At 40.2% G+C, this 121,896-nt stretch overlaps 2 protein-coding genes and 1 long non-coding RNA gene across 6 annotated transcripts; 1 reads left to right on the top strand and 2 right to left on the bottom strand.

Moving 5' to 3' along the window:
• Positions 1-210: 210 nt before the first annotated feature.
• CAV1 (caveolin 1) lies at positions 211-44,336 on the bottom strand. 4 transcript variants are annotated; one of them, XM_014076674.2, is made up of 3 exons: positions 44,211-44,336; positions 42,275-42,439; positions 211-4,248 (listed from the first exon to the last, which is right to left on the bottom strand). In XM_014076674.2, the coding sequence occupies exons 1-3, from the start codon at positions 44,238-44,240 to the stop codon at positions 3,907-3,909; spliced, it is 537 nt and encodes a 178-aa protein (XP_013932149.1). In that variant the 5' UTR covers positions 44,241-44,336; the 3' UTR covers positions 211-3,906. The 4 variants fall into 4 exon arrangements, with proteins under 4 accessions (XP_013932149.1, XP_013932151.1, XP_013932150.1 ...); XM_014076676.2 differs by having other exon boundaries at positions 42,275-42,506; positions 44,211-44,277; XM_014076675.2 differs by lacking the exon at positions 44,211-44,336 and adding an exon at positions 43,857-43,989.
• Positions 44,025-45,019, top strand: LOC148044153 (uncharacterized). The gene is made up of 2 exons (XR_015697778.1): positions 44,025-44,151; positions 44,769-45,019. It is a non-coding gene; the product is annotated as an uncharacterized LOC148044153 (long non-coding RNA).
• Positions 45,020-51,114: 6,095 nt separating this feature from the next.
• On the bottom strand, positions 51,115-63,485 carry CAV2 (caveolin 2). Its single transcript, XM_014076673.2, has 3 exons — positions 63,147-63,485; positions 62,205-62,392; positions 51,115-54,920 (listed from the first exon to the last, which is right to left on the bottom strand). The coding sequence occupies exons 1-3, from the start codon at positions 63,297-63,299 to the stop codon at positions 54,770-54,772; spliced, it is 492 nt and encodes a 163-aa protein (XP_013932148.1). The 5' UTR covers positions 63,300-63,485; the 3' UTR covers positions 51,115-54,769.
• Between the last annotated feature and the right edge of the window lie 58,411 nt (positions 63,486-121,896).

The raw sequence follows: 121,896 nt of genomic DNA, 5'->3' as shown, positions 1-121,896 counted from the left end.
TAGCTAAACAGACCATGGCTTAGTGTAATAGGTGAACCTGGCCATTCTACATCAAAGCGTGAACCCGATCAATCTGCATAGTTATTCAGACTTTAACAAACTACCATTATGGAAGATGCAGTGAACAGACTATAGTTTCTCAAAACTATCCAAAATCTTGTACTAGTAGCGAGAACTTCTTTTTAAAGAGAAGAATGATTTAGACCAGTGTTTGTATTAAAACAGCTTTTATTGTGCAGATTGTAACCATGGCTATTGAACATGCAGAATAAAAAAAAATGGCTGTTACATCTTGTAAGCATATGTGAATATCTTGGATCATTAATGTTATTCGCTTTGGGATGCACTTTCTGAATATACCGTTCTAGGCAATATATTTCAAAGTGTTTTTTTTATTATATAAAACTAAAATATGTTTACATTCTCACAAAAAGTGTGTTGTTGCTGTATTACAACTTATATAGATATATAGATATATATCTAAATAATATTTCTTATTTATATACATTATAAAAAATATGCCAGACCAGTGTATGTTTTAAATGCAAAAAGAAAACATATAAAGTTATTTATATTTCAAAAACTGGTGTTCAAGACACAAAAAGCACTTTTATAAAATGTCTATTTCTAGTGTTTAGAGTTACAGTACTGAAAGCTGATTGAAATTTTATAGGGATTTGCTCCCTAGTAAAACTGATATTTGTGGGTAATATTCTATAGCACTTATAGCAATAGCACTTAGACCTATATACCACACCATAGTGCTTTGCAGCACTCTCTGAGCAGTTTATAATGTCAGCATATTAGCCCCAACAATCTGGGTCCTCATTTTCTGACTTGGAAGTCAGATGTAAGGCTAAGTTAACCTTGACTGAGTCATCAGGATCGAGCTCTAGGCTGTGTGCAGAGTTTGCTTGCAATACTGATATTTTAATTACTGCACTACCAAGACTGCTGTACTAATTTCTTGGCCAACAAAAGTTTTGCAATTTTACATTTATTGAGCAAACTGTATATAACTATATTCCCATTACTTTCATCTACTTGCATTTGTAGACACACACACACACACAAACCATATTTTTCGGAGTATAAGAAGCACCAAGGTTTTGAAGAGGCAAATTAAAAAAAAAAATTGCACTCTGCAGACCTCCCAAAAAATGACCCATTTTTCGTGAAAACGGGCCCATTTTTTTTTCCAAAAAAAGGGCATGAATAGCCTTTAGGAGGCTTGTAGATTGCTCCTGGGGAATGCCCCCCCCAAACAAGCAACAAAATTTCTTATTTATATACATTATAAAAAATATGCTTGTCAACAAAAGGGCATGCATAGCCGTTAGGAGCCTTGCAGAGTGCTCCTGGGAGCTGGTGGGGCAAAATTGAGCAAAAAGCAGCCCATTTTTCACTCATTTCTGCCCTCCCCAGCCCCCAGGAGCACTATGAAAGCTTCCTAAAGGCTATGCACGGCCATTTTGGTGAAGAGCGCAGGGTTTCGGGAGGCAAACAATGCTGTATTCAGTGTATAAGACTGCACCCAGATTTTCAGCCCCTTTTTTGAGGGAAAAAGGTGTGTCTTATACTCCGAAAAATATGGTACACACACTATTAGTATAGGACAGTAATAAAAGAAAAGATGATTCTACACCTGTATCTACTGCAACTATTGCCTATTGTCAATAAAATGTTCATCCTTTATTCAAAATAATGAGCTGCTATGGTCCTGTATCAATGCACGTGGACATGAAAGATAAGTCTAATCAATTAATTATTTAATGTAGTAGAAATGTAATTAATGAAGGACACCAATGTTATTCTTAGTAAAACCTGTATTTGCAAAAAGCAAGGCATTTACAGACTATCCGAACAATTTTGGTAAAATGTTAGTTTCAATTGCCCTGAAGATCTCCCCTTCAGAACTGGTCCTGTCATATGGCAGGATGAAGCGTTGAGGTTATACGAGTGGATTTTTATTTTTATTTTACAGGGGCAACTTTAGGTTGGTGTAGAAGAGAGATGCCATTTGAGCTCCAGTTCAGATAAGCAACATGTTTGAGATCAGTACTTGCCTCCCTCGGTTGATGGATACCAATCTCTTAGTGATTATGCTTAGACTTGCACTAAAAATATAGACAGGTTGAAGCAATCAGATAGTTTAAAAAAACTAGTCAGGACATTATTATTAATTAGGCTAGGGCTGTAACTGGAACCTATTCTAGATACTCAAGATCCAAGTAAGTCACCCTTGTAACTAGTTTCTAACAAAAGCAGAACACACTTTGAAATTCTTCAGTTTATATTTAAGAAAGATGATCTTGTTTAATAGCTTTAAGGAAAGCAGCACATTCATGCAAAACCAATGAAGCTATTCTCTCACTTCATTGTCACTGTGGTGACAGTAAAGATTCTGCAACACACTATTAAATAACACTATAAATGTTTTATTTCTGTATCTTTCATACAGTTTTATGCACCTGGAAAGCTCCTTGAATTATGTATAGTTCAGTTTAGAAAGGGTGGGTGGGGGAAGGTGAACCATAACATAGTGCTGCCTAAACCACTTGTATGGATGGTTAGGGAAAAGTTAGCAATGTGTAAATAGAACTAGCAGACTGGGGGACCTGCTTGGATTTAATGAATTCGTTTTAAAGATTCTTAAATCTGTTCTCATAGAAAACAGCCAAATCACTCTTAAAACCCAGTATATAGTTGGCATGATTCAACACAATTTGTACATACCTTGCTGTCTACTTTTAAGGGAATAATTAGTCCCTTTGTAGTAAGTTTTATTTAAATTAATTGGAACATCTGTTCTTAAGAATGATGCTAAAAAAATTAAACACAATAGTGTCCTTGCTATTTTAATCTAGGGATAAATTAACTTTCAATATGTGCACACCATAAGGATTTTCTTCATGGAAGCATTTTCAGAAAATAAAAATCCTACCTTGACTTTGGATTTATAGATTGAACATTTTAGAAGTCTTTGTTCAGAGATAAAATTGTGTCATATTTCTAAAAAGCTGTTTATTCACATCCTGCCATTTCTAGTTAAGAAGATTTCAAAGAAAAAGGGTCCACTCGCATGCCAGTGTCAACAGGGTTTCATAAATTATTTGGTTAAAGAAAAGCACTAAGGTTCCCCTTTACATTTTCTCTCAGTGACATATATTATATATTTATAATCCAAATACTCTCTCATGGGGATTACAAAATAAGACAGAAGCAGTACTAGCAGCTTTTTGTCAACATGCCCAGTTATTTGAATCGAAAGCTTTGTCTTTTTAAAGACACTTGATCTCCTTTTTCTCAGCACATATGTTACAGTAGTCATTTCTTTAAATCTGTGTGTGGCAATTAGATATGGTCACTACAGTAAAGCGCTACAGTCATCTGACAATACATCTATAAAAGGAACATTCTGTTGACATCTGCCAGCTTGTTGCCATGTGCATTATGCTGCAGTAGCTTTTATACTTCTTTTACTCACAGTAAAATGAAGAGCAGTGTGATAGTGCTGGAAAGGGTATTTGCAGTTCTGCATTATAATCAATGTGAGTTTAATTTGCAACAAATGAATGGAAGGGGTAAGCAGAATAGAAGTCAATTCATCAAAGGTCAGCAAAACAACAAGCAGGTGAAATGGACGAGCGGCTATTTAATTTGTTTGTGTTTGTTTAATGCAAATTGACTTTCCTCCTGAAAAGAGTAAATAGCATAGATCCAGGAGGGATTAAGTAGTGAAGAAAGTTAAAAAGGAATTATTTGCTGCATTCAAGTTGTTGTTTTTTTTTTTTTGGAGTGATGCTGTTAAGTGCCGGTCACTTTATTAATTTATGGCAGCCTTGAGACTGGCACCAAACTATGAAGGGCGGGGGGAGCTCATTCTTCAGCTCCTTGAAATGTCATTTATGCTTCCTTTCTTATTGTTGCTCTGATAGAGCTCAGCATTTTGCCAACAGCCTCATAGAACGGGTCACAGAAGGTATGGATAAAGATAGAATAAACTCGGCCAATGCACTGGATCTCAATTAGGTAGCTTCTGATACAAGGCACCACCGCCCAGACGTGGAGGAAGGACAAAATGGCAAAATAAATGCCCCAGATAAGAGCCAAGGGAATGCCAAAGATTGCAGACAATAAGCGATAAAACCAGTATTTTGTCACAGTGAAGGTGGTGAAACTGGCCTTCCAGATCCCATCGAAACTGTGGGTTCCTGCAGGTTCGGCAATCACATCTTCAAAGTCAATCTATACACAAAAAATGACATAAGTTAGAATGAAACTCATAACAGTTGCTCCAACACATGAATTTTAAGTCACAATCAGAGGTATCCATAAGTGGAGGCCAAAAGCGTCAAGGTGGCAGCTCCCAGCATGAGGTTGAAGTCCCATTCCTTTTTTATGAATGTTGCATAACAGGGACATTTTTCAGCTCTGCTGAAGTTGCCCCAGGCCACAAGCTAAATAAATGGACAAACATTTCAATGATACATATGAAAAAGAAAGCCACATTCCATATTCCCTTTCAAATCTTCTCTCTTCCACATCAAAAATTTTACCTATCTCCTAAAAGCTAATTACATTTACATCTTCTGCAGCATGCAGAGCAAAATAGCAATCATGAGTTATTCACATTTTTACACTTGAAATGCTAAAGGGATGGAACTATAGTAGAAAGATCAAACCAGTAAGTTCATGCTTTTCAGCAAAATTTCTATGCACTACGAGGATGAATAGAATGCCACACAGCTTAGATTTCTGCATTGACAACTCTAGAGAGGAAAAACAGATCCTCCACCAACACCTTAACAAGATCAAGTGAGCATGTGCATTCTGTGCATTTTGGAGCTTCTAAAATGGTTCTGAAGAGGAAGACTTGCCAGATTTATAAAGGGATCTTGAATCTCAATATCACAGGAGCCAAAGTAATTGCTTAGAGTACAATTCTGTGAGCTCAGCAGGCCAACCCCAAAAATATAGGTAGTCCTCAACTTACAACAGTAACAAAGCTGTCCAATTACACACATAGGTCATGACAGCCATAAAATTAGCCATCACATAACTGACCCAATTTTACATATTTTTTCCAGCAGGTGTAAAGCAAACACAGGCAATCCTTGACTTAAACAGTTCATTTAGTGACTGTTCAAAGTTACAACAGCACTGAAAAAAGTGACTTACTACTGCTTTTCATGATCAAAATTCAGATGCTTTGCAACTGCTTCATATTTATGACAGTTGCAGTGTCCTGGGATCATGTGGTCAGCTTTTGAAACCTTCTGACAAGCCAAATCAATGGGGATGACAGATTCACTAAACAATGTATTACTAACTTACCAAATTCAATGATTCACTTAACAAATGTGGCAAGAAAAGGTCATAAAATGGGGCAAATTCACTTAACAAATGTTTCACTTAGCAATATAAATGTTGGGCTTAATTGTGCTCATAACTCGAGGGCTACCTGTACTTAATTATTAAGTGAATTGTTTGCTATGGGGCATTTTTGCTGAAAACTGGAAGTAAAATGCTGACAAAAACATTGCAAACTGTGGTCATGTGACTGCGGAATACTGCAAAACACTGTAAAAGCAGGCTGATTGTTGAGTCCCCAAAATGTGGTCAACAGACCATGGTGGGGTAGTGATGGCCGTCCAACCTTCTGCCAAGCCAGTAAAGATGCCAGAAGAGGATTCTTCTAACAATTGTTAAAAGAGAATCTGATTAAGGTACAAGGCATTCCCTAAGAATTCATTTAATGAATTCTCTTGGTATGAGAAACCACAAATGCCCTTCTGAATTCGGACAATTCTTTTCCTGAATATGTATGGGTACTGTGAATATATAAGAAAAAGTAAAACTTCTTTATGGAGCTGCTGGCAGGTAAGAAAGTGTCCATCACAATTCTGCAGCACTTTACTACTTCAGTTCTGAAGACTGCACAACTTCGCTGAAGCAGCTCAAGACTTCCCTTGCCACGGAGTATACCCATGCCTCTAATGATACATTGGGAGCAGTAGTGCCCTCACCTTACCCACTTGCTATACACACAGCCATACAGAGGCCGCCTTCTAATTTCTTAGGCAGACAGCCACCCATCTTACACCACTTCTTTCTTATCTGCATTCAGTTTTAATTTCTGAACTCTAATCAAGTCGATGCACCTGTCAAGAAGCTAAAGGGGGAAAGAAGAGACAGAAGAGCTAAGGTTCATCAGTGTGCTAATAACTTGGAATTCCACATTTCTAGATGACCCTTTTAGAAACTCTGTTACTATTTTAGCATTATCTGTGGAAGTAATGTCTTGCATAAAAATAATCTAAATAACTTGTGTGATTCATGATTTTATTATGGAAGTATTAATGCATTTTTAAATGCAATGCTGGATTTTGATTTGAAAGGCTAACGTGTAATTTGACTATTAAGAAGAAATATCTGGGTTTTTTTTTTATTTGGGGAGTTTGAATGTTGGTATCTCATGAAAGAGAAAAATGTTATCCAAGGAAGTACATATTTATTCAAATAAAATGCCAAAATATCCCAGGAGGTTTGTCATAACATTTCAAAGTAGAAAATTAACAGAAACAACTTGAGACAAAAGAGCTCCTCTATGTATCACATGATCACATCTTTGATATAATCCACAGCACAGGATATTTATTGCAGCTAAAATAACCAAATAATAGAAGTATGTCAAGTCCACAGGAAAAACGTAACACAGCATCTTGAATTTAATGAACTATACACTAATCGTGCACAATAGTCCTTCTGAGAAACTCTTCAATCAAAGTTTCTCAGATTCCTGAGAAGGAGCTATGGATCGCTAGGGAACCTACTGCAATTAAATAAGACAATAGAGTAGTAGCTGTTTGAGTACATGACAATTTTCATAAACTTTTATTCCTGATTAAGCATCTAGAATTCACCAGATTGTTTTATTGTTCTTTACAAGCAGTATAATACGTTACATTTGTCTGAAACATTCTACATCAGTGCCCCCCCAACTTTCCAGTACAGAAACCGGTGGCAATGGTAGAGGAAGGGGATGGTTTCTCACACACACACACACACACACACACACACACACACACGTTGCTTGGGCTTCATGTTGTGCTCATCTGTCACTTGCGTGGCCTGGTTCCCAATGGGCTGTGGACCAGCACAGGGCCATGGACTGGGGGTTGGGGTCCCCCTGTTCTATATTGCTTCATAGCAGATATTATCTTCCACATCCTCAAAAAGCATTTTAATATGTTCAACAGTAAAACTGACTCAGGGAAAGAGCAGATATCAGGTACACTGGCACTAGAATTATATGACATTTTCTCAAATCTAGTGTGTCCACTGATGATATTTAAGTTCTCTTCAGGAAGATAGTGAGATTCAAGATGGTTCCTGACATGCATTATTACAGTATTGATAGTTCTTTTTTAATACTCAAATAAGCTTCGATTAAATCTGTCAATATATGAATGTGTGTTAAACTATGAGGTTAAGTTCTTCTCAGTAATTAGAAAGCAGAAGCAGAAGCTGACAACTGGCTACATATAAGGCTATTGTTCAGTTTTATACTAAATAATTTTTCCTATTAGGCCTAGAAGTATCATGTCACAAACAGAATGCCTTGTTTTGCACACCACATGGATCAGAGAATGTCTCTGCCTATAGATAATGCTTGTTAGGCTACCAACCTATAAGTGTGACCGTTGAAGGTAGGATTTTCTCTAGCAAATGTTTTCAGGAAGCCTCTCTCTGGAATTATGAACTTCATAAAGAATTACTCTAAATGACCCAAAGAACTGGAAGGAAGCAATAATTCTGGATTTACTGCACCTGCTTTATCACTTTTCTTTAAACTAGAAATTCACATATTACTTGATATGTAGATGTTTCTATTATTATTTCATAATAATCTGCTGTTCTAGCATAATAGGAAGCATACTATTACAGTAGGCATTTTTTTTGTACAAAAGGAAATATACTTTTGTAATATTTCCTATGCTGGGTGTTATGTTTCTACTGAATCAGTGAATCTGAGTAATGGCTGAGGAGACAAATACCATTTGGCATTTCATGAGACAAAAGTGAAGAACATCCCTATTGCCATAATAAAGTTTAGTTAACTGAAAAACACACTGTGCTACTGGTATAAATATATGGGCAGAGAAGACCTATTCAGATGCAGAGGTGCCAATGTCTTCTAGTTGAGATTGCCCCATATTACCTCAGCATTGCCTCCATCAGTCATAAATTAGTTTTTTTTGACATCTTGGTGATGCTTTTATAGTCTCTCTTTCTATATATACTATATTTGTTCACTGGAATGTTTGGAGTTCTTGTCACTTTTAGCTGGGGACTTGGGGATCACTGTATTTGCTTTGTATGCCAGTGAAAAAAATTTGCTCAAGATTTCCAACAAAATTACTTAAAGGTGAGCAATCTTAAAACACTCTGGACATTTCTAAAAATTTGGAGCTTTTGGAAACATTTAAAAAAATGTAAAACTAATATAAGGGTCAGATTACTCAGTTGGCAAGAGTCTTATTCTTTTCTTATTCATTTTCAAATAAAAATGCACTTCAGCAAAGGATTTCCTCTGGCAATCTGCTAGTGATGAAAAGTTTATACTTTAAGATGAATCATAAATAAGAATGAATGCTTTGATGTAGTACACAACTTTAAAACATTTTGATTAATTTAAAAGATACATCTTGGATCACAATCTGTATAGATTATTTTTTCAGTATCTTTTCTGATAAGTTTGACATTTCTTAGGCTCAAGTGCACTATCAAACTACTGAATTTGGTCAAAAAGAATTTTTAGGCTTGCATTATGAAAAATTTATTATTTGTGTAGGGAAAATCAAGACTTCTTGGGTTAAAAAAAGGATGACTTCACAAAGAAATCTAAAATTTAAGTTTTTTAATGTAGTGATTATCTTGCTATATATTGCATGATATACATTGGCTATATATTTTTAAGATATTGTGTATGTATTTAATGGATAATATCTCTGTGATTGCTAGGAGTCAACACCAACATGATGGCATAATCAATCAATGATTTATCATAATGTTGTGGTAGAGGGAGGTGGTCTCTCCTTCTAATAAAATTATTGCATTTCTTTTTGTATGTGTTTGCTTTCCTTTTATGTTATATCTATGCTTATATGTATGTGTACATTGGGAAACATAAGACAGGCTACATATGTTCCACTTCGGGTCACAGAACCAGAAAGGAGGGAAATTCAGAATGAAACAGTCAATAATATTCTAAGCTGCTGCTTAATTGTTTTTATCATTAGGATATTTTCTGAATGACTTTTTTTCTGCAGACCTAGCCCCTTATATCCTATTTTTAGTTCTGTTGCTGGCTTTTCCCATCATATTATATAGCCCTAGCCTGTTTTATTTTCCTCCTAAAATACCATTCTGTGGATAGATAGATGGATGGATGGATGGATGGATGGATGGATGGATGGATGGATGGATAGATAGATAGATAGATAGATAGATAGATAGATAGATAGTTCTGACCCTCTTTACATAGATTTCCCCCCCTAAAATGTTGTTGTGTTAGAAAGAATAAAAAGAATATGCAAAGGATAGGGGATGAATGAATGAATGAATGAATGAATGAATGAATGAATGAATGAATGAATGAATGAATGAATGAATGAATGAATACATGTAAGTCAGAATGTTGGATATGGGGTCAAGAAGTTTAAAGTTTCCATATTTAGGAAATGTGGAAAAAAGCAAATGAATTTACAGTGAATGCAAGGTTGAAGACTAAATTACTGGTAATATCCAAGTCTAATAAGCACAAAACATGAATGCTCTACTCAAGGCAGTATGTGTATAAGAGAGAAAATCTACTTTAGAAAATTTTATGTTAAACATTGCATCTGTTATATGTACTACAAATTTTGTACCAGTTACATATCCTTGGTCTTGAGAATATACAAAAACCAATTATAGGCTAAGTACATTTTAGATTATAGCCTGACTTTAATAAATGTTGATCATTCTTGCTAAGAGATAGATCAAGTCCTGCCAAATGCTTTGTCTAATATTGAGTAAGACCTATTTGTATTCCTACCACCACCACCCGCGCAAATTACAATATCATTATAACATCATAATTCATTCTGAAGGCCAAGACAAAGAATTCAAAAAGTTTCCATGTCACTGTCATTGTCTGTATCACACTATTAGATTGTACGTTCCTTTGCATTGATCCACAATGCATGTATGAGGATGACAAATTTTAATAAATGGGAGAACACTGTTGGCAGATACATTCTTTACTTCAATAGTATCCAAGTACTTAGCAGAATAAATCATTTCTGATCTAAACAATTGGGTAAGACTTCCAAGACTTGAACAGCACATTTTGAACTGGAAATCTCATTTAACTTTAATTTATATCAAAATAGCATCAGGTTGGAGGGATGTGATCCCTGTGGTATTTTTATTAGAACTATTCTATAATTATATTCTTAATTTGGTTATTAGAGTTTTATAGACATACTTTTTTATACATTTATTTTTTTTTCCTTCTGAAAATTTCCACGTAGTCTATGTGGTTCTTTCCTACACTTTACTACTCCAACAATGCATTGAGGAGAAATAAGAGAAAGGCTTTGTTCACACATTATGCCAACACAATTTATTTTACCAGAGGAAATTAACAGGGCTATTAAACACACTAAGCAAAAATTGCATTGTATTTTAGTCTTAAATTTAATCTCAATTCATAAATAGCCCAAGATTATACAGAAAGTCCTGCAGTTGGATAAGGATTTAAACCAACATCTCCCTAGGTTACACTGATAAACTCTTTAATTTGGAGTCTTTTAGTTTGGTCTAATGGTTAAGGTGCCAGATTAGAAGACCATAAATTCACTCTCGCACCACCTCACAGGGGTTGTTGTGGGGAAAATAGGAGAGGAAGGCATGTTGGATATGTTGGCCGGCTTGAGTTATTTGTAAAAATAATAAAAGCAGGATACAAACAAACAAATAAACAAACAAATAAACAAACAAGATTAAAAATAAATTAGATGATCTATTCCACAGGCAGCTTGATGATGATGAAATTGGAGTGCAATAATCACTAGCAATTTTTCAGATTGAAGAGGCTGTTTTAGCATCACAGAAATGCAATATATTTTTTTCCTAGTAGTTTCAGCTTACCAGTTTACCATTCATCTTACCAGATTTGCCAATATCAATTAATAATTTATTTATGATATACCCTGGTCAAACCCATAAATGAGCTGATTCCTATAATACATAAGTTATATACAACCTGTATAAGTTACATAACTATATAAGTTATCAAGACATGTTGTGAAGTGACCCTGACATTTAAAACACTAGTGATAGTATAGTAAATTATAGGAAGTAAAGAAAATGCATTTTGACTAGAGCCAATAAGCTTTGTAAAAACCATATGTTTGGGGCAAAAGGTTTAAACTGCAACAGCTTCCCTTTTTCATTTGCAACCCACATCCTGATCTCAGTGCTTCTTTGTTTCCTACTATTCAATTTGGGCATGTTGTTGTTACAATGTCTTTTGTTCATTTTTGCTATAAAAATACTAAAAGCTAGTGTTGCATTTTGGTCATGATTTTCCATTTAAAAAAAAATAGATGCAGTGAATTCTGGTATTTTAATGAGGGCAGTTTCAAGCATAAGCACTCTTGCGCGAAAATTGAAGTTTAGACTCTCAGCCAAGAACTGTGTGTAGAAAACAGGGATTTAATGTGAAAATATGTTTCTAGCTAGATACCATATTGGACGCAGTGCATCACCAAAGTAGACAGTTAGAAGAATATCTGTGGCTATGCACAATTTTGACACAAAGATCATCACCTCTCCTTGAAGAAAATCAATTAACAAGGCATTTTGATTGGCAGTATACAGTTTTAGCTATCACACTGCAGTGCACACTGTTAAATAAATGAGATTACTATCCCTCCTGTAATATCACATGATGGACAGTTTGAGCATGCAGCTTACGTATTTATCAGAAGCATTTGTAGACTATAAATTGTGCAAATGTTCCTGCATTCAAAAACTGACAGTTAAAGCCACAAAAACATAAAACAATAAGTAATTTACAGCATATAGCATTCATTTTGGGGCCATTGCCTAGTTAAATTCAGCTAGACTGCAACTTATAGGCAATTGGAACTTGAATTTCTGTCACTAAGTGATGTGGTCATAAAGTGTAATTGCACTGGTGGCAATTCCTGTGGTCCCGGTTACCTTCATTCTCTAAACCCTATAGTTGTTAGGGTGGCAATTTCCTGCTGCCTTCCCACAACCCCAGGTTTACAAGCAAGTACATGACTGCTATGGATGGGAAACAGAGTCAGGGGATGGGTGCACAATGGAGGGTCACGGAAGGTGTATTCCTCATTATCTGATCATTCCCAAAGCAGCATTTCTTTTCCATCTCCTGAGATTACCCTCACATACCATTATAACCAATAGGGAAGGTTCAAAATGGTAATCACATGACAATGAGGTGCTTGGCAGCTTGTAAGAACAAATAGGTTGCCAAGCACCCTGATCACAGTCATGTGATGGGGGGGGGGCTACAGTGACTAAGACTCTGAGCACTAGTCCTAGCCACTATTCTTCTCTGTATGCAGTTACAGAAAATTTCCAAACTACCAGAAGGTAATCTGCCCATGACAACACCTGATATTAAGGATAACATCACCCAACTTGTCATGCCCCCATCAGAGTCGGATCTGAGATGGAAGATGAGCTGAAACAAGAGCCAACAGAGAGCAAAAAGACGGTTCCATTGGCCTTGAAGGAAACTGGGGAAGGGTAGAATCAGTCCAGGCAAGGCTTTCCAGGATTAGAAAGGCTTGCAGACAGGGAGGAGCATGAGAGGCAGAACTCAGGTGAAGAGCAAGGACTACCCCCTCCTGATCCTAGAGCATCCAGAGAAGAGAGAAGGCGAGAACAATGCAGACTGAGCCAGCTACAAGGAAGGAGAATGCCCTACCCCGCTTCACAAGGCAAACCTGGGGACTGAGATGTAAGGAGGTGCTTGTGGGAGGGGCATTTGTTGGAAACAAGCATTGAATCTGTGGAGCCTTGTGTGAATTTGCTGACACCTGGAGATTACTGTTTGGTTAACGTGGCTTACTGGAGTGCTGGCTCTGGTTACTGTTTGGCTAACCTTGCTTATAGGACTACTTGCAGCCAGAGGCTGCTGAAGGCATGTGTACTAAAGATGGGGACATGGGGGGCAATGTTGGGGAGTTAATAAAGTCAATAAAGGGGAGTTAGACCTGTTCTCTGGCTGTGTTGCTTTTTGTGCTAGGCCCTGGATCATCACATAACTCTAGAACATCAGATCCATGGTTGCCATGGTAGCCATGAATTCCTGAGCCACCACTGCCTCTAGAGCAGTGATGGGCAACCTTTTTGGCGTGGTGTGTCAAAAATTGGCAAAAAATCGAGCATAACTCGCGTTGTGTGTCACTTCGACAAAAACATAATTTTGCGCAATTTATAGTTGCTGCTAATGGTGCTCACAGTTCCCGTTGGCACTCCGCTGTTCCCTGCTGTGGTGCGGTCGTAACCGACAGTCCCAGGAGTAGACTCTCTGTGCCGGCCTGACTGGAGAGAGGTGCGCACTGTTCCCGCGCTCCTCTCCTGCGGGTCCTCCCTCGCCGCACTGATGACGTGTGTGCGCACGGCACGCACGCCTTACCAGCAGCCCCTGCACTCAGAAAGGGGCGGCAGTGATACAGTAAGTGAGTGTGGGCGGGGGAGATCACACGTCCCGCCCCCCCCATTCCTCCAGCACAGATTCTTTCATCCTTGGCGGCCGTGCAGGAGCCGAGGATGAATCGCATGAAATCCTGTGCGTGTCACCCCAAATGGCTACGCGTGTCAGCACTGACACGCGTGTCATAGGTTCGCAATCACTGCTCTAGAGAAAACAAATTGGAACTCCACTACCAAAAAGCCACAGCATCAAGCACTCCAAGAAGGGAAGATGCTTTGCAGCAGGAAAGCTGATACAATAGCTGCTAATCCATCTGATCTTATCCTTGACCTAACTTCACAGAATCTCACATCTAGTTCTTTGAAGAGCAATGCCTTTGAAAACCACTCTCATAAGAATATAGCCAACACCCCACCCTTCCTGGGAATGCTTGGTGCCACCTACAAAACAAAGATGGCTCATTTCCAAAAGTGAAATCCTCCTTGTGTTCAACTATGTCTTGACTATGTGCATCAAGTCAGCCCAATTATCCATTGTTAAGGGCTGGATGAAGGGGCATTTATAATAGGCTATATTGGCATTCAGTAGTAGCAGCCAAAATATCCAATGACTGGGTAATGGGGAAGACTCCAAAGGCTGGAATGTGGAATCCATACCTATTAGCACAGAGAGACACAACATCTTCCCTTACCTCCAGGTGTCTCTCTCTTAATAAAGTAGATATTAAAACACATTTTGTTGTCATTTTCTGATACAACCAATAAATTGACTGAAATAAATCTGCTTTATTTTGCCTGAGGTAAGTGTGCCAGAAGAAAATTGGTATGCTATAGGTACTTCCAAACATTTATTTAATGACTGTTGAAGTTATAATGGTGCTAAAAAGTCCAGTCCTTGCATTTATAGAATAGAATAGAATTTTATTATTTGTATGCTGCCCTTCTCTGGGAGGACTCAGGGCGGCGAACAATTCAAGGGGGAAAAATGGGAACATAAAAAACAAAATACAAATAATAAAATTAAACAACAGTCGCACAACCATACATGTCGAGAGGGGAGGGAACTCATCACCCCAGGCCTGCCGGCAAAGCCAGGTTGTGACGGCTTTTTGGAAGGCCTGGAGAGAGGTGAGGGTCTGAATCCCTGTGGGGAGTTCATTCCAGAGGGCCGGAGCTGCCACAGAGAAGGCCCTCCCCCAGGTAATAGCCAGGTGGCATTGGCTGGTAGATGGCACCTGGAGGAGGCCAACCCTGTGAGATCTAATGGGTCTGTGGGAGGTAATTGGCAGCAGGCGGTCTCTCAAGTACCCAGATCCAATACCATGAAGGGCTTTATAAGTTATGACTAGCACCTTGAAGCGTATCCGGAGACTGATCGGTAACCAGTGCAGCTTGCGGAGGATATGTGTAACGTGGGTGTACCGAGGTGCACCCACAATCGCTCGCACGGCTGCTGGACGAGTTGAAGTCTCCAAATACTCTTCAAGGGCTGCCCCATGTAGAGCGCATTGCAGTAGTCCAGTCTTGAGGTCACGAGGGCGTGAGTGACTGTTGCGAGCGCCTCCCGCTCCAGGTAGGGACGCAACTGGTGCACCAGGCGAACCTGGGCAAATGCCCCCCTGGTCACAGCCGACAAATGGTGTTCTAAAGTCAGCTGTGGATCCAGGAGGACCCCCAAGTTGCGAGCCCTGTCTGAGGGGTGTAGATTTTCACCCCCCAGCCTGAGTGATGGAATATTGACCATGTTTTTGGGAGGGAAACACAACAGCCACTCAGTCTTGTCTGGATTGAGTACAAGCTTGTTAACCCCCATCCAGACCTTAACAGCCTCCAGGCACTGGCACATCATGTCAACCGCTTCACTGAGTTGGCACAGGGCGGACAGATACAGCTGTGTATCGTCTGCATATTGATGGTTTCCATGCCATCGGATGATCTCACCCAGTGGCTTCATGTAGATATTAAATAGCAGGGGGGACAGGACTGAACCCTGAGGAACCCCATATTTCAGGGGCCTAGGGGTCGACCTCTCTTCCCCACCTAACACCAACTGCGACCTGTCCGAGAGGTAGGAGGAGAACCACCGAAAAACGGTGCCTCCCACCCCCACCTCTCGCAACCGTCGCAGAAGGATACCATGGTCGATGGTATCGAAGGCCGCTGAGAGGTCAAGGAGCACTAGGATGGAGGAATGACCTCCATCCCTGGCTCTCCAGAGATCATCGGTCAGTGTGACCAAAGCGGTTTCCATGCTGTAGCCAGGCCTGAAACCCGACTGAAAGGAGTCTAGATAATCGGCTTCATCCAAGGACCGCCGGAGTTGTGAGGCCACCACTTTCTCAACAACCTTCCCAATGAAGGGGAGGTTGGAGACTGGACGGTAGTTGTTCAAACTGGCTGGGTCCAGTGATGGCTTCTTCAGGAGGGGTCTCACCACCGCTACCTTCAATGCCGGTGGGAAGAAACCCTCCCGAAGAGAGGCATTCACCATTGCCTGGATCCAGCCCCGCGTCACCTCCCTGCTGTTCGCGACCAGCCAGGAGGGGTATGGGTCCAGTACACATGTGGAAGCACTCACCGCTCCCATGGCCTTGTCCACTTCATCAGGAGCAACAGGTTGAAAATCAGTTCAGAGGTGTCGTTCAAGACCTTCCCCCGGTACCTCGGCTGGTTCTGCGCAATTGGAGTCCAGGTCCATCCGAAGCTGAGCAACTTTGTCCGCGAGGAACTGGACATATTCCTTTGCTCTACCTTGTAAGGGGTTCCCCGCAACCCTCGTATTTAAGAGGAAGCGGGTCACCCTAAACAAGGCGGCAGGGCGGGACTCAGCGGACGCAATCAGAGCAGCAATGTGGTTGTTCTTGGCTGTCCGTAATGCCGATAGATATGCTCTGATGCAGGCTTTTAAGAGTGCTCAGTCTGACTCGGATTTACTGGCCCTCCAGCGGTGCTCTAGGCGTCTCTTTTGGCGCTTCATCTCCCGGAGATCCTCAGTAAACCAAGGAGCCCTCCTGGATCCACTGCTGCGGATTGGCCGTAAAGGCACAATTCGGTGGAGAGCCTCAGACGCTACCGAGTTCCAAGTAGTGACTAAGATCTCCACCGAACTGTGGGCGAGAGTATCAGGCATAACACCAAGCGCCGTCTGGAAACCCTGGGGATCCATAAGACACCTGGGGTGGAACCACCTAATCGGTTCCTCCTCCCTACAGCGGGGGATTGGTCTCCAAAAGTCAAGCCTCAATAGGAAGTGGTCCGACCATGACAGGGGCAAGATCTCACTACCCCTCAGACCAAGATCACAACTCCACTGCTCCGAGAGAAATACGAGGTCGAGTGTGTGGCCCGCTGAGTGACTCGGACCCTGGATTACTTGGGTCAAGCCCATGGCTGTCATGGAAGCCATGAACTCCTGTGTTCCATCAGAGCATTCACCGAGTGAAGGCAAATTGAAGTCCCCCAGTACCATAAGTCTGGGGAACTCAACCGCCAGCTCGGCTATTGACTCGAGGAGCAAGGGGAGGGCTGTTGCCACGCTGTTGGGAGGCAGGTACATTAACAACAAGCCCACTTGACCCACAAGGTCCATCTTCACCAGCAAGGACTCACACCCGACAAGCTCCAGAGCAGGGATCCTACGAGGAGCTAAGGACTGTCGGATAACAATGGCCACTCCGCTGCCCCTTTCCTGGGGTCGCGGTTGATGAAGCACCTGAAAACCCTCTGGGCACATTTCTGTGAGGGGGACGCCTCCCTCCGGGCCCAGCCAGGTTTCAGTAATACATGCCAGGTCCGCCCCTCATCTATAATTAGGTCCTGGATGAGGGGAGCCTTGTGAACCACAGACCTGGCATTTAGCATCAGCAACCTGAGACCAGGGTCCTGACTACTCACGCCATCTGGCCTTGGAGTGGAACTCACAGGGCCGGAAGGAGGGATACCTCTGATATAGGGCACCCTCCTTCCCCGGTAATGGCTAGCCCTGAAGTTCCGGCCATATCTGCCCCTCCCCATTATGACCCCAATGTTCCGGCCCACTCCTGCATCTGTGGTCCCGCCACCCTCTCCCCAAGCCGCCGGATTCATCGGCAGGCCCTTCGACACACACATCCAAGGGCTGGGACCGAGCCCGGGTCCCCCTAGCACTTCTGCCAAAGCACTCAGTGCAGGAGGATCCGGCTAAACTCCCAGCCCACCTAACATACCCATGCATACAACCAATCAATCCCCACAATACAAGTTAAAATAGAACAACAATATTACAATAAAAGTGGGAACATTCAATCAATCCCAGTCACACCATACTCTCCCCACACGTTTAAATATACAATTTTAGTATATAAAAATTATTAATAAAAATTACAGGTGTATAAAAAATTATGGTCTGTGCAGTCCGAGCAATTACATAATCCAGGAGGCCGGAGAAATAATGTCCAAGCCTCCCAAAGCTGAATGTCCAAAGTCCAGAATGATAGCAAGGGCATAAAAGCAATAAGCCAACAATAGTCCAGAGTAAGGCCGGGAAAGTCTGAGAGACAGCAGGCTGCAACCGCGAAAGCTGCAGGGCCAACCGCAGGAGATGGCGGCCAGCAACACCCCCTCCCATTGGGACAAAGAAACATCCGGGAGCCAGGGATAGCCCCACGGCAAAAGGGGGGGGGAACAACCCCACTCCCGGCTGTACCGTGACGCCACCCGTGAAAGCAGCCCATCAGCAGGACATCAGGCTAGCAACCCCACCCCCACCCTCACCCTACCCTAACCTTAACCTAACTATAACTTAACACTAACCCCACCCTAAATTCTAACTAACCCTACCCTGTCCCTAGCCTGACCCCACAACAGCACAGCAGCAGAGGAGGCGTCAGACAACCTAGGGGGGTCGGGTCCCCCCAAATAGGTGCCGATAGCCGCTTACACGGCAGCCAGACGGTCTCAGCCTGATCTTCCAGGCTCCAAACAGGTGTCTTCGGCCCCGGTGGTCGGGAGGTCACCGCCCGCCTCCCTCCACAGGCGGCCCGACAGGTTCGCAAGATGGTAGTGGCCCACAAGTTCTCAACAACTCACTTGGTTAGGCTACAGCATTCCCGGGCGACCACAGCGTTCCCAGGTGGCCTCGATGGTTGCAAATGATATAGATGATGGTTACAAATAATCAAAAGACTCCCTCCCGGCAGCCAGGCTATAATATTTGTTCAGGCGCCATTCACAGTCCCGCGGGATTCCCAGCTGGTCTCAGAATCATAAGCAAATAGCAACTTCAGTGAGGTCTCCTGGTCAGCTGAGCCACACTAACCACCACAGTGCTGGCCTTGGTGTCTTCAGCGTCCCTGAGCACAGCAGCTCCATGAGCAACGCCACCCCAAGCACGCCCCAGACACCCCTTAGTTCTTCCTGAGAGGGTGGGGAGCACTTCCCCCAACTCAGCACTGCCTACCCCTTAGATGGTGTTTAATAAGTCAACTCCCGGGGCTCCTAGTGTCTTCCGTGTCCTCAGAGCTCAATTGTTTTCAGCATAACTCAAACAGCCCTGACATACAACAGCGCGGTATCCAGCAACAGCAACAGAGGAGGGGGGGTTAGCCACGATCTCAGCAGCTCAGATGTCAGCTTCAGTGTTTCCCGGTGAGTGAACAGACCGCCCAGCTCTTAATCTCTGGCATACACACACACAGCTCCACAGTTCCACGTAGCCCTAGCTACCCAGTTCCCAACGTCTGGCTCCGAACAGCAACGGGAACGGGCCGTCCCGTTCCACCATCTCATGGTTATGTGGTCGCAATTTAGGTGCTTGCACCAGCTCACGTTTACAATCTGTTGCAGTGTCTTGCACTCTCTTGATTACTATTTGTGACCTTTTTGCCAATTTCCACGAAAATACCCTTTTTGAAGAATATGTTTGCATTTAGACTGCAGATTCACTTAATGACTATCATAAAAATCGTTGTATAATGAGGTCTGACTTGATGTATGACTACAACAACTTATGGTAGAAATTCTGGTCCCAATTTTAATCTTAAATCAAGGACTACCTATATAACATAAAACAACCATGTTACTTCCTATAAGAGAAATTTGAGTAAATCCCTAATATTTGAACAATAATACACCTCATTGTAGAGTGTATGTTCTGTAACATCATTTCCATCTAAATGGAGGTAAGAAGAGATTATAACAATCAAATTTAATGGATATTTCTAAAGTATTAAAATTTTTATTTCAAAATAAGTATTTTCTAGAAAGCACATTTGATGTATTCTTGGAATTGGCTTCTTGGAAGAAGCTTCTACAAAAGTGGAGTGGAATATTACCTCACATATTTTTTTGCTCTCTCCTTACCAATGTGATATTTATATACAATGACATCATCAGATGAAATACATAGAAACAAAACTGAATATGCTGTAAGTATAAGAATATGAAGAGCTTAGTTTTGGCCAGGGTTTGAGTGTGGAAGAGATCACGAAATGCTCATGCGCAAGTCCCATGCCAAGCTAAAATAGAAGAACAAAGTCAAGCAGTTTTCACAATATGATCTTGGGTATATTTCCCCTGTCCCTCATTTTTAAGGAGAACATCAGGAATCATTCTGAGAACCATTGGAACTGTCCAATGAAATTAAAGACACTGTTAAGGATAAATATGAAAAGAGACTATCAAAGACCCAGAGAAAAATCAAACAGAAGGAATCAAACCGGATGTCAGAATAAATAGTGGACATTGCCAAGATAAGAGAAGCTAAAAGCCAAGAAAGACAAAGGAATTTAACACAGACCTCAAAGAGCTGCTAAAAGAGGCAAAAAGTAATATTATACTTTCTGTAAAGGCATCACAGATAGAAACTAATATGGAAAAAAAAGTACATTCTTTCAAAAGATGTCTGAACTCAAAAGGACAACTTCAGATTGGTAGGTAAAAGATGCCAGTGGATAGATAACAACTGATTCAAAAAGTTCCAAGAAAGATGTTCCATAGTTACAAGTTTCATAGTTTTACATAGTTTCTTGTACTAGAAAATAAAATTAAATCAGCACTCTGGGATTACCAAGTCACAAGTCTGTAGGAATGAATGGAATATCTACAATAATATGGCAAACAACTTAAAAGGAATCAGTAAGAGGCAGCAAATCTGAAGAATGATACAATGCCCTACAGCAGGGGTGTGAAACTCGATTTCATTGAGGGCCGCATCAGGGTTGTATTTGGTCTTGGGCATGGCCAACTCAACATCACTCTTGTTGGGGGCACCTGTGATGGTCCAAGCACTCTGCCAGTGAAAACGGGCTCCCAAGCTCTGTTTTCGGCTGCAACAGGTTCCTGCAACCCCCTACCAGTGAAAACGGAGCTCAGGAGGGTCACCTATGGACCTCCCAAGTTCTGTTTCCTCTGGCAGAGGCAACATGGGCCAATCCTTTGCTGTTTCCAGGATGGTCCCGCGGGCCAGATCTAAGCGCCCCACTGGCCAGATTCAGCTCCCAGGTCTTGAGTTTGACACCCTTGCCCTACAGAATGAAATCTATATATCAATGCCAAAGAAAGAAGATTCATTAGTCTGCAAACTATCACACAGTAATCTTTCATATGCTAGCCAAATAATATTTAGAATCATCCAACACACTTTGAATCCTACATGGAAAGATAGCTGCTAAATATTCAATCTGGTTTTAGAGAAGGACAGGAAACCAAGAACATCATTGCTGATGCATCCTAGATAACTGAGAAAGTTAAAAAAAAGCAGTCAAGATGTGCTTAATTGATTATAGAAAGGCTTTTGAAAATGGGAGTCCTAAAATTTCTTACTGTCCTGATGTGAAACCTGTACGTAAGATAGAAAGTTGTAGCCTAGATGGAACATGGTGAAACAGACTGCCTCCAGAGAAAATGCTAGATACTCTTTCTTATTTCTTCAACCTATATACTGAATATACACTGTGGGAGGCTACAATGGAAGAAGATAGCATGGAGGAAGAAACATCTGTAATTTGCACTTTGCGGATGATACTATGCTGATAGTGGAAAATGGAGGTAATCTCCATGCTTTAGTAATAAAAGTTATGGATTATAGTGACTAAATTTATTACAAAAAAGATCCAATTAATAACAACTTGTACAGCAAATAGCCTAGCCTTAGAGTTGAGAATGAAGTATTAGATAGCTTCTGTCTTTAAGACTGATTAACATGGGAGAAACTGGTAGTCAAGAAACATGCCATAGACTTGCCTTGGAAAAAATATTCATATTCTCCCTCCCCCCCCCTCTCTCTCTCACACACACACACATACATACACACACACACACACTATATCATCATCATCACCATCATTTTAGCCCTTGTCTATCCTGAGCTTTCTTTTGCCAATTGGTCCTGCAATACATGCTGATGTCATCGATCCATCTTGTTTTAGATCACTTTAGTGGATGCTTTTTATCAAGTGGGATCCATCCTATGACTGCCTTGGTCCACTTGCTTTCATCAGTTCTTCTGGCTATGTGACCAGCCCATTTCCATTTCACTTCTTTTACTCTCTTCATTTTGTATACTTTTGTTTATTCTCTAATCCATGTGCAGGTCTTTCTATCTTGTCTTGTAATGCTGAGCATCTATTTTTCCATGGCTCTTGGGACCCCTCATAACCTTTGTATTGATTTAGTGCCCATGTTTCATGCATATGTTAGAGCAGGTAACACACACTGATCAAAAACTTTTCTCTTCAGGCATAGGGGGAGGTTGTTGTTGAAAATTATGCCTGCCAATCACATTTAAAATGTTCAATTTCCTTTATTGTATCGCCTTCCATTGAGATCCATTGGCCAAGGTATATGTGGATGTATCTGCTACGTCTAGTTCTTCTCTAGATATATAAAAAAATTCTTTCTTTGGTTAATTTATTAAACAGAACCTGATTCTTTTTCATGTTTCTTTTAAAGCCAAATAGTTCTCCTTCTTTGTGCAGCTCTTGTACGTGTTTTCTGTGTCTTCTGAGAAGAGAAAATGTCATTTGCAAATCTTAAGTGATTTAAGCAGGCACCACTGATTTTTATTTCGTCTTTTGTCCAGTCTACTTTGTGAAATACTTCTGTAGCAGGCTGAGAAAAGGACAGGTGATACTGCATTGTTTTGTTGTGCATCTTGTTCTATGTTGATTTCCACTTTAAGATCATTAAGGCAAATTGTTGCCATTTTTTGTTATATTTGTTGTAATACGTTTATGCAAGCAATATTTTTGCCTTGGATGAGCAATGCATTAATTATTGCTTGCTAGAATACTGAGTCAAACGCCTTTTCATAGCCATGCCCAATGAGTACAACATACCAGAGGTATGTTGTACTCATTGTGTCTTTTAATGACTTACTGAACAACCTGGATGTGATTGGTGTTAGTCTGGGTTATCCATCATGGTCTGTTCACCTTGGGAAACCCTTCTGCACATATATATGTCTGGTGACATAGCCCATGATTTCATTTACCCACACAAGCTCCTTCACCTCATCAAGGTCCCAGTCATAGAAGGAAATATTCTGATCTTTGTGTGTTTGTGTGCAACACAGAGAGAGGGAGGAAGCGAGAGAGGAAGGGAGAGAGGGAGAGAGAGAGAGAGATCAGAATAGGGCTGACAATTATTTCCCCCATAAAACCCTATACAAAACAAAGTTGAACATTAAAGAAGCCCAATAGAAAAAAGATTGACTCCTTTGTATGTCGGTGGTGGAGAGAGACTTGATAATACTATAAATAGAAATAAAATGGTTCATAAAACAAATCATTCTATAGATCTCAATTAAGGCCCAAATGATCTGGGCTGAAATTATAATCTTTTGAACATATTATGCAAAATTGTAGCTCCCTTGTGAGGGCCATTTAGCTACTGTAGGAAACGTGAAGAGAAAGAGAATAGGGTGGACTTGATTCAGGGGTGGGTTTCAACCAGTTCGCGGCGGTCCCTGCGAACCGGTTGGTCGCCGAACCCGGAAGTAAGTAACTTCCGGGAACAGCGAAGGGTGCGCCCGCCCGCCCGCGGTCCTTACCCGGTTTTGACGAGTTCTGCGCTTCCACGCATGCGCAGGATGCATACAGCGCCTGCACGATCGTCCAGGAGCAGCTGGAGTGTCGCGCAGACACTAGTACGCATGCGTGCACCGCACGCATGCACGAGGACGCCACCGGCCCCATTCCAACCGAACCGGTTGGAACGGGGCGAGAAACCCACCCCTGACTTGATTATAGGCAATGGGTAAACCTTTGGAAAACCTGAAGGGGCAGATTGGGAATTAAGAAACTGTGCAGAAGGTCTATGTGATCTCAAAAAAAAATATCATACTGACTTGATAACATATAATTATTGTAGTCCCTAGTAAATTTGACTAAGGGAAGTTAATCAGTCTTATGCCTCCAGTTCCATATCTACTTATTTTGGAATAACACCATTTGCCTTTTGGGACATGTCTTTGAGAAAACACAAAGGTTATCTAATGTTATATTGACATTATTAAAGTGCTTAAGAAGTGCTGTGGATTAAAAATTCATGTTCAGAAGGCTGATATTGTTCTTAAATAAGTATCCAACTCTTTACTGACATGATCATCTACATTGTTTAAATATTTATTTTTGTGTATGCATGAGAATCTATTTGAAGACTTGACACAAACTTGTTTTTGGAAATCATACAAATTGGTCATGTCAAGGCCAGTATCTCTGAATGCTTAATGTTCCAACTGTACAGCTGAAAACAAATAGGTTTATTACAATAGAGAAAGATTGTTAGCATAGTCATGTTCTCATATAGCCCTATTTCCTTTTTTTAAAAAACAATTAAAAGGGTTCAAATACACAATGCTCATAAAATGGTCATAAGTAACGCCTACAAATCTACATTTGGGGAAGAAAGGAGAACACCAAATATACAATGCTGCCAAACAATTCATTTTGCCAGATCAAAAGGGGCAAATGGACATCCATAAACTCTTGAGATGATGATGATGACGACGACGACGACATTAAAATATTTGGAGAACCTTGCAAGTTGGACCTAATTTGTAAAACATTTTTCCAAAAGCTACAGAGGAATACAGAGCCAGCAAAGTTTCTCTGACCAGCACTTTTCCACTTCCTTTGGAATATACATGTAACCCACAGACGTCCGGACATTCACTCCACTTATCAAAGAAACATTGCATTCGAAGAGGAAAAGATAGGTCACTGTCCACATGGCTGCAAGAGATAACATTTAGGACAAACATGTAGGTCTGATTTAGTGCTGAACTATATGATGAAAATAATTTCGGAGAGGCAAATATTACTGAGCCTTGTAAATATCTGCACAATATTTCTCACATACCTCTCTCTCTGTATATAGGTATGCAAGTAGCTATGCTTGCAAATGTGTGTGTGTGAGTGTGCATGCACGCACACGCACGCACACACACACACACACACCTCCGCCTCTACCAAGTCAGCAATACTACTCTACAGTTCAGTGGCTAACAAAAAAGACAAGAGTCTATTTGAATTCCTTTATCTTTTAGAAGTGGATGTGAAGTTGCACAGACAACTCCTAGTATCAGGAAGCTGAAGCAGTGCCAGGAACAGATTCAAGGGATTAAGATAGAAAGAATATACTGAGGCCATGAACATTTCCTTACACAAGGAACCCTTGTGTACTCTTTCTGAGTGGATGGATCCAATTGACATAATATTAACCAATAGGAAGTCATGAAAAGCTGACTGGGGAAATCTGAGAGTTAAAGTCCCCACATTTGAAAATTGTCAAGGTTGAGAAACACTGTTCTAGGAGCTCAAAACAATTATTCTTGATCCCAGTCATAGCTGCTCCTGGCAATGGTTTTGCTCATCTGATACTAATTGATACTTGGATGAATCCACAGATACTGTAACATCATATGTCAGTTTTTGTGAAGACCTAGAAACCTGCGAATATATAGTAACAACAAACCTTGGTTCACAGCTAAACTTAAGCAGCTACGCCGTACCAAAGCAGAAGCCTACAGAAAAGGCGACAGAATGCTGTACAATCAGGCCAGAAACGTATTAACAAGTGACCCTATCCCATTGGCCCCACCATCTCTGGCGATTACAGAAAATGAGGTGCAAGGTCTATTTCACTGACAAAAGCCAGGAAAAGCACCAGACCCAGACAAGATAACTGCTTCTTGCTTAAAACCTTGTGCTGACCAACTGGTCCACATCTTTAATAAATTACTAGAGATGTACTATGTTCCTTGTTACTTCAAATGCTCTACTATCATCCCAGTGTCAAAGAAACCTTCCATCAAGGAATCAAATGACATCTGTACTTACGAAAGTATTTGAAAGGTTAGTGCTGGTCCATCTGAAAACCATCATGGATCCACTATTAGACCTCTTGCAATTTGCCTACTAAGCAAATAGATCGACAAATGATGCTGTTAATATAGCTCTGCACTATATCCTACAACATCTTGAATCTCCAAGGACCTATGAAAGGGTCCTCTTTGTAGACTTCAGCTCAGCATTTAATATAATCATTCCAGATATTCTTCTAACTAAACTAAATCAGCTACCTGTACCTGACCACATTTGTAGACGGATCATAAGCTTCCTAAAAAACAGGAAGCAGCAGGTGAACTAGGCAAAATCACATCAGATACCTGTATAATTAGCATAGCCCCGGGGGGCTGTGCGCTCTCTTATTTAGTATCCTATGATTATCACTAAGTGTTGTACTTCTTTCTCTATACCAATGATTGTATCTCAATTTTAATATTTAAATTTAATGTACATTTGATGCTTATATCAAATTTCAATGCTGTTAAAGTACTGAAATTTGCAGATGATACAACAGTGATTGGTCTCATTTGAGACAACAATGAATCTGCATACAGATGGGAGGTTGAACAACTAGCGTTGTGGTGCAACTGGGACAATCTTGAACTAAGTACATTCAAATCCATAGAAATAGTGGTGGATTTTAGGAGAAACCCTCTACACTACCACCTCTTACAATACTGATACAACACAGTATCAACAGTAAAGGCATTCAAGTTTCTAGGATATATCATATCTCAAGACTTAAAATGGACACCTATCATCAAAAAGGTCATCAAAAAAACACAACAAAGAATGTTCTTTCTACGTCAACTCAGAAAGCTCAAACTGCCTAAGGAGCTGCTCATTCAGTTCTACAGAGGAATTATTGAGTAGAACAACTAGAACAACTAGACAAGTTTTTCCCCAAATGCCATCACTCTGCTAAACAACTACTTCCCACAACATTGTCAAACTATTTACTAAGACTGTATTACTATTATTCTTCTCATCCTTCCTATAACTTATCTCCTACCACTTATGACTATAACCTTATTGCTTGTATCTTTACAGTTTATATAGTTTTATTTAGTTTCCTAGTATGATTTGATTGCTTATTTAGTATCCTATGAGTATCATATCTTATGGTTCTTGATGAATGTATTTTTTAATGTACACTGAGAGCATATGCAGCAAAAGCAAATTCCTTGTGTGTCCAATCACACTTGGCCTATTCTATTCTATTCTAATTGTAGAGACTACACTGATGGGTAGAATTTTTAAATAAAGGTTTGAGTGATATAATTTGCATAAAACACCAATTAGTCTTATAGATTCAAGTATTGTATGCACATCACACTAAACTAAAAAGGAAAAAATCATAATATTAAGTTGGATTTAGAAGGTCACAGCAGAGAAGATGGATGGATTATCCTACATCCAATTTTTGCTCTCTAGTTTTCATTATGTGGACATTTATTTGCTGAGTAATCATTTACTGTTAAAATGGAAGTTTTAACCACCATAAATAGATATCAACATCTCCCAAAAATGTTTTATAGACATCTTATTACATCACTAATCTTTTCCCAGTCCTTGTAATCTTGTTTTTACAAACAATGAGACTATGCTAGCTTCAGTTGATGGGCAGTGTTAAATCAGAAGCAAGCACAGCAGTCATAAACACATGACATGATCTTCTGTGTTTACAAGAAGATCTTAGGTGCACATTTGAGGATAGGGTTTGATTCAGGAGCTGTATGTCAATGCTTTCTTTCTCTTATTTTCTTCTGTAAATAAAGTAAGTAAATAAATTTCCTTCCAACTGAGTCTGATGCCTGGTGATTTCATTGACACGTCCATCTCACTTCTTAGAGACAGTACAAAAGCCACTGCTTTTTTCCAGTATCGTTAATTTGACTTCACACTTTAGCTTAAAACCCTGAAATTTGTAAGGACAAGTCTATCTCTGCTCTCTTTTTTTTGAGATTAACCAAAATTGCCTATATGTTGTCATTTCAAGGATGCATCACCCAGAGCCTGCTGCAAATGTATACTTTTGCCATAGAGCTTACATAGAGGAGAAAAAAAGTGTGTGGGGGGGGGGACTCCTTTAAAAATCTTTCCGTATGTAGGAAGCAGGCTTACTAAAGAATGCAGCAATTTCACTCTTAGCTGTGATGGAATCTTTCTCTTTCCTATTTGAGGAACTGACCTTATCAGTCCCACTTTGTTGAAAATGAAGCAAGTACATAAACAGAGCTTTGGATCATTTTCATCTCTCATGTAATTCTTACCAAACCATTCAGGTTGTAATTCTACAACCTGAATTAATTGGCTTTTACTCAAGCAAAGTCACAGTTTAAAGCTGTGAACAGAAAGGAAGAGCAAACTGAAGTGCACTGCTTGGTGTACTGTCCTGTAACTTTTAAATTACTGTGCTTATCTTTTTTTTTCTGACATCAGAAAATAATGTGGTAATGGTTACAAAATCCCCTTCCATCGGACGTGTTCACTTCATATATTGTTTCCCTACCATTTTGAAGGCTATCTATTTATTTCTGTGAATTAGAAGAGAGTGGAATATATACTCATAATCTGTGCATTTTGAGATCAGCTTAATGAAAAAAAGGACTAGTGAAAAGTTAGTGAAAATTTAGCTTCATTAGTGAAGGACTAATGAAAAGGACTTTTCATTAGACTAATTGGTCTCAGTTTTATTAGAATAATAAGGACCAGGGGATGACATGATAGTGTTCCAATATTTGAGGGCCTCTTACGCAGATGAAGAGGTCAAACTATATTCCAAAGCACCAAAAGGAAGTAGAGAAACAATGAACTGAAACTAACTAAGGAGAGAAGCAACCTAGAACTAAGGAGAAATTGCCTAATGGTAACAGCAATCACCCAATGAAACAGCTTGCCTTCAGTAGCTATGGGTGCTCCCCACAACTGGACAACCACGGTGTAGGGTCTCCTGTTCATGCAGGGGGTTGGACTAGAAGACCACCAAGGTGCCTATGTTCTATCACATCTATTTGGTCTGCCCTACACACATTCCATAGACCCTGTCTATGTCAGTTTAAATTAGGTTGGGGAACGTGTATTTCTGCAAGATGCTAAATCGAATGTAGAGAAAGGAAATGTAAATTTACGTATTCCTTCACTCCCATGATTGAATAAAAGTACAGGCTCAGCTGTGTATGTTTTCATCTATACCAGTGTTTCTCAACCTTGTCAACTTGAAGATGTCTGGACTTCAACTCCCAGAATTCCCCAGCCAGCATTCGTTGAAGTCCAGACATCTTCAAGTTGACAAGGTTGAGAAACACTGATCTATACAATTCAGAATCTGATTGTGGGAGATTACTGATATCCCAGAGAAACAGAAATGTGTAGAGCTGCACATCTCTGTTTTCTCTTACCACTATTTTACTGTAAGTCTAACAGATAGGCGGAGGGAGAGGATAGGTGGCAGCTGACTCATATTTCTGACGGTTGCAGCGTCTTGGGGTCATGTGATAACCTTTTGCAACCTTGTTACCAGCAAAGTCAATGGGGAAGACAGATTCACTTAAAAAACGGGTTACTAATTTAACAGCTGAAATGTTTCACTTAACAACTGTGGCAAGAAAGTTTGTAAAATGGGGCAAAATTCACTTAATAACTGTCTTGTTTAGCAACAGAAATTTTGGGCTTGATTATGGTTCTAAGTAGAGGACTACCTTACTTCAGTGTTGTTGGTTTAGAGTTATATACAATGGATGATGCACCTCTGAATTCTATCATTAAAATCAAGGCTTTAGGATACAAAAACCTGACTGAAGGGGGAAGCCAGATAGAGAAATGTGTTTCTCACATGTAGGATTATACCTTATTTGCTGCAAGATATGTCCCATCAATGATAGCGCAGCAGTGTTCCAACACGGGCACAATTCAAACAACAAATAAATAAATAGTTTGGTCTATTACCCTGATGGTGAACCTACGGAGCCATTTGTTAGGGCACGCGAGGTGTTGCCCTGTCAGCTCCAACGTGCATGCGCATGCTGGCCAGCTGACTTCGGCCTTCTTTTTTGGCAGTTTTTCATCCTCCGGAGGCCTCCCTAAAACCACCCAACATGCAAACCAGAAGTTCGGGAACGGACTTCCGGTTTGGCGTTGGGCTGTTTTTCCTATTCTGGAGGGCAAAAAACAGTTGTATGGGCAACCCGGAAGTTCAGGAATGGTAACTTCCGGTTTGTCCGTAGGGCCGTTTTTCACCCTCCAGAGTGGTCTAATAGGGTCTAATAGCCAGATCCTGGTCTTCTTTGGAAGTTAGTATTAACCAATTGGCAAGACATTTATTTCCCAGTACGCAGCAGGCATAGGATTATAACTTTAGTTTAAAAAGCAACTAAAAGGAAACAAGTCATAGACTACCATGAGTAGGAGTTGGCAAAGGGCACACATATATACAAGGCCCTTTTCTCTTGGCCGCACCCTTCCAGGAGGCAGCATAACTGGCTGTGCTCAAGCAGGCTGAAAACAATAATCCGTTAGTGCATCTGTGGCAATATTTACTGATTCAGAGAAAGGCCATGAGTGGGTGTAAAGAGAGGCTGCACTTGGGGAAGAAACAAAAAAGCATTGGGAAAAAAGCTAAATTCATCCACCTAACATATAGAATTATGTACACAAACTTCACAACTGTTTAATACATGTGAGAGAGCACACAGCTTCTGGATTCTGTGTGATGAGATTCTTCCAGCAACTAACTAACTCTCTCTCTCCCTCTCTCCCTGCTGTGTACTCTTTACATATTTAATACTACAATTTTAAGGGTTTTTTTTAAAAAAAATCCCATGTTTCTCATTAGATCTTGTCTGTTTTAGATTTTTTTTTTTAAAAAAAATTTAAACAGCGGCTTTCAACTATTCATACTGGCATTAGATGCTAAAAAGTTCAAACAAAAATAAACAAATATTCATTTTCTCCCAGCAGTTCTATGGGTTCTAGGAACTGTATATTATGATTTTGTAAGATATGTTAAAAATGGAAGTGGTTATGCTGCTTTATAAGGCAAATGCACTGTCAATAGACTTGTTTATGGGGGAACTAACCATCATCTTATAACTGAGCAAGCTTTCAAATTCCCCCTACAGCTTTGAACAGCAAAGGAAAACTTCTCAGCCTGAGCTATTTGTACAGTGACTGATCAAATACCTTCATCCAACCTTGTCAGCCAGATCATTCCAGGGTTTCCAAAAATTGCTTAAAATTAACTGCATTTCCTACCCTCTATCTCACATTTCTGAGTATTTACAAGTAGTTATCTTTGACCCTGGGTTCTATTTGGGCTATACTGAGTTATTACAGCCTAGTTGTGCTAAGCCTTCCTTGTAAAGCAGTGTATCTCAAAGCAACTGTAAAATCTGTGAACTTCAACTCCCAGAATTCACCAGCCAACTGGAGAATTCTACAAGTTGAAGTCCACATCTCTTAAAGTTGCTAAGGTTGAGAAACTCCGTTCTGTAGTTATCTAACTTTTTCAAAGAGCATCCTTAAATGTGAATTAAATAACATTCATTGGTAATATGGAAAAGCAATAAAGGAGAGGGAATATTGGAAAAAAATGGCTTAATTCATTGCCTTTTGATTTCTCCAAGCTGCTTTCTCCAATTACATTCATGCCTGTATAATTTGTTAAAGGTAAGTGTCCATAAAAAGTAGAATTAAAGAACTAAACATTTGCTTTGACATATTACTAAATGCACAAAACTGTAGAAATTAAATGGTTTCTTATTAAAATTCAGCTCAGTGCATATATGAAAATCTAAGATTTAAGGGTTGCATGCAGCTCAAGTTTTTCTTTACAACCTCACATCCCATACTCCATTGCCAATTATCTATGCTAGTGTCTCAATCTGGTCACTGAAACTTTCCCAATTCGGGTTTAATGAGGTCTATAAGAATTCAGATAGAATCCAGATAGACATAAAGCTACTATATAAGGAATATGTAAGATTTATATCAAAAAGAGAGAGTAATGTATATATTTGTAAATATCGTTATAGTTTAAATGAGTATATAATACACAGTATAGTAATCTATATAATTATAAATCATGTTAATATGAGTGACATCGATACGGAGAGTGGAACTGTGTGTTGTTTTTAATGTTGAAATATGCTTAATAAAAATTATTTTTAAAAAAATAATCCAGATAATTGCTAGATAGCAACGAAGTGAAACAGAATATTCTAATTCCACTCTCACTGAATGGATGTCTGGACTTTTATAGCTCAAATGTGGTAAATTAATACAATTCTAAGCCCCAGTCAGTGATTTTACCATCAACTAGCTCAGAGCATCTTTTAACTTGGTTTTAAGTTTCTTATTGCTGGTTCATCATAATAAAACTTCATATCCAAAATCTGTATTATTTATACAGAGGATGCAAATAATAAAATTATAAAAACCCATTGTTTTTCACAGATTCCAAAACAATTTTGGAAACAATACTGAGGTCATCTGAAGAATTGCTTACTTGTTTTATTTTGCGTGAATTATTCTTGTGTTATTCCACTGGAGGGCCAAGGAGCTTAGGCAGTGTCAGCAACTCAACAATGTCCATGCAAACTAGCAACATTTATCCAGCAACATGAAATTTAGTTCCTTCTCAGTCTTCCCTCTGCGTGGTTGTTACTTTCTGCCTTGTAAATGTCTCTGTCCCCTTTTGTATGAAGTTTATGCGCTTGCCACATGGCACACTGACACCCCCCCCCCCAGATAATGAACAAATACATAACATTATGAGGCACTTTGTGAAATAATACTGAAGCCATGCAAAGAATTGCTTACAGGGCAGATTCCTTGGCCTTTGCTTAATCATCTGTCCGTGTTCGGCTGTTCTTCTGTGTAGATGTTGGCATTAGGGGAAACACAATGCAAAAATCCTAGACAATGACTATAATGCACAGAATATAAAATAAGCCAAATAATTGGAATAAACCAGGGATCCCATACATGCAAAAATGTGACTCTGAAGAGTGTACATTCAATTAGCAGTATCCAATGTATTATTCATTACTTGATTCCTTATTTCCCCTGTAGGCATGCAATGAAACCTGGAAACCCTTCCACTTTAACGAACTTACTTGCATGGAAAAAGACCTGGCACCCCCACTAGGCATCTTTGAGAAAACATTTGCTCATAACCACCCAATTATTGACACTGACCACAGATCACTGGTAGCAGGCAGATAGGTGAGGAGAGTCCTATTTCATAATGGTCACCACACTGCATGGCTTTTTTAAAAACCTATTTTTATCCTGCTTTTATTATTTTTATAAATAACTTAAAGTTGCAAACATAACGTTCTCTTATTTTCTTTACAATAACATCCCTGTGAGGTGGGTTGAGAGTTGAGAGACAGTGGCAGGCCTAAAATTATCCAGTTGGCTGTCATGTTTCAAGCAGGACTATAATTCACGGTCTCCTGTTTTATGAACTGGTGCCTTAATTGCTAGACCAAATTGCCTCCTTGCTAGACCAAACTGATTTCTTTGTTATTTATTTTATTTTTATTTATTTATTTAATTTCTATGCTGTCCATCTTCCCTGCAAAGTGACTCTGGACTGATAGGGTTTTGCTCTAGAACAGTGGTTCCCAACCTTGTTTTGGCCATGCCCCATCTAAGCATCTCTAAAATCCTGATTTCCCCCCCCCCCCCCAACATATAATTCTTACTTTACTCAAAAAGTGAACTCAACTCATGCAGAGGAAGCCTAAAAGGCCATTAACCTTTTAGGTTCAAATTGCTCCCATTAAAAATCAAATTGCCCCACGTTGGTAACCACTGTTCTAGAATATTGTAGGAGACCGAATAGGGTGGCTCAGGATCTCTCATGAGATGGAGAGCAATCTTCGAAAGACTAGATTTTGAATACAGACCTTAACAATCATCTTATAATGATAAAGATTCCAAAGGTGCTTCCATGAAATAAAACCCTTTATATTTTCTGTTGTCACAAAAACTAGGACCAGAAATAGTAGGTATGAATTATGCTTTCTAAAATTTAATTTAAGTGTAAGAAAGAAAAGAAAGTTATTTCAGTTGTGGATTCTCTAGAGATTTTTAGGAAGAATCTTGATAGCCTCTTCTCAAGGAAAACATAATTGGTTCTGGCGGGCTGCAAAATGTTGAAGTAAATGATCCTTGCAGCCTTTTCCAATTCTATGCTTTATGGGAATACATAAACACTGGGTCAAATATTGTCACCAATTTTTCTCTACATTCTTATTAAACTCAAAATACCAGTTTGTAAGTTACAGCATGAGCTAAGCTATCACTTGTTGAATAAAGGAAATGAGGCATCTACTGGTAGGAGAGCAGGGATAGGAAATAATATTACAAGCATGCTGATGCCATCTTCCAAAGGAGGGGGACAGAGGGACAGGGAGAGAGGCTACAAACTAAGAGATTGTGAGTGCTAATCCTGCCTTAGCCATGAAATCCCAACTCACCTCAAAGGGTTGTTGTTATTGTTAGGAAAATAGGAGAAGAAAGGAGGATTAGATATGTTTGCTGTCTTGAGTTGTTTATAAAAATAATAAAGGCAGGACACAAACAAATAAATGTATTTGATCATTTCTCATCATGACATTATAATTTGTGTGTCATTATATGAAACAACTTTGCAGCTTATAATGGATGCCTAGTATGAAAGAAACACGAAGAATGAATTGACAGGAATACCTTCAAAAGCTGCCCCTATAACTGGGATGAAAACAAAATGCATATTTTTGGAGGGGCCATACTGAATGATTATCATCTGTCATAAAATGAAGAAACCTTAAAATGGCTGTGATGGAGCAAACATTCAAGGAAATCAAGAACATCACACGATGACAAAGAAGGGTCTACTCTGTGCCTTAAAGATCCATGTTTATTTCAAAGAAGTGTACTTTCAGAAAAAGACACTAAATAGCTAGAAACTTCTCACAAGAAAGGAATTGTGTCTTTCAAGTCAATGAAATATGTGGCAATCGCTAGAACTTTATTTTAAAAAATATGCATTCCATTATCATTTACCTTAATTAACAATCCCATGCATGCTTATTTAAAACAGGAACTCATTTCACAGAAGCCTATTCCTAGATAAATGGGTATATTTGCAGAAAATTACACACATTCAGCTACTTGGCTATGGGCCACGCCCAACTAACCTTGTCTGGGCTTGAAAGCTAAGCAGGACTGGGCCTGGTCAGTTACAGCATGAGTTAAACAGAGTAAATGTTTAAAGATGGCATCTGCAGATAGGATAGGAGACAACCAGAAAACACCATAGCTGTGGTTAGATTGAGAAACTGAAACACATTTGAAAAGAAAGCAAATTTGCACTATTATTGTTCCAGACTTTGGTAGGAGAACTTTGTCTCAGTCCTTCACACAGGGGACTAAAAGTATTTATCGGTGATCCAAACAATTGCAGTTCAAAAGTAACATTTACTTCAAGATCCCTATTAGACTGGGCAGAAAATAAATCTGCAGCAACTTGTAGTTCTTTGGTAATCTGTTCTAAATCAGCAAGGATTTCTGATGTTCAGTAGTTTAACAGTAAAAAAAAAGTATCTTCCTAAAAGAAGCAACAAAAGAATGCAAATCAATAAAGGAAAACTGTAATACTTTAAAAAAAAATGTAATAAAGATATACGTCCAGTTCAGTTCAATGAATTCTGAAGAGATCCAAAATTTAGTTTTATATGGGCATCTTTTGCACCAGATTTTGGCCAGAAGGACTTAAAATTTAGGAAAAGCCAAAGTACAACCTGCAAATCTTATGTCTAGTCACAATTCATCAATTGCTCGTGCAGAACCAGTTTCATTTCTCTCTCTCTCTCTCTCTCTCTCTCTCTCTCTCTCTCTCTCTCTCTCTCTCTCTCTCTCTCTCTCTCTCTCCCTCCCTCTCCCTCTCCCTCTCCCTCTCCCTCTCCCTCTCCCTCTCCCTCCCCCTCCCCCTCCCTCTCCCTCTCCCTCTCCCTCTCCCTCTCCCTCTCCCTCTCTCTCTCTCTCTCTCTCTCTCTGTGTGTGTGTGTGTGTGTGTGTGTGAGAGAGAGAGCAAGATGGCAAACGGAGCATTTGGATTCAAGTTGTGCCCTTTTTGTTACATGTGCAAATGTGGCCAGCCTTCTATTTCTCTCCAATGTCTTGATGATTTTGGAGTTTCCCCTGCCCCGGATGCTATTGTGTAGAATGGGAACTTTCAATTTGGATACAAAACTTTACTACAAATTAGATCAGTCCCCTAGTCACTGCAGTCTGAAATAACCTTTATATAACATCACCCAGTTTATACTTGTAACTTGGATCTGGCTCTAAAGTATTCTTGGAGGTGATGAAGAGTTGCCTGCTGTTTTATCTGAATGAAAGAACAGCAATTATCTTCAAAGTAAAATGCTGCAAACCTCCATCCCCAACATGATAGCTTTTTTAAAAAGCACCAGATGAGTCTATGCTTTTGAAATGCCTCACCAGTAGCATGTAGGTACATGGAGATGAGAAAGCAAAACCATTTGTAGTTAATGGGTCTATAATTTGAACCTGTTTGTAGCAAAGTAGCATTCCCATTTTTTCTTTAGCACATTGGATGTAACTGACATGTTTGATTTCTCTCTGGGGGAAAGTTTGCAAACATTTCCTTTAAAATACTCATTTTTGCCCTTATTTTTCTTTCTTGTGAGCAGCCTTTTATTCCCAGTAGTATCCATCTCTTTCTGTTTGGATATGTTGTTAGAGAGCAATGTAGATTCCATCCTGCCTTCCTTATATCACTAAGCCTTGTAAGATGTTCTTGTTTTGCGACCTTCATCTGCTCTGAAGAACAAGCTAAGAAGTATGTGCTCTGAATTCCCCAAACGCTCCCTTCTTCCCAAGCCTATTTTCTCTTCCCAATTTTTTTTAAAAAAGTTATGTTGCAGTATTAAGCTACTTTCTCATGTATTGTTTTGCAAGAAGACTTTATGTACTATGGGACAATGTTGCCTTCTGGTGAAAAACCCAAATCCAATTCAGTGTGTTGTTCTTCAAAAGAAATTTAGTCTTTAGTGGTGCTTAGTTCTACCTAAAAGTATATTAGACTAGAGTCTCAAATTTAAGACTGTCTCTCAATTTGGATTTGCAATGGCAGAAATCAGAATATTTGACTTGTGGGGAAAATTCTGCTGGATGATTGTTGGGTTTAGAAGAGGTACCTACATGGTAGTGTCTGGTGGAAGGGTCTAGATTAGAAGGCCATTTGGCCTATCCTAACAATGATTATTTGGTGGAGAAAGTGAAAGTTTCCTATTCTTTTGGTAAAAATTAAGAACTAATGGAAACCGAGAAGAGAAATGTGACAATGCTGACTTTAGTATACCACTATAGAATACAGATATACTAGACAGTGATGTATGCTCATTTGGCAATCAATTAAAAGACAGTTCTTGAGAGAATCTCAGGGAAGTGAGTTCTGGCATTAGAAAACATACAAGAGGCAGAAACATCCAAATATACAATCTCTTAAGTAATAGACAGTATGTTCCTAATCAGCTCACTGAACCACTTGTGCTATAGAAGGAAACATCTGAATTAGCTTTGAGACAAAAGAAATGTTAATAATGCAAGCAAGACATTGTGAGCAAAACATTGTAAGCAAAACACTGTGAATGATATAATTTCCTTTCAGGATATGAAGTAGCTTAAGAACTTCTTCAAGCCTATGAAATGTGAGCATACTAGATTTCGAACCTCAGATGAAAACACACACACACACACACACACACACACACACACACACACACACACACACACGCACCAGGAGTGTTTGAAGGGATGAGTCAAAGAAGTCAAGATGGAGATCACAACTGTGCAATCAAAGCCCTGAGGCTTTTGGTATATGTGTTGATATCACATGCACGTCAAATGTGGTGGAGCTTCAGTCACGTAGTCATAACCACCATCTGAATATTTGAACAGATTATTCATCAGTATCTATATACTCTTCTTCTATTACAAATTACCTACAATTTTATTGCTGTTGCCAGTTGCGAAGGCGTGTCCGACCCATAGCAACCCCATGGACAACATTCTTCCAGGTCTTCCTGTCCTCTACCATCCTCTGGAGTCCATTTAAGCTCACGCCTACTGCTTTGGTGACTCCATCCAGCCACCCCTTCCTCTATTGCCTCCTTCTTCTTTTGCGCTCAATCTTTCCCAGCATTAGGTGCTTCTCCAGTGAGTCCTTCCTTCTCATTAGGTGGCCAAAATATTTGAGTTTCATCTTCAGGATCTGGCCTTCTAAAGAGCAGTTTTATAACGCTAACTAAAAACAAATAACCAGAATCAACTTGAGTCCCCCTCAATTTCATAAACGTCCTTCATAGAAATTTGTAAATTTAAATTCCAGAAGCAAAAATTCAGTTGCTTGTTGGCTAAAATACATTTTATTTTATTTAGTTGTCAAATTTACCTAGCTGCCCATTTCACAAAAAAAGTGACTCTGGGCAGTCTTCAACAAAGCTTTCTCATGTATATCAACCTTCCTCAGAAATACTAGAAAAATCTTGCCCACTCCAATATTCTAAACAATAGTGTTAAACTCAGTTTGTCCCCCTTACAAACTTCCACTAGGCAACACTGCCGTGTAACATGGATTTCTCTCTCTCATAAGTAAGTTTCAGGCCTGATAGCGCTTTACACAGGGGTGGGCTGCAGGCAGTTCTCACAGGTTCAGGCGATCCTCTAGCTAGAATTCTGCCCAGTTTGGCGAACCCCCAAATGCCACCCATGGCTAGCCACACCCACGCTGCCCCGCCCCTCTCACTCCTCCCCTCCCAGGAGTCTCCACATGGCCCATTCATCATACCAGGTAAATACAGGGCCCACACGGAGGCTTGGGGAGGGAGTGAAAGGGGCTTACCAGAAGTTCCAGAAGTCCAGAAATGGGCCTGTTTCTGGAGGGCCTCTGAAACCTGAGGGAAGCAATTTTTGCCCTCCCGGAGGCTCAAAGAAAACCTCTGGAGCCTGAGGAGGACATAAAATGGGCCTACCGGAACTTCCAGAAGTCCAGAAATGGGCCTGTTTCTGGAGGGCCTCCAGAGCTCGGGGAAAGCAGTTTTTGCCCTCCCGGAGGCTCAAGGAAATCCTCTGGAACCTGGGGGAGGGTGAAAAATGTCTCCCCGTAGCGAACCCGTTGCTGCAATTTTGGAAGCCCCCCCCCCCCCCCGGCTGTACAGCCCTAACTGAGACTTTCAACTTCACTCCAAATTTGCCACCAAATGGCAATTTCTCATATGGGAAAAGGTTAAATTGATGCAATACACTAAGAGGAATCATTTGAACTGTATTTAATTAATTTCAATGGGCTTTAATTAATTACATTGAATAGAAACCAAAGCACTTTTATTCTAGCTTTCCCCACTTGTGCTCCTGTTCTTCAGCATGAAGTCTCTGGCATCTCACCAAAAAGCCAAGTGCAACTTTCAGTGATTGCATGTCTTGGTTTTAAGTCAGTGCAAGCCAGATGGAACCTGCAGCACAATGTGATAGTATAAAATCCAGCCAGGCCTTTCCCAGCCTTCTCTAATGCATGGGCCCAGGGCTGACCTGAACATTACTGTAGGCATATAGTACATTGGCTGCTTCAGGTATCAGAGGGAAAAAGTGAGGAAGAGGGGCAGATTGGACCCTATCCTTAGTCTTAATCTCTGTCTTCCCCCCACCCCCACCCTATTGGTTGCTTTCTCCACAGACCCTGCAGCCATTGCAATGACACCATTCCTCTGACTTACTCTAATGAGTGCAAATGTTTACTGGTACCACTTTTAATAGGCACTAGTATAGAACACAGGTGTCAAACTCACGGTACCACATTGCCATCATGTGACATTTTGCAATGTTTTTCCCATTGGAGCTGGGGTGGGCGTGGCCTGCCTGTGATGCAACTGGCCCACGGGCTGCCAGTTTGACACCCCTGGTATAGAGCCACCTTTTGGGAAAGCCCGCTTCTCTTGTTTTTCTCTTGTTTTTACCTTCCCTCCGCTCTTTTAGTTTGGTTTTTGTCTACTTCCACAAATTCTAATTCTGCCATCCCACACTAGCCCATCTGTGATGCCACAGTGCCTACATAGGCAGAAATACTGAGACTTGAAGCTAGAAGATAGAGTAAAATAATAATTTCTTTCTTTTCGTCAACTGGGAATCCACATCATATAAATTTTCATTTTTTTTTCCAATGACAGATATCTGGACCATCCTTTAATGATTTAAGAGCATGGGTTTGCCATTTTTTTCAAACTGCAGAACCTCTGAATCATCAACAAACTTACTGAAATCTCTGAGCACAAAATGGAGGCCATGGCTTTTTTTTTTTTTTTTTTTTTTTGTGGGAATACAAGTCCCACCCTTTCTTTATACTTAAAGAAAATTTAATATGGTTGTTGCTAACTGCATTTGAGTGAAGTTTTTAAAGAAAATCTTTTGAAAAACTCTGCCTCAGAGTCCAGTACTGTGCGTCCAGAAGTGGTGAGATTTATCTGCATGCAATTAAATTCTAAATTTACTTGTACCGGGCAATGGCTCGGAACAAAATGTCACCACTGTTATATTTATGGCTTTCAATGTGAGGCCATATGCAACCCCCCAAAACCTATATGAGACTTCTAGACCATCTCCAGAAGTTGCCACCAGATGGAAAGGGTGAACTGAGAATTAACTTAAATTCAAATTTTGTTTTTGTCTTGGCAGGCCCTGTCTACTTTATATTGTGGCCTCCAGTACACATCTCAAAGTGTGCCTTTCAGTTTTGCAATTGTTCTTTTTAACTCATGTCTATCTTGTTTTTAACTTTGTTTTTGACTGAGGTTTTTATATGATTTTGTTTTATTTGTTAACTGCTCATTCATGCAAGTATGATGGACAGTACAAAAATTGCATAAATAAATTAAAGTCTACATATACATATTTCCCAACATCCCTGCTTTCCCTCCTTTAATAAACCTCATCTTAGAGCTGGCATTTCCTTCTGTGACACAAAAAAAGGGGGAATACGTTTCTAAAGCGGCACTTTATATTTGCAGTTGCATATTGCAATATTTTCAAATATTTGCATATTTGAAAATATCTATTTAAAAAAACAATTTGCCCAATTCCATCATTTTAGAATTAAATAATCCAAAAGAGATTAAACCTTGCAGACCTATTCTTTTCCATTTGTTTAGCTTACCAATTAATGATTCATGGTTCTCCCCTCCTCCTCCTCCTCCTCCCTTTTGTAGCACTTCTGAAGGCAAGTTCTTGTGAACAGTGTTACGTTTAATGAGAAAATATTCAAATGCATGTTTCTCTTAATCACACAACCTCCCAAACTTATTCTAGGTGGCAACTTGTTTTCTCTTCTACGATCAGATGTTGCAAAATAATGCAATGGTTATGGTTATTCAACAGTAAGCCCTGAGAAGTGAGTGTACAGTTAACATTGCCCAGTATTTAAAAAAAGACACCAGAATCACATGGCATCTTAAATATAAACACATGCAGAACATCAAAAACTTTATGGAGAATGGCCACTCCCCACCCCCATTCCAAAACTCCAAAGCAAAAACACATTCTACATGATCTACTGTTCTTTTTTCAATGTAGCTTGTGATCCTTTACTTTTCCCACAGTTTTAGCACTCTTGTCACTAGCATTGTTTCCATTTTACAGGTGTTCCAACAAGTTATTCAAATATTAACTTGCTGGAAAACAGAGACCCACATTCAGCTGCATGCAGTTTTTCCGGAGAGTTATTTACTGAACATTTGTAAAAGGTAATAATATATTCAAATAAAGAATCCATTACGACGGTAAACATTAAAAAGCTTCACCCGTGCAGTAGAGTGTTTTTCCTCGTTCTAATCGAAACATGTTAACTGACCCATTCGGCCATCAGAATGGCTTAACCAAGATAAAGGTGTACATCCTGCATCTCTCAGCTGGTTCGTGCGTCGGATTTTACACACTGGCCTTTAAAAAGTGAGCACTGAGAAAAATTATGCAAACTTCTACCAGTGTATGAAAACCCGAGTTTAGGAAAGAAACTGTCATGAGTTTCCCTGGGGAAATCCCTGCGCATCTTCTTACTCCCTCAGTCCATTCCGACCCGGGGGAAGGAGGGGGAAGCATAGAAACAGATCTCGGACTCCTACCTTCACCACTTCGTCGTTGAGATGCTTGGGGTCCCGGTTAACTAAGTCGATTTCTTTGGTGTGGACGTCCTGGAATTCCTTCTCGCTCAGTTCGTCAGCCATGACCTTGTTGTTGGGCTTGTAGATGTTGCCTTGCTCCCGGAGAGGCCCCGTGTAGAGATAATCCTGGAGAGGGAAGCGGAGATGGGTGGGGAAACGATCAGTCCGCCGCGCTGCCTTGAACTGAGCGTCCCTGGGAAAGGAAAGGGAGGGAAGAGTGGGGAAAAAGATTCCCGCGACGATTCAGAGCTGCTGGCTGAATTGGGGAGCCGATCAAGGCAGGAGGAACTTCATCCGGCCACTGTCCCTCAAGGCCCTGGGCTTTTTAAAAAGGACGGTACTTCCAACACACCCCTCTGGGAACCGGCCTGAGCTGCAATTCCGCCTCGCGCCGCCAGGGGGCCTCTACAGGCAGAAGCAGGGCGCGGCGAACTCCGCGGGGCAGGGAGCGGCTACCTCGCCCTTGAATTCCGGCGCTTCCAGCTCCGAAATCGCCGATCAATGTGGTGGCTGCCAGAATGACCCACCCGCCGTGGGAGAAAACCAGACAACAATTCACAGGTCCAAATTGGTTAGACGGAGCCTCTTCACTTTAGTGCCTACGATATTTGGGGGGCATTGCATGAGCTCCCCTTTGGCCCTGGAAGAAACGCGGGTGCATCGCCTAAAGCCTCCTTTTATTTCGTTCTAAGATCTGCTAGAAAAATGACTCCTTGCTTGGACTATCCAGGCAGGATCTGAAGTTGGCATAAAAGCTCTTCGCCCGCCTCAGTTGAGCGTCCCAAGGAATTGGGGTAGGTGGGAAAAGAGGCCACGCAGCGATCATTAAAAGTGCAACAGTTTTGGCCCGATTTTCCCGCAGGCAGGTTTGGGATGAAGAGGGCAATATCTAACTACTCCTTAGTATTAAATCACGGGGTGATGGACGAGACTTCAAAAGATTGAATTTGAAATCAAGTGACAATGAAAAGTGAACTTTCAAGCCTCTTCCAACTTGAAGCTGTCAAAAGTCTTGGCACTCTTAATAACCAGCACCCAGCCAGCCTGGTCACTGCATGTAGACTGGGCCGCGTCGGAAAGGTGATGGTGTCCGGGGAAAAAGAAAACCAGTTTTCTAACCTTGCTGCGTTTTGGGGAGATGCTCTTAAAATGAACTTCTCGATGCCCGGTCGGTTTTACTTCAAAGGGTTTTTTTTTAAAAAAAAAACAAGTCCCGAAACCTCAGTAAGTCAGCCATGAAAACTCTCGGGCGGAGGCATTCTGTTAAGGCAACCCCAACCCCTCGTTGCCCTCTTCTGGATGGGTGCAAGAGATCTGCTCCTCCTAAGAGCGAAAGAGCCCCCTCGACGAACGCCTGGCCGCTGGACTCGGGGCAGCCTTCTCCAGAAATCCTCTCTCCCGCCTTGATTAATGGCCACAACACGGGCTGTCTGTCTGTCTGTGGTGTGTGTGTGTGTGTGTGTGTGTGTGACTGGGGTCCTGCACCCGAGACTTTTTGCAGAGCGGCAAAGCCTCCCCCTCCCCCCCCCCGTCCCGCACTTACGCGCCGAGAGCCGTTTGCTTGCTGGTCTCAGGGTGGAGACGCCCGAACTGGTGCGGTCTTTCGACTGCTGCGGGGCGAAAGAAACTGAGCAACCCAGCTCGGGACGGGAGGGGGAAGGGGGAGGAAAGAGAAGTGCCCAGCCAAGGAGATCGAGTTACCGGCCACCACCGAGAGAATAACCTCCCCTTGCCCGGAAAAGTCCGGATTTCCTCCCCTCTCGGGAAGAGGCTCCGAGGTGGAGAAGATAAGAGATAAGGGGCGAGCCAAAGAGGGCTTCGCGAGACGGCTGGAGCAGGTAACCGGCTGCCAGGAATGTCAAGCCGTTTTTTTAAAAAAATGCAAAGCAGCTCCTACCTCGGAATCTACGTATTTGCTCCCAGACATGCTTTCTTGGGCTGGCTGGAGGCGCTGCAGAAATCTTTCTGATGGGTAAATGACAGGATCCGAAGAAGGACGGGACCTGACGCTGGCAGCACGCACGGTTCCCCCCCCCCCAGCACCCGCACGCCCACGCAGAGACGGCTGCCGAGTGGGAGGTATCTCCAAGTGGCCCGGTTGGCCACCCGCCAGAGTTTCCTTCTGCTGCTACCTCTGGGGCAGAGTTGATAGGTCTTGAGGCACATGATCCCCCTAAGGATGCGGGGACGCCAGGGGGCGGGGGGGGATGCCACCCATTACAGGACACCCTAACCGTGTTCAACAGATCCCCCCCTCCCGCCGTCGTCTCTTTATCCCCCCAATATTGAAAGCCGGAGGCGATAGATAGATAGATAGATAGATAGATAGATAGATAGATAGATAGATAGATAGATAGATAGATAGATAGATAGATAGATAGATAGATAGATAGATAGATAGATAGATAGATAGATAGATAAAAGAGAGCCTTCTACTGTTCTGCTTCTCTCCTAGTTCTGTCAAAGCTGTGATGCCAAAGTCACGGGGCTGCCTTGGGGTTCTGCTCCAGGACGAGGAATCACGCGGAACGAGCCGGATTCAAAATTGATGGTCTAATTACGAAGCTTCTGCACGGAAAAACTTGTAGGCTTTGGAAACGTGGGCTTCTCTCTGCCCGACGTGAGGATCTTTCGTTCCAGGCTGCTATATTTCAAAATGTTTTTATTCGCTTTTTTCTCTCTCCCTCCCCGTCCCGTCCCCCCCCCCCCCAAAAAAAAAACCCTGGCTCCATAATTAGTACAGTATGCACATGATTATATTAAAGAGCTGGTTTGTTCTTCGTGGTATTTTATTAAACATAACCCGTTGATGGGTACCATAAACAGCAGAAATGGCAAATGCGTTGCCTACAAAGGTGCACTGGATTGCATTCGCATTGGAAATGATCGTTTAAAGCCTTTAAATTAAAGGGCATATGGGGTTGGCTGGTAATGCATAGGTATTTTAAAGGGCATTAATGGTAGAGAAGAGAGAGAGAGAGACTCCAAACTGTTTTGCTCATATTGAGAGCATGGAATCCAGGGCGTGGTTGCTGGCAGCAAAATAAAAAAAAGTGTAAGAAGGAGCTTCAAGAAACTAAAGCAGGCAGAGAGTCAAAATAGATAAGAGACTTAGAATGGGACAGTTGGGGCTTTGGGTCCAATCCTCCAGCAAAATCCTGGAAATTTAATCAAATATCTGGTTGTTCAGCATGTACGGTACATTGGACAATGATTTGCTCTTGTTTAGGATAAATTAAGCTGCCCAGGTTCCAGTCATTCTACTGGCTGTAATAAGAGCCAAGCTGATGCAGGTCTTAAAGGCATTGGGCTAAAAATGGGAGACTGTGAATTCTAGTCTTGCATGGAGAAGCCAGGTGGGTGATTTGGGGACCAGTCCTTCTCTTTCAATCCCAGGAAAAAGGCAATGTCTGAAAATGTCAAGAAAACTACATGGATACACTTGTAGTCACCAGGAGTCAAAACTAGATAGAAATCATACATAAATAATAAATAATACCCATGCACAAACTTGACTTGGTCTACCGATAAAACTAACATTAGACCCACTAATTATTTTGCAAGTCTATTTCATTAGTTCAACGTATTCCAGAACTCTCATTCTTTAGGAGACCACTCCCTTTCCTATGTTCCAGTGCTGGTATTTCAGATTCACTGCTGCCGGGTTTTTTTGTGTCAAGATTGAATCTAGTGAGTGGATACAGAAGGATTGTGAATTACAGTATTTCAACAGTAGCCAACCTCAATTGAACCCAGCCCTGCTATGCTCATCCTTCCAGCCCATCCCCAAAGGATAAGGCTGCATAAATCATGGGAGCAGGGAGTACACTGGGTTTGCAGAGCCTTTCTGGTAATCTTTAAATAACTTCTAAAGGGGGGGGGGTCCATACTTGAAGAGTTTTAGCCCAAAAAGTTATTGGAATTGTCCAGAGAACAGCACCTTTATTTATGATAACTTGATCTCTTCTAGGCTCCTAAGCAGGAGAATTTTGCCACACCTCAGATGCAAATATTCAGTAATAAATACCAAAAAATCATTTATCATAAGCATTTCAAGGATATCTTAAAAAGACCTACATAGAATCCAGGAACAGCACAGTTTGTTAAAAGACCTGTATGAAATAATTTATCATAGTAAAAGCTGGGAAGATGAAATGGCCAAGATTTGACTCCAGAAAGTTGCTGTCAGACAAGCTCTTTATGAAAATAATATTTAAATATCTTTTTTCATCCCTAAAAGCTACCTGATCAGGGACCATCTGAAGAAATGCTTTCCCTGAAGAGCTTTGCCAGTGATGTGTCACTGGCAAAATGTGATGGCAGGCAAACATTCATTCATCCTAATCTCAAGTCATTGAATTTCTGTCCTTCCTTCCTTCCTTCCTTCCTTCCTTCCTTCCTTCCTTCCTTCCTTCCTTCCTTCCTTCCTTCCTTCCTTCCTGTCTAATTAGTTACTATTTGCATTGGGCATTAAAATTCTGTCTGTCTCTTCAGTAAACCTTAATATTTGTCAGAACTTTAAAATCCTATGTAACTGTTTTTTGTTTGGTGTGTGTGTGTGTGTGTGTGTGTGTGTGTGTTTTAATAACCATGCAAGATTGCAATACACGGTTCATGGAATGTTCCATGCTGGCATAGTTTATATTTGGCCAGATGAATTCCAGAACATGCTAGGAGGAATTGTGATGTCTGGTAAAGTGGTGAAATATAGCTAAAGTCAGTTGTTACTTATGGATATAAAAGAAATGCAGGTATTTGAATCAGTGCATCAGGAAGGGGCCAGCAACACTGGCTAAGTGAAAGTGTCCTCCTGTTTCAGCTAAATGATGCCCAGGCTGTGCATCCTGACAGTGTTGTTGAAAGAGCAAACTTACACTGATATATTTTGTACCCCTCATGGCCTGGAGACAACATGCTATATCAGATGCCCATATTTCTCCCAATCTTTTTACATTGCCACCATGCTGTAGGAAAGTGTAACTCTCACTGATGTTTTAGGACCCAAAGGATTGAAGAATATATAACTCTCCAGATATTGCTGAACTGCATCTCCCACAATTCCCTAGTGTGGCCTTTTCTAATTGGGGTTGTAGGATTCTAGTTCAGCAACATTCATGGGGCCATAGTAGAAATAATACCAATATTTGATTTTTTAAAATATTTTTTCAGTTTGACTTTCCTTAAAGGGGTGATGCCTCATTTTATATCATTCTATGACAGTGTGGTTAGTTTGACAGAAAGGGATGATTCTGAAGACATGCTATCATTTCCCAAATTATTATCCCAGAAACCAAAGAAAGTGATATACGTTATTCAAACACATAGAGAGGATGCAAAGGATATAAATGTCCTGTGGTAAAAAATTAACTTCACTTGGTGTCTGATTTGTCAAATGTATAAATAAAACCTTCTATTAGAGTTAATGAGAACTTTATATTCTCATTAGAAAGAATTTGAAAATACAAATTACTATACTCCACATTTCACATCTATATTAGACCTGAAGCTCAAATCCAATCTGACTGATTTTCTAAAGCCTTTAAAAACATTCTGTATAGGTTTTGTTTGCAGCATATGAACAAAGCATATCTTGTGATACACTGCTTTGTGATATCCACACCAATTGCTTTTTTCTAGAATCATAATCCTTTTGTCCAGTTATTCTTGCTCAAGCACCAATTTGATGTGCCATGAAAGGCAAGGGTAAATCACTTAATGTGTTTATCTATCTATCTATCTATCTATCTATCTATCTATCTATCTATCTATCTATCTATCATCTATCTATCTATCTATCTATCTATCTATCTATCTATTTATCTCTATCTCTATTATCTATCTCACACACACACACACACACACACACACACACACACATATATATAATAGTACACTACACTACACTATACTATAGAAGAGGAACTCTTCACATTTGCAGATGATACTAAGCTGGCAGGAATAGCCAACACCCCAGAAGACAAGCTCAGGATGCAAAAAGATTGACAGACTTGAATGATGGGCCCTATCCAACAACATGAATTTAATGTGGAGAAAAGTAAGATTTTAGACCTAGGCAGAAAAAACAAACAAAGGCACAAGTACAGAATAGGCGAAACCTGGCTCAAAAATGGTAAATTTGAGAGGGATCTTGGAGGCCTAGTAGATGATCACTTAGACAGCAGTGTGTGGCAGTAGCCAAAAAAGCTAATAAAATCCTTGGTTGTATAAACAGAGGCATTGAATCAAAATAATGTGAAGTATTTGTACCTCTCTATAAAGCCTTAGTATAAAGCTATACCTGGAGTACTGCATCTAGTTTTGGTCCTCACATTATAAAAAAGATGTTGAGACTTTGGAAAAAAGTGCAAAGAAGAGCAACTAAGATGTTTAAAGACCTGGAGACAAAAACATAAAAATGTTTGCAGGAATTGGGTATGGCCAGTCCAGTGGTGGGATTCAAATAATTGAACAACCGGTCCTCTTCCCTAATGACCAGCTGGGTAGGTGTGGCTTGGTGGTCTTGTGACTGGGTGGGTGTGGCCAACTCAATGTCACTCAGGTCGATGGGCGCTTTGCCTTAGCTGTTACAATGTAATAAAGGTTAACCGAAGAGGCAGTTTCTGTAAGCAGGGCAATAAAGATTAGGCTAGAAACAACCCAGAATATTTCCTTCCTGTCTTCCTTACAGGATTAGCCTGTAAAGTGAAAAAAAACCAAAATGAGATTTCTTCCAACAATCGGTTCTCCGAACTGCTTAGAAAGTTACCAACCGGTTCTCCCGAATAGGTGTGAACTGGCTGAATCCCACCACTGGACCAGTCTAAAGAAAAGGACTAGGGGTGACATGATAGCAGTATCCCAGTATTTGAACGGCTGCCACAAAGAAGAGAGGGTCAATGTATTTTCTAAAGCACCAGAGGACAGGACAAGAAACAATAGATGGAAACTAATCAAGGACAGAAGCAACTTGGAACTAAGGAGAACCATCTTAACAGTGAGGACAATTAACCAGTGGAACAGCTTGCCTTCAGAAGTTGTAGGAGCTTCATCACTGGAGGTTTTTAAGAAAAGACTGGACAATTTTGGGGAACCAACTTAAAAATGACACTATCAATTGCATAGAAGGAAAACCAGTACAAAATGTTTTACAGATGGCACCTGGCACCAACACGTTTAGCTAAAATCTTAACAAATACCTCCCCAAAATGCTGGAAATGTGAATCAATACGGAACACATTATCATTTATGGTGGACCTGTGAGGAGGCAAATTCTTTTTGGAAAAGGATCAAACATTGGCGGCAATAACAGGGGTTAAAATAGAATGGAAACCTGACGTTTTTTTATTAGGAATTATGTCTGCGAAATACAAAAAAGAAATCCAGTATTTAATACTACATATAATTACGGCGGCAAGGATTGCCTTTGCCCAGAAATGGAAAAACAAATTAATCCCAAGTGAAGATGAAATAATAAGAAAGGTTATGGGCTGTGCCGAAATGGATAAACTAATTAAAGAAATCCAGGGAAAGGAAGAATCAGAATTCTACCAGATATGAGATAAATGGTATAGGTGGTTGGAGGAAAGAAACAAAAATCAATGAAAGAATATAACAAAACTCAAAAATAACAGTTATGAGTAAAATAAGAGGGTTAAGAATGGTGAAATCTAAATGAAATACAATAGAAGGGGAAATAATATAAGGTGAGCGGTATCGATTGATGATTGCTATTATAAAAAACAGGAAGTTCCTGTTCTTACTGTATTGAATAAATGTGGTGTACGTCTAACTTTTGTGTGTGTGTATTTTACATGTTTGTTAATAAAAATCTTTATTAAAAAAAAAGAAAAGACTGGACAGCCACCTTTCTGAAATGGCATAGGGTCTCCTGCTTTAGCAGGGGTGGGACTAAAAGATCTCCAATGTCCCTTCCAGCTCTATTCTGATTGATTTTTTTTAATTCTTAAGGAGTGGTACTTGGGGAGTCAGGTGCCAAGAGTAAATGCAAGTATCTGTGTGAGCATTTGCAAAACAAGATGCCTTTGGCCTATACTACACTTTCATCAACAGCCAGCTGATTCAATGCATCACATGCAAAGTAGATATCAAGTGACAGTAAGAGGACGACTATAATCTAGGACTAGACAAGATTCTCCAGGACACCGAACTGCCTTAAAAAAAAAGAACAATCCATGTTGCAAGCATGGAACCTGACTGCCTGGGCATCTAGATCCCAGTGGTCTCCAACCTTGGCAACTTTAAGACCTGTGGACTTCAACTCTGGGAGTTGAAGTCCCCAGGTCTTAAAGTTGCCAAGGTTGGAGACCACTGTGCTAATATATGCTAAGTGCGGCATGGACTGGCCTGTCATACCATACCTCACTGTCTTAGAATAACTTTATTGTCACTTTGAATGTACAGTAATCAGCACACATTAAAATGACATTTCGTAATTTTTGTCTTTTTATCCCAACCATTCACATTTTTGTTTTGTTTTAAGTCAGATGTAAAAAAGATCCTGGCAGATGCCCAGCATTTTACTGATAATTCAGTAAGGGTGATCATGGGAATTATATTGCCTGTTGATGGTTTAATGTAACTTTGTTAAAAGTGAGTCCACTTGACATACCTATTGACATACCTATTTATGCAATGTTTGTCTATGACTATAATAAATGTTAACTAAATAAATGTTCTTTGCAAGAGAGCATCCTTCTCACTCTATATCACTCTATATCTCACTCTATATTTATTATGAGAAGTACAGTATTTATATTCAATCATAAAGACAGAAAAAATTGAATGTTGTATCAACCACTTTAATAAAAAATAATCTTTAAAATACATATTATAGAATTGTTGCCTAGATTGTTTGGAGCATTAAAAGGAAATTACAGGAGGTCTTGGGTATGCTTTGAATTGAGCCTGTGCATTTCAATGGAAGTTTTATATAACTTAATCAAAGGCCCTTTGATTAATACAGCTAATTGAACATTTGTGTGTTTAAAATGTATATAAATATTGCACAAAATAAGAGCACAGCTTGTGGATTAAGTATGCGAACATACTAGGGGAGAAAGGAGTATATACAAATTTCTTAGTTCTATGTCAGATGCTTAGTTCCCAGGTGCAGTAAGTGCTGTGCTTGGTTCTTTGTATACAATTCAACCTCACTGGACATCCTGCTCTTTCTCTCTTGCATGCATGAAATTGTCCTTTGTCTGCCTTTCCATAAGGGTGGGTTGCAGAGGTGGGCTCCTACCAGTTCGCACCTATTCGGTAGAACCAGTTCGTCAAATCTACCGAATCGGTTAGAAGAGGTTCCACCAGTGGACCGGAAAGCAGGCCACACCTACAGAAGAGGTTCCAAAATTTTTTGAAACCCACCACTGGTCCTTGGATATGATTATTCTACACTATCATGCTCATATTTATAAAACTCAGTGCCTCTGTGAAAGGTAAGGATGATTACTACGTTTGTGGTACAATCAGAACATTGCGTGTGTTGAAGTTGTTTTAACGCAAACCAAAGATGCCTTTAAAAAAAAAGTTTACATCATATTCTTATGCATGCCAGTGCTGTGTGTGAGGTAATTTAAGGTGATTCTGACAAGTGTCGTCGGCATCTTCACATCCGGTCACATGGGCGGCAAGCCACTCCCATCCAGTCACATGGGCAGCAAGCCACTCCCACAAAGGAGGCCACACCCATAGAGTAGGTTTGAACAATTTTTGAAACCCACCATTGGTGGGTTGTTACCGGTTTGCACCGGTTCGAGCAAACCGGTACTGGAAATTGGGACTGAGTCGCTGAACTGGTAGGGACAGCCCCCTAACCCTGGTGGCCCATGCTGGCTTGGTTTTTCATTTTCTGTGCATGCACAAAACAATTTTGCTCAACTGCACACGCGCAAAGTGCGCATGAAGCAAACTGACACTAACCCACCCCTGCTTTCCATGCAAGGCAGATCTCTACAGCAGACCACTGGCTGAAGTAGTCCATGTTTTTAGAATAACTATTTGGCAAGTTCACAAAAATAATACTTCAAGACAACCTTTTACTTTGTCATTTACATAAAAAACACAATATATACAAAAAAGTCAAAAGTTTAATTAAATATAGCATAAAGATTTTCTTTCTTCTCAGATCAACATCTCATTTTAAAGAGTGGATTTGGGAAGGTTTTGTTTTTCTTCTGATACTTAGGAATATGCACAGAGGGCAATATAAGAAGTATTCAGCCAGTATCCTTTATCTGTTAAGCTTTATGTCTATTTGCTATACAACGCTTTTGAATTCACAACTTTTACACAATTTTAGAAATCCTCAAATCCTGTTAAAAGATATCCCTTATAACCTCCCTCTTCCCATGAGGCATGTACTTGGTTATACAGATCAGAGTCTTTAAATGCTAGTCTAATTCACAGAAGTCCTGCGAGAGTTTTCCTATAGACATTGATGCAAACGAGAAAAAAATGGTTGAATGAATTCTTCTATTATTTGGAAATTGCACTTGGAGCACATTTGTACAGCTGAACACCTCACTGTAAACTTTGGGAATGGGGCTTTCATGATCTGGGGCTAGAACTAATCAGTGATCCAAGGATATGTGAATATATGCTCCAAAATATTTGTAAGCATAAAAATGAGAGGAAAGGCCCCAATGACTTGCAGGCAATACCGTATTAAGCTTCTCAAATGGCTGTGCTCACATAAGCATTTACCTGTTTTTGCTTTTATTGTACTATAAACATTTCTGCTGCTCTCTAAGCAATCACTGAAATGTCACCTTTATTATTCACTGAATGTGCATGGATTCTACCAGATTTTAAGATCCTATTGTTTTGGAAATCCATGGGTTTGGGAAACTGTCAGTATTTGAAATATGAATTTACTGTGGCCTCCTAGTGGCCAGCGGAGCTGGCAGTAGAGTCGGACAATGAGGAGGTTGGGGAGGAGCATGGGCCAGTCCTGGAGACTGGGGAAGGCTCGGATGAGGGCTCTGCGTCAGAGGTAGAGATGGGACTGAGGCCGTTTGGTAGTGATGAGGTCCCTATGGAGCTAGGCAGCAGTGAGGCAGAAGAACAGCTGGAGCCTGTTCCCAGTGTGCGCATGTGCAGAGCTGCCAGAAGAAAAAAACAACTCAGAAAGCAGGATTGACTTGGGAGTAAAGTCACAGATGGAAGGTGATTGGCCCCTCCGATAGGAAATAAAAGAGGAGTGAAAGGTTTTTGCAGGAAACAATTCGTTCGTTTGGTTGTTAAGATTCATTTCAGGAGTGTGAAAATCTGTCCGTGAACCTCAGAAACTCTGTACCCAGTCTTTCTTTGCACAGCACCTCATTTGGAAAATATTTACATGGCAGCTTTCCAAGATAGATAAGGTCTGTAGTCATAATTACTCCTTTGAAAGACTGTTTACCAGGCCTTGGCTGAATGTGAATGAGAGGAAGTCACATTTGTTTAATAAAAGGGGTTTTGTTGGGACCAGGACTCTCCTTCGTGCTTTTTGGGGAAGCCTAGGTTAGAACAGAATTACAGGTAGTCCTTGACTTACAACAGTTCATTTAGTGACTGTTCAAAGTTATGGCACTGAAAAAAGTGACATGATCATTTTTCACACGTATGACGGTTGCAGCATCCCCATGGTCATGTGATCAAAATTAAGATTCTTGGCAACTGGCTCATGTTTATGAGGGTTTCAGTGTCCCGACCTTTTGTGACCTTCTGACAAGCAAAGTCAATGGGGAAGCCAGAGTCACTTAACAATCGTGCCACTAATTTAACAACTGCAGTGATTCATTTAACAACTATGGCAAGAAAATGATTGCAAAGTAGGGCAAAATTAACAAATGTTTCACTTAGCAACATACATTTTGGGCTCAATTGTGGTCGTCGTAAGTTGAGGACTACCTGTATACTAAGAGGTTATACAGTTCAAGAAGCTGATGGATTATAGAATCTACAAACAAACAGAGCTAGCTGTTTGTGTGGCTAGAAAGGCTGACCAGCAGAATTCAGATAAGAAACCTCTTCCAAATTAACCTTTTACATTCTTATTTCTAAGAGCTGTTTATAGTCAATAAACAGGCAAATCTATTGATAGAATGATTTCTAGGAAATTTGAGTAATACAATAGATGAAAATTTGATTGATACACTTCAAGATGACATCCCTTAGTTATCCACAACACATTTACGGAAACCAAGCATTAGCAGTACCATTACCTTAACATTGTTAAATGTCACTTGTTATCTTTTAGTTACAATATCGGTATCTTCCCTATCCCCAAAGCAAGCTTTTCCCTCCATAAAAAGTGCAACCCAGCTGAAGGGCGAAAATGTCATTCCTTTAAACAGCAGTAGCTTTGGAATGAATGCTTATGTGTCTCTACATTATACCAATAAGGAGATTTTAATAGCACTTAAGACTAAAATAGCATTGGATCCAAATTGTTCACTCTTGGTCAAGGCGTATGTTGATTCCTGAAAAGCACTGTCCCATGCTGTGACACACTGGTGCAATGAAACCATCTGTCAAGCTCTTCCATACAGTTTGCACGGATGGCAAGATCAAAAGGATAGACTTTATGAATGGCATCACAACCCTAGACAAAAAAAGAGAGACTTTGTTAGCAATAATTTCTTAAACTTCTTTACCTTTGTAAAGAAAATGACTAGATCTGAAGCATCCTGAATAAGACATAATTTTAGTACATGAGAAGCAGGATAGAATTAGTCTTACTATAGAATACAAATGCCTACAAAATAATTTAAATAGCTTAGAAGCACCTGTATTGCAATTTAGTGCAATTAATATCTTTATTTATTTATTAATTAAATTTATATAGCTATCCATCTCATTAAAAGTGACTTTGGGTGTTGTACAATAATTGGTAAAGAACAATACATATATAAAAACATACAGTTAAAAATATAAAAATCAGCATTAAAATTATAAAAACTAAAAACACACTGCAAACCCCAAGCAGAGAGAGTACATTCACCTTAATCTACATAATATTTACTCAAGCATCATTACATTTCAATTGCATTAAATGGGTCTGATAAAGTACCAATGATGTTTATAGTCAAAATAAGTTTTTTTCACATATACACCTTGGTGTAATAAATATTAACATATTTTTATAAGCATGACAAGTTATAGAAAGGACAGTCAGGATAACACTGGCCAAATCCACACATTATGTTCAACAATAATCTAATTAGTTTCATTTTTTTAGTTTTGTTATGTAGATGTAGATATAGTATCATGATTGTGAAACATGGTTTACCATGTAGTATGATATGCAGATCCAGTAACTGTACTATGTTTTACTCAATAAGTCATGAATTAAAATCACAATGGCATGATCAATATACCTGGATATTGTTTGGTTTTAGTCTGCAATCATACTAACATAATTTGAATGAGCACCAAAGAACATTCTGCACCTCAATTTTAGTAAATATGTGCAGAATTGCATCAACTTTCTTTGCTTTTTGAGTGCTATTTATTATTTTGTCATTTGCTCTTCGGTTGTATGAAAATGAAATGATGTTTTCTACTCACATGAAAAAGGAAGAAAAAAGTTCTCCTGCATTCAGTTCTTCCTTAGTGATGCTCCAAAAATCTGTTAATCACTAAATGGTGATTTAAAAAAGTTTTCTGTATTTTTTCCTCCCAATTCATGGTTATCTAAATTTTTGTAGCCATAATCTGATAGGTCAATATTCATTTCCAATTCCAGTTAGATCTCAATTAATAGGATTACAATCTTGGCTATTTGAAGAACTAATAAAGAAATGCCCACCCCCTTCTTTTCTACCTACCTGCCCAAGATAAAAAATTTTCTGCTCCCAGTTTCCCTGTTTGCAAGCTAAGAGTTATTTTCACATCATAGCAGATGCTAGATACCATCTTGCTATGTTCTACACATTCATACAACTTTGTCATAACTACTAAAAACCTGGATATATTCAAATGCAAGCTTATTATGTTCAACAAAAGCAGCACTGATGCTATCAGGATTGGGAGTTGATAATAAGGTCGTATTTGGGGTAACCTCTAGTTTTTTCTCTTGGTTTCACTCTACCTTCCTGATCCATGCCACTACGCTATTTTTTTTAAGTTCCTTATCCTTAAGACTATCTTACCTTTTCCTTCTTTTCTTTCTGCACTATACTGCACTATACTTCACTGTATTAAATGCTAATCTGCTAAGGGCAAGCTGTAGGAAAACCCATATTATGTTATGGTTAATGTATTTCACTCATTTATAAAAATCCAATCACTTCTGCTTAGAAGTGTACTCCTGTGATGGCATTGGAATAGCATGACCCCTTACCAGCCTAATGGCCTTATTAGTTGTGGACACTCCCACAACACCTGACAGGTTGCTGCTATCTTGCAATGATGTGTTGATGGCTGATATTTGAAATAGCTATTTGAACTATATTTGAACCAAGTATATCAGAGGTGGTATTGAGGAGGTTCTGACCAGTTCTGGAGAACTGGTAGCGGAAATTTTGAGTAGTTCGGCGAACTGGTAAATACCACCTCTGACTGGCCCCACCCTCATCTATTCTCTGCCTCCTGAGTCCCAGCTGATCGGGAGGAAAAGGAGATTTTTCAGAATCCTTCCCCTGGAGTGGGGAGGGAATGGAGATTTTACAATATCCTTCCCCTGCCACACCCACCAAGCCATGTCCACCAAGCCATGCCCACAGAACCAGTAGTAAAGACTTTTGAATCCCACCACTGAAGTATATTCTTCTGACTGGCATAAGCTTGAGATTTCTGATAACTTTTTTTGAACAAGCACGAATCATGTTAAGCCATTTGACGATTCAAAATTCAGTAGCAGCAACATGTTGCTAATATTCTTTCTTGTGTTCTCTAATAATTCCTGTCAAACTGGAAAAAAAAATCTCCTCTTTCTTCCTTCTTTCTGCTAGAACCTGTGGCTCTTCCATCCCTCTGCCAGTCGGCTCCACAATTGATAGGGCTTTCAGTTAGGACAGGTAGAGGAAAAAGGATGCCGCGCTAGGAGGAGACTCTATGATGGGGGAACTGGACTTCCGGTTGGTTCCTGAATTGAACAGGGGGCTTCCAGTTAGGACCTTTGGGGCTCTTTGAGTGTTTAAGGTTGCTGACCCCTATGCTAGAACTATAGAACAATTTCTTCATCCTTTTCAGAAAACAAATAGGAAAGTTGAATCTGCATTTTAAAGGTAGGTATTTTTTCGAGGGTACAATGGGTATTTCTGCAAGTCTTAAGATTCCTGTTTCCCCCCTTTAATTTCTTCAAAACGTCCACGATTTTGCATCTACAATTAGGGCCTGAGGCCTGCTTGGCCCCACCCATTCTTGTTCTAAGCCATAAATAAAAAATAATAATTTTGCTAATATTGAAGTTTTCCATAGAGCATCATGAGATGCTTGTAGTATTTTTAATGCCCTATTTTCATTTACATGTTAGTTAATTGGGGCTTTTCATTTAAAAACACAACTTCTGTTTTTAACTTCTGCTGAGATTCTTTAATGACTTCGAAATCCAAACAGGCAAGCAACTAATCACAAATTTGATTTACTTTTGCCATGGTTACAATAGCAATCCATACAAGTGAGGTAGATCTAGGAGATTTCTTTCAATCCTCCCAGGAAACAAAACTAAAATTACAAATCTGCAGTGAATTGCAAGCATTAAAATTCTTGTTTTCATTTTAGTAATTTAGGTTTCCATCTTATTCCTATAATTACAGACAGAATTTGGCATCTCTTACTGGAGACATTGATAATGAATCAATAGATCACATAATTACCGCCAAGCATATACCACAAGGATCTATTTTAAAGAATATGTAAATATTCATACAGGACTTGCAATATACTTCTTGACATTTCTTCCTCAAGTTAAGTCTGCAGCCAAAGGAAAGGAGAAAGATCTATTTAGGCAACAGAAGAATGCAGAGTGGCAACTTTTCTAGAGCATGCTTGCAAATAGCTCATTCAAAGTGCTTGGTATTGGCACAGGTTCAAATTATTCTTTTACGCCTAACAGATAATGTAGCTATGACCACCAGTATTACAAAACCTACAAAAGGGTACAATAAGTTAAAGGTCCAAATTAAATTCAAACAGTAACCATAGCTTTTAAAGAAGAAATTACTGTATTCTCATGATTATGATTTATTTTTTTAAAAACCCTTCAATTATCCTCTAAGCCTGATGAAATTATTTTTTTGGTGCATGCTTTTAATTCAGTTCATAGAGAGGTGAAGCTCTCTGTCCTCCAATGTGGGGTGTGTAATTGTTTCTCCACTCAGGGTGCGTTCTGGGTGCAGAAGGAATGCAAGGTCAAGTTCTTCTTTAAATTTTTGGCAGGCTAACAGTGTAACAACTCCTCTCTGTTGGCATGTCAGCAATGCTTTCTAACTGATGGTTTCAAAAGTGTTTCTCTACCCAGGATAGTATTCAACCTTCAGCAGCTATTGTCTTAAAGTGGGTAAATAGTAAAACTCCTGTTTTGAAGGTGAAGAAACAAAACATGGCACGAGAATTGCACTCACTTATGAAACTGCATGAAGCAAGGTGTGTGTTTATGCCTCTGTGTTCTGTGCATCTGAGAATCTAATATAACTATCCACAAATTGGAGTTTATTTGGCTCTTTCCCAAAGGACATTGGGAGCATTTGAGAAGAATTCATACCCTGCCCTCAAAACAAGCAACAGTTGCACACTCCTTAACCAAAGGGATTCCACAGGAAGACAGAACAATGGTCTCACGTGTCCATTCACCTGACTCAGCCTTCAGATTTTTGGGCAAGAGTTACTGGAATGGGAAATCACCCTTTGGGGAATCCTAAAAAGTCCTAATAAAACAGTGAAATGACCTTAAATGCTCTGTTTCTATGGGTAGGGCCTATAAAAGCAAACTTACTTGATATAGCCTTTTCACTTTCCCAGGGGAATTCAGTTATGAAACATGCATTGGATTTTCTTATTTTTTTATACTAAAAAAAGGCCCAAGATTGGGACCACTTATGTGAAGAGAGAAGATCTTAGAGCTTCTCAGTGGTAATATCCCACTTATGAATTTTCCTCTCCAAAGTGGCCTCCATAATATCAGCAACACTTTTGAGATTTGTCAGTGTGCCGTGTGTGTGTGTGTGTGTGTGTGTGTGTGTGTGTGTGTGTGTGTGTGTGTGAGAGAGAGAGAGAGAGAGAGAGAGAGAGAGAGGGAGGGAGGGAGGGAGGGAGGGCGGGAGATATTGAGAGAGATATGCTGGTGATTGTGTTTTATCCCTATAGAGACAGTACTCTATTTATGACTGAAATTAAGTCCTGAATTATGGTGGTAAGTCGTTAAGCAGGTCATCATGTGATTGTGTCCTATTTTATGACCTTTTGGGTCTGTTGTTAAGTGAATGTTGCCATTGTTAAATGAGCACAATGATCATTAAGTGAGCCCATTATAATCAATGGACATTTTTTGCTTGAAACCAGAAATAAATGCCAGCTTCATGAAAAAAATCATAAAACACACGTCATATAACTGTGGGATGCGTAATTGACCATAAATGTGGACCAGTTGCTAAGTGCCCAAAATACGATCACATGACTGCAGGCAGGACCAGCTTACAGAACTTCAAAACTTGTACGTAGCTCTGGGGAGATTGAATAGCTGCTGAACGACCAGTCATAAGTCAAGGCCACCTGTATTTTGCTATGGCAGACTCTTATAGAAATAATATTAGCAATCTCTACAACTGAGGCAAAGGTCTTTTTGCTCTTGCAAAACCACAAACCACAAAAGATGGATTCCTGAATATTCTGTCTTTTTATCACTTTGACCAATCTTCAAGGCTGACCATGCATAGTCCGTAGCAATGCAGATCAATGTTGGGGAAGAGTTAATGTTGGATATTTCTTACATTTATTGAAAAATTGCCTCTGAAAGCCTTATTTAAATATCTACATCAAAAATACCCAGGTGATTTTTGCTAGTCAATAAGAATTCGAAGAATGTTGACTGACAATCATGAAGAAAGTTCAGTAAGTTCCAGGTTAAGAAATGCTAAGTTATACCACTGCTTTAATTGGAATAAGGCAGTTCCGTCTGTTATTAGGTTCCATGAAACAAAGAGAGATAATGCAATTCCAAGAATTATAATCAAGAACTTGATAACTGTGGGATAAATTAGCACTTGGCCAAGTATCCCCTTTCTTCAGTGATCATAGATTTTTTGAAATTATCAAATTTGACAGCTTACAATCTATAAATGAATTATAGTTAAATCATAGTACAAAAAGCTCTAAATAAGCCCAGAGATAGTCTTTTCTGGATGTTAAAAACCTCATTAATGAAATATTTCCACTTCCTGGTTTAATGAACATATCCCTTCTGAAATAGTTAATATGTTGAATCCAGTCTTGAAAGGGTTTATGCTCACAAATGCTCACAGTGCAGAAAATCACTTTCCTATATTTGTGCCATAGTAATGCCTAATAAGGAGATACATTTTCAGTGAGATAATTTACAGCCATGGTTGAAATGTAGGGATTCAACACTCACTAAAAGCACTTCTCAATGATTTCTTCTGACAGTATTGTCATTGTTGTGCATCTTGCAACAAATAACATACACTTTTGCATATCTTTCACATACATACAAGCTGAAAAATTGGAGGCTCATGGTTAACAAACTCATGCCACGATCAGCTTACTTTATGGATTATGGCAAGATGACTCTTTACCCCAGAAACATACAGTATCTGAATATGGGAATAATGGTGTCATTCCTTAAGGGGGTGGGGTGTTCTACACCTATTGTTAAGTATATATGTAAGTTCATTAATAATAAATAAATAAATAAATAAATAAATAAATAAATGGTCCTTTCTGGGAAATAGTGGCCCAATATTGCTTAAAAACAATTTCTCCTCCACACTTGTGTTCCCCCCCCACCAATCACTGTAGTTGAAAGAATGTGCATGTACAAATAGCCATTATGAATGCCACCCTCAATGATATCTCAAATACAATGTTTCATAATAGAGCACATATGCACATTCAGACATTGTAAGGAAAAGCAAAAAAAGCACAGGCATGTATGAACTTGTCCTAAGTTAAACCATAGCTACAATAATGTAATAAAGAATTACTGTAAAGCATTTTGCAAATCAATGCTGCATTGGTCCTGAAGCAACATATAAGATACTACAAAACTGATCTGAGAACTTTCCATAGTGAGAAAAAAACCATTTTGCTGGAGAAAAAATTCAGTATGGGATCATGTCCCATGTTTAGGCCTACTGCAGATTTTTTAAAATTTTTATTTGTTGAGTTGTTTAAATTTTTGAGGTTGGGAAATCCCATCCTCAAAAAAAAATCTCCCCAAGGATATTGGTGGAAATTAAGCAATCCTGCCATTCTTTCATATGTCTGGCCAAAGAATGATATGAGACCTGTTCTAAAAATATTCTCATTGTAACCAGAGGAAGATAAAAATGTCTTTGTTTTAAAGAGAAAAGGAAACCAAGCAACCAGTCAGCCAGGAAATAGAGACAACCTCTCTCCCCAGCCCTCCAACATCTGTAGGTCTTCTTTTTTGGCCTTCCAATCTGCAGCCAGCTGGGTACATGGTAAGTTGGCACCCTGTGATGCTAAATTCCATCTAACTGGCATTCATTATACATATTAAGCATATCAACTCAGTAGATTTTATTTGCAGTAAATGTGATGCAATTAGATTGTAAGCCTTGCTACCTTTCAAATAAATCACTCTAACATTACTTTTTGCAATATTTGGGATCACAAAAGGCAGCTGATTGCATTTTCCACATTGCTTGCACAGGGAAGCTATTAACATTTCCGTAGAAAGTCTTACCAGATGTGTAGGCAACTGAGCACCGCAAAGAGAATTCCTGCAACCAGGGCCAAGGGAACAGCAAGGACAAGTGTCAGGAGCTTATATATCAGGTACTTGCTGAGCTCAAAGAGAGCGTGGCTGCAGACCCAGACTTTATCGAAAGAGTGAATGGACGAAGGTTCTGCTATCACGTCCTCAAACCCCAGCTGGAACAGAGGGAAACAAGCATGAGCACAGCAAATACAGCTTCTCTTCTGAAATGCAGAGTGGGGTCTTCACGGGGAGGGTAAGCGCCAGGCAACAGGCAGTAGTGACAACCTGTTACAGCTTCTGTCATTGTTCAGAAAGAATCTGTCTGATTGGCATGGAAGGGTTTAAGGGGTCCCCAAACTTGGCAACTTTAAGACTTGTGGGCTTCAACTCCAGCATGACTGGAGAATTCTGGGAGTTGAAGTCCACAAGTCTTAAAAGTTTGCAAGTTTGGGGGACCCCTGATTTAGAAGCCCGTGGATTCAAAAGATGGGTACGATCTACAACTCAGGAACTACCCCTGAGCCTAAACAAACGGGCTTTCCTTTTCTGAAGAGCAAGGGAGCGAACGAGGAGGAAACCGGCACCCTAAATCAGGGGGTCTCCAACCTTGGCAACTTTAAGACTTGTGGACTTCAATTCCCAGAATTCCTCAGCTGGCTGAGGAATTCTGGGAATTGAAGTCCACAAGTCTTAAAGTTGCCAAGGTTGGAGACCCCTGCCCTTAAATGACAGAGCAGAGGAATTCTCACAGGCTGGAATCGGGATGGGGAAGGGCGGGGTTGGAAATTCCACGCGCTAAACTCGCCTTCAACGGCATAAAGAGAAAAAAAAACCGCTCCACTTCCTCGAAGGGGGCTCAAAGTGCGAGGACGTGGGGTCCAACAGGAGATTCCTGATCTCCGCGGGGATCAGGGAGCCGTCACTCACCTTCAGGTGGCTGTTAAGTCCGCGCGGGTCCCGGTCGGGCGCTGCTTTCTCCGAATTCTTGCCGGTGTCGGACGGCGCGGGGCTGTCGCTCCGATCGAAGCCGTCTTCATCCATGAAGATTTTGGTGTCCGCTTTCTCTTTCTCCAGCCCCATGACGGTCGCTCGCCTGGGCAGCCCGGCTCTGCTGCGGAGCAATTCCTGGGCTGTGGCCTCCCCCACCTCTCGGTGCTCCCTCCTTTGCCCTGGGCTCCTACCCTCGGGTGCAGCTGGGCAGGCGAAGCCAAGGGCAGACCTCGCCCTCTCCGCGCGAGTTCGGCTGCCGCAAACAGGAGCGGCAGAGCCGGTTGGAAGTGGCAGACGCGCCCGCTTGGCAGCCGCGCATGCTCGCAAAGGCTGTGCCTGAGCTTTTGACAGCTAGTTTCGTGGATTTAACTTTATCCCAAGACTCCTATCTCTATAATCCCAAAGGTGCTTTTTCAAGGGGGCAATTTGACACTCTGGTTTTGCTTTGAAGACGTTTCACTTCTCATCCAATTGTTCTCCAATGTTCATGCCACGGGCTTATGAAGTGGCTCATAAAAGCTTCCTAAAGTGGTTCATAAATGCTTCATAAACGCATGGCACAACACAGGTGCCAGTGTTCCAAGTATCATGTAGAATTAAATCAGAGACCAAGGCAAAACTATCCTTAAAGTTCCAATTTAATAAATCAGACATTTTGGCATTATGCTATGGAATCCCAATACTGGGAATGACATCACAATTCCACCCAGGGTGGGTATGGCCGGCTTGATGCTGCCTCCTATGCACATGCACAGGGGAAGCGCCCGCTGGGGTGGGCCAGGGCCACTTTCTGGTTTATTGTCCACCCACAAGGTCCAGATTTTGCTCCCTTAAATCTTGGATTTCCTCCCTTAAATGGGATAATTGAAATGGAGTAGAAATAAATAAGATATATTAGAAAGAAAAGGAAAAAAAATATGTAAAACAAAGGAAAGGAAAAAAAGAAAAGCCTAAGGAGGGGATTGAGAAGGAGGAAAGGAAAGGGAAAGATGAATTGAAAAAAGAAAAAGGAAAGGAAGGGGGAAAGAAATGGAAAGAGAAGGGAGGGGACAGGAGGAGGAGAGAGATGAAAATGGAAGGGAGGGAGGGAGATTACAACCATTAAGGATTCTTCTTTTTTTTGTTCTTGTTGTTGCTTGTCATCTTTGTATAGATATCCTATCAATTTCTGTAGCCTTCTAGTTTGTTAATGACTAGTTTGCTAATCTAAACTTTATCTTCTAATATTAGAGATTCTCATAAATAAATTAGATCTCACTACTTTGATTTTCTTGGTGACAGTTACTATCTGCCAATTTAAATAAATAGTGCATGCAAATTTTTGCTTGTTTCACCAGAAAAGAAGAAAAAAAAGGAAAAACAAATAACTTCTTTCTTCATATCTTGAAGTTTCTTGAAGTGTCCAATGAGTATTAGAAAGAAAGACTGGCAATAGGAATTCATTTTGTGTCAATTTCTACAATTGCACCAAATTGTGTTCTCACCTATTCTCAGTATTTCTTTCTCTGTGATTTTTTTCCTTTAGAAATAAGATAAGCAGATTTAAAAAAAAAACATTAACAACCTTACTTGACTTGTAGGTTCTATAGGAGTGAAAGGAGACAAGTCAGCATTAGTCAAAAGCTAAACAATGGGAACTGCACTGAAAATGGTAAAGTTCATTCATTTATCTTTTGATCCACAAATAGAGGATATTCCTGTTTAATCTGCAAGACACAGACTTCTGTATTTCATACACAAAACAGCTATCTTTCCTAAACATAAAAAGGATTCTTTATATTCCTAAAGTAGTAAAAGTTTAGGACTACATTTGTTTTTGTAGGAAGGATTTCCCTAACAGAAACTGGTCATATTGTTCTACTACGCACCTGCTGAGTCATCGATTCTTCCACCAAAAAATAAAAATAAAAATAAAAAACACCTTTCTTTTTGGAAATCATGGCAATCTGTGTTATATGCATATATTTTTGATCAACTAACAACTGTTATATCAATTGAGGTGTCTTTTAGTCATGAATAATACTCTTACTTGGACAATACATTTTTCATGTACCAATTGAATCACTAAGACAGTTTGTGAATGGGAAGTTCCACATCTCTTTGGCAGCCCAACACCTGCTTCCAAGGTGTTAAAGATGCTGACTAATCTCAAAGGTCTGCATGTCCCTAAATTATTATATACATTCAGTACAGAAAAGCATTCCTGGTTTATTGAGATCAGATCAGTGATGGTGAATTTATGACATGTATGCCAAAGGAGATACACCACCATGTTTTGGGTGACATGCCAGTATTCAATAGGATCCAACAACAAAAGCTTGCCCTATTCTTGGGTGATTTTCAGAAGCTGCAGAGACTGTGTGAAAATGGGGTGTGTTCTTGCACAAACGTCTTGAAATCATGCATGAGGCCCATGCTCTCACGTGGCTGCAGAACCTCTGAAAAAATCACAACAGAGTGATGCATGCTTTTGCACACTTTTGGAGGCTTCAGAGCTACAGGACAGCATTCTCCAAAGCTGCTTCCAGGGTGAAGGCTTTGTGGGGCAGCCTCGGGTAGGCCACAGAGAGCTGTCAACAGAAAGAGAACACAACCTGAAGATACTATAAGTAGTGCGCAGCAAATCTTGGGGAGTGCTGGCCCACAGAAGCAATCACGTGTTGCCCAAGGCTTGCACATCTTGGAGAACAGCACAAGGTGACCTATTTGAGTGGCAATGTTGGCACTAGGGCTAAAGTCAAGGATGAAGGCTAACTTCACGCTATCAGTGAGTGCTGCTATTCAAAGTGGCCTAGATTGGTGGAGGTGGGGGGAATGTGAGAGAATTGTTTCTCTTTTGTTCAGGGAATTTGTGTTTATGACATGCTAGCAGAGTCAAATTAGGCATTTTCCAAATTTTTGACATGCCAAGCCCAAAAGGTTTGTCATCACTGATTAGACTGTCAGCCTGCAGACAAAGATTTTTTTCCATTAATTATGCATCAATTGCTTTGGGACTCTGTTTGCGGAAGAGCAAAAAATAAATAAATGCATCAAGCAAACAAGAAAATGGGTTACTATATTGATATTAAAAGAAAATGTACAGTGCAACTCTGGACTCTGAAAATTTTTCTAAACTACAGTTCTAATATCTAATAGGTAAGCAATTACATTATTTCATTAATCATTGTCATTGGGATTAGGTTAGTTTGATGTTAAAAGTGAAGCAGTGAGCCTACAATTTGGTTCAGGAATTGTAGTTTGCTTCCTTTCTAAGTCTGTTCCATTGCAATTATTACCTCTTTGCCCCACAAAGGTTAGAAATATCTGTTGTTTCTACTTTTGCCCAAAGCAGAAATCTTTGGCTTTCTTCATTAAAGTAAAACATTTCAAACTATTCTTTCGATGCACAATATATTTCAAAGTATTGTGCATAGAATTTTTAAACATGGTTTCACTTCAATTTATTTTGGATAGAATCTTTTTTTAAATAGTCTAAGACAATTTAAAAAAAGAATCCACACAGAATTTTAAAAAATCCTATGCACAATAAATAAAATATTATTTTAAAATACATTAAAAAATAAAATAAAAAAACCCAGCTCACTTACCAGCAGGCTTGCACTCCAAGTAAACCCAGAATGATGTAGATGTTAATACAAAGAACTGAGCAAATTGAGATGGTGAAATTAGTCAGGGAAATATTTTTCAAAGAAACTTTGCCACCATTTTTCGGAGCAGACCTCCAACCTCCGGGCCCCTCCCCTCCGGAAAATCCAGGAAGTAACACTTGCGACCTCTCTAGCCATTTCCTGGAGCTCTATGGTACTTGGTCATTTTTTCTTATAAAAGTGAGTAAAAGGGGCGGGGGGGGTCCGTTTTGTTGCTTTAACATTTTAATATCTTCAATGAAAGTACTGAGACAGAGAGAGAGGTTAGACAAGGTGTCTTTTGTCTTGCCCTGGTTAGGATTTCTTAAGCAAATCCACTGGGCTTTCAACATGAAGCCAGAAAATCAGGACTTTTTAAAAACGACCCAGGACAGGGGACAAATTGTTATAAAGCGTGACCGTCCCACTGAAATCGAGATGTCTGGTCACCTTAAGTATGGGAGCTGTGGGCAAGAACCGCTGTTAGAAATGGGCAGAAGCTGAAGAACTATGGTTCTTCTCTATGGGAAGAACCTGAAGGCAGACACTCACAAAGTGAATATATGTGATGACACATCATTCCCATTTGCCAGCCCGGCCCTCTGCTTTTAAACCAGTAGTGGGATTCAGCCAGTTTGCATTACTTCAGGAGAACCGGTTGTTAACTTTCTGAGCAGTTTGGTGAACTGGTTGTTGGCAGAAATCATTAAGACAGAGAAGTGATTGTTAAATTATTTGAATCCTGCCACTGATTTAAACCCAGTGCTAGGTTACTACTATATATCATAGTAATGATATGTCTGATCTGGCCTTCCTTGAACAGCCTTAGCTCAATCCTGGCAAAACAAAGTGGTTAACAGCACTTGGATCTTCTGGTTTTGGATATTTGTCATCCTTTTACCTGAATGGGATGGTGACTACATTTGTGGCTACTTTGTAATCTAAGGGTCTTCCTAGACTCTTGAATCCTACTCAAAGAAGAGTGGTAGTTGTGGCCAGAATAGTCCTTGCATAAATCCTCTAGTTGTGCCCATTCCTGGATCAAAAGATAGTCCATACAGTCAGTCACTCATGTCTTATATCTTGCAAGTGGATTATTGTGATACACTTTACATGGGGCTGCCGTGGAAAACCATTCAAAACCACATCTGGTTCAGAATGCAGTGGCATAAGCCGGGATAGGCCGCCCTTTCTATGCCCATATAGCACCTCTGATTCATGAGCTGCACTGATTACCAGTAAGCCTCCAGGTGCAATTCAATATGTTTGTGTTATCTATAAATCCTGACATGAATAATAATCTCTCATGGTATCTGCCCATCCTGTATGATGAGACAGAGATGCCTTCTTCAGAGTCTTAGCAATTAGCAACTGTTATCTAGGTGTATCCACCATGCAATCGTTGTTGGAGGCACAGGATTCCTGTGCCCCCTTATCTTAGGAGCCAAGGTGGCGCAGTGGTTAAAAGCAGCACTGCAGGCTACTGCTAGATCAGCAGGTCAGCGGTTCAAATCTCACCGGCTCAGGGTTGACTCAGCCTTCCATCCTTCCGAGGTGGGTAAAATGAGGACCCAGATTGTTGGGGGCAATATGCTGACTCTCTGTAAACCGCTTAGAGAGGCCTGAAAGGCCTATGAAGCGGTATATAAGTCTACTGCTATTGCTATTGCTATTGCTATCTGGTTTCAAATGAGCCCTAAAAAAACCTGTTTCTTCTTCAGCCTTGGGTTGGGGTCAGTGGTAGCTTTCCATTTTTTTTTACTACTGGTTCGCTGGTGCATGCATGCGTGTGCACGGCACTTCTGCGCATGCACAGAGGCATCTGGGTGGGTGGGCGTAGCCTCCTGCCGCCGACACTACTGGTTCACCTGATCTGGGCCGAACTGGCAGAAACCCACCTCTGGTTGGGGTATTTGATGGGCTTCTCTAGATTAGTGCTGATAGCTGGTCTATGATTATAGTAAAAATTCAATTTGATAGTTGTGTTACAAAATATTGTTTTTATTGTTCCTTTGAGGGAATGGGTTTTTTAAAATGTTATGTTGCATCTTGTTATTTTTAATTTTGTGAAGTCACTCAGAGTCATTTTGGGAGCTAGATCACTTAGAAATTAGATTGACTGGCTGAATGAATATATGCATTTATTGTCGATAACACATCGTGAAGTGTTAGATCTCTCTTCTTCAGAATAAAAAAAAGCTTGAAAATAATTATAATTAAGAAACTCTTCTCAATTTTTATTCCTTCCTCTAACTTCCAACATACATCTTAATTTTAAAAAACAGCATGCCACATGTGTGTTTAGAATTTACTATAATTCTGTTGATCTTTATTTATTGCTTTTGATAGTATATTAGACATCTATGTATGAGAAACTTGTGAAATGCAGACATATGGACACTGACTGAATACAAATTCTGTGCCTCCCAGGAGATTACCATTATGACTCTGGGAGACTCGGTACCAAATAACATTATAAAGCAGAATCAAATGTTGAAGTTCAGGAGATTGTGGTGCTTGGTTCAGATGACAGGTAAGCTCCTCTTCGCTGTGTCTGAAATATTTTTCATGATATTTCAGTTGTCACAAGGATAGCAGCACAGCTCTCATCTCTTCTAAGGTGCCTTGCTGACCCGAAGTGAAACAGATAAAACCACTTGATTCTTGGGAAAAAAACCCTTTAGTTATATTTAAATACCAGGCAATATGAAGTATGAACCTTATTTAAGCATCAAGGATTGAGAGTTTTGAAGTATGATTCATGATTAGAAACCACCTTTAATGCCAGAGGCCACACCAAGAATGTTAGAGTAGGGTAGTTATCTCTGTAATTAAGAAGTCCAAGAACGTGTTGCATGAAGAAAACATGAATCTCCCTTATGAAGGTTAAGATTAAGAATAAGAAAGGCAGGAATCGAAACAAAGAAGAATTTGAATTCTTGAAAAAGAAACACAAAGGTTGAAACTATGTTTTGAGTTTGTTTGCAGACGTGCATGGTTTTTTTTTAAAAAAAAATGAAAGTAAAGTAAATATTGTGAGTATGCATGGGTTGGGCTTTGTGGGTTAATTCTCTTAGTATAGCCACAGATGGCAGAAACAAGATGTAGCATGCCTTAGCAGTGATATTTAGGTAAGCTAAAGGACAAAACACCTTTAAGACAACCCTCTTTTGAAGAATGATGCCATGCAAACTTGCTTCAGTGTGCTGAAGGAAACAATGGTTTATAAATAAAGGCTGTTTGTTTCTTCCATGCATTTTTACAGTTAGTAAGACTGTAACTCTGCTTTATACATTTTATAAAATAAAATTACTTTCCTACTTTATAAATCACCATTACTGTGGAACCGGTGGGCGGTTAGAAAAGTTTACTATTAACAGAGATACAAAAGTGGTTGACTACCCCTGGCTTACAACTTGTTGCAATGATTGAGCTACATTGTTCAACCAGATGCAGAAATTAGTGGCTTCCAAGAGATGCAATTCTCCAAGATATTCTTCCAGCTTTCTTCTAGAGCCTCTCCCCCACCTCCCTCTGTTCTTGTGGTACATAGGGTCAAGTCTTTGAAGTTTCTTAGTCTTCATCATGCTGTCAGCACAATTAAGCCCTGCCCTTATTTCCGGGCCTGTACAAAAGTCCTCCTTACTGCCTTTCCCTCAACTGCCCTGAATGAATGGATCTCTTCCAGAATGTCTCCATTAATAATGTAAATAATTTGCTGCTTCCTGTACTAAAAAAAATTAACCTCCCCCAAACAATGTAGACAAAGCAAAAATTAAGCTGCTACTTCCAGCACGTCCATTGTCTTCTGGATCCTGTGTGCAGGTGCAGATTGTATGGACATTAATTTATGAAGCATGCAAGAAATCAAGAACTAAAACATATGCCTGATATTATGAAAATATTTTTGTCATAACAATAATGGAGATAGCCTTTGGAATCCCTGTATTTTAGGCAGTTTGCTTTGAATCAAAAACATAACATTTTATGCAATATTAGGACTTTATTTCCATGCCAAATATCATGGATCCAGTTTGCACTGAAATAAAATCTGACTTCTTGCGGTATAAGATACAGACTTTAAAAACTGTTGATGGAAATGTGACATATTAAATTCTGATATATATAAATGTTTACTTATATTTTAAATTGTATCTTAATATACAAAATGCTGTGAATGCCTAACTACAGTATTTGATCTTCAACACCTCTAGGTAGTCATAAAATGCAAGGCAATGGATCCCTTTGTGGATCTCATTGTCATGAATTCTCTATTTAAGTTTCTAGATTGCTTAGCTATTGATTCTCTTAATATAAATCTCATGCATGTAAAGCTTCTATTCAATTGCATATCCTGGGGAGGTTAGATTATCTGGAATGTGGAAGAACTCTTATAGATGTTGTTGCTGAAATCAAGCTGAAATCAAGGCACAGTCAACTGCCTTCATAGAATGAAATCAATAGTAAATGTTTATGAGACAACGACAACAAGGCCTTTGTTGTGTTTTACAAACCTGTTATGAAGTCATTCCTATATTCTAAAAGCACACATGATATGATCTTCAGCAAGGTTCTAGTGTGATTGGGCTACATGGCTTTTATGCATATCTGTTTTCCTGAAAGGAGAATAGCAGCAAAAATATCCAGAGAGGGAGGGTCAAAATCAACAAGATGATGCCTGGATGGAAGCCATATCTCTTTGAAAGTGCATCTTCAACATGGGCAAAGCTTGTGATGCAATGATGTTCCTTCCACTCTCTTGCTGATTTTGATCAACCACACTACAAATGCTGCTGAGAAGCAGCATAAGGAATGTTTTTAGTTAAAGAAATAATGGATCTGTGCACATTTCAGATTGCAACTTCTATACAATGTACTTTAGTATACATTATTTTCAACAAGACAACAAGCTTTCTAAATGACGCCTATGGATATCAACTGGACCAAAGCAAGGAATTTTCCTTTCCAATGGGAGTGGTTTCGGGTATTAGGTTTACAACTGTTTCCGAATTATTGCATCTAGGTGACATTATCAAAAACATGCTTTTACCCTGGGAAGGTTTTTCCCAAACAAGAAATATTCTGATTGTATTATGAATTATTAATAGCTAGGAATAAAGAAATATTTGGGGACATGGAAAATTACTAAGAAGGCATGTTGCTTTAAAAATAGAATTTTAACTTTGGACTCTCATTTGAGGTCACTAAGCCTATGATGTAGGATAACAATAAGGAATGTACTTTTTGGTGTGTGAGACTTTTCTGAGAAGTAGTTTTATGTTCTAAATATAAGAATATCTGAAGCAAGACAGAAAATCATGTAAACATACATTCTTGTTTATTCAACCAGTGTTCTGTTAGTTTTCTGTTCTCTTAACAATAGCAAATCTTGACAAAGCTAACCATCAGAAGATGATTTTGGCAGCAGTTGGGTCACAATTCAGTTTTAAATAAAATGCATTATTTCACCTGTCTTGGCCACCAAAACATACAGTATGGAGATTTGCAGATTGCTCTATCTACTGAATCTCTTATTCTATTGTAGGCATAGAGTCAGCAGGAAACTTTGACACCATGTAACATCTGCACTGCCACACTGAGATGTGTTCAGTGCTGACAGTTTGACAGAAGCATAAAATAGGTTGTCTGAAACATTTTTATATTTTACCATGAAGACAAATTTATAAGGTCTGGTTAGTGGATACATTGCAAGGTAGGATAAATGAGATGCCAAATAATATTTTATACTCTTCTGGTATCAAATGGAAAATTAATAATCCAGATAAAAGGTCAAGAGGCTGGGGGACTGGGACACATAAACTTCATTTTATTCATGACAGTATATTTCAACATCTTTTAGTGAAAGCCATAGGGATATAGTTTGACAATATTTCTCCTTTTATTGAATAAATATTAATTCAAACTTATTCTAAGACCTTGAATGCACAAGTAGAAAACTTGTGAGAAGACTTCTCTTCACCTGTTTAATTAATACTAACAACTATTCTAAATAGAATTAACTTTAAATATGTTCTTTAACTTAATATTACATTGCTAAGAATCTACTTACAAAGAACAAGTTTATTTGTATCTCCATTAAAGTTCTTTGCAGATTAAATATCAAACACAGCTTTAGGACAGTGATAATTATAACATTTTGAAAAACTTTACTGACAAGTGCTTTAGTCCACCTAGTATTTTCTGGCCAATAAGATCAGCTATCTGTCATTGCACTTTATGCCTACATAGTGTCAGTTTGCAAATTGTACATTTAGTGGTCACTCATCTCATAGAATCATAAAGAAACCTCTAAATTTTACATTCAATTTTGTTATTTGGCCAGTCTGGTGTCACTACCCTTAATGATAGGAATGGACCATTTGGTTGCCACTTCTTTCAGCAAAGTCAACATAAAAACTATTTCTGTATAATATAAACACTGCTGGCTGAGCTGCCATAAAAATTCAGACACAGTTGTGAAGGTTAGGTATCTTCCAGACTTCTTTGGTAAATTCCCATGAGAACGCAGAAATACCATCTCTGCTGCAGGCTGCTCTGCTGCTGGTGATAAAGTAAATTCTGTTCCAACTGTTGTCTTAATCGCATGGTAGCATTTTGCTACAAATTATTTATAAATTTATGTATTTACAAATTGTTTATTACTTGTACTTTTGCAAAAAAAAAAAGCTGAATCAAGGTATTCTCTAGATAATGGAGTGCCCTCAGGTCAGAGACCTTCTCCACTAACAAATATGAGATCTTCAGCTTCACTTTAAAAGAGAGAGAGAGAGAGAGAGAGAGAGGGAAGGAGGGAGGGAGGGAGGGAGGGAGGGAGGGAGGGAGAGAGAGAAGTCTTGTTGTCAGCCCCACTGTGTAAACCTGATCAGAAAATCAGTTGCACAGGAAAACTTGAACAATACAATGGGTATAATAACTGAATTTAAGAACTCAAATTATACTTTTCCTTCCTCGCTTTTATATATCAGTGAATCAGGAAAGTGTTTGTTTGAGCCACTTTTGAATATTATATTGCTTCTCAGGATATAAAGGATATTTCAGCCCTATTTAACTGAATAATTGTGCTTACAGTATATGTTTCTTGCAAGACAATCTCCCTTACTTTCTAAACCACAGTTATGGAAAAGGCTCACTTCCTAGTTCCTGCCAGATAACACTTGGATCTGAAGTTAGCCCACCATATCTAATCTAATGGAATGGGTAGATATTCTCAGAGAGAAGTGGTCTCTCAAATAATCTTGCCATAGAGAGCTTTAATATCTTGAACTGCATCTGGAAAGAAAATGGAATTCAACGCTAACACAGCAGTGATGTGATATGAAATGCAAGGTCCCCCAAATTATGCATCCCACTGAATTCTGGACCCATTGAAATTTCTGGGTGATTTACATTTTCAGTTTTATATGACTTCAGCCACTGTGAATTGTAAACCACAGATTATGACTTGATGTTGCATGAATGGCTTTTTTTTAATAAATCACATCAAATATAATTTGCTATCTTTTGAACCATTTTTGTCTGTGTACTTTTGTTTCTATGTTGAATGTATATATGTAGAGGCCTGCTCTTGAGAGCATAGAGATGACAGGGACGTGCAGTCACTAGAGGCAGGGGAGGCGTGGCCTCACCAGTCATGAGGAAAAGGAAAGAATTTTAAAGAATTTAAAAAAAATAATTAAAGCCAAGGTAGTTGCTACCAGATTCACAGTGACTTGGAACAGTGCTTAGTGTTAACTATAGGAGGAGGCCAGAGAAATAGAGGTCTCCTGTGCATAAGCAATTTTTCACCTTTTAAGAGTAAAGCAAGGGTTAACAAGCAAAAAATTTCATATGCAAAGGAGGCACGTGTTCTCTCGCCTCCTGTAGAGGGCATTTTTAGAGGCTTTTTAGAGTTCTCTGGGAGCAACTAGCTCAGTCTGACTCAGAGCTCTGGCCTTTCGTGAGGGCAGGGCAGGCAGAAGCAGAGTTGAAATCGTCTCTGAAACATCTGGAAAAGGTGCGTGTGTGGGGAGGGGGGAGGAATTCAAAAAGTTTGATCGGAAGGCAGCAGGGGAAGGGGGAGTATGGCAGAGGAGCTCTGCTTTCAAGCCTTCGGAAAATATATCCAATCCAACTTCTGTGTTTGTGTTTGTTTTAGAGTGAGTGAGTGAGAGAGGGATCCAATTTCTCTGTGTGAGTGTGTGTGTTTCAGAGAGGGGGGTGGGAGGGAGAGAGGGAGAGAGGAAGGAGAAGGGAGAAGAAAAAGAAGGAAACTTATTTAGCAAAGGAGAAAAACAAATGCTGTCACTTTAAATCGGAACTGAGCATGCCTGGCTGTGGAATTCTGGGAGTTGAAGTCCACAAGTCTAAAAAAATTGCTGCCTCACCAGCCACTGAGAGATGATATATTTATTTGATAGAACATCTACAAAACAGTACAAAACAAAACAGGACACAAATTTGATCTAACTGTAACCACAGTTGTAACCCAGGTAAAATCAAGGAGAGAAAGATAATTCCTCGAAGCCCGATTTTCCACCAATAGGCCAATAAACATACATATTGCCATTGATCCAGTCTACCAATTGCAGAGAATGAAAGAACTGCATCAATTGCAATCCTGAAGATAGCATTTAAAATGAACAACAGGCACCCCAATACGCAACAACAAAAATCACAAACCATCAGCTCACAAGAAATCGGACCACGTCTCAGTAACACAACAAGCCATTCAAACAGACTGAAACCAGATGTTGACTCAGCAGTAGCCAAACAAACAACACTAATTTACATCACACAGAGGAACACAATTCAAAGTGCACTAATAATGTCTCCTTCAATGGTGACAAAACATTTGCAATCAAATTGCCAAGCTCGGAGCTGAGACCAACAACCCTACTACCAGCCTGAGCATTTATATTCAAATACATTTCATCAGTAACACTGATGAAATGTACATTATACATTTCATACATCTACATATACATCTACATTATAAGAAAAATGTTATCAGCAAACATGTTAATTTGGTTGTTAGTGACTCATTTAAAAGTGTCATATTTAAACTTTTACATAATAGTTCTAAAATGGGAATTATTATTTTGTTCAAAAGAGAAAAGTTTATTTGTAAGGTCCAATCCTATTGAGAAGGCAGGCCTCACACCAACTCCTATTAATGCTAGCTGGAATGACAAAGAATATAAAGGTTACAGACCAACATCTATCATTTATTTGTACCTATTATACGATGATATCTGAATCTCTGTTAACCAAGACTATCGTGGGATGGAAGCTCCAAATCATGACAGAAAGTTTATATTTAGATTCTTGGAATAGTAGCTTCATACTGCTAATGTAATGTTTTCTGTAATCAACAATTACTGAAATAATAGATGTTCATATTCTTCAACAACACTTAATATTAATTGTGGAGTAAGACATGATATTTTAAAAAATAAATCATTATGAGAGCATTGTCATCAGGCCAAAGCTACTGGATAATACACTGGTGCTTTGTGATGTCACTGCTACCATAGAAACGATTAGTCTACACTGGGCAAACTCTAGATAAGAGCAGGAGAGCTTAGAAAGCTGAGAGAAGAGACAACATCTTGAGTCTGGCAGGGTCATCAGAAAAGCTCAGCTTCAAAACAGCATAATGTATACCCATAATAATGGACAGGAAAAGAGAAATCGACAAGCAGAGCCTTATCCTTGTGGAAGCAAAAGTTTAGAACAAATCATTTCAATGGATGACTGTGCCAAACTTATTATTGATGGTGCGTTAATGAAGATACAGCAGCAGCTACTGAAAAAAGCAAAACAAGGGGGCCAGTGTATGTCAAATAATCCTTTACTTGGTTTCAAACGTCAGGATTCCAGTTACGAGAGGACAGGGATGACCATGGGTGGAACTATCCCTAACTTTAGCCCTTCGAAACGAGGAGGGGGGTGGCAGGAAGCTCAGTACCAAGAATCAAGAAAAGAAGATATTTCAAGCATCCTCACATCAACCATCCAAAAGGTCATGCGTGAAGCTGTTTCTAATGTAGACAACAATAGCAACAACATGAATAGAAGTCTTCGGCAAGCCCCTCCTCCCGAAAGTAAACCTCAGAGAATAAAGGCTACCTCAAAACTACCCAGTGGACCACTGGATATGTATGGCAACACGGACCGTATGAACATGCTAGATATTGACCAGCTGGTTAAATCTATGACTAAACTGTGTCTTTTAGAGACTGGAAGCAATGGCTCAAATTTAGGAAGTGGAGATACATCACATAAACAATATAATGGTTCATCTCAAAGTTTAGGAGGACCAAGAACAGCTGCTTTAGTCAGATCTAATGTGAGACAAGGTGGCACAAATGGAATTATAGTAACTAATCAGAATGGTGAAAATGGCTCTTTGAACAAAGAACTCCAGGCTGTCCTCCAGTGGATGGTGGCTTCTCATTTCAATGTGCCCAACCTGACATTCTTAAATGACAGAGAAGGAGAACTGGCTGACCTTCCACAACTGGCTCAGAAAGCAACCCAAAAGGGCTACAGTGTGGGAGAAATTCTTCAGAAAGTAATGAGGTACCTTGAAAGAACAGAGATGGAGGAGGCAATGGGGAAACGGTCTCAGTGTGGACTGATCCGCTGGCTACATGGCAACTTGTAAAAGCCAATTCTTTCCCCTCACAGTGACGCAACACACTACAGGCACCTTCAACTGCATTTACCTAGTGGATCTGATAACCACAGTATGGCTGCCAACAACATATTGACTTCAACTTGGCAGCTCAGCAAGATCACCAATAAAAAAACATTTTTTTAAAGGTGAACTTAGGAGAAAGAGTCTTATTTTATTATTAGTCCAACATCGTTAAGAAATAAGAACCTGGACATGTATATTTGTGAAGTTGTATATACTCTTTTGATTTGTTACTTTGATCTCTGTGATTATAGTCTAATACTGCAGAAGCCATTAACTTCATACTTACTCACTATTGCACGTAAGTGCAATATAGTAACCTGAAACAATTTAGTAGATTTATGCTCAGAAAAGCTGCAGTGCATAGGTCAAGTGACATCTATAGGGTGTTAAAAAAGTCAAAATGGAAGCTATTTCTAGAGTTTCCACTCTTTTTTTTGTGAGTATCCCACATATGGCCCATATAAAAAAGAGGTGGAGTTTTGATTGTGCCACTGTAGGTGCCACCTTGCCTTTTTTTGTCCCCTCTGTAGAAGCCCTTGTAGACATTTTTCTGAAGAAAAAAAAGGCAGAGCTATCTTTTTAAAGCCTCAATCTTTTTTAGAGAGCCAACAAAGATGCAGGTTGTTCAATTCATTCCAAATCTTTTACATGCATGTAAAAGACAGGCACAGATTGAATGACCAAGAATTTAGCTGGACTTCCTAACCATAACCTTATTCATGTATGAAAAAGCTCTAAATAAATTATAGGCTTGTTCTGAAGGTTAGAGAAGCTAAACATCTGTCTCATAGGCGTCAATGAAAATTACGGATGTGTTTGTTAAAAACACATAATCTATAGTTACCAAATGCTCCCACACACTGTTTCTCAACCTGGGTAGCTTGAAGATACATGTATTTCAACTCTCACAATTGCCCAGCTAGCATATCCATGCATTTTCAAGTTGCCAAGTTTGAGAAACAGCATTGTAAACAATGGCATGGACACATTGTTTGAGAAACAGCATTGTAAACAATGGCATGGTGGCCTTACAGCTTCAGCGTACCTTGGAGGAAGCTAACTATCTTGACCCCTGCCAGTCTGGCTTCAGGCCCGGTTACAGCACTGAAACCGCTTTGGTCGCATTGACCGATGATCTCTGGAGAGCCAGAGATGGAGGCTATGCATCCATCCTGGTTCTCCTTGACCTCTCAGCGGCTTTCGATACCATCGACCATGGTATCCTTCTGCGACGACTGCGGGAGGTGGGGGTGGGCGGCACTGTTTTACAGTGGTTCTCCTCCTACCTCTCGGACAGGTCGCAGTCGGTGTTGGTGGGGAGGGAGAGATCGTCCCCGAGGCCCCTAACCTATGGGGTGCCGCAGGGTTCGGTTCTGTCCCCCCTGCTATTTAACATATACATGAAACCGCTGGGCGAGATCATTCGGAGGCACGGGATTAAGTACCATCAATATGCGGACGATACGCAGTTGTATCTGTCCGCCCCGTGCCAACTCAATGAAGCGGTGGACGTGATGAACCGGGGCCTTGAGGCTGTTAAAGACTGGATGAGAGCTAACAAACTGGTACTCAACCCGGAAAAGACCGAGTGGCTGTTGTGTTTTCCTCCCAAAAATTTGGTTAACGTTCCATCAATCAGGCTGGGGGGGCAAAATCTATTCCCCTCAGATAGGGTCCGCAACTTGGGAGTCCTCCTGGATCCACAGCTGAGTTTTGACCACCATCTGTCGGCTGTGACCAGGGGGGCATTTGCCCAGGTTCGCCTGGTGCGCCAGTTGCGGCCCTACCTGAACCGGGAGGCTCTCACAACAGTCACTCGAGCCCTTGTGATCTCTAGGCTGGAATACTGCAATGTGCTCTACATGGGGCTGCCCTTGAAGAGCATCCGGCGACTTCAGCTAGTCCAGAACGCGGCCGCGCGAGTGATCATGGGCGCACCACGGTTCGCCCATATAACACCAATCCTCCGTGAGCTGCGCTGGCTACCTGTTGATCGTCGGGTGCACTTCAAGGTCTTACTTACCACCTATAAAGCGCTCCATGGTAGTGGATCTGACTATTTGAGAGACCGCCTCCTGCCAATTACCTCCCTGCGTCCCATCAGATCGCACAGAGTAGGCCTCCTCCGAATTCCATCCGCCAGTCAGTGCCGACTGGCGACTACGCGGAGGAGAGCCTTCTCAGTTGCAGCTCCGACATTATGGAACAACCTCCCCGTGGAGATCCGTACCCTCACCACAGTCCAGGCCTTCCGCACAGCCCTCAAGAACTGGCTATCCCGTCAGGCCTGGGGATAGGATTACTCTCACCCCGCCCGAATGTTGAGTGAATGTTGTGTTTTTATGACCAATTTCCTTTAATCACGATTTTTTTTCTTTTTAAGTTTTGTCTTGCACCCCCTTCCCTTTATTGCTGTAAGCCGCCCTGAGTCCCCTCAGGGAAAAGGGCGGCATATAAATTTGCAATAAAACTAAAACTAAAACTAAACATTGAGTGCCTCCACTTGTGCTCTGGACCCGTGCCCCTCCTGGCTGGTTGCGAACAGCAGGGAGGTGACACGGGGCTGGATCCAGGCGATGGTGAATGCCTCCCTTCGGGAGGAGTTCTTTCCCCCTTCATTAAAGGCGGCGGTGGTGAGACCCCTCCTGAAGAAATCATCTTTGGATCCAGCCATCTTAAACAACTATTGTCCAGTCTCCAACCTCCCCTTCGTGGGGAAGGTTGTCGAGAAAGTGATGGCCTCTCAGCTCCGGTGGTCCTTGGATGAAACCGATTATCTAGACTCCTTTCAGTCTGGATTCAGGCCTGGCTACAGCACGGAAACCGCTTTGGTCGCACTGACCGATGATCTCTGGAGAGCCAAGGATGGGGGTCATGCCTCCGTCCTAGTGCTCCTTGACCTCTCAGCGGCCTTCGATACCATCGACCATGGTATCCTTCTGCGACAATTACGTGAGGTGGGGGTGGGAGGCACCGTCCTTCGGTGGTTCTCCTCTTACCTCTCGGATATGTCGCAGTCGGTGTTAGTTGGAGGGCAGAGATCGAACCCTAGGCCCCTGAAGTATGGGGTGCCACAGGGTTCGGTCCTGTGTCCCCCCTCCTGCTTAACATCTACATGAAGCCGCTGGGTGAGATCATTCGACGGCACGGGATAAAATACCACCAGTATGCGGATGATACGCAGTTCTATCTGTCCGCCCCATGCCAACTCAGTGAAGTGGTTGACGTGATGTGTCAGTGCCTGGAGGCTGTTAGGGTCTGGATGGGGGTTAACAAGCTTGCACTCAATCCAGACAAGACCGAGTGGCTGGTGTGTTTCCCTCCCAACAATTGGCCAAGTTTTCCATCTCTCAGGCTGTGGGGTCAAACTGTACGCCCCTCAGACAGGGTCTGCAATTTGGGAATCCTCTTGGACCCACAGCTGACTTTAGAACACCATTTGTCAGCTGTGACCAGGGGGGCATTTGCCCAGGTTCACCTGGTGCACTAATTGTGTCCCTACCTGAACCGGGAGGCCCTCACATCAGTCACTTGTGCCCTTGTGACCTCAAGACTGGACTACTGCAACGCGCTCTACATGGGGTAGCCCTTGAAGAGCATTCGGAGACTTCAGCTTGTCCAGAATGCAGCCGCGTGAGCGATTGTGGGTGCACCCCGGTACACCCACGTCACACCTATCCTCTGCGAGCTGCACTGGCTGCCTATTGGTCTTCGGATACCCTTCAAGGTGCTAGTCGTAACTTATAAAGCCCTTCATGGTATTGGACCTGGGTACTTGAGAGACCGCCTGCTGCCAATTACCTCCAACAGACCTATTAGATTAGGCCTCCTCCGAATTCCATCTACTGGCCAATGCCGATTGGCTACCACCCGGAGGAGGGCCTTCTCTGTGACTGCTCCGGCCCTCTGGAACGAGCTCCCCGTGGAGATTCGGACCCTCACCACCCTTCAGGCTTTCCGCAAAGCCCTTAAAACCTGGTTGTTCCAACAGGCCTGGGGCTGACAGATTCCCCGCCCCCGCTCGAATTGTGTGGTTGTTGAGTGTTTTTAAATTGTTTGTAGTTGTTGTCCATTGTTCTCCCCCTGTTTGTATCCCCCCCACTATTTTGGTTTGTGAGCCACCCTGAGTCCCTCTGGGAATAGGGCAGCATAGAAATGCAAATAAATCAAATAAATCAAACATGAAACAGCAATCATACAAACTTTAAAGCTTCTGATTGTGAGATGTATGTTTAAGCACAAATGGAACCTGGCTCTGTGTGCAAGAGAAAGACTATCTGGAATATCACTCTCAGCAAGATTGGAAAATGAGTCTATAGTAGAGTATGTACTGAGGCAATATTAGCAATATCACTCAAAACATCTGGAATCTTAGATTCCCCCCATCATTTTTGTCCTCCCAATATCACAAACAGAACTACATACATTTTAAATTTTTTTAAAAAATGATAAAAATAAATATCCTTTTTCAAAAACAGCAATGCAAAATCACTTTTAGGACTGAATACAGCTGCAGTAAGAAGCAGAGAGTGCTTAACTCCTATTCATTCTTCCTCCACTTCTACTTGCTTTGAAGAAGGATAAAGAAACTTTTTCTATTTTCTATTTATCTGTTTTTCTGCATTCTTACCAGAGGTGGGTTGCTGCCAATTTGGTCTGGATCGGGAGAACTGGTAGTAAAAGCACACACATCCACAAGCGAACTGGTAGTAAAAATAATAGAAACCCACCACTGATTCTTACCCCACAGATCAACAGATTAAGAGAGTTGGAAGGGACCTTGCAGGTCATCTAGTTCACTTCAGAGGTTGGTTGCTGCCGGTTTGGCCCAGGTTGGGCAAACCAGTAGCAGCAGCAGTGGGAGGCTCCGCCCACCCACCCGGACGCTTCTGTGCATGCACAGAAGTGTCGCATGTGCAAGCAATCACAGAAGTGCACCCGAACCGGTAGTAACAAAATTGGTAATCCACCACTGGTCCACTTGCCACACTACATCAATAATTTTGTTTGTCCTCTTCCAAAACATTGTTTTAAAAATAGTTTTATCTCAGGTACCAAAGTTTGCTGATGATATATAATTATTTCCTCAAATGGATACAAAGGAAATGCAGATTTTCTAAAGGAGTAGAACTGAGAAAGAAATTCAGGAGGATTCTCTGGGTGACTGCCATCCATCTTTGATATCATCTGATGTGATTGCCCCATGGTGCTTAAATTAAGCCTTGGCCTTTACTTACTTAGTGATAAAGACGGGGTCAGAGGTGGGTTCCTACCAGTTCGCACCTATTCGGTAGAACCGGTTCGTCAAATCTACCGAACTGGTTAGAAGAGGTTCCACCAGTAGACCCGGAAGGCCACACCTATAGAAGAGGTTCCAAAATTTTTTGAAACCCACCACTGGATGGGGTCCTCCCAACTATTCAGTGGGCTCTTCAATTTTACTCATACTTTAGATGATTCTGCCATTTGTTACAATACCCCAGCCATATTAGCAATGAAAAATTATGACAAACGAATGGATGTGAGAAAAGGCATGTGTTGTATCTTTGTTCATTTAGAGAAGTATATGATAAACTGAATGGGCTTGAATTATGGATTCCACGGCATTAATAAGGAGTTGATGGTTTGTGTTAAATATGACAATAGTGGTATATGATGGAAGTAAGACTGTGTGAGTGTAAATGGAATATAGGTAGTTCTCACTTACTAATCACAATTCACAGCAGCAACATGACTTATGTCAGTTCTGGCTGCAGTTATTAAGCAAATCACAGCAGGCGGTTAAGTGCAACACCATGTTTCTACGACTTGCGACTTCCTGCCAGCTTCCCCACTGACTCTGCTTGTCAAAAGCCAGCAGGGAAGGTTGCAAGTGGTGATCATGTGAGCACAGGATGCTGTAACTGCTGTAAATGTGCACCAGTTTCCAAGTACCTGAATTGTGATCACATGATCTTGGGAACACTATGACGGCTGCAATTCATCCTAAATCTCATTTTTCAGTGTCATTGTAACTTTGAACAGTCCCTGAATGAGGGGTTGGTAAGTGTGACCTACTTGTAATGGGAAATGTTTCAACAAATTGATCAGGGAATAACACAGGGAATGTGATATCCCTTAGTTATTTTATACGTTTGTACCAGGAGAGAAATCCAGGAGAGAAATCCACTTACCTTTGCTACCAGTTCAGTAGCAATGTGAGCGCAAGCACCACCTCCATATATGCACAGAGCATCAAAAAGGTATGGTAAGCTAAAAGCGGGAGGGGGGAAAATCCTCTGTGCCACGCAATTTATATTAGCTAGATATATTTATATTTCTAATTATATTAGAAATGCTGCTTTCTGTCTAATATAAATCATGCGTCACAGATGATCGCTGGAAAACCGGTTTGCCCAAACTGGTTTCATTTATTTTACTACTGGTTTGGGGGAACCAGTAGCATTTTTACTACCAGTTCAGGTGAACTGGTCCGAACCGGTAGCATTTCACCCCTGGCTTATACATATGTTTATGTGTAAATGTTGATTTTTGAGGTGTGTTTGTTGGAGATGTGAATATACATGGACTTATACTTTCATATAAAAATAATGTTGTGTTTAGAAGTCAGATGTTTCACAGTGGAATGCAATGAGAAATGTGGATCTGAAAATTAATGCATCAAAGACCAAAATACTTGTGCCTGAGAAAATAATTGGAGTGAATCGTTACAAGCTATACATCTAGAAGAGGGAGATTGGTTGGTATGTATAGCATACTGACTGGGGAGAGAACCTACACATCTTTAAGTTGCCAAGGTTCAGAAACACTGCCTTAAAATAGAATGCTTACCAAAGATGGAAAAAATGAATGAAGAGGTTTTATGAAAATGTTCCGTGAGGGCAAAGGCAGAAGCACAGGGCCTGAGAGCAGACTGATCCATTGCAAAAACAATGCATCACTGTCAACTGTTTCTCCCACCCAAGAACAAATGGCCCTCAGCTTGTCACAAAAAATGGGCAGGATAAAGAAATGTCAGAGTTGAACCTTGGTCCTGCAGATATAAAGCTTGAGTTTCAGAGTCTGCGGTTGCTGCCTTTCTTTGTACAATATCAGATTTTCCTAGAAATAAAATTAACTTATCAAGAACTAGGTGTCTTCTATTTCCACATTGGACTGGGTGAAATTTGACATCCTGATGTAGGGGTTGTAACATATGGTCTGTTGCAGTGGTGGGTTTCAAAATTTTTAGAACCTCTTCTGTAGGTGTGGCCTGCTTTGTGGGAGTGGCTTAGCAGCCATGTGACTGAGCGGGAGTGGCTTGGCAGTCATGTGATTGGGTGGCCATGGCCAACTTGTAAAATGTGGTGAAACTCATTTAACAACGCTCTTGCTTAGCAACCAAAATGTTGGCTCAGAAACTCTGGCATTTGAAGCATGCAAGTCTTAAAGCTGTCAAGTTACAAGACCCTTGCACCACTAGCCCTTTAGAAAAAAACCCTAGGGGTGTTCAAACTTGACAGCTTTAAGACTTGTGGACTTCAACTCCCAGAATTCCTCCTCTCACTCTTCATCTTGATGATGTGCAGACGGGCGGGGGGAGGGAGCTAGAACCGGTTCTAAATGGCACGGTAGATTTGTGGAACCTCTTCTTATAGAAGAGGTTAGAACTGGCAGGAACCCACCCCTGGTCTGTTGCAAGGAATTAATGTTTGTTAAAGGAAGCAAAAATAACTATGCAAGAGGTTTCATGTCTACTTTTTAATATGGAAGTAAGATTTGGCCCTAAGTATAAATGCATATGTAGCTAAGAATCCAATACTTAGATTAAACTATTTTATTAATTGATTGCAATAGTTTTACTAATGCTTTAGGGCAGTAAATGGGGCTTTGTGCATGAGTGGAGGGCTCTTGTCCTCACACGCAAAGCTCCACTTGTGCAAGCAGAGAGTGCTCGTGTACGAAGCTCCATTCATGCAAACTGAGCTTTGCGCACGAGTGCCCTCTGCTTAAGCAAGGGGAGCTTTGTGCATGAGCCCAAGCCCTCTCTGCTCAGCACCCTCCAATCGCACAAGTAGAGATTAACATGTTTGTGCTTGCTCATCACTTGCGTGGCCCAGTTTCAAACAAGCCATGACCTGGTAGTGGGCTGCTCCCTGGGAGTTGGAGGACCCCTGTTTTAAGGACTTGTCTTGTCTTGAAGAGTAGAGAAGGATATGGAATGGCTAGTTAAGTGCTTTGCAACTGTCTGTTTTGTTGAATGTGAGAGTTGGAAGATCAGTGCCCAGCTCCATAAAATTCAAAAGATCCGGACAGATAATTGTCTAGTTTCTATATGAACATACATGGAACAGAGCCCATGCCCATCACCTCTCTGGGTAATTGGTATCATTGTCAAATAACTTTTACAGTTAAGAAAGTTTCTCCCTCCTCCCACCAATTTGGAATCCACATTCCTGTAATAGAAATACATTATTCCATGTCCTGTACTTTGGAACAATGAATTGGATGGAGGTGAATTTAGGACACAATGTTCTTGAAAGCACGTCTACATAATTGTAAGGCTTCAAAATAGATTATGGATTATAGTGCAAATAACACATCTCCAGCAATCTCACTATTCTTATGGCTGTCATAGCAATCAACATTCTGTATTTTTCAAGAGAAATCAAAAGAGGAAATATTTGCATTTTATATTCTTTGCATCCTTCCAAAGAAATAAATAGCTTTGGATATACTCCTCTGCAGTTGCTCCTATATTTCCAACCATTTCTGAGCACTACAATGGTCCAAGTATTAAACATATTCAGTACTTGCATACATAAATATACTTTACAAGTACTTTAGGATATATTGGTTTTTAAGAAATATAAAAATATTCACAAGCTATGGGGAGATATCCCCTCCCCAAACCCGTAGATATCTAGTTAATGAAAAAATGGTGGAATATGCAGTAGTTTTGAACAACATTGAGTTTTATGCCTAAAGGCATTGGGCATAATTGATCTATACCATTACATTTCCCTGCCATAACAAATACTTTTGGCAATGGTACTACAATACCTTACCCAGGGGTTTATGTCTTGTGTCACATGTCATGAAAGATAGTAATGAATGTTCAACACTGTGTTAGGTTCACTGATAGCTATAGAGAAAATAGCAGGCAAAGCAGGGAACAAAAAGACTAAAAAGGCAATGGCTAATAGCAAGAAAGTTGAAGAAAGAGATACAGGGACTAATTGTGGCTGCATAAGACCAAGCCTTAAAAACAAATGCATACAAAGGCAGTATTGATAAGACAGCAAAAGATACTAAATGGAGACTGAAGAAATAGTGGATCACCCAAATAGCTGCTTGCAAGAAGATTGCACAGCCTGACTACAAACAATGGATTGAGAAAGTAGCAACAATGATGCCTTGAAAACTCTGCAAGAAATAACATTGCAAGTTAAGAACTGGGAAGACTGCAAAATAGACAAAATAAGCTAAATTGCTCTGGACTTTAGAATTCAAATAGATAAGCACTTGTCATATGATATTCCAGAATTAACAATTTTTAGTAAGAAAGACAATCAAGTCAGAATAGTGGATGTTGTACTAACTGGAGACAGCAGAATAGAAGAGAAAGAACTGGAGAAAATCACAAAATACAAAGACCTGCCAATAGAAGTAGAAGACTGTGGCAAAAGAAAGCAATGGTAGTATCAATAATAATAGGTTCCTTGAGTGCAATCCCAAAACATTTGGAGTACCACTTGAACAACATCAGCATGACAAAATCAGTCTGGAGAACTGGTAGCGGAAATTTTGAGTAGTTCAGGGAACCAGTAAATACCACATCTGACTGACGCCAGCCCCATCTATTCTCTGCCTCCTGAGTCCCAGCTGATCGGGAGGGAATGGGAATTTTGTAGTATCCTTCCCCTGGAGTAGGGTGGGAATGGAGATTTTACAGTATCCATTTCCTGCCACGCCCACCAAGCCACACCCACAACCAGTTATATTTTTTTATATAACAGTTATATTATATTTTTTTAATCCCGCCACTGGTCTAAACATGTGGCTGACAATGGAAGCAACCATAAATTGATTTAAAAAATCAATTATAAATTGAAACTTGCAGACAAAGTGGACTATGTTGGTAGGTTCAAACTAAAAACTGTTAAGACCACATTCCATGGAAACAAGCTGCTATTTCACTTCTAATAAAATCAGTTGTGAGGATATATAATGTATTAATCCTCAAATTGGATTAGGGGGAGGAGATTGGTGTATTTGCATACAATTGTGCAATTATATTAAGCATAATATCTAGCCAGTAAATAAAGAGACAGTGAAACACTATTGGGCTGTTTCTCCTAAATAGGTAGATGTTGTGCTTTTAAACTGGTGTCATCATGCACTATGCAACACAAACATTGGAAGAATAAACAGCCCAGCCTAGAAAGCAAACTCGACTGAACTCAGTGGAAAATATTAGCTGGGTTCAAATATCATACTAGGATATTAAACACATGCTTTGTTTAATAAATCACAGTGGCTTTCTGCTTAGGCATACACTTTTGCATCTAAAAGTTTTGATGACTTTAAAAAGTTGGATTCATACAGTGTAATAATTTTTAAAGCTACCACTTGAATTGAAATCTAAAAAGGGGAATGGCCTGGCATGTATCACATCAAAGTTACGTTGTTTGGAATATCACATGCCATTCATACACACACACACACACACACACACACACACACACACACACACACACACACACGAGATTGCTTCAAAAGCTCTTTAAATATCACTTGTGAATGTGTGTTATATATTGTCAATTAATGATTTAGTTTGATTTTGGATGCTTTTGAAAATTGTATGCCAAGAAGGAATGAGTTTTTTGGGGATTTTTTTCAATTTCTGCTGCTTTCCAACATCTTCACAGAAACTACTATATCAAATTTGCTCTTCTAGGCACAATTGGTGCAGAATTTGACAGATAAAATTCCTCTTGTCCTGATCTCTCACCCACAAATTTAGTCACCTTCTTTTTTTAACTTATACCTCTATACAGAATTTTAAATCCTGTCCTGTTTGCTTCCTGTGTTCCCAACATATTCTTGTGAAGTAGTATCTGCAAATGTAATTAAAATTCTGTTTACTCTGTTCTCTTAATATACAACTGCAGATTAGCAATCATGCAGTGAAGATCACCCAAATTTAATACTTTTCACATTTTTTCCATATTGCCCTTTCATTATGGAATAGTTGTGGCTCCTATGCGAATATATAGACTTTACATTATTTCACTGTGCATTTAAAACATGGAAATGGAACACACCCAGAATGTAAAAGCATCTGACTGATTTCATCTCTATGCAAGCTCCGTTTTATTTCTGAGATTTTCATCTATAAGTGTATCATGAACTGAATCAAAAGATCATTTTCCCCTAGTAATAATACAGGCAGGATATGCATGCAATAATACATTTATACTTGTTCCCTACAGAGCTCAGAGTGTTATTCTGACACTAATTTAGAATTTTGGAAGACCAGAGTTGTTTAGAATTAATGAAAGGAGGTTGATAATCTCTTCCTGCATCTGATCCAAATGTACACATATAATTTGTACCTTGTATGAATTCCAGAAAGGAATCCCGTGTACAATAGCAACTATGACTCACCCTAACTTTAAAGTTTAGCAAGGAACTCTCCCCCATTTTAAAGACTTTGGGGGAAGTAATGAAAAGCCACAATAAAATGCCTGCTTTCAACATCATTCTAGTCCATTCTGAGCAAACAGAACTAAAGCCAGCTTTCCAGCAAACACAAAAAGACTGTTTTGGAGCAAAAAGTAAGCGTAGCTCGTAGTTTAGCATAAACATTCTGAACAGTGTAGTCTTTCATGTGATAATTCAAATATTTCATTATTAGCATTGTCCATCAATTGGATGAAAGAGTTCCTTTTTTGACATGGATTTTATCATAAGCTGTTTATTCAATTTGGAAAAAGCATGAATACATACTTTATTGTATTCATTTCATTTCCATGCAGCCCATTCCCAAAGGCTAAGATACTTTAACATAAGAAAGGTCATGGAAGGAAAATGGTTCTATCTCTACAGCTTTGGCTCTTTGGATCCAATGGAAAAACTTCTCATAAATGTCTAAAGAGCCTTCTGAACAAAATAACAGAGAAATATGTTTAATAGTTATAAAACTACATGCAATTATTTTATTTTTAAGAATTGAACAGGATCTGCACTGAGTGCTTTACAACATTATTCACAAACGTTTGCACCTGTTTACATAATCCACAGTCCTGTGATTATTGGGAGAAACACAATACAGTGAGAAAAAAGGATAAATATAAACTCAATAGGAAATAATTGATCATAACCTGAGGAATCATCTTTTTCTAAGAGTCTCTCTATCCACCCAATTTGATCCAGCAGATTGGGCATGTTGCACATCCCAACAGCTAAAGACTGTCAACTTGCAGGAATCAGAAAAGCTTTCTCTGCTATAGATTTGTAGAATATTGTCAGCCTCTGCTTTGCTGCTGCTTTGGCTGCCATTGAAAGGGGAAGGGGGGGCATGGTATTTGGGAGGGATTTACTACTTGTGCTGGAGGAAGATTCTGGAGTTATGCTGCCTGTCTTACTGCGCATGCGGAGGAGGATTCCCGCCAAGGCCAACGGCACCGACATTCCATCTTGGTGATGCCTTTCGAAGTTATCTCACACCTGTCACTTGGGAGAATTATGATTGGACTGTAACTGGGATGCCAAGGGGTGGGGAATGGGTTATTCTATATATCATTCGCTTTCGCGCCTAAATAATCAGTCTTCGCTTTGCTACGCTTCTGATCATTTATAATTAGTAAAAGTACACTTGATTTCTATCAATGGAGTCTCGTGGTTTTCTTTCCTAATTATTCAATGGAGGAGTGCTGACAAATATAGTATTCTCCCCTCAGATTAGAATGGCTCCAATCCTGTTGGCCTTTGGCAAAGTTTAAGAATTTGGTTATGTACTCAAGCCTGAGACTTGGAATATGTTAAGGGCAGTTTCTTGACTTAAGTGATAGTTGGCTAACTATCTCAGCTACTGTATGTATTTATTTTGGATGTTTTATTGTTTTGGAATAACAGTTGTATAGTTTTATAACTGTTAACTGCCAGAGCATTTTTCTGGGATAGATGGGTATAAAAATTGACCAAATTAAGAAATAAATTTATTTCAACATGCAGAGTTAAATTTTTCCTGGCTTTAAATTTGAAAAAAAAAAGGCTCAGGTGCTGTTTTTAACAAGCAGATGCTATTTTGAAACTCTGTAAAGCTCATCATGTTTAAAAATAGGATAGTAGTCAAAATATTCTAGTTTCTAAACTATCTGCAAAATGAAACTGCATTCAATGCAATTTACTACCTGAGACAAAGCAGTTAATAAATAATGGATAAATGTTTATACCACATTTTCTATATTAGCTCAAAGCAGGATACAGGGGGTCTTTCCTGTGTGTTACTTATACAGCCAAATGTATTTAGTATGTGTTAAGCTGGCAGTTACAATTAAGGCCCCATTCTTTTGCATTTGCATATGATACTGCACAAGGGCTGGTGATTTATTTTATGTTGGTGATTACGACTGCCATCTTGATTTTTTTTAAACATCCCCATAGATGCTTCTGTCTACAAAGAATTCTATGAGTTAGTTTGGACTAAGGGAGAACAATTGGTCCAATGAGTTCTGTGATTAAAGAGTTTCTTTAATCCAGATCCAATCCCTTTATACACCGCAGAGACCTTCAAACAGTGGCTCAATTCCAAAATAAGTTCTTTAGTAGGCATCTTCAGACTTTAAACATGAACAGTCATGGGTTTAATAGAATGTTTATTGCAGGTCAATGACCACAGCAAACATAGTCAAACAACTATCCTCAGACAGCTCCCCAAACCAAGAGATTTATGATGATGGGTCCTACAGATTAATATTTGTTGTGACTGTACAATTTCTCCATCTCTGCTATCCAAAGTATCATTTACTTTGCTTAATGATAAGGCTGAATCAGGACTGAATGGTCCTTAACGGTCCTCTGCAAACATTTCCCCAGTTTTATCTTTACAAGCTAGCATTTGTCTTTCAGATCAAAAAATATAACTAAGTATAAGATAAATAACAGCTTTATGGGAAAGGGAGAGGGAGGTAGGGGTTAATCAAGAAAACTACATAAGGACAAGGGTTAGAATATCAAATTATTTTTTAAAAAGCCTACTCCTGATGATTCAGGCTCTGTTTTTATCAGTACTTTGCAGCTGCTATTAAAGCATAGCAACTGTGGAAGATCTGATTCACAATCTCTTTAGTAAGAGAAGAAATACATAGTTACCAACGAAACAATCCTCTTACAGCGGGGAATAAATAATGTATCTGTTAAAATATTGTTTCCTTGCCAAAAAAAGGGAGCTATTTCAGTATGCATGGGTAGTGTGTGCATGCATGTGGAGAACAGGCTCATGCATTTTGTGTTTAGATACCTATGAGAAATTGTGAGGGTTTGTTATTGTCTCTAGTCTATATTGTCTCCTGTTGCTGTTGTGCTGATGCTGGGCTTAGAGGGGAGGGGGATGAAAATAGCATAGGTGCCAGCAATTGTCTGGGCAGCCTGCTCTCCCACGTAAGTATCAAGAGTATCATGGAATTTTTTCCAAGATGCAGCTGGCAACTACTTTGGCTGGCAACAGAGTTTTTATTTGTTGAGCAGTTCTATAGGTGATTTGGTCTCATTTGATTGGATGAGAATGTTACTGTTTGCACCAAGAAAACAATACGTATATACTCTAGGACAGGGGTGTCAAACTCAAGGCCTGAGGGCTGGATCTGGTCCATGGGGTGCTTAGATCTGGCCCATGGGGCCACTCTGTAAACAGTGAAGGACCAGCTGCTGTCAGTGAAAATGGAGCTCAGGAGGGCTGCACGTGGCCCTGCTGAGCTCCATTTTTGCTGGCAGTGGGATGCAGGAGGCAATTGCAGACAAAAATGGAGCTAGGGAGCCTATTTTCACTGGCAGAGTTCTCGGGCCGCCACTGGCCCCCCTGACATGAGTGACATCGAGCTGGCCATGTTCATCCCAGCCACACCCACCCTGGCCCCCTGAGGTCAAACACAACCTTGATGCGGCCCTCAATGAAATTGAGTTTGACACCCCTGCTCTAGGGAAACAGGCAGGGTACAGCTTTCTGAATTCTCCCAACTCTTTAATTAGCAGTGGCCATATGAAGCATTTATATTTTCTTTTTGTAACAAAGTTATATGCTGTGCAGACATGTAAGCTGAACACTGTGTGTACATGTGCAATACAATACAAAGTACAGGCCGGGCAAGATATGCTGCTTTTACTGCCATTTTTAAGCGAGTCACCGTGGTTAGTATGTTGAATCTGACTTTCCTTATGACTTTGCTTGGCAGGAACCCCCCCCCCCCGGGAAATTGGTGATCACATGACCCTGGAATCCTGCAACCTTTCATAAATACATGCTGGTTGCCAAGCGCCTGAATTTTAACAAATAACACATAATGAGGGCACTGCAACAGTTGTAAGTACAGGAATTAGTTGTAAATCACTTTTTTCGGAACTGTTGTAATTTTGAAAGGTTGTTAAACAATTGGTTGTAAGTTGAGGATTAGCTGTACTACATCATCAAGACACAGGCTCCACACTCCTATATGCATGTTCATCTCCTGTAGGACAAGGTTGAATGTATTGTATGGCTATTATGAACTCCCGGCATTATGCTGCTTTAAATTGTGTTGGTCAATACTGTTAAAATAAAATATATTCTGCTAATTCAGAAAAGGGAACCCATTTTCAACATCCTGTTCTACCCTGAAGATAATGCAGATTTGGCTAATAAAAGGTGTGAGGTGATGTCAGAGAAAAAAGGAGAGCAGAGATGAGTTTGACAAATTAGCTCCTGTTTCTGAGTGAAGCTTTGAAAACAAGGTCTCATAATAACTGGACAGAGTGTTGAATTAATGTAAGCAAATGCCTTGAGAAATTTTGAATTTTGGCTCTAGTTAGTAGGCCAGTGATAAGAGATTGTGTGAGTTCTAGTTTAAAACATTGTGGGTCACTCCCCAATTTTAAACAAATATATACCAATGCATGAGCATAAGTTCTAATATAACTTATATCAGTTTTATTGCATAAAACAGGAAAATAAACTGCATTGCACAAAACTTACACCTTTTTCATACCTACGTCTAAAAGCCCAAACTGCAATAGATGACAGCAAGGAGTTAAGAGTCTGGGGTATTACTTTTTAATGGTTGTTGGGCACATAAATGGAACATTTGCAAATGACTTTTTTCTCCTGTGACTTCCACAGCATAGTTTTACTAGGTAGCAGCAATGCACTGTTAGTGCTTATTCAGCATGGGCTTGATCATAATAGGTTGATAAGCTGACAGTGCATCTTCTATTCTATTTCATTTGGCCATGCAATTCCCTCTGGGTAACTTTGGGCCAGTCGCTCAGTCTCAGTCCTTGATCAGAAGGCTGAAAAATATTTATTTACTAACCCACATTGGACTATTGATTATGGCCCCTAACTTTAACAAAGAGACCTTCAACTTGCAAGTGGTTTAATCAGGATCATCATCATGTATAGGTTTATAGTTCTACTGTTTTCTTTTTCAGAATTATTGAGACTCAAACAAACTCAGGCAGCATTTCAGAATTATTGAGACTCAGGAAGTATACAATTATTTAATTAATTAAATAAATTATCTATTGTTGCAAAATGGAATTCAGCCCAGAAGAGAGTGACCAAAGAAGTGGTAGGTTTCAAAGTTATTCCCTGAATGCTGATTGCATTGATTGTGAAAATAGTTTGATGTGGAATCACTTACAAAGAGACATGGTTAATTCTGGATGCTGTATGTTTAAGCAAATGCTGGATGACTATCAGTTTGGGATGCATTGATGCAACCTGAAAAAAAAAATTTCTGTTCTGACCCCCCTCGTCCCACACTCAAACACTCCAAGCCAAAGATACTTTATGGAATTTATTCACAGACAGACAGGTCCTTGGCAGCAAACCGGCACAGATAAGCCCTGGCAGCAATCCAGCCTGCCAAGCTCACAATATTGTTCATCAAACATTAGTTAATGCGTTGACTTCTGCAAAAAGGGTGTGTGCACAAGCCGTCCTTTTATAGTCTGGAGAGGAGCCTACTGACCACCAGCTGAGTGCAATTATCTCCTGTAACTGCGCAACTGTTCCTGATGCCTATTAGCTCTTCAGTGCCGGGCATCCAGGAACAACTCACTGTTGGCGTTCGGATCACTCTCCCTTGTCTCCTCCCCGCTGGTCCAAGGCTCAGGCACTTCCTGGTGGCCAACCAGCCTCTCTACGCCCTGCTTGGAGTCAGAACACTGTCCAGGGTCCTCCACATCCTCCAGAGCTGACTCATAGGGCCCCTCGCTGTCGGAATCTGGTGGCAGCTCCAACGGCTCCTGCTGGGCCACAACATATTTCATAATAATGTTTGGAGATCTCTGAGAGCAATCTCTTTTTGGGAGTGGGTGCTGCCTTCTCCTAAGGTTATGCAATCCTTTACAACAGTGTAAAGTGTGGATTCTGTTAGTATGTTGACTCTTCAGTAACAGGTATTTAAAATATTCGCTGTGTGAAAATTTTCCAAAGCCAAATCTGATTAAGAGGTAAGCAATACAATTGTCAATATCTGTTGCATCTGGAAGAAAGGACAAGTGGCAAAAACATGCTACTTAATTGTAATTTTCATCTCTTGGGTGTAATGTGTTTCTATCTATAGTATAATAATAATTTCTAAATTTGCATCTATTTACATAAATTTGTCTAAGCACATTTTGTGGAAATCAGTGCTGACTTTTGCCCTCTTTTACCCTATTTTTATTAATGATGCTATCGATTTAAATCTTAATTAATATTGTTTAAAAGTGGCCTTGAGTTCTGCTTGTGCTATATGGAGAAAATTGCTACAACTCAAAGAAAGAAGTTCTGGCAATAGTGTAAGATTGCAAAGCAGGGGTGGGTTGCTGCTGGTTTTATTACCGGTTTGCAACCTGCGTGCAACGTACACATAGCAATAGCAATAGCAGTAGACTTATATACCGCTTCATAGACCTTTCAGGCCTCTCTAAGCGGTTTACAGAGAGTCAGCATATTGCCCCCAACAATCCGGGTCCTCATTTTACCCACCTCGGAAGGATGGAAGGCTGAGTCAACCCTGAGCCGGTGAGATTTGAACCGCTGACCTGCTGATCTAGCAGTAGCCTGCAGTGCTGCATTTAACCACTGCGCCACCTTGGCGTGCAAGATGCATGCTACACATGTGCGCACTGTTCAATGTAAATTATTCTTCACACATGCGCAGAACAATTTACAGTGAACTGCGCACATGCAGTCACTAAAGTCCAAAATGGCGGCAGCCAAGTGGCAGGGAGGGAACCAGTTCGGGGCGTGGCAGGCCTGGGTCGCTGCCAGTTCTGCAACCCAGGCCTGAATTTCACTACCAGTTCACCTGAACTGGGAGCAACCCACCTCTGTTGCAAAGTGGTCTGCTCCTGTATCACATTCTAAGGTTTTTCCTAACAGATAATACTATAAATCATTTACTTTTTCTCTAAATTCCTCCCATGAATTTCAGTGGATTATTTTTTTATACCTTTTCTGCAATTGACATAATGTTGTGAACTTGAAAATGAATAATCCAATAGTTATATCCGTCCGTCCATCCATCCCTCCATCCACCCATCCATCCCATTTCAACATGCTGGTTATTAAAGCTCCTACATGGCACAGGCCTAGTTATCTGTAGTTACCTTTCCTTGAGGGTATATCTTCATCCTAGTAAGTTGGGTAAACTCAAGATTCTCTCTTTCCGTTAAAATATTTAACTTGCAGAGACCTCGGAGAGGCACCTTCTCCAGGCGTTTGGAATAGCGCTCCTGTCAGGGTTCCAAGTAATAGATCCATTGCAAGCAAGAACTCCGAGGCAGATAGATTCCTCAAATAATAGCTTTATTGGAAATATCAAATTGGCACATATCTAGTGAAAACCAACTTTGAAGGGGCCCTTGGCTTTCACCTAATTAAAAGTAAAAGCTTTCCCCACAGTCCCAAACAATCAGTCACATGGCCCAATCAATGCAGCGTCCACTGGTCCGGTGACATCACTCCTCCTTCTTCCAGCCAGGTGTAAGAACATCCTTGGTTCCCAGGACAAAGTATTTTATTTTGACTACACATCCCCAGCTGTCTCTAATTCCCTCCCCCCATCCCTATCCCTCACCCAGTGTGGGAACACTGAAGCTCCAAGATGGCTTCAGCCAGGTCAGGTTCAGGGTTGACAGTTCCATTGAAATCTATAAAGATCTGGTTCTGTCCCAGCATTGGGCTAGGAGGGGTTTAAAAATGGAGGCCATTTGGCCTGGTGAGAAGAGTATTGTTTTTACCTCTATTTTAGATAATTGAGAGCTACTTAGGATGATCAGCTAGGCGGTCATCTAAATAACATAAACAAATAAACTCTGCTATTTAGCACATATTGTTAGCCGGTTTGGGTATATACAGATATGTGTGTGTGTGTGTGTGTGTGTGTGTATGTGTGTGTGTTTTTTATTTGTGCTAATAAATAAATAAAGGGAGACTAGTATAGATCTATTTCAAGCTATTTAGCTCTCATCAGCTAGCCATACCCTTACTGGGATTTGAACCTGGGCTATATTACATACTAGGCAGACATCTTAGCCACTAGGCCACAGGCTCTTATCCGTTATCAGTGAAGCCAGGGTGAAAGGTATCTATTAGATTTTTACAACCCCTGGTAAGCCCCAATTATGGGAGGAAGCTAACTGCTTCCATCATTTGTCAATCAGCTCGTCACAAGAGTCCATCACGACAGAAACCCAATATTTTTACTGTTGCCTTTGTTATATTTTGTGTTTTTTTTATTTGTGCTGATAAATAAATAAAGGGAGACTAGTATAGATCTATTTCAAGCTATTCAGCTCTCATCAGCTAGCCATACCCTTACTGGGATTTGAACCTGGGCTATATTACATACTAGGCAGACATCTTAGCCATTAGGCCACAGGCTCTTATCCATTATCAGAGAAGCCAGGGTGAAAGGTATCTATTAGATTTTTCTAATATATATATATTAGAAAATATTTATCAGCACAAATTTAAAAAAACACAAATATAACAAAGGCAACAGTAAAAATATTGGGTTTCTGTCATGATGGACTCTTGTGACGATCCGATTGACAGATGTTAGAAGCAGTTAGCTTCCTCCCATAATTGGGGCTTAAATATATATATATAAGATTTCTTTTACAACCCCCGGTATGCCCAAATATGGGAGGAAGATCACTACTTCCATTCTCTGTCCTTCGGCTCGTCACAAGAGACCATCCAGGCAGAAACCCAATATTTTTACTGTTGCCTTTTTGTTACATTTTGTTGTATTTGTGCTGATAAATAAATAAAGGGAGACTAGTATAGATCTATTTCAAGCTATTTAGCTCTCATCAGCTAGCCATACCCTTACTGGGATTATATATATAATATATATATATAATGTGCATTATACACTCCTCAATCCAAGGGTGCTTCAGACAGTTATTTAAGCCTTGGTCAGCTCACAACTGGATTGTTGCATTGTGCTCTATATGGGGCTGCCCTTGACCACTACTTAGAAGCTACAGTTGGTTCAAAATATAGTGGCATGAGCAGTAACAGGTACCTCTTGGTACGCCCATGTGTCATCACTACTACGTGAGTTACATTGGTTCCCAGTCAGCTTCTGAGTGCAATTCAACTAACTGATAATTGCCTATAAAGCCCTGTTTTGTTCAGGGCCTGGACATCTGGGAGACTTCTTGTCTCCAGCTGTTTCTGCTCACCCAGTATGTTCCAGCAGAATGAATGCACAGCAGGTCCCCTCCATTAAAGATTGGCATTTTGTGGGACTTAGGAAGCAATGCCTTTTCTGTGCAGTCGCCAGGCTCTGAAAGGGCATCCACACAGAGATGATGTCTCTCCTGCAACGTCCTTGACTTGCGACCAGTTTTAAGTCCTTGACTTATGACTGGCCGCAAGTCCTCGACTTACAACTGATAGCCTGGCAACCAAAGGCTCGCGCCTATTGGCTAAGACGCACCTGGCTGGAAGTGGGCTTTTACTTTGTTCCTATTGGTTGCTCTGCTTGACAGCTCCTGTATAAATAGCTGTCAAGCAGAGCAAGGTGCTGAAGTTGTTTATAGTTAACTTGTGTGCTGTTCTTTGTTAATAAACGCTGTTCTGGTTATCTCACCGAGTCTGTCGTCTATCCGTTGGTCCAGACTTCAATACTGGCAACACAGATGGGATTCTGAGAAACCCCCAACCTCGGCTAGAGAAAAGACAAGAATTTTTTTTTCTCTCATTTTCTCCTCATCGTTGTCCTAAGGCAATCTACATGGCTTCGCTTCCCCATTTTGCCCCTTTTGGTTCAACCACTGAATCATGGGCCGGCTTTTGGGAGCGATTCAAATGCTTTTTGATAGCCAATAACGATCACCAGCCTGAGGACAGGAAATGTGGTTTTCTGCATAGCTTGCATGAAGGTCCTCGCTATGTCGAATGGCCCAAACTGGATAAGGCCATCACGACATGGGTTGCCAGCTGCAGGCCCTGCCAAGAATCCCAGCCGGCACCCCCTGCAGCACTGGTCAGAGAATGGGAATTGCCCAGAGGACCCTGGTCTAGGGTCCTCATTGATTATGCGGGCTCCTGGCCAGAACTTCCTGGTGGTTGTGGACGCCTACTCTAAATGGGTAGAACTCCTCTTAATGACGTCCACCACCACCGAGGCCACTATAGGGGGACTGCGGTGCATCTTTTTGATGCATGGGTTTCTGGATATCCTGGTCTCAGACAATGGGGCCCAGCTTACAGCTGCAGTGTTGCAGAGGTTCCTAGCCAGCCTGGGAATCTACCATGCCCTCACTGCCCTGTAACACCCTGCTTGCAATGGCCAAGTGGAGCGAGCTGTCCGCTCGACCAAAGAAGCATTGGAGAGAATGGACCAGGGAGGCTGGCCAGACAAGGTGGCAGCCTATCTCCTTAGCCAACACGCTACACCATGCCCCACTACTAATAAAAGTCCTGTGGAGCTGCTAATGGGGCGGTGCCTAAGGACCACCCTGGACTGGTTGCACCCCCACTACAATGACCTTAGGCCCGATAACCTGGGAGCTCCCCCATGCCAATTCCGGAAGGGGGACCCTGTCTTTGCTAGGAATTTCACAGGGGATCCTAGGAGGGTGCCAGCCACCATTACACATTTAACAGGCCCCTGTTCCTACAGGATCGTCTTATATGATGGGCAAGAATGGCAGCCCCACATCAATCCGTTGAGGCGTCGCCTTCCAACTGAGGCCTTTTCCCAGTCAGGCCTCTCCTACGAAGACCCGTGACCAGCCACCGCCTTCTGGCAGCTGACCCAGTCTCCGCCTCAATCCGCCTCACCATTGCAGGACTTCCCTTTTGTGCCGGGCCCACCTCCTGGACTGGAACCATGTGACTTTGCCCAGAGCAAAGTTGGGGTTTGGGGCTGGGGTGGAGCTGCAATGGGAACATTGTACCTTATCCACCGATGAGCCGCAACTGAGGCGTTCTGGGCGGGTCTGGCGGTGCCTCACCTATTTAGCGGATTACGCATGCATGCACTAGCTAGGGGAAAAGAGGTATAATGTCCTCGACTTGCGACTGGTCCTAAGTCTTCGACTTACAATTGACCACAAGTCCTCAACTTACAACTGATAGCCTGGCAACCAAAGGCTCATGCCTATTGGCTAAGACACACATGTCTGGAAGTGGGCTTTTACTTTGTTTCTATTAGTTGCTCTGCTTGACAGCTCCTGTATAAATAGCTGTCAAGCAGAGAAGGTGCTGAAGTTGTTTGTAGTTACCTTGTGTGCTGTTCTTTGTTAATAAACACTGTTCCGGTTAACTCACCGAGTCTGTCATCTATCCGTTGGTCCAGACTTCAATATCCCTCTCCCCTAGGATTTCAATAACCTTGAAAACTTGGCTCTCATCCCAAGTCTGGGGTTGAAGCTCATTATTTGTCTAAAGCACCTGTTTCATTTTGTAGGTTCTGTTTATTGATTCATTTCAGTCTAAGCTATATGATTTAATATTTTAACTGTTTGCATTTTTTCTGGTTTTATACATTTCTCAGAGTTTGCTGAGTTGGCAGCCAATCAATTAAATAAATAAAATTTATCTATATCAGCATTCACCTATTAATGGTGCTTAGATGATGTTGCAAGGTACATATATAAAAATGGTTTTAAATCTGTTACCACATACAAGCAAACAAGGGGTTCAACATAAGCTGTATTTTGTCCAGAAATGTCCAGCACAGAGGGAGTAAAAAAAATGTCTCATATTATATATATACAGTGGTAGGATTCAGCCAGTTCGCACCACTTCGGGAAAACCGGTTGTTAATTTCTGAGCAGTTTGGTTGTTGGAAGAAATCATTAGAGCAGAGAACCAGTTCTTAAATTATTTGAATCTCATCACTGTATATACAGAGGTATATGTCAGACCTGCCCCAGTCTGATCTCTACAGGGACGTGCAGTCAGGGAAGGCAGGGGAGACAGAGCCTCACCACTGTCATCATGAAAAGAAAAAAAATGTAAAAGGAAAAAGGCTGAGCTAGTTGCTGCCAGAGTCACAATGGATGACTCTGCTTAGTGCTTAACTGTTTAAAAAAGCCTCTAAAAAAGTGCCCTCTACAGGAGGCAGCAGGAGAATGAGGTGCCTCATGTAGTCTGACTTTATGATCACTTGAGCAGAGCTAAGCAAGGGTTAAAAGCCGAAAAATTCCTGACATAGATGAGGCACGTCATTCTCCTGCCTCCTGTAGAGGGCGTTTTTTTAAGAGGCTTTTTAGAGGCTCTGGCAGCAATGAGCTCAGCCTGACCTCAGCTCATGCCTTTTTCCTTTTTCCTTTTTCCTTTTTTTTTCTTTTCATGATGGCAGGCAAGAGCAGAGTTGAAATCCTCTCTGAAACAGCTGAAAAAGTACGGGTGTGGGTTGGAGGTAGGGGGAGGAATCCAAAAATTTGATTGCATGCAGAGCCACATTGCCTTTTCAAACACACACACACACACACACACACACACACACCTGGATAAAAGTATATAAGCCCAGCTTCACTGATTACAAGTTTGAAAAGGAAACGTGGCTCCACCTGCAATCAAAGGATCGAATTGGAAGGCAGCAGGGGAAGGGGGGGTATGGCAGAGGAGCTGGTTTCAAGCTATTGGAAAATATATCCAATCCAACTTCTGTGTTTGTGTTTGTTTGAGAGTGAGTGAGTGAGAGAGGGATCCAACTTCTCTCTCTCTCTGTGTGTGTCTGTTTGAGAGAGGAGGGTGGGAGGGAGAGGGAGGAAGGAGGGGGAGGGAGAAGAAAAAGAATGAAGGAAAACTTTTTCACAAAGGAGAAAAACAAATGTCGCTTTAAATCGGAACTGAGCATGCCTGACTGTGGAATTCTGGGAGTTGAAGTCCACAAATCTAAAAAAATTTGAAACCCCTGTGTCAGTGCCTCACCAGCCATAAACCTCACCGCACGTCACTGGATCTTTAAGAGAAGAAACTCTTGACTCCATTTAATTGAATTGAAAGATGCTGCTACTAAGAGATGTTGGTTCCAGTAAAGCCAGGCAGAATCTAAAAGTTCCCATGCAACATTACAATTCCTTTGCTTCCCCATCCCTTCCTCCACCCCCAGCCCATCTTTAGCCAATCCAACATTGCTGAGATGTTTTTGGAAACATTGAGGTATTTCGGCTCGTGAACACTAAGGGAAGTTGAAGATGCCTGGCATAAACTGGATTCCAATATGCTCTGCTCATCTTCAACTGTCATTTCCCCCTCCTGAACCATACAACTTTATTGTCTATTTGTTTCTCCCTCCCTTCCTCGAAGCTTTATGGCATGATGCCAGTGAGGTGCCAATCCGAGGATGGTGGATCTGACATGTTGTCCTCCTTGATAGGGGCGTTAGTCGTGCAAAACAGAGGAAAGAGACAGGAAACAATACAGAATCATGGTTAGATATACAAGCTATTTTGGTTTATCAGGATATTGGTCATGAAAGTGTTTAATGAACCTCATCACTTTGATGTGCTTAAGGTTTATCCATTCAGTTTCGGAGGGTGGAAAGTCTTTCCATGCAATTAAATAGTAGAGTTTTCTTTGGTGTTAATGAGAATCTAGAATGTCTTTAATTAAGTGTTGCTCCCTGTCAATCCTGAGTGGCTCTGGTAGTGGGGAACGGTATCCAGTGTAGTGGGGACAGAGTTTGAGGTTTTAAGAGGCTCAATGGGGTGACCAGGCCACTTACCATGGGGGTCATTGTCAGAATCGGTGTTGCTCTCCCTCAGGCCCTCTGCTGGGCGGGTTGGAGTTCTCTCACCATCCTTGGGGGATGGGTTGAACTCTACAATCTCCACTCCTTCCAGGATGCTTTCACAGGCTCCCCGTGGTGGCTTGGCAGACTTCTCGATGGGGTCCGGGGTAGCTCTCTGGGTAGGTCAGTTGGATTTGCATTCAACTGCCCAGTACCCCTCTTTCCCACACTTGAAACAGGTCGTGGAACATCATTGAGGGCTCTGGGCGAAGGTCTGCTCTTTTGAGATTTTTTTCTTTTCTGGGAAGGATTTCTTCCACCCCTTCCCTCAGCTATGCTTGTTTCAGGCTAGATCAATTTCTATCTTCTCCTCCAGCATGCACCAGCCATGAAGGGTAGGGACATGCCCTGGACATGCAGAAGTTATACTATAGGTAGACCTTGTCCTTAGCCTGTCTTTGAAGAGCCAATCAGGATGCCTTGTGGCCAGTCAGTGAGTCTGCAAGCTAGGTCACAGAATTCTTGGCTGTACTCGACCATACTCCTCCATCCTTGGCTGGTGGTCTTGCAGTCAGCTGGGAGTGTGTGTGTGTCTTTGAATTATTTGTACAGTGCCACCATGAACTTATTGAAGTTCCTAGCTCTCAGTTGTCATTATGGAGGGTGACCTTGCTGCAACTCCTTCTATGGCTATGTTGATGTATCTCATCTTGCTGCCTTCTCTAGCTATTTTGGGACCATATTCCTGCATGTAGGTCCAAACCTGGGCTAAAAGGAACCCCAACTGCTGGGGATCTCCATCAAACTTCATGCCCAGTGGAGGGATCTTGTGGTTCCTCCTTCTTACTGGTGTCAGCCCCACAGCGGGGAGGGCATGCTGAGTTTCCCCTTTAGTGTGGGGGTAATGGAGGTCACCACTAATGCTAACCAGCTCTGGTGCTTTCCACTGCAGTGGATCTGGTCACCTTGTCAGTCACTGTGGCTGGAAGTGGCTGGTCATCGGGTTGTGCACCTTGGGAGAGGGTTTCACATCCCTTGAGTTTCTCAAAAGCTCCCCAAGGAAACTTTATGACTTGCTTCATCACACAGTCGGCCTGGCCATGCTCTCCACTCATCTCCTCTTTCTCTTCCAACTCCCCCAGCTCCATTTGCTGTTCCTGTCGGTGGCTGCCACAGCTTCCACATGTGAAGATCACTCCCATGGGTCTCTTTTCCCAATTCTACTTCCTCTTGACGCCTGGGTTTTGGCAGGTTACTGTAGTTTTGTGCCTCTCTTGTCCACTTAGAAAGATCCAGCCCAGAGGGGGCCTGGACGGTCTCCTCCTGGTCTCTCCCTTTAGTCGACTTTGTGTACACAGTCCCCACGGTACAGAGGATGACCTCTCTGGGTTGATCACAATTGCAGATTCCGCCTAATGTCAGACCTGTCCCAATCTTATCCTTTAAGGCAGTGGTCTCCAACCTTGGCAATTTTAAGACCTGTGGACTTTGCTGGCTGAGGAACTCTGGGAGTTGAAGTCCACAAGTCTTAAAGTTGCCAAAGTTGGAGACCACTGCCTTAAGGAACAAAAACTTTTGACTCCATTTAATGGAATTGAAAGATACTTTTACTAAGAGATGCTGGTTGCAGTAAAGTGAGACAGAATCTAAACGTTCCAATGCAACAGTACATAACTATTCCTCTGGTTCCCCATCCCTCCCCTCATGACCAGTCTGTCTTTAGCCAATCTGACATTGCTGAAATGTTTTGGGAAACACTGAGGTGTTTAGACTGAAATTCCACACTCAGGGCAAATGGCCTTGAAGATGCCTGGCATGAAGCAAATTCCATTATGCTCTGCTCTTCTTCAACTGCCATTTCCCCTCCTGAATTCCCTTTGCAGAACCATACAATATTATTGCCATTTTCTTTCCTCCCTCTCTTTGGTACTTTGTTGGCAAGATGCCAGTGAGGCATCAAGTCGAAGATGTGGATCTGACAGGTAGTTTGATCTTTATTAATAGACTGAACTGACTTAAAACTTTTGTTTGAATTCAGTTTCTTTTAAATATATTCTTCTTTTTTATTAAGTATCAAAATCTTTGTTTTAATGCTGGAAATAATACTATAACATGGAGTCAAACAGCACTTTCATTCCTCTGTCATTAATTTAATCAATGTATATCATTTTCAAATAGTAACATTCAACATAACTATATGTATGTATTATTTTAATGTGGATTTTAAAGTGACATTAGTGGTTAGTTATATTTTTACACACACACACACACACACACACACACACTGATTTTATCTGACAATGTAAATGAACATGGTATTAATGATGTGTAAATACAGCATTTATATTTCAGTACATTTTGTTTTTCAGTAAACTAGTATTTGGTGTATATTGTAAAAAGTGTTGAAAAAACTTTTTTGTCAAATGATTCTATAATAGTTTATAACTAAAATTTGCTATTTCATTATTTAAAAGATCATTTAGTATTTGCTCTAAAGAGGTATTTTACTGAAAGATATTGAAAGTTATTAGATCATTTTTTCTGGTTTCATTAAAAAGTTTCTTAACATTCCCTGAATGCACACCCTTTTGTTTTTCCTGTACATTGGTAGTGCCTTCCATTCAACTTAACATAAACTGCTGTCTTCCAGATGTTGATCCAAGGAATGGCCACATCAAGAACAGGAAGCATAACAGGAAGTTATCTCAAAGAAGCAGTACTTCCTGTTGTGAGGTGCTGATTCAAACTAGAATGACCTGCAAAGCCATGTGTAAAATCACCTTGAAATATTCCAAGGAATGGAGAAAATAATTTTAATCTTTCCAAGTGAATAGGATCATAAAGATAACATATAAACTGACTGGAAAATTGGAAAATTATTTATTCCTTTTATGACACTTTATATATGATTAAAATAAGTGGTTTTTAATTTTCATTAAATGTAATATTTTGGAGGTGAAATGTCTGTTATAAATATGCCATGGAAGCAATTAATCATCCTCCAGGACTAGAGACCTGCTTAAATGTTATCTTATAGATATATTTAGTAGCTGTATTATTTTTAATAAACATGTTATCAGAGAACTCAACAGTAGAAGAATGAACTAGCAAGCCAGCCTGGCCCGAACAAAACAAAATAAATTATTGATCATTGTTAATTTTAATTCATTAAAAAAATGTTATTGTCAAGTCTGAATTCTGAAGTCCCACAAGATCTTGACTTTCTCATTCTCTAAAACCTTCTCAACCTGATGTTCCCAGTAGTTTTTGCTGTACTCAAATCTAAACTTTTGGCACAATTTCCAATGAATAATCTTAGCAACGTGGTCATGGCATTATAGGTTGTCAGTTTGTGAAATTTTGCTGCACCCACTGATCAAGTGGTCGACTGTCTCGTCTTTCTCATTATAGAGGCGACATTTGTTGTTGGTGGTAACATGTTGAATTTTTGCCTTCATGCAGTTTGTGGCTAAGGCTTGTTCTTGAGCTGCCAAAATAAAGCCTTCTGTTTCTTTTTTCGGTGCTCCTGATCATAACCAGTTCCAAGTTAGCTTTTGGTCAGCTTTGCGTTCAATACTTTTCAAGTATTGGCTATGCATAGCTTTGTTTTTCAAATTTTCAGCTCGCTTCTCAATTACTTCTTTCTTATATTCAGCCTTTGGCTTAGTTGTCTTTAAAAGGCCTCCTTTATTTACTTCCTTAATCATTGGTTCTTCACTTTTCTGGATGTAATCATTCAAGCTGTGTTTTTCTTCTTCCACAGTCTGTTTTACTTGTAGGAGTCCTTGACCATCCTCAGCTCTTGGTAGATATAATCGGTCAACATCACTTTTAGGGTGCAAAGCATGATTCATTGTCATAAGCTTCCTTGTCTTTCTGTCCAAATTGTCCAACTCCATCTGGGTCCAGTCAATTATTCCTACAGAGTATCGAATCACAGGTATAGCCCAGGTATTTATGGCTTTTATGATGTTTCCTCCACTCAATTTGGACTTTAATATCTTGCGAATTCGTCAAATGTACTTGGCTGAAGATAATTCCTTGATTTTATTATACATTAAGTCAGAGGCCTCTAAAATCCCCAAGTACTTGTAGTCTACTTCTGGTTTTACTGCCTTTACCATTTCTTCATTCTCAAGTTTTATTCCATCATCTTCTGTGACCTTGTCTGCTTTGGTTGCCATTGTTGCTGCTATTATTATTATTATTATTATTATTATTATTATTATTATTATTATTATTATTATTATTATTATTATCATTATTATTATTATACAATTGTATCACAGCGGCCAGTTGTTTCGCTGGATTTGGCATTGGTTACTAGTCGGGCCCCACCCAGGGGCCTAGGACGTCGTAACGTATTTTCGTAATATGCGTGCAGATCCAAGCAGTGCGGCTTTTTGCATTTCACTGATGGTGATTTTGTCAATTTTTAACTGTTTTAAATGTAATTCCAGTGCTTTTGGAATAGCACCCAGTGTGCCAATTACCACTGGAATTACCACTGCTGGTTTGTGCCATAGTCGTTGAATTTCGATTTTTAAGTCCTAGTATCTTGTGATTTTTTCATGTTCCTTCTCGGCGACCCTGCTATCACCTGGTATTGCGATGTCTATGATTGTGACCTTATTTTTCTCAACCAGTGTGATGTCTGGTGTATTATGCGCCAGTATTTTGTCGGTTTGTATACGGAAGCATTATTATTATTATTATTATTATTATTATTATTATTATTATTATTACTATTATTATTATTATTAATAATAATCTTCAATTTGATTCACACTCTAGAACTGGTAAAAACCTAACAGTTCAAGTTCTAACTAAGGACCTAAGAGCTGTTAAGGTAACGTCTGAGTATATTTGCACTTCCGAGTAAAGTATTTTTTTTGCAAAGTCAAACTATTCAGGTTTGATAAGTTCAAAAATTGTAAGTATCCAGGTAGCCCTTTGGGTATTGCTCCACAATCTCTCAATGTCAATCTGCAGATCATGATATTTCATTAGTTTTTCCAGCTGTTTCTCTTCAATTCATGAATCACCTGGTATTGCAATATCAATGAACCAGACTTTTTTTCTTTTTCACAATAGCGATGTCAGGCATGTTATGGGCAAGATGTCTGTCTGCTTGGGTTCAAAAGTCCCACGGGATCTTGAACTGTTCATTTTCAAGAACTTTTGTCAGTTTGGTGTTCCCAATAATTTTTGCTGCATTCAAACCCAAACTTCTGTGAAAATGGGTTGGTTATGTGTGTTCCTTGAGTTATGCCAATCATGACTTGTCGAAATTCTGAGCTCACTTATGATTGTAAGTATTGGTAGGATTAAGCCAGTTTGCACCACTTTGAAAGAACCGGTTGTTAACTTTCAGAACAGTTTGGTGAAGTGGTTGCTGGAAGAAATTGTGAGGACAGAGAACCGGTTGTTAAATTATTTGAATCCCACCACTGGTTGTTAAGTCAACAATTGCCTGTAGTTATGAATAAGCCTTTTTTGTTCATTGGAATCTTTTACCTAATTGTTCTTCATTCTTTGAAAAGTTTAAGAAACTTACTTTCAAACATCAGCTATTTAAAAGCTGATGTTGTAATCTGAGTACTGCTATGTGAGCCAGAGTCAGGATTTGCATTACAGTAGAAGTGGGTAGAGAGTCAGACTGAAAGAGTGCATGCCAATTGGAACAAAAAGCTTACATATCAATTTAAAAATGCAACATAGATTTCAAGGCCCCATTTTAACAATTGTTTCCTGGATAATCATTTCTATATCTGAGGTTTATAAAGTTATACATGCACTGTAGCCTGGTTAATTTCCCTAGTAGTTTGGAATCTAAGGAATCTAATGTCCTTGAGTCTCCATAAGCATGGCCAACACCTTGTTTCCTTGGCAGAGAAAGTCTCCAAGACATTGATTTGCTTGTATCAGTAGTGGTAGAAAGAAAACTTTCCCCCTCCTTTTTCCTTTTTCAGTCTAGAATCTTGAACCATACCATTAAACTGAGTGGCAGGACAGTCAAGGCAGACAAAAGAAGATGTTTTACAGTCAACTCATTCCATTAAAAAAATATGGAATTTGAGAGGTGTTAGCAAAAGATAAAGGGACGCTGTGGCTCAGTGGTTGAGCTAAGCTTGTCGATCAGAAAGGTCGGCAGTTCAAATCCCTAGCACTGCATAATGAAGTCCCAGCTTCTGCCAACCTACCAGTTCGAAAGCATGTAAAAAAATGCAAGTAGAAAAATAGGGATAATTTTGGTGGGAAGGTAACAGCGTTCCATGCGCCTTCAATGTTTAGTCATGCCAGCCACATGACTACGGAGACATCTTCGGACAGTGCTGGCTCTTTGGCTTTAAAACGGAGATGAGCACCGCCCCCTAGAGTCGGGAACGACTAGCACGTATGTGCAAGGGGAACCTTTACCTTTACCTAGCCAAAGATAGTGTATTAGTGTAAATGAAACACACAGACCCCTAAAAAAAAATCAACCAGATCCACCAGAAGGCTTGACTAGATGTTTTGTTGGCAGTTTCTGTGGAAGTTAATCTATGCATGAAAACAACCTGGCAAAGCCTTCAAAGAAGTTATGAAGAATGTATGAGAGAACATAGCTATACAATGTTTTGAAAAGGTGCATTTTGCACAAACTAGTGTACTTGTGAAACACTCGTTTAAAGTATTTTGTACAGCCCTAGAATTTGCTACCACAAATTTGGGTGGTTCAATTTGAAATGCAATTTTATAAACTCATAATGCATGAAGGTATATTGGTTTCTAGACATACTAGCTTTGAAATACAGGATGGAGGCAACAAAATTTGATTTCCTGTGTTGAGAAGTAGAAGTGAAAGATGTGATTTTTCCCATGACCCTGCTTCTGATACACCCGTAGTAACTAGATGGCAGATATGGAAAACTTGATGTTGGACTCAATGTGCTTTTCGTCTAATTCATCATCATACTTTGGGGATGGGCAGACTATAACAAATCTAATAACAACAATTATAGAAACAATATAATTCTTACTTCTTAAATATAATTTTGAATTGCCTGAAGATACGTTCTAAAGATTAAAGATTAGATTTGAAATATAGACCTGCTTATGCAACTTAAAATATTTGCTCTTTTGTTTTGATATAGTTAATGGAAGTAATTATCTATTTCTAAGTTGATTTTGGCAAACAATAAGATGCTCAGTGGAGAACTTTTAAAAATGATCATTTCAAACCTAAATTTCTGCCTTGAGGATTTTACTGTATCATGCTTCCATCTTAATATTTTCCTAGATAAAATCCAGAAGAGCTCAGTTCACATATAACAAAAACAAATCTATTCCTTTGTATAACTTTAATCACAGCAGTGGTCCAACATGATTGTTTATGTACTGACATAAAAGGCATAAAGCAGATAACGTCTCTTAAGCTGAAACTCCGGATTCATTTACCTGCAACTCATCTTATTTGATTGCAGGACTTCTTCATAAACATGTATGAATTTATTCTGTAAAAAACAACTGGAATACAATACAGGTAGTCAATGTACAATCATAATTAAGGCCAACAATTATGTTGCTATATTTGTTAAATGAGTTTTGCCCCATTTGACATCCTTTCTTGCCAGAGTTATTTGTGAATCATTGTTGTTAAATTAATAATCCAGTTGTTAAGTGAATCTGGTTTTCCCATTGACTTTGCTTGTCAGAAGGTTGCAAAACACTGACCACATAACCCTGGGACACTGCAACCGTCATGAATATGGACCAATTACCAAGCATCCAAATTTGACCATTGGGCTGCTGCAAATGTCATAAGTATGAAAAACAGTCATAAGCCACTTTTTTCAGTGCCATTGTAACTTTGAATTGTGACTAAATGGACTGTTGTCGAGGGTCTACCTGTAATTTAAGCATCCTAAGAAAAGCTTTTGAAAACATTAGATTGCAGGTGAACTTACTCATGCTCAAGGCAGACCCATTGAAATCAACTCTAAACATGTCTAACTGGAGTTGACATAGCTTTGCTGTCTGGGGGTGTGTGGTTTTTCATTCTCAACAAGTTGGATCTGTACAGGTAAAGTATGTTTAGTTGCAGGAACAAAAGTTAAAGCAATCTTAATAGAAGCACATTTGTTCTCATTCCTTTTATGCGTTGCTCAGACCCAGAATAAAATTTCTACATCAAGTCCTAAGGGGAGTCTAATTTCAAAATATGACTGTTGGTATCCAACTTGGCTTTTACCCATCTTTCCAGAACAGTTATCGCCAAGAATGCTGTTTCTAATAAAACTTAAGAAGAGGGGAAAAATGAATAGTCTGTTGGGAACCAAGCCTTAACACCTGACTATTCTGAGCTTCAGGGATCAAACAGCTTCTTTTAAAGGACACTAAGCACAGTCTGTAACAAGTAATCGAAAACTTCACCTAAAGCTCTGTAAAACCATCAAAGAAATAAATGGGAGTTTCCTCTGTGTAGCATGTTAGTGGTAAGCATGATAAGAAGCAAGTTTACATTATAAATAAATACTGCATTCTTGTTTCCTTGCCAACAATGCCCTCATACTTAATTTTTAGAACCTCCTAATTTTTGTTGTTTACTATTCCTTGTGATAAGGCTTCCCACATTTAAAAAAAAATCAGACACTTCTACTTTAAAAAGTTAGCATATTCTTAATTATAGGGTGAGCCCTGAGATTTCTTAAGAGGTATGTGATTTGCAGACCATATTTCAAAAGTCTCAATTTCAGTGCTACTGATATAGGATTTGTGAAAGTAACCAATTCTAGGAAGGCGCCTCTCTCCAGAATAAAATATTCTTTATTCTTAATATTAAAAAGATGCAGAATAGAATATATCTCCTGAAGGAGAAGAGGAGAGAGAACTTTTTAAATGCAGAAAGCATCCTCAGCCTTTCTGCTATAGGAAAACAGCTTCAAGCTGAAACCAGAAGAATGACAATTTTGTATCCATCCAGAAAGCTGGGCCATTCTATTCATAGAGTAGCCAGAATCTCCAAATAAGCAACAAATAGCAAGGAGATGAAGCTGACAAGATCAGCTAAGGCAAACAAAATACCAAGGATTTTCATTCCTCCTCTTGCCTGTAGAGCCAGCCATGACCCCTACATGACCCCATAGGAATCTGGCAATGGCCATTAAAATATTAAAGGACATATTCTTGTACAGCAACAGGCATTTCAATCACAAAGCCCCAAATAATGTATAAAAGTCCACCTACTCTCAATCCCATTTTGTCAGCTACCCCAGAAACATGCTGCTGTCACTATTTTCTGGCTACCAAAAAAGCAGAGACCCCACCTTCCTGCAACTTGCTTCCATTTTATTTCCAGTATCTTTCTCCCGGCTTGGATCTGGACTGGCTGTTACCTCCAACACAAATTTACTGGCTATTGTTCTTTTGTGAAACATGTAGTCTAATGTCAAAATATAAGATCAATCCATCTATGATGTACAGAGCAGGCATGTCATATCATATATTGTGCAAAGATGAAGAATAAATGTGTAATTTGAAACAGTTTAACTTATTCTTTTGTCCTCTCATTATATATTTGTTAGGGAGGATGGACGATCAAATTATAACTATGAATGAAAACTTGAATGAATATCTATATCACTTTCAGAGCAGAATACAAAACATAGAAATAGTAAGAAGCAGATTTTTTGCAAGTAAATGTGTTGTCTCTATCAGCTAATAAATATTCAATATCAAATTCATCTGGGTAGCCTGGAATACTTTTAAATAAAGACTGTATTATAGTCATTGTAGGAATGCAATAGAATGTCATAGTGCTGTGAACCATCTACGAAACTTAAGCATGTGTGTTAATATATACAAGAACCAGAGATGGGTTGCTGCCGGTTTGGGCCAGATCAGCCGAACCGGTAGTAGCAGTGGCGGGAGGCTCCGCCCACCTACCCGGAGTCTTCTGTGCATGCACAGGAGCATCGGGAGTGCACACAGGAGCGTGCCCAAACCCACCTCTGACAAGAACCTATGTAGGTCACTATGTCATGTGTTCAGTAGTACAGGGGCTATGGGCTTGACTATAGATTAAATAAGAAGGAAACATTCATTCTTGCATGGGGATTGTATTTTTCAAACTAAAAAGTGACCTCTGAAAGGCATTGGTGGTATAGTTAATTATGTCATTAGAGTCACTTTGTAACTACAGGTAGTTGTCAATATGACCATAATGGAGCCTGTCCATTACAGTTGAATATCATAATGGCCAGAGGTGGGTTGCTACTGGTTTGTACCAGTTTGAGTGAACCAGTAGTGGAAATTGGGACTGGGTCGCCGAACTGGTGGGGACGGCAGGCTCTCCATGCTCCCCAACCAGATCCCCGGTCACTGCGGCATGCTTTTTTTGACATTTTTAATGTTTTGCACATGCACAGACCTATTTACAGGCAACTGTGAGCAAAGCAAGCACACGTAAATCATGCATGCACCGAACTGGCAGTAACGCTGGCAGAAACCCACCCCTGATAATGGCTAGAAAATGTAAAAAAAAAATGATTTTACAATCTTTTTCTGTGGTGATTGTTAAGAGACTGTGGTGGTTGTAAACCAGCCACAGCAATGATTAAGCAAACACAGCAGTCATTAAATGAACCAATGGTTTGCTGCTGGTTTTGAGCAAAACTGTTGCAAAACTCAGTCATGTGATCAGGGGCATAAATGTGGGCATGTCGTTGAGTGCCTGAAATCTGGTCACATCAGAATTTCAAATCCAGATAAGACCCCTTTTGAGTTGGTCATGACTTTGAACACTCATTAATTGATCAATCATAAGTCAAGGATTGAGGGGAGGAACCAATGTTGTGACAAGACGACATGCGATCTCAATGCTCTGAGATCGCTGTCGATACTTTTGCTGCTGGGTGGGACCACCGCAGAGACTGTGAACAGGAAGAATCTTGCTGATCTCAGGGACATTGCAAAGTACCTGATTGATCCAAGAGAAGTTCTTCAAACTGGCGAGAAAAAATCCAGCCATTACACTGATGAAGTTGGGGCAGCTCCAAAATGGAAGGATACAGAAAGAGAAAGTGTTTCTAGCTGGTGAGGAATTTTTACCATTTTAAAAAGAGACTGCCTATAAAAAACTTAAAATTAATTTAAATTAGAGAACAGAAGAAATAAGCGGCGGAATTAAATTTGGAATGGTTTTGGACAGTGGGTTATCTTACTTTTTAAATGCTATCTTCATGGATGGAATTTATGCAAGCTTTTTAAAATGAATGGATTAAGTTTTCTTCTTCTATTTTTTCTTTTATTATTCTTTGTAACCTATGGACTAAAATTCTCCTCTTTCATTACTGTGGGTGTTCTTCTAACTCATTCAAGAATCGGACTTTTTTAAAACTTGAAATACAAAAAGGATACAAAAAGAAACCAAGAAAATTGCAACAATAATACTGCTACTCGGAGGCTGGAAGGTTTGTGTATTGGAAACAGTATTGTGTATTACTTTTCTCACTGATTATCCTGGCTTGGCACTCCAAGGTCTCACTGCTTGTTTATAGAGAGTGATAAGAAGAAAAGCATACAGATGTCCCTTTGAAGTATATCTTTAACCAGAGAAAAGTGAAACTAAAACATTATTGTGAATCTATGCTTAATCTTGTTAACCTTCCAAGTTAGAGCAGCAGTGTTTGTTAGTTGGAGATAATGGCACAATTTCAACAGCAGAAAGAAACTTTAAGTCTGCAAAAAATGTTCTCAGAAATACAGAAATTATCAAAGACATATGAGAGGATAGAGAAGAAGCTGAAAGATTTAAAGCATCTAACAGCAAAATATGATTAAGAAGTTGAGGATGTTTATCAAGTGGAAAAAGTGGTGGTTAAAACACTAAAAATAGAAGAGGAAAATGAATATAAAGAAATTAAATTTGCTGATATTTATGGTGATTGGTTTGTCTCTGAAAATGGAAAGAGTGGAATACTGAAAGAGGAACTAAATGGAGGGGAAATCTACCCCAGATGGCAAGACACAGAAGAAGAAAAAACAAAATAATTTATGGATTTAAAGAGAGAAATTTTATTAGCAATATCATTGATAACACTACTGACAATCAAAGATAAGCTGATTAAGGAAACAGAAGAAGGGCATCGAAATTACATGAGAGATTTTATAAGCAAGGAGTTGCTAAGAGGAATCCCTACAAAGTTGATTAAGGAGATGATTAGAGGACTGACACCACAAATGGCAGAAGATATGAGACTGTTTTGCTACTGAAAAGATACAGGTTGATAGATGGAAGAGTATAATTTAAAACTAGTTAAACTTAGTGAAATTTAGTGAAAATAGATATAGTTAAATAAATAATTGATAATGTTACTAATGTATACAATGTGTAGTGTTATTATAAGTAATAATTGGATATGAATATTGAATGGTACCCATGAAAGGAAGATTAGAAATCCTTTTGGATTATATGTAAAGGTTAATAAAAAAGAACTAAGATACAGTTAAAGTCTTGATTATTAGGGGGAAAATGTTATGATACAGGATATAGTTAAATAAAGGAGCGATAATGATAACAACGTATATATAGGTATGGGTACAACATAAGGAAACTGGATGTAAATTGTAAATGGTGATTTGGAAAGGAGGGTTAGAAAATTTTGTTATTAAATATTGTAGATATTTAGCTAGAATAAGACATAAGGATTCAGTGTTAATGGAGGATTTTAGAAATAGTAAATGAAATGCCAGTATGTGGTTATGTATAAATCTTGGTATATTTTATGATGAAGGATGTTTAAACAATTATAGCCAAATGAAAATGGAGGTATGATGATGGTAACATGTATAAATATCTGAGTTAAAATACTTGAGTTAATATGAATTATCTTTGTTAACTGTGGAAGAGATGCACGAAAGTCTTTTTGTAACCAACTGATACACTTTCTACAGTACGTAAAGAAGAATGTGTTGTGTTTATTTTGAAAATAAAAAAATATTTAAAAAAATCATAAGTCAAGGATTACCTATAATCAGCCTCTTGGGGAGTCTGAAGGGAGCAAGATGGAAAGTTTAAACTTCTGTAAGGTTTGACATGCTGCACTGTTTTTGTCTCTTAACCCTCCCTATATCTGTAAAACAGATGGCCCCGGTCAGGTGGGGAAGGCAGGCTCTGGAGAATGCAAAGGTGATGCTGTGAGCAATATGTTGTTTATCCTTATATTACCGGTATATTCTTGACTTTCAGTATATAAACCAAGAATGCAGATGAGCAATATTTTTCCAGATCTGAGTCCTCACATCTGGCCTTTTGCTTGTCTCTTGTGTTATTCCTCTACCTATGATTTTGCTTTATTTTCTGTATAATTGTCTTGATAAAAAAAAGTTGAGAACTGGAGATAAGATTTTAGGAAGCTCCTTTATGATAATGAAACAAAACTCTAAAACTGGACATGGTGTTGTTAATTTTTATTGTAATGCCCAAGGATTCCTCTTCTTTAATTTGAAGTTGGGCAACCTGTTTCAGCTGTGGGACTAGACTTCTTCTTTTTATTTTGCCCAGGAGCAATAAAGAATTATTGCTGAAAGTTTATATTGTCACAATTTGGACAGTCCCATTTGTTTTTAACTACCTTAACAAGAGTAATTGGTTCTACTTTTCAAGGTTTTATTTAAGAGTTATAATGGCTACTCTATCTCCCTACAAGGCTTAAGTGACCATTTTCCTCTTCAAAGGTTACCCCAAACACCAAAACCAAAGAAACACCTAAGATTTCAATTTACTCACTCTGAGAGGCTCTGAAACTCATAAGGGTTACCCATCTTTGCTCTGAGGCATCTAACTGCAATTTAGGGTATTACAAAAACCCAAACTCAAACTTTTAACAAAATCCTGTCTAACTTCACCCTTGCACTGTAGCATGGAGGAAATGGTGATTACAATAAAAAGAATCGATGTTCTTCTATTGGTATCAGTTACATGTACTTTTTCTCCCAGGTTAAGTAGAGGAGGAAAGATTATGAGAAAAAGCTCTTTGAATTCACAGCAAAATCTTACTCTTGATATCAGAATTATAGGTAGAACTTGACATGAACCTATTGCCACTGAAAATGGCAACTCAGTGTCAAATTTCCTCATCTGTAGAACTTTTATGCAGATTTATTGCATTTATGTATTTTTTCCACATTTCTCCTTGGTAGCAGACAATTATGTACCATGGACGTAAGAAAACAGATGATGTTGAAAGATTGCAACATGGATAGGTCTGGTAAACTTTATTTGGAGCGAAGGTACAATCCTGTAATACAGGACTTCTATTTTATGGAGCAGATTTCCCAAGGTTGGGAGATATGTTTCCAAGTTCCACTTTCATTTTATTAAAGAGCCATGGTGGCCCAGTGGTTAGAGTGTAGTACTGCAGGCTATTTCTGCTGATCACTGGCTGCCAGCAGTTTGGCAGATTGAATCTCACCAGGCTCAAAGTTAACTTAGCCTTCCATCCTTCCGAAGGTGGGTAAAATGTGATTGTTGGGGGCAATATGCTGACTCTGTAAACTGCTTAGAGGGGGCTATAAAAGCACTATGAAACAGTATATAAGTCTAAGCTAATGCTGTTAATGAACAGAATTATATTTAGCAATGATTTTGTTAATGATTTCTTTCTATAAGTGTAGGCTTGGTTGTGCATTGTATTTCCCTGGAAAATCTGGTCAAAATGTCTTTGCCTGGGCTTTAAAGATAATGATACTGAAAATATCCAGGGCAAAATCTCCCAAACCCTTTCCAATTTCTCACACAATAGCTTTTGTTACAATACTATATTCCAAATGCAGAGATTTACATTCATGTGGTGGGTCTCAAAATTGCTGTATGTTTTGGAATTCAGACTTTGGGGTGTTAAAGACATAAGCTTAGAACACTCCATGTTCACCGAAAGATTCCCCTGGAAACAGCAGGAAAATACACGTTTCCATCCTTCCAGGGAGATCCAGGATTGTCAATCTTTTACTGCTTTTTTTTGGATTTTATAGAGATTCTCTCATGTTTTGCTATTTCACATCAAAGCACTTAAGGCAACCATGATGCACCTTACTTCCTAATTAGGCCTGAAATTGGAACACAACAGATTGGTTCTGGCTCCAGTGTTTGTGCAGAAATTAAATATGCTACTTTCAACTGAAACTTGCAGAAGTCTAAGGATTTCATAGGAGTAGAAGACAGGAAGAACATTCGCTGTGGTTCAGGCCAAGAATCCATCGAGTCTAGCAGTTAGTGTCTGTTGCTGTTTAGTGGCAATATAAATACAATAGGAAATACAGTCTGTGTTTTAGGTAGTTAACCTCCATCAAAAATAACAATCAGGGGTAACATATATTCCATTAATATGTTTCTCCCTTTGAGACATCCTAACTTGATGGATAGTCCCATATCCTACAGAAGTAAATTCCCTACTTAACTATTGTAAAAAAAAGTGCAAGAGAAGTTCTTTCTCTTATTATTTTGTATCACCTGCATTTTATTTTAATGGATAATCTCAAATTTTAATGCTGTACAGGTAGCCCTTGCTTCTTTTTCTTCCTAGCATTATTCCCAGGATCTGCTTGTCAGCAAAGCCGCCTCCATTTGGGTTAATGCAGGGCATCTTCAGGGGCGATGCCCACATATTTCGTGTCCTCCTTGATGTGATCCATCCACCTTTTCTTGGGTCTGCCATAGGGTTGTTGGCCATCACAGTCCAGACGCATGGCTGTCCTTGCCATTGAGTCTTCTCCACCAGGTATTGTGTGGCAGTACCATCTATGTCCCTACCTGCATTTTTGCTGGGATTGGTACCAATCGATGTTGGATATCATCATTTATAGTGTGGTTGAATTGCGTTAGTCCAAGGCACCATGGGAGCATTCACATTTCCATCACATGTATGGCCTGTTCATGCTTTGCCATTGCTGGCCAGCACTCCTGTCCATAGAGAGTGACTGGGTGCATTATCATTCTGTAGATCTTTGAGTTGAACGTAGGTGCAATTTAGGATCACACAGGACTCTAGTCACGTGGCGCCACTTCATCCAGGCGGTGTTGACATGAGTGTGGGCATCAAGAAAACTACTGCCATTGCTGCATATGAGGGAGCTGAGGTACATGAATTGTTCTACTTTCTTAAGATCTTCTCCACCAATGCTGATGGTTCCATGAGTTTGGGGACCACATTCTATATACTCTGTTTTCTTGATGTTCAGTCAAAGTCCAAATTCACTAAGTCATTCATTACATTGCCATGTTTGCTCTTGGATGTCTTTACATTGCTCATTCACCAAGAAGATGTCATTGGCATAGAGAAGTGACCATGGATGGGGTGATTGGAGGTCAAGCATCACAGTGGCCATACAGAGGAGGAATAGTAGGGGTAAAAGCGCTGATTCATGTACTTTGATGTTGATGGTGAAGGGAGGTGATGTTCCCACTGCACATTGGACCATGTTAGTGACACTATGATACAGTAGTTGAATTCACCAGACGAAGGTTTCCAGGACATTATTGGATCAAAGGCTGTGCCGAATGAGTTTGTGTGAGATGCAGTCAAAGGCCTTTTCCAGATCATGGAATGCAATGTGGATGGGCTCAGTCTTCTCATGCTACTTCTCCAAAACCAACCAACCAACATGAATGGCATCCATTGTTCCACTTCCTTTCACAAAGCCACACTGGTTTGGAGTGATGGAGATAATCATGCAGAGTCTAGTATCAATAACCCTTTCAAATATTTTCACGGTGTGACACAGGAGCCAGTTCAGCCAATAATTCAAGCATTCCGACACGTCACCCTTGCCCTTCCAAATTGGCACTGAGGTACTGGTTCCCAGGCTGCTGAAGCTGCACCCTCCTTGATGATTCAGTTAAAGAGGGCAGCAAGAATCTTGGCACCTTGGTGGATGCCACATTGGCTGGAATGTCATCAGAGCTGGTTGCCCTCTGATTTTTCATCTTCTTCATTGCTTCTTTGGTCTCCTTGATGGTAATTAGTGGCACATGTCCAGAGACTGCATTGGCACTTTGGATTGAAGGACAGTCATATTTGTCATTGCTAATTTTTGCGAAGTAATCGCTCCATTGGCGGAGGATGGTGAGCAGATCTCAAAGGAGTCACTGCAGAGGTGGGTTCCTACCGGTTCGCACCAGTTCAGTAGAACCGGTTTGTCAAATCTACTGAACCAGTTAGAAGAGGTTCCACCAGTGGACCCGGAAAGCAGGCCACACCTGCAGAAGAGGTTCCAAAATTTTTTGAAACCCATCACTGAGTCATTGGTCCTTATGCTTTATGTGCTTAACTTGGTGAGTATCCTGAGTGGTTTAACAATGCTCATTGGCCAAGTGGTAGATTTTATTTTCTCCTTCGGGGATGTCTAGGGCGTCATATACATGGTCATAGTAAGCAGCCTTGGCTACTGCTATCGTTCTCTTGGCAGCTGATTTTTGCACCTTGTAATGCCAGAGATTTTCCTTGGTATGGGACTGGAACCATGCTTTTAACACCTTCTTCTCCTCCTTCATAGCTATTTGCACTTCTTCATTCTACCATCAAACTTGCTTATTGATGGCCCATTTCCCTGGCTTCATCTTCCCAAGTAGAGCAGTTGCTGCAGTGCGGATTTGTCTTACCAATTTGTCCCATATGCTGATGCTGGCTGGTCCATGTCCCATACTGAGCTTTGTACTCCAGCAAGTGGCACCATTTTATCTGCTCCACTCCAGTGATTCAGGATCGCTTTTGGCCTAGAATGTCCAACTGATGGTCCATGACAAGGAGGCAGTCCTGGGAGATGATTGTTTCTGAAGGGATCACTTTTACATTGGTCATCAATTTCAGATCGTGTCATCTCATGTGTCAGGATTAAAAAAAAACACACCACCCCAACGAAATAAAATCCCGAGGCTTGAGTTTCCTCAAAGTTCCACTTTATTACAGATATCATGTAGGCACATCTGGGAAAACCCGAATCTGAAAGCTTCCAGGTTTTCCCACCCGGTTGAAAGTTCAAGATTCTGCCCCACAAGTCCATTACATGATCCAAGCCTTCACTGCCACGAAGACAGATTCCTCTCATCCACATCCAGCCAGGTGCATAGAAAAAGATGACCTTGAGTTTCTAAGAAGAATGTTGTTATGGCTACATATCACTCAACTCCGTATAATCCCCCTTCCCATTTTCCCACTGTAGAAAGTGTGGCAGGCCCAAAGTCCAAAAAGAAAAGATGGCTTATAGGTCTGACATCATGAGCAGGCAATCAATTTGATTCCGGAGCCCACCATTGTTTGAGGTTATAAGATATGTAAGCCTCTTCTTGAAGAATATGTTGGCCACCACTAGCTCATGTGCTTTGTCACAGTCCAATTTCTGGATCCCAACATTGTGTCCACCATGACATTGGCTATAACCATCTCTCACATTCACATGTAACATGAAAGTAGAATTCCCTTTAGCAGTAGGAGTCATAGAGAAAATTTGTATTTTGTTCTGTGTAACAATATTCCACCCCTTTGCTCCACTCTGTGAATGCTTAAAGCTGGTGGTTGAGAAGGAAGTACCTAAGACTCTTATCTCAGTGGTTGGGCTCGTCTTCAGATAATGTTTTTTGGAATTCTTCCTTGAACATGTTCCTTATTGCAGTGGTTCCTAACATTTTCACCTTGGCGGCCTGGCCTGGTGCAGGGGAGTGCATGTGAGTGGCAGGTTCAGGTGTGTGCTCTGTTCCATTGGTGTGAGCCTCAAGTGCCCACCTCTAAAGCAAATGGAACTTTGTGTGTGAGCAGAAGCAGGGGTGAAATCAACTTACCTTCGCTACTGGTTTGCAAATGTGAGTGCGCAGAGCATCCAAAACGGGATGTGATGACATCCAGGTGGGTGGGTGGAGCCTCCCGCTGCCATGCTACTGGTTCACGTGA

Source organism: Thamnophis sirtalis, unplaced genomic scaffold, assembly GCF_051295495.1.
Source record: "Thamnophis sirtalis isolate CommonGarterSnake01/CBP01778 unplaced genomic scaffold, rThaSir2_p1.2 scaffold_9, whole genome shotgun sequence".
In the NCBI taxonomy this organism is placed as follows: domain Eukaryota; kingdom Metazoa; phylum Chordata; class Lepidosauria; order Squamata; family Natricidae; genus Thamnophis; species Thamnophis sirtalis.
This window is presented reverse-complemented; position numbering and strand designations above follow the sequence as displayed.

Coding starts and splice junctions, on each gene's coding strand:
- CAV1 (XM_014076674.2), bottom strand. CDS start 44,240: ATGTCTGGGAGCAAATACGTAGATTCCGAG. Junction 42,440..44,210: donor GCAAATACGTAGATTCCGAG/GTAGGAGCTGCT, acceptor TTCCCTCTCCAG/GATTATCTCTACACGGGGCC. Junction 4,249..42,274: donor TCAACGACGAAGTGGTGAAG/GTAGGAGTCCGA, acceptor TTTTGTGTATAG/ATTGACTTTGAAGATGTGAT.
- CAV2 (XM_014076673.2), bottom strand. CDS start 63,299: ATGGGGCTGGAGAAAGAGAAAGCGGACACCAAAATCTTCATGGATGAA. Junction 62,393..63,146: donor GACTTAACAGCCACCTGAAG/GTGAGTGACGGC, acceptor CCTCTGTTCCAG/CTGGGGTTTGAGGACGTGAT. Junction 54,921..62,204: donor CTCAGTTGCCTACACATCTG/GTAAGACTTTCT, acceptor TTTTTTGTCTAG/GGTTGTGATGCCATTCATAA.